Source organism: Gorilla gorilla, chromosome 11 (assembly GCF_029281585.2).
Source record: "Gorilla gorilla gorilla isolate KB3781 chromosome 11, NHGRI_mGorGor1-v2.1_pri, whole genome shotgun sequence".
NCBI classification, from domain to species: domain Eukaryota; kingdom Metazoa; phylum Chordata; class Mammalia; order Primates; family Hominidae; genus Gorilla; species Gorilla gorilla.
The window spans coordinates 4631365-4775543 of NC_073235.2; positions in this window are offsets into that span (position 1 = coordinate 4631365).

Here is a 144179-nt window from a genome sequence, read left to right on the forward strand (position 1 = left end):
TCTATAAACGTGGAAATATCTACATCGCTGTCTGTATGAACTTGGAAATATCCACACTGCTCTCGGTATAAAATTGAAATTATCTACACCACTATCTCTGTAAACATGGAAATATCTAGACCGCCATCTCTATAAACATCGAAATGTCTACACCACCATCTGTATAAACATGGAAATATCTATACCGCTATCTGCATAAACATTTAAATATCTACACCGCCATCCCTATGAACATGAAAATATCTACACCGCCATCTGAACAAACATGGAAGTATCTATACCGCCATCTGTATGAAGATGTGAATATCTACACCGCCATCTGTATGAACATGGAAATATCTACACCGCTAACTGTATGAACATGGAAATATCTACACTGCTATCTGAATGAACATGGAAATATCTACACCGTTATATGTATGAACATGGAAATATCTACCCCGCTACCTGTATGAACATGGAAATATCTACACCGCTATCTGTACGAACATGGAAATATCTACACCGCTATCTGTATGAACATGCAAATATCTACTCAGCTATCTGTATATCAATGGAAATATCTACACAGCTGTCTCTATAAACATGGAAATAACTACACTGTTATCTGTATAAACATGGAAATATTTACACCTCCACCTGTGTGAACATGGAAATATCTACACTGCCATCCGTATGAACATGGAAATATCTACACCGCCATCTGTATGAACATGTAAATATCTACACCGCCATCTGTATGAACATGGAAATATCTACACCGCTAACTGTATGACCCTGGAAATATCTACACCGCTATCTGTATGAAAAAAGAAATATCTGCACCGTTATCTGTATTAACTTGGAAACATCTACACCGCTATCTGTATGAACATGGAAATATCTACACCGCTATCTGTACAAAGATGGAAATATCTACACCGCAATCTGTATGAACATGCAAATATCTACACAGCTATGTGTATATCAATGGAAATATCTACACTGCTATCTCTATAAACATGGAAATAACTACACTGCTATCTGTATAAACATGGAAATATCTACACCGCCATCTCTGTGAACATGGAAATATCTACACCGCCATCTCTGTGAACATGGAAATATCTACACCGCCATCTCTATGAACATGGAAATATCTACACCGCCATTTGTATGAACATGGAAATATCTACACCGCCGTCAGTATGAACATGGAAATATCTACACCGCCATCTCTATAAAGGTGGAAATATCTACATCGCTGTCTGTATGAACTTGGAAATATCCACACTGCTCTCGGTATAAAATTGAAATTATCTACACCACTATCTCTATAAACATGGAAATATCTACACTGCTATCTGTATAAACATGGAAATATCTACACCGCTACCTGTATAAACATGGAAATATCTACACCGCTACCTGTATAAACATGGAAATATCTTCACCGCTATCTGTATAAACATGGAAATATCTACACCGCCATCTCTATGAACATAGAAATAACTACACTGCTATCTGTATAAACATGGAAATATCTAAACCGCCATCTCTATGAACATGGAAATAACTACACCGCCATTTGTATGAACATGGAAATAACTGCACCGCCATCTCTATGAACATGGAAATACCTACACCGCCATTTGTATGAACCTGGAAATATCTACACCGCCATCTGTATGAACATTGAAATATCTTCACCGCCATCTGTATGAACTTGGATATATCTACACCGGCATATGGATGAACATGGAAATATCTACACCGCTATCTGCATGAACATGGAAATATCTACACAGCTATCTGCATATACATGGAAATATCTACACATATTTCTCTATAAATACGGAAAAAACTTCAGCGCTATCTCTATAAACTTCGAAATATCTACACCGCCATCTGTATGAACATGGAAATATCTAAACCGCCATCTGTACGAACATGGACATATCAACACCGCCATCTGTATTAACATGGAAATATCTACACCGCTATCTGTATAAACATGGAAATATCTGCCTATCTGTATAAACATGGAAATATCCGCACCGCAATCTGTATAAACATGGAAATATCTACACCGCTATCTGCATATACATGGAAATATCCACAACGCTATCTGTGTAAACATGGAAATATCTACACCGCTATCTGTGTAAACATGGAAATATATGCACCGCCATCTGTGTAAACATGAAAATATCTACACCGCCATCCCCATAAACTTGGAAATATCTACACCATCATCTGTATAAACATTGAAATATCTATATCGCTATCTGCATAAACATGGAAATATCTACACCGCCATCTCTATGAACATGGATATATCAACACCGCCATCTGTATGAACATGGAAATAACTACACCGCCATCTGTATGAACATGTAAATATCTAAACCGCCATCTGTATGAACATGGAAATATCTACACCGCTAACTGTATGAACATGGAAATATCTACACCGCCATCTCTATGAACATGGAAATATCTACACTGTCATCTGTATCAACATGAAAATATCTACACCGCTATCTGTATGAACACGGAAATATCTACACCGATATCTGTACGAACATGGAAATATCTACACCGCTATCTGTATGAACATGCAAATATCTACACAGCTATCTGTATATCAATGGAAATATCTACATTGCTATCTCTATAAACATGGTAATATCTACATTGCTATCTGTATAAACATGGAAATATCTACACCGCCACCTGTACGAACATGGAAATATCTACACTGCCATCCGTACGAACTTGGAAATATCTACACCGCCATCTGTATGAACAAGTAAATATCTACCCCGCCATCTGTATGAACGTGGAAATATCCACACCGCTATTGGTATGAACATGGAAATATCTACACCGTTATCTGTATGAACATGGAAATACCTACACCGCTATCTGTATGAACATGGAAATATCTACACCGCTATCTGTATGAACATGGAAATATCTACACCGCTATCTGTATGAACATGCAAATATCTACACCGCTATCTGTATGAACATGCAAATATCTACACAGCTATCTTTATATCAATGGAAATATCTACACTGCTATCTCTATAAACATGGAAATAACTACACTGCTATCTGTATAAACATGTAAATATCTACAGTGCCATCTCTATGAACATGGAAATAACTACACCGCCATTTGTAAGAACTTGGACATATCTACACCGCCATCTCTATGAACATGGAAATATCTACACCGCCATTTGTATGAACATGGAAATATCTACCCCGCCATCTGTATGAACATGGAAATATATTCACCGCTATCTGTATGAACATGGATATATCTACACCGGCATCTAGATGAACATGGAAATATCTACACCGCTATCTGCATGAACATGGAAATATCTACACAGCTATATGCATATACATGGAAATATCTACACAGATTTCTCTATAAATATGGAAATAACAACAGCGCTATCTCTGTAAACTTCGAAATATCTACACCGCCATCTGTATGAACATGGAAATATCTACACCGCCATCTGTACAAACATGGACATATCAACAAAGCCATCTGTATTAAGATGGAAATATCTACACCGTTATCTGTATAAACATGGAAATATCTGCCCAACTATCTGTATAAACATGGAAATATCCGCACCGCTATCTGTATAAACATGGAAATATCTACACAGCTATCTGTGTAAACATGGAAATATCCACACCGCTATCTGTGCAAACATGAAAATATCTACACTGCCATCTCTATAAACATGGAAATATCTACACCGTCACCTGTATGAACATGGAAATATCTACACCGCCATCTCTATACACGTGGAATTATCTACACTGCTGTCTGTATGAACTTGGAAATATCTACACTGCTATCTGTATAAAATTGAAATTATCTACACCACTATCTCTATAAACATGGAAATATCTACACTGTTATCTGTATAAACATGGAAATATCTACACCGCTATCTGCATAAAAATGGAAATATCTACACCGCCATCTCTATGAACATGGAAATATCTACACCGCCATCTGTAGGAACATGGAAGTATCTACACCGCCATCTGTTTGAACATGTAAATATCTACACCGCCATCTGTATGAACATGGAAATATCTACACTGCTAACTGTATGAACATGGAAATATCTACACCGCTATCTGTATGAACATGGAAATATCTACACAGCTATCTGTACGAACATGGAAATATGTACACCGCTATCTGTATGAACATGCAAATATCTACACAGCTATCTGTATATCAATGGAAATATATACACTGCTATCTCTGTAAAAACGGAAATAACTACACTGCTATTTGTATAAACATGGAAATACCTACACCGCCACCTGTATGAACATGGAAATATCTACACTTCCATTCGTACGAACATGGAAATATCTACACTGCCATCTGTATGAACATGCAAATATCTACACAGCTATCTGTATATCAATGGAAATATCTACACCGCTATCTCTATTAGCATGGAAATAACTACACTGCTATCTGCATAAACATGGAAATATCTACACTGCCATCTCTATGAACATGGAAATACCTACACCGCCATCTGTATGAACATGTAAATATCTATACCACCATCTGTATGAACATGTAAATATCTACATCGCTAACTGTATGAACATGGAAATATCTACACCGCTGTCTGTATGAACATGGAAATATCTACACCGCTGTCTGTATGAACACGGAAATATCTACACCGTTATCTGTATGAACATAGAAATATATACACCGCTATCTGTATGAACATGGAAATAGCTACACCGCTATCTATACGAACATGGAAATATCTACACCGCTATCTGTATTAACATGCAAATATCTACAAAGCTATCTGTATATCAATGGAAATATCTACACCGCTATCTCTATTAACATGGAAATAACTACACTGCTATCTGTATAAACATGGAAATATCTACACCGCCACCTGTATGAACATGGAAATATCTACACTGCCATCCGTACAAACATGGAAATATCTACACCGCCATCTGTATGAACATGTAAATATCTACACCGCCATCTGTATGAACATGGAAATATCTACACCGCTAACTGTATGACCCTGGAAATATCTACACCGCTATCTGTATGAACACGGAAATATCTGCACCGTTATCTGTATGAACTTGGAAATATCTACACCGCTATCTGTATGAACATGGAAATATCTACACCGCTATCTGTACAAAGATGGAAATATCTACACCGCTATCTGTATGAACATGCAAATATCTACACAGCTATGTGTATATCAATGGAAATATCTACACTGCTATCTCTATAAACATGGAAATAACTACACTGCTATCTGTATAAACATGGAAATATCTACACCGCCATCTCTGTGAACATGGAAATATCTACACCGCCATCTCTGTGAACATGGAAATATCTACACCGCCATCTCTATGAACATGGAAATATCTACACCGCCATTTGTATGAACATGGAAATATCTACACCGCCGTCAGTATGAACATGGAAATATCTACACCGCCATCTCTATAAACGTGGAAATATCTACATCGCTGTCTGTATGAACTTGGAAATATCCACACTGCTCTCGGTATAAAATTGAAATTATCTACACCACTATCTCTATAAACATGGAAATATCTACACTGCTATCTGTATAAACATGGAAATATCTACACCGCTGTCTGTATGAACACGGAAATATCTACACCGTTATCTGTATGAACATAGAAATATGTACAACGCTATCTGTATGAACATGGAAATAGCTACACCGCTATCTATACGAACATGGAAATATCTACACCGCTATCTGTATGAACATGCAAATATCTACACAGCTATCTGTATATCAATGGAAATATCTACACCGCTATCTCTATTAACATGGAAATTACTACACTGCTATCTGTATAAACATGGAAATATCTACACCGCCACCTGTATGAACATGGAAATATCTACACTGCCAACCGTACAAACATGGAAATATCTACACCGCCATCTGTATGAACATGTAAATATCTTCACCGCCATCTGTATGAACATGGAAATATCTACACCGCTAACTGTATGTACATTTAAATATCTCCACCGCTATCTGTATGAACATGGAAATATCTACACCGCTATCTGCATTAACATGGAAATATCTACACCACTATCTGTATGAACATGGAAATATCTACACCGCTATCTGTATGAACATGCAAATATCTACACAGCTATCTGTATATCAATGGAAATGTCCAGACTGGTATCTCTATAAACATGGAAATAACTACACTGCTATCTGTATAAACATGGAAATATCTACACCGCCATCTCTACGAACATGGAAATATCTACACCGCCATTTGTATGAACCTGGAAATATCTACACCGCCATCTCTATGAACATGGAAATATCTACACTGCCATTTGTATGAACATGGAAATACCTACACCGCCATCTGTATGAACATGGAAATATCTTCACCGCCATTTGTATGAACATGGATATATGTACACCGGCATCTGGATGAACATGGAAATATCTACACCGTAATCTGCATGAACATGGAAATATCTACACGACTATCTGAATATACATGGAAATATCTACACAGATTTCTCTATAAATATGGAAATAACTACATCGCTATCTCTATAAACTTCGAAATATCTGCACCGCCATCTGAACATGCAAATATCTACACCGCCATCTGTACGATCATGGACATATCTACACCGCCATCTGCATTAAGATGGAAATATCTACACCGCTATTTGTATAAACATGGAAATATCTGCCCAACTATCTGTATAAACATGGAAATATCCGCACCGCTATCTGAATAAACATGGAAATATCTGCACCGCTATCTGTATAAACATGGAAATATCTACACTGCTATCTGCATAAACATGGAAATATCCACACCTCTATCTGCGTAAACATGGAAATGTCTACACCGCTATCTGTGTAAACATGGAAATATCTACACCGCCATCTGTGTAAACATGAAAATATCTACACCGCCATCCCTATAAACATGGAAATATCTACACCGTCCTCTGTATGAACATGGAAATATCTACACCGCAATCTCTATAAACGTGGAAATATCTACACCGCTATCTGTATGAACTTGGAAATATCTACACTGCTCTCTGTATGAAATTGAAATTATCTACAACACTATCTCTATACACATGGAAATAGCTACACTGCTATCAGTATAAACATGGAAGTATCTACACCTCCACCTGTGTGAACATGGAAATATCTACACTACCATCCGTACGAACATGGAAATATCTACACCGCCATCTGTATAAACATGGAAATATCTGCCTATCTGTATAAACATGGAAATATCCGCACCGCAATCTGTATAAACATGGAAATATCTACACCGCTCTCTGCATAAACATGGAAATATCCACAACGTTATCTGTGTAAACAGGGAAATGTCTACACCGCTATCTGTGTAAACATGGAAATATATGCACCGCCCTCTGTGTAAACATGAAAATATCTACACCGCCATCCCCATAAACTTGGAAATATCTACACCACCATCTGTATAAACATTGAAATATCTATATCGCTATCTGCATAAACATGGAAATATCTACACCGCCATCTCTATGAACATGGATATATCTACACCGCCATCTGTATGAACATGAAAATAACTACACCGCCATCTGTATGAACATGTAAATATCTAAACCGCCATCCGTATGAACATGGAAATATCTACACCGCTAACTGTATGAACATGGAAATATCTACACCGCCATCTGTATGAACATGGAAATATCTACACCGTCATCTGTATGAACATGGAAATAACTACACTGCTATCTGTATAAACATGGAAATATCTACACGGCCATCTCTATGAACATGGAAATATCTACACCGCCATCTCTATGAACATGGAAATATCTACACCGCCATTTGTATGAACATGGAAATATGTACACCACCATCTGTATGAACAAGGAAATATCTTCACCGCCATCTGTATGAACATGGATATATGTACACAGGCATCTGGATGAACATGGAAATATCTACACCGCTATCGGCATGAACATGGAAATATCTACACAGCTATCTGAATATACATGGAAATATCTACAAAGATTTCTCTATAAATATGGAAATAACTACAGCGCTATCTCTATAAACTTCGAAATATCTACACCGCCATCTGTATGAACATGGAAATATCTACACCGCCATCTGTACAAACATGGATATATCTACACCGCCATCTGTATTAAGATGGAAATATCTACACCACTATCTGTATAAACATGGAAATATCTGCCCAACTATCTGTATAAACATGGAAATATCAACACCGCTATCTGTATAAACATGGAAATATCTACACTGCTATCTGCATAAACATGGAAATATCCACACCGCTATCTGTGTAAACATGGAAATGTCTACACCGCTATCTGTGTAAACAGGGAAATATCTACACCGCCATCTGTGTAAACATGAAAATATCTACACCGCCATCCTATAAACATGGAAATATCTACACCGCCATCTGTATGAACATGGAAATAGCTACACCGCCATCTCTATAAACGTGGAAATATCTACACCGCTATCTGTATGAACTTGGAAATATCTACACTGCTCTCTGTATAAAATTGATATTATCTTCACCATTATCTCAATAAACATGGAAATATCTACACTGCTATCTGTATAAACATGGAAATATCTACACCGCTATCTGTATAAACATGGAAATATCTTCACCGCTATCTGTATAAACATGGAAATATCTACAACGCTGTCTCTATAAACTTGGAAATAACTACACCACTATCTCTGTAAACATGGAAATATCTAGACCGCCATCTCTATAAACATGGAAATATCTACACCACCATCTGTATAAACATGGAAATAACTATACCGCTATCTGCATAAACATGGAAATATCTACACCGCCATCTCTATGAACATGGAAATATCTACACCGCCATCTGTACGAACATGGAAATGTCTATACCGCCATCTGTATGAACATGTAAATATCTACACCGATAACTGTATGAACATGGAAGTATCTACACCGCTGTCTGTATGAACATGGAAATATCTACACCGCTGTCTGTATGAACATGGAAATATCTACACCGCTATCTGTATGAACATGCAAATATCTACACAGCTATCTGTATATCAATGGAAATATCTACACCGCTATCTCTATTAACATGGAAATAACTACACTGCTATCTGTATAAACATGGAAATATCTACACCGCCACCTGTATGAACATGGAAATATCTACACTGCCATCCGTACAAACATGAAAATATCTACACCGCCATCTGTATGAACATGTAAATATCTTCACCGCCATCTGTATGAACATGGAAATATCTACACCGCTAAATGTATGAACATGGAAATGTCTACACCGCTACTGGTATGAACATGGAAATATCTACACCGCTATCTGTATGAACATGGAAATATCTACACCGCTATCTGTATGAACATGGAAATATCTACACCGCTATCTGTATGAACATGGAAATATCTACACCGCCATCTGTATCAACATGTAAATATCTACACCGCCATCTGTATGAACATGGAAATATCTACACCGCTAACTGTATGTACATTTAAATATCTCCACCGATATCTGTATGAACATGGAAATATCTACACCGCCATCTGTATGAACATGGATATATCTACACCGCCATCTGTATGAACATGGAAATAACTACACCGCCATCTGTATGAACATGTAAATATCTAAACCGCCATCCGTATGAACATGGAAATATCTACACCGCTAACTGTATGAACATGGAAATATCTACACCGCCATCTGTATGAACATGGAAATATCTACACCGTCATCTGTATGAACATGGAAATAACTACACTGCTATCTGTATAAACATGGAAATATCTACACGGCCATCTCTATGAACATGGAAATATCTACACCGCCATCTCTATGAACATGGAAATATCTACACCGCCATTTGTATGAACATGGAAATATGTACACCACCATCTGTATGAACAAGGAAATATCTTCACCGCCATCTGTATGAACATGGATATATGTACACAGGCATCTGGATGAACATGGAAATATCTACACCGCTATCGGCATGAACATGGAAATATCTACACAGCTATCTGAATATACATGGAAATATCTACAAAGATTTCTCTATAAATATGGAAATAACTAAAGCGCTATCTCTATAAACTTCGAAATATCTACACCGCCATCTGTATGAACATGGAAATATCTACACCGCCATCTGTACAAACATGGATATATCTACACCGCCATCTGTATTAAGATGGAAATATCTACACCGCTATCTGTATAAACATGGAAATATCTGCCCAACTATCTGTATAAACATGGAAATATCAACACCGCTATCTGTATAAACATGGAAATATCTACACTGCTATCTGCATAAACATGGAAATATCCACACCGCTATCTGTGTAAACATGGAAATGTCTACACCGCTATCTGTGTAAACAGGGAAATATCTACACCGCCATCTGTGTAAACATGAAAATATCTACACCGCCATCCCTATAAACATGGAAATATCTACACCGCCATCTGTATGAACATGGAAATACCTACACCGCCATCTCTATAAACGTGGAAATATCTACACCGCTATCAGTATGAACTTGGAAATATCTACACTGCTCTCTGTATGAAATTGAAATTATCTACAACACTATCTCTATAAACATGGAAATATCTACACTGCTATCTGTATAAACATAGAAATATCTACACCGCTATCTGTATAAACATGGAAATATCTTCACCGCTATCTGTATAAACATGGAAATATCTACAACGCTGTCTCTATAAACTTGGAAATAACTACACCACTATCTCTGTAAACATGGAAATATCTAGACCGCCATCTCTATAAACATCGAAATGTCTACACCACCATCTGTATAAACATGGAAATATCTATACCGCTATCTGCATAAACATTTAAATATCTACACCGCCATCCCTATGAACATGAAAATATCTACACCGCCATCTGAACAAACATGGAAATATCTATACCGCCATCTGTATGAACATGTAAATATCTACACCGCCATCTGTATGAACATGGAAATACCTACACCGCTAACTGTATGAACATGGAAATATCTACACCGCTATCTGTATGAACATGGAAATATCTACACCGTTATCTGTATGAACATGGAAATATCTACCCCGCTATCTGTATGAACATGGAAATATCTACACCGCTATCTGTACGAACATGGAAATATCTACACCGCTATCTGTATGAACACGCAAATATCTACACAGCTATCTGTATATCAATGGAAATATCTACACAGCTGTCTCTATAAACATGGAAATAACTACACTGCTATCTGTATAAACATGGAAATATCTACACCTCCACCTGTGTGAACATGGAAATATCTACACTGCCATCCGTACGAACATGGAAATATCTACACCGCCATCTGTATAAACATGGAAATATCTGCCTATCTGTATAAACATGGAAATATCCGCACCGCAATCTGTATAAACATGGAAATATCTACACCGCTCTCTGCATAAACATGGAAATATCCACAACGCTATCTGTGTAAACATGGAAATGTCTACACCGCTATCTGTGTAAACATGGAAATATATGCACCGCCCTCTGTGTAAACATGAAAATATCTACACCGCCATCACCATAAACTTGGAAATATCTACACCACCATCTGTATAAACATTGAAATATCTATATCGCTATCTGCATAAACATGGAAATATCTACACCGCCATCTCTATGAACATGGATATATCTACACCGCCATCTGTATGAACATGAAAATAACTACACCGCCATCTGTATGAACATGTAAATATCTAAACCGCCATCCGTATGAACATGGAAATATCTACACCGCTAACTGTATGAACATGGAAATATCTACACCGCCATCTGTATGAACATGGGAATATCTACACCGTCATCTGTATGAATATGGAAATAACTACACTGCTATCTGTATAAACATGGAAATATCTACACGGCCATCTCTATGAACATGGAAATATCTACACCGCCATCTCTATGAACATGGAAATATCTACACCGCCATTTGTATGAACACGGAAATATGTACACCACCATCTGTATGAACAAGGAAATATTTTCACCGACATCTGTATGAACATGGATATATGTACACAGGCATCTGGATGAACATGGAAATATCTACACCGCTATCGGCATGAACATGGAAATATCTACACAGCTATCTGAATATACATGGAAATATCTACAAAGATTTCTCTATAAATATGGAAATAACTAAAGCGCTATCTCTATAAACTTCGAAATATCTACACCGCCATCTGTATGAACATGGAAATATCTACACCGCCATCTGTACAAACATGGATATATCTACACCGCCATCTGTATTAAGATGGAAATATCTACACCGCTATCTGTATAAACATGGAAATATCTGCCCAACTATCTGTATAAACATGGAAATATCAACACCGCTATCTGTATAAACATGGAAATATCTACACTGCTATCTGCATAAACATGGAAATATCCACACCGCTATCTGTGTAAACATGGAAATGTCTACACCGCTATCTGTGTAAACAGGGAAATATCTACACCGCCATCTGTGTAAACATGAAAATATCTACACCGCCATCCCTATAAACATGGAAATATCTACACCGCCATCTGTATGAACATGGAAATAGCTACACCGCCATCTCTATAAACGTGGAAATATCTACACCGCTATCTGTATGAACTTGGAAATATCTACACTGCTCTCTGTATAAAATTGATATTATCTTCACCATTATCTCAATAAACATGGAAATATCTACACTGCTATCTGTATAAACATGGAAATATCTACACCGCTATCTGTATAAACATGGAAATATCTTCACCGCTATCTGTATAAACATGGAAATATCTACAACGCTGTCTCTATAAACTTGGAAATAACTACACCACTATCTCTGTAAACATGGAAATATCTAGACCGCCATCTCTATAAACATGGAAATATCTACACCACCATTTGTATAAACATGGAAATAACTATACCGCTATCTGCATAAACATGGAAATATCTACACCGCTATCTGTATGAACATGGAAATATCTACACCGCTATCTGTATGAACATGGAAATATCTACACCGCTATCTGTATGAACATGGAAATATCTACACCGCCATCTGTATCAACATGGAAATATCTACACCGCCATCTGTATGAACATGGAAATAGCTACACCGCCATCTCTATAAACGTGGAAATATCTACACCGCTATCTGTATGAACTTGGAAATATCTACACTTCTCTCTGTATAAAATTGATATTATCTTCACCATTATCTCAATAAACATGGAAATATCTACACTGCTATCTGTATAAACATGGAAATATCTACACCGCTATCTGTATAAACATGGAAATATCTTCACCGCTATCTGTATAAACATGGAAATATCTACAACGCTGTCTCTATAAACTTGGAAATAACTACACCACTATCTCTGTAAACATGGAAATATCTAGACCGCCATCTGTATAAACATGGAAATAACTATACCGCTATCTGCATAAACATGGAAATATCTACACCGCCATCTCTATGAACATGGAAATATCTACACCGCCATCTGTACGAACATGGAAATGTCTATACCGCCATCTGTATGAACATGTAAATATCTACACCGATAACTGTATGAACATGGAAGTATCTACACCGCTGTCTGTATGAACATGGAAATATCTACACCGCTGTCTGTATGAACATGGAAATATCTACACCGCTATCTGTATGAACATGCAAATATCTACACAGCTATCTGTATATCAATGGAAATATCTACACCGCTATCTCTATTAACATGGAAATAACTACACTGCTATCTGTATAAACATGGAAATATCTACACCGCCACCTGTATGAACATGGAAATATCTACACTGCCATCCGTACAAACATGAAAATATCTACACCGCCATCTGTATGAACATGTAAATATCTTCACCGCCATCTGTATGAACATGGAAATATCTACACCGCTAAATGTATGAACATGGAAATGTCTACACCGCTACTGGTATGAACATGGAAATATCTACACCGCTATCTGTATGAACATGGAAATATCTACACCGCTATCTGTATGAACATGGAAATATCTACACCGCTATCTGTATGAACATGGAAATATCTACACCGCCATCTGTATCAACATGTAAATATCTACACCGCCATCTGTATGAACATGGAAATATCTACACCGCTAACTGTATGTACATTTAAATATCTCCACCGATATCTGTATGAACATGGAAATATCTACACCGCCATCTGTATGAACATGGATATATCTACAACGCCATCTGTATGAACATGGAAATAACTACACCGCCATCTGTATGAACATGTAAATATCTAAACCGCCATCCGTATGAACATGGAAATATCTACACCGCTAACTGTATGAACATGGAAATATCTACACCGCCATCTGTATGAACATGGAAATATCTACACCGTCATCTGTATGAACATGGAAATAACTACACTGCTATCTGTATAAACATGGAAATATCTACACGGCCATCTCTATGAACATGGAAATATCTACACCGCCATCTCTATGAACATGGAAATATCTACACCGCCATTTGTATGAACATGGAAATATGTACACCACCATCTGTATGAACAAGGAAATATCTTCACCGCCATCTGTATGAACATGGATATATGTACACAGGCATCTGGATGAACATGGAAATATCTACACCGCTATCGGCATGAACATGGAAATATCTACACAGCTATCTGAATATACATGGAAATATCTACAAAGATTTCTCTATAAATATGGAAATAACTAAAGCGCTATCTCTATAAACTTCGAAATATCTACACCGCCATCTGTATGAACATGGAAATATCTACACCGCCATCTGTACAAACATGGATATATCTACACCGCCATCTGTATTAAGATGGAAATATCTACACCGCTATCTGTATAAACATGGAAATATCTGCCCAACTATCTGTATATACATGGAAATATCAACACCGCTATCTGTATAAACATGGAAATATCTACACTGCTATCTGCATAAACATGGAAATATCCACACCGCTATCTGTGTAAACATGGAAAAGTCTACACCGCTATCTGTGTAAACAGGGAAATATCTACACCGCCATCTGTGTAAACATGAAAATATCTACACCGCCATCCCTATAAACATGGAAATATCTACACCGCAATCTGTATGAACATGGAAATACCTACACCGCCATCTCTATAAACGTGGAAATATCTACACCGCTATCAGTATGAACTTGGAAATATCTACACTGCTCTCTGTATGAAATTGAAATTATCTACAACACTATCTCTATAAACATGGAAATATCTACACTGCTATCTGTATAAACATAGAAATATCTACACCGCTATCTGTATAAACATGGAAATATCTTCACCGCTATCTGTATAAACATGGAAATATCTACAACGCTGTCTCTATAAACTTGGAAATAACTACACCACTATCTCTGTAAACATGGAAATATCTAGACCGCCATCTCTATAAACATGGAAATATCTACACCACCATCTGTATAAACATGGAAATAACTATACCGCTATCTGCATAAACATGGAAATATCTACACCGCCATCTCTATGAACATGGAAATATCTACATCGCCATCTGTACGAACATGGAAATATCTATACCGCCATCTGTATGAACATGTAAATATCTACACCGCTAACTGTATGAACATGGAAGTATCTACACCGCCATCTGTATGAACATGGAAATATCTACACCGCTGTCTGTATGAACATGGAAATATCTACACCGCTATCTGTATGAACATGCAAATATCTACACAGCTATCTGTATATCAATGGAAATATCTACACCGCTATCTCTATTAACATGGAAATAACTACACTGCTATCTGTATAAACATGGAAATATCTACACCGCCACCTGTATGAACATGGAAATATCTACACTGCCATCCGTACAAACATGGAAATATCTACACCGCCATCTGTATGAACATGTAAATATCTTCACCGCCATCTGTATGAACATGGAAATATCTACACCGCTAAATGTATGAACATGGAAATGTCTACACCGCTACTGGTATGAACATGGAAATATCTACACCGCTCTCTGTATGAACATGGAAATATCTACACCGCTATCTGTATGAACATGGAAATATCTACACCGCTATCTGTATGAACATGGAAATATCTACACCGCCATCTGTATCAACATGTAAATATCTACACCGCCATCTGTATGAACATGGAAATATCTACACCGCTAACTGTATGTACATTTAAATATCTCCACCGATATCTGTATGAACATGGAAATATATACACCGCCATCTGTATGAACATGGAAATATCTACACCGCCATCTGTATGAACATGTAAATATCTACACCGCCATCTGTATGAAAATGGGAATATCTACACCGCTAACTGTATGAACATGGAAATATCTACACCGCTATCTGTATGAACATGGAAATATCTACACCGCTATCTGTATGAACATGGAAATATCTACACCGCTATCTGTATGAACATGGAAATATCTACACCGCTATCTCTATGAACATGCAAATATCTACACCGCTATCTCTATGCACATGCAAATATCTACACAGCTATCAGTATGTCAATGGAAATATCTACACTGCTATCTCTATAAACATGGAAATATCTACACTGCTATCTCTATAAATATGGAAATATCTACACCGCCATCTCTATGAACATGGAAATATCTACACCGCCATTTGTATGAACATGGAAATATCTACACCGCCATCTCTATGAACATGGAAATATCTACACCGCTATCTGTATTAACATGGAAATATCTACACCGCTATCTGTATAAACATGGAAATATCTATACCGCCATCTGCATAAACATGGAAATATCTACACCGCCATCTCTATGAACATGGAAATATCTACACCGCCATCTGTACGAACATGGAAATATCTATACCGCCATCTGTATGAACATGGAAATATCTACACCGCCATTTGTATGAACCTGGAAATATCTACACCGCCATCTCTATGAACATGGAAATATCTACACCGCCATCTGTACGAACATGGAAATATCTATACCGCCATCTGCATAAACATGGAAATATCTACACCGCCATCTCTATGAACATGGAAATATCTTCACCGCCATCTGTATGAACATGGATATATGTACACCGGCTTCTGGATGAACATGGAAATATCTACACCGCTATCTGCATGAACATGGAAATATCTACACAGCTATCTGAATATACATGGAAATATCTACAGAAATTTCTCTATAAATATGGAAATAACTACAGTGCTATCTCTATAAACTTCGAAATATCTACACCGCCATCTGTATGAACTTGGAAATATCTAAACCGCCATCTGTACGAACATGGACATATCTAAACCGCCATCTGTATTAAGATGGAAATATCTACACCGCTATCTGAATAAACATGGAAATATCTGCCCAACTATCTGTATAAACATGGAAATATCCGCACCGCTATCTGTATAAACATGGAAATATCTACACTGCTATCTGCATAAACATGGAAATATCCACACCGCTATCTGTGTAAACATGGAAATGTCTACACCGCTATCTGTGTAAACATGGAAATATCTACACTGCCATCTGTGTAAACATGAAAATATCTACACCGCCATCCTTATAAACTTGGAAATATCTACACCGCCATCTGTAAGAACATGGAAATATCTTCACCGCCATCTGTATGAACATGGATATATGTACACCGGCATCTGGATGAACATGGAAATATCTACACCGCTATCTGCATGAACATGGAAATATCTACACAGCTATCGGAATATACATGGAAATATCTACAGAGATTTCTCTATAAATATGGAAGTAACTACAGCGCTATCTCTATAAACTTCGAAATATCTACACCGCCATCTGTATGAACATGGAAATATTTACACCGCCATCTGTACAAACATGGACATATCTACACCGCCATCTGTATTAAGATGGAAATATCTACACCGCTATCTGTATAAACATGGAAATATCTGCCCAACTATCTGTATAAACGTGGAAATAACCGCACCGCTATCTGTATAAACATGGAAATACCTACACTGCTATCTGCATAAACATGGAAATATCCACACCGCTATCTGTGTAAACATGGAAATGTCTACACCGCTATCTGAGTAAACATGGAAATATCTACACTGCCATCTGTTTAAACATGAAAATATCTACACCGCCATCCCTATAAACATGGAAATATCTACACCGCCGTCTGTATGAACATGGAAATATCTACACCGCCATCTCTATAAACGTGGAAATATCTACACCGCTATCTGTATGAACTTGGAAATATCTACTCTGCTCTCTGTATAAAATTGAAATTATCTACACCACTATCTCTATAAACATGGAAATATCTACACTGCTATCTGTATAAACATGGAAATATCTATACCGCTATCTGTATAAACATGGAAATATCTTCACCGCTATCTGTATAAACATGGAAATATCTAAAACGCTGTCTCTATAAACTTGGAAATAACTACACCACAATCTCTGTAAACATGGAAATATCTAGACCGCCATCTCTATAAAGATGGAAATATCTACACAACCATCTGTATAAACATGGAAATATCTATACCGCCATCTGCATAAACATGGAAATATCTACACCGCCATCTCTATGAACATGGAAATATCTACACCGCCATCTGTACGAACATGGAAATATCTATACCGCCATCTGTATGAACATGGGAATATCTACACCGCCATTTGTATGAACCTGGAAATATCTACACCGCCATCTCTATGAACATGGAAATATCTACACCGCCATTTGTATGAACATGGAAATACCTACACGACCATCTGTATGAACATGGAAATATCTTCACCGCCATCTGTATGAACATGGATATATGTACACCGGCTTCTGGATGAACATGGAAATATCTACACCGCTATCTGCATGAACATGGAAATATCTACACAGCTATCTGAATATACATGGAAATATCTACAGAGATTTCTCTATAAATATGGAAATAACTACAGTGCTATCTCTATAAACTTCGAAATAACTACACCGCCATCTGTAAGAACATGGAAAAATCTACACCGCTAACTGTATGAACACGGAAATATGCACACCGCTATCTGTATGAACATGCAAATATCTACACAGCTATCTGTATATCAATGGAAATATCTACACTGCTATCTCTATAAACATGGAAATAACTACGCTGCTATCTGTATAAACATGGAAATATCTACACCGCCATCTCTATGAACATGGAAATATCTACACCGCTATTTGTATGAACATGGAAATATCTAAACCGCCATCTCTATGAACAGGGAAATATCTACACCGCCATTTGTATGAACATGGAAATATCTACACCACTATCTGTATGAACATGGAAATATCTTCATCGCCATCTGTATGAACATGGATAAATGTACACCGGCATCTGGATGAACATGGAAATATCTACACCGCTATCTGCATGAACATGGATATCTACACAGCTATCTGAATATACATGGAAATATCTTCACAGATTTCTCTATAAGTGTGGAAATATCTACAGCGCTATTTCTATAAACTTCGAAATATCTACACCGCCATCTGTATGAACATGGAAATATCCACACCGCCATCTGTACGAACATGGACATATCTACACCGCCATCTGTATTAAGATGGAAATATCTACACCGCTATCTGTATAAACATGGAAATATCTGCCCAACTATCTGTATAAACATGGAAATATCGACAACGCTGTCACTATAAACTTGGAAATAACTACTCCACTATCTCTCTAAACATGGAAATATCTAGAACGCCATCTCTATAAACATTGGAATATCTACGCCACCATCTGTATAAAAATGGAAATATATATACCGCTATCTGCATAAACATGGAAATATCTACAAAGCCGTCTCTAAGAACATGGAAATATCTACACCGCCATCTGTACGAACATGGAAATATATATACCGCCAGCTGTATGAACATGTAAATATCTACACCGCCATCTATATGAACATGGAAATATCTACACCGCGAACTGTATGAACATGGAAATATCTACACCACTATCTGTGTGAACATGGAAATATCTACACCGTTATCTGTATGAACATGGAAATATCTCCACCGCTATCTGTATGAACATGGAAATATCTACACCGCTATCTGTACGAACATGGAAATATCTACACCGCTATCTGTATGACCATGCAAATACCTACACAGCTATCTGTATATCAATGGAAATATCTACACTGCTATCTCCATAAACATGGAAATAACTACACTGCTATCTGTATAAACATGGAAATATCTACACTGCCACCTGTATGAACATGGAAATATCTACACTGCCATCCGTACGAACATGGAAATATCTACACCGCCATATGTATGAACATGTAAATATCTACACCGCCATCTGTATGAACATGGAAATATCTACACCGCCGTCTGTACAAACATGGACATATCTACACCGCCATCTGTATTAAGATGGAAATATCTACACCGCTATCTGTATAAACATGGAAATATCTACATATCTGTATAAACATGGAAATATCTGCACCACTATCTGTATAAACATGGAAATATCTACACTGCTATCTGCATAAACATGTAAATAGCCACACCGCTATCTGTGTAAACATGGAAATGTCTACTCCGCTATCTGTGTAAACATGGAAATATCTACACCGCCGTCTGTGTAAACATGAAAATATCTACACCGCCATCCCTATAAACATGGAAATATCTACACCGTCCTCTGTATGAACATGGAAATATCTACACCGCCATCTCTATAAACGTGGAAATATCTACACCGCTATCTGTAAGAACTTGGAAATATCTACACTGCTCTCTGTATGAAATTGAAATTATCTACAATGCTATCTCTATAAACATGGAAATATTTACACGGCTATCTGTATAAACATGGAAATATCTACACCGCTATCTGTATAAACATGGAAATAACTTCACCGCTATCTGTATAAACATGGAAATATCTACAACGCTGTCTCTATAAACTTGGAAATAACTACACCACTATCTCTGTAAACATGGAAATATCTAGAAAGCCATCTCTATAAACATGGAAATATCTACACCACCATCTGTATAAACATGGAAATATCTATACCGGTATCTGCATAAACATGGAAATATCTACACCGCCATCTCTATGAACATGGAAATATCTACACCGCCATCTGTACGAACATGGAAATATCTATACCGCCATCAGTATGAACATGGAAATATCTACACCGCCATCTGTATGAACATGGAAATATCTACACCGCTAACTGTATGAACATGGAAATATCTACACTGCTATCTGTATGAACATGGAAATATCTACACCGTTATCTGTATGAACATGGAAATATCTACACCACTATCTGTATGAACATGGAAATATCTACACCGCTATCTGTATGAACATGGAAATATCTACACCGCTATCTGTATGAACATGCAAATATCTACACAGCTATCTGTATATCAATGGAAATATCTACACAGCTGTCTCTATAAACATGGAAATAACTACACTGCTATCTGTATAAACATGGACATATCTACACCGCCACCTGTATGAACAAGGAAATATCTACACTGCCATCCGTACGAACATGGAAATATCTACACCGCCATCTGTATGAACATGTAAATATCTACACCGCCATCTGTATGAACATGGAAATATCAACACCGCTAACTGTATGAACATGGAAATATCTATACCGCTGTCTGTATGAACATGGAAATATCCACACCGCCATCTGTATGAACATGGAAATATCTACACCGCCATCTGTATGAACATGGAAATATCTACACCGCCATCTGTATGAACATGTAAATATCTACACTGCCATCTGTATTAAGATGGAAATATCTACACCGCCATTTTTATGAACATGGAAATATCTACACCGCCTGTTGTATGAACATGTAAATATCTACACCGCCATTTGTATGAACTTGGAAATATTTACACCGCCATCTGTATAAGCATGGAAATATCTTCAGCGCCTTCTGTATGAACATGGATATATCTACACTGGCATCTGGATGAACATGGAAATATCTACACTGCTATCTGCATGAACATGGAAATATCTACTCAGCTATCTGCATATACATGGAAATATCTACAAAGATTTCTCTATAAATATGGAAATAACTACAGCGCTATCTCTATAAACTTCGAAATATCTACACCGCCATCTGTATGAACATGTAAATATCTACACCGCCATCTGTATCAACATGGAAATATCTACACCGCTATCTGTATGAAGATGGAAATATCTACACCGCTATCTGTATGAACATGGAAATATCTACACTGCTATCTGTATGAACATGGAAATATCTACACCGCTATCTGTATGAACACGGAAACATCTACACCGCCCTCTGTATGAACATGGAAATATCTACACCGCTATCTGTACGAACACGGAAACATCTACACCGCCATCTCTATGAACATGGAAATATCTACACCGCCATTTGTATGAGCATGGAAATATCTACACCGCCATCAGTATGCAGATGGAAATATCTACACCGCCATATCTATAAACGTGGAAATATCTACACCGCTATCTGTATGAACATGCAAATATCTACACAGCTATCTGTATATCAATGGAAATATCTACACCGCTATCTCCATAAACATGGAAATAACTACACTGCTATCTGTATAAACATGGAAATATCTACACTGCCACCTGTAAGATCATGGAAATAACTACACTGCCATCCGTACGTACATGGAAATATCTACACCGCCATCTGTATGAACATGTAAATATCTACACCGCCATCTGTATGAACATGGAAATATCTACAACGCTAACTGTATGGACATGGAAATATCTACACCGCTATTGGTATCAACATGGAAATATCTACACCGCTATCTGCATGAACATGGAAATATCTACACCGCTATCTGTATGAACATGGAAATATCTACACCGCTATCTGTACGAACATGGAAATATCTACACCGCTATCTGTACGAGCATGGAAATATCTACACCGCTATCTGTATGAACATGCAAATATCTACACTGCTATCTGTATACCAATGGAAATATCTACACAGATATCTCTATTAACATGGAAATAAGTGCACTGCTATCTGTATAAACATGGAAATAGCTACACCGCCACCTGTATGAATATGGAAATATCTACACTGCCATCCGTACAAACATGGAAATGTCTACAACGCCATCTGTATGAACATATAAATATCTTCACCGCCATCTGTATGAACATGGAAATAACTACATCGCTAAATGTATGAACATGGAAATGTTTACAGCGCTATTGGTATGAACATGGAAATATCTACACCGCTATCTGTATGAACATGGAAATATCTACACCGCCATCTGTATGAACATGTAAATATCTACACCGCCATCTGTATGAACATGGGAATATCTACACCGCTAACTGTATGAACATGGAAATATCTACAACGCTATCTGTATGAACATGGAAATATCTACACCGCTATCTGTATGAACATGGAAATATCTACACCGCTATCTCTATGAACATGCAAATATCTACACCGCTATCTCTATTAACATGCAAATATCTACACAGCTATCTGTATATCAATGGAAATATCTACACTGCTATCTCTATAAACCTGGAAATAACTACACTGATATCCCTATAAATATGGAAATATATACACCGCCATCTCTATGAACATGGAAATATCTACACCGCCATTTGTAGGAACACGGAAATATCTACACCGCTATCTGTATGAACATGGAAATATCTACACCGCTATCTGTATGAACATGGAAATATCTACACCTCCATCTGTATAAACATGTAAATATCTACACCGCCATCTGTGTGAACATGGAAATATCTACACCGCAAACTGTATGAACATGGAAATATCTACACCGCTATCTGTATGGACTTGGAAATATCTACACCTCTATCTGTATGGACATGGAAATATCTACACTGCTATCTGTATGAACATTGAAATATCTACACATCTATCTGTATATCAATGAAAATATCTACACTGCTATCCCTAAAAACATGGAAATAACTACACTGCTATCTATATAAACATGGAAATATCTACACCGACTTCTATCTGAACATGGAAATATCTACACCGCCATTTGTATGAACATGGAAATATCTACACCGCCATCTCTATGAACATGGAAATATCTACACCGCCATTTTTATGAACATGGAAATATCTACACCGCCATCTGTATGAACATGGAAATATCTTAACCGCCATCTGTCTGAACATGGAAATATCTACACGGCCATCTGGATGAACATGGAAATATCTACACCGCCATCTCTATAAACGGGGAAATATCTACACCACTATCTATATAAACTTGGAAATATCTACACTGCTATCCGTATAAAATTGAAATTATCTACACCACTATCTCTATAAACATGGAAATATCTACACGGTTATCTGTATAAACATGGAAATATCTACACCGCTATCTGTATAAACATGGAAATACCTACACCGCCATCTGTACGAACATGGAAATATCTGCACTGCCATCTGTATGAACATGTACATATCTACAGCGCCATCTGTATGAGCATGGAAATATCTACACCGTTAACTGTATGAACATGAAAATATCTACACCGCTATCTGTATGAACATGCAAATATCTACACCGTTATCTGTAAGAACATGGAAATATCTACACCGCTATCTGTACGAACATGGAAATATCTACACCGCTATCTGTATGAACATGCAAATATCTACACAGCTATCTGTATATCAATGGAAATACCTACACTGCTATCTCTATAAACATGGAAATAACTACACTGCTATCTGTATAAACAGGGAAATATCTACACCGCCACCTGTATGAACCTGGAAATATCTACACTGCCATCCGTACGAACATGGAAATATCTACACCGCCATCTGTATGAACATGTAAATATCTACACCGCCATCTGTATGAACATGGAAATATCTACACCGCTAACTGTATGAACATGGAAATATCTACACCGCTATTGGTATGAACATGGAAATATCTACACCGTTATCTGTATGAACATGGAAATATCTACACGGCTATCTGTATGAACATGGAAATATCTACACCGGTATCTGTATGAACATGGAAATATCTACACCACCATCTGTATGAACATGTAAATATCTACACCGCCATCTGTATGAACATGGAAATATCTACACCGCAAACTGTATGAACATGGAAATATCTACACCGCTATCTGTATGGACATGGAATTATCTACACCGCTATCTGTATGAACATGGAAATATCTACACCGCTATCTGTATGAACATGGAAATATCTTCACTGCTATCTGTATGAATATGGAAATATCTACACCGCTATCTGTATGAACATTCAAATATCTACACATCTATCTGTATATCAATGAAAATATCTACACTGCTATCCCTATAAACATGGAAATAACTACACTGCTATCTGTATAAATATGGAAATATATACACCTCCATCTCTATGAACATGGAAATATCTACACCGCCGTTTGTATGAACATGGAAATATCTACACCGCCATCTCTATGAACATGGAAATATCTACACCGCCATTTGTATGAACATGGAAATATCTACACCACCATCTGTATGAACATGGAAATATATTCACCGCCATCTGTATGAACATGGATATATGTACACCGGCATCTGGATGAACATGGAAATATCTACAAGGCTATCTGCATGAACATGGCAATATCTGCACAGCTATCTGAATATACATGGAAATATCTACAGAGATTTCTCTATAAATATGGAAACAACTACAGCGCTATCTCTATAAACTTCGAAATATCTACACCGCCATCTGTATGAACATGGAAATATCTGCACCGCCATCTGTACAAACATGGACATATCTACACCGCCATTTGTATGAACATGGAAATATCTACACCGCTATCTGTATAAACATGGAAATATCTGCCCAACTATTTGTATAAACATGGAAATATCCACACTGCTATCTGTGTAAACATGGAAATGTCTACACCGCTATCTGATTAAACATGGAAATATATACACCGCCATCTGTGTAAACATGAAAATATCTACACCGCCATTCCTATAAACATGGAAATATCTAAACCGCCATCTGTATGAACATGGAAATATCTACATGGAAATATCTACACCGCTGTCTGTATGAACATGGAAATATCTACACCGTTATCTGTATGAACATAGAAATATCTACACCGGTATCTGTATGAACATGGAAATAGCTGCACCGCTATCTGTACGAACATGGAAATATCTACAGCGCTATCTGAATGAACATGCAAATATCTACACAGCTATCTGTATGAACATGGAAATATCTACACCGCTATCTGTATGAACATGGAAATATCTACACCGCTATCTGTATGAACATGGAAATATCTACACCGCTATCTGTATGAACATGGAAATATCTACACCGCTATCTGTATGAACATGCAAATATCTACACAGCTATCTCTATATCAATGGAAATATCTACACCGCTATCTCTATTAACTTGGAAATAACTACACTGCTATCTGTATAAACATGGAAATATCTACACCGCCACCTGTATGAACATGGAAATATCTACACTGCCATCCGTACAAACATGGAAATATCTACATCGCCATCTGTATGAACATGTAAATACCTTCACCGCCATCTGTATGAACATGGAAATAACTACCCCGCTAAATGTTTGAACATGGAAATGTCTACACCGCTATTGGTATGAACATGGAAATACCTACACCGCAATCTGTATGAACATGGAAATATCTACACCGCTATCTGTATGAACATGGAAATATCTACACCGCTATCTGTATGAACATGGAAATATCTACACCACCATCTGTATGAACATGGAAATATCTTCACCGCCATCTGTATGAACATGGATATATGTACACCAGCATCTGGATGAACATGGAAATATCTACACCGCTATCTGCATTAACATGGAAATATCTACAAAGCTATCTGAATATACATGGAAATATCTACAGAGATTTCTCTATATATATGGAAATAACTACAGCGCTATCTCTATAAACTTCGAAATATCTACACCGCCATCTGTATGAACATGGAAATATCTACACCGCCATCTGTAAAAACATGGACATATCTACACCGCTATCTGTATTAAGATGGAAATATCTACACCGCTATCTGTATAAACATGGAAATATCTGCCCAACTATCTGTATAAACATGGAAATATCCGCACCGCTATCTGTATAAATTTGGAAATATCTACACTGCTATCTGCATAAACATGGAAATATCCACACCGCTATCTGTGTAAACATGGAAATGTCTACACCGCTATCTGTGTAAACATGGAAATATCTACACTGCCATCAGTGTAAACATGAAAATATCTACACCGCCATCCTTATAAGCTTGGAAATATCTACACCGCCATCTGTATGAACATGGAAATATCTACACCGCCATCTCTATAAACGTGGAAATATCTACACCGCTATCTGTATAAACATGGAAATATCTTCACCGCTATCTGTATAAACATGGAAATATCTACAACGCTGTCTCTATAAACTTGGAAATAACTACACCACTATCTCTGTAAACATGGAAATATCTAGACCGCCATCTCTATAAACATGGAAATATCTACACCACCATCTGTATAAACATGGAAATATCTATACCGCTATCTGCATAAACATGGAAATATCTACACCGCCATGTCTATGAACATGGATATATCTACACCGCCATCTGTACGAACATGGAAATATCTATAACGCCATCTGAATGAACATTTAAATATCTACACCGCCATCTGTATGAACATGGAAATAGCTGCACCGCTATCTGTACGAACATGGAAATATCTACACCGCTATCTGAATGAACATGCAAATATCTACACAGCTATCTGTATGAACATGGAAATATCTACACCGCTATCTGTATGAACATGGAAATATCTACACCGCTATCTGTATGAACATGGAAATATCTACACCGCTATCTGTATGAACATGGAAATATCTACACCGCTATCTGTATGAACATGCAAATATCTACACAGCTATCTGAATATCAATGGAAATATCTACACCACTATCTCTATTAACTTGGAAATAACTACACTGCTATCTGTATAAAAATGGAAATATCTACACCGCCACCTGTATGAACATGGAAATATCTACACTGCCATCCGTACAAACATGGAAATATCTACTCCGCCATCTGTATGAACATGTAAATACATTCACCGCCATCTGTATGAACATGGAAATAACTACCCCGCTAAATGTTTGAACATGGAAATGTCTACACCGCTATTGGTATGAACATGGAAATACCTACACCGCAATCTGTATGAACATGGAAATATCTACACCGCTATCTGTATGAACATGGAAATATCTACACCGCTATCTGTATGAACATGGAAATATCTACACCGCTATCTGTATGAACATGGAAATATCTACACCGCTATCTGTATGAACATGGAAATATCTAGACCGCTATCTGTATGAACATGCAAATATCTACACAGCTATCTGTATATCAATGAAAATATCTACACTGGTATCCCTATAAACATGGAAATAACTACACTGCTATCTGTATAAATATGGAAATATCTACACCGCCATCTCTATGAACATGGAAATATCTACACCGCCATTTGTATTAACATGGAAATATCTACACCGCCATCTCTATGAACATGGAAATATCTACACCGCCATTTGTATGAACATGGAAATATCTACACCACCATCTGTATGAACATGGAAATATCTTCACCGCCATCTGTATGAACATGGATATATGTACACCAGCATCTGGATGAACATGGAAATATCTACACCGCTATCTGCATTAACATGGAAATATCTACAAAGCTATCTGAATATACATGGAAATATCTACAGAGATTTCTCTATATATATGGAAATAACTACAGCGCTATCTCTATAAACTTTGAAATATCTACACCGCCATCTGTATGAACATGGAAATATCTACACCGCCATCTGTAAAAACATGGACATATCTACACCGCTATCTGTATTAAGATGGAAATATCTACACCGCTATCTGTATAAACATGGAAATATCTGCCCAACTATCTGTATAAACATGGAAATATCCGCACCGCTATCTGTATAAATTTGGAAATATCTACACTGCTATCTGCATAAACATGGAAATATCCACACCGCTATCTGTGTAAACATGGAAATGTCTACACCGCTATCTGTGTAAACATGGAAATATCTACACTGCCATCAGTGTAAACATGAAAATATCTACACCGCCATCCTTATAAGCTTGGAAATATCTACACCGCCATCTGTATGAACATGGAAATATCTACACCGCCATCCCTATAAACGTGGAAATATCTACACCGCTATCTGTATAAACATGGAAATATCTTCACCGCTATCTGTATAAACATGGAAATATCTACAACGCTGTCTCTATAAACTTGGAAATAACTACACCACTATCTCTGTAAACATGGAAATATCTAGACCGCCATCTCTATAAACATGGAAATATCTACACCACCATCTGTATAAACATGGAAATATCTATACCGGTATCTGCATAAACATGGAAATATCTACACCGCCATGTCTATGAACATGGATATATCTACACCGCCATCTGTACGAACATGGAAATATCTATAACGCCATCTGAATGAACATTCAAATATCTACACCGCCATCTGTATGAACATGGAAATATCTACACCGCTAACTGTATGAACATGGAAATATCTACACCGCTGTCTGTATGAACATGGAAATATCTACACCGTTATCTGTATGAACATGGAAATATCTACACCGCTATCTGTATGAACATGGAAATATCTACACCGCTATCTGTACGAACATCGAAATATCTACACCGCTATCTGTATGAACATGCAAATATCTACACAGCTATCTGTATATCAATGGAAATATCTACACAGCTATCTCTATTAACATGGAAATAACTACACTGATATCTGTATAAACATGGAAATATCTACACTGCTATCTGTATAAACATGGAAATATCTACACCGCTATCTGTATAAACATGGAAATAACTTCACCGCTATCTATATAAACATGGAAATATCTACAACGCTGTCTCTATAAACTTGGAAATAACTACACCACTATCTCTGTAAACTTGGAAATATCTAGACCGCCATCTCTATAAACATGGAAATATCTACACCACCATCTGCATAACCATGGAAATATCTGTACCGCTATCTGCATAAACATGGAAATATCTACACCGCCATCTCTATGAACATGGAAATATGTACACCGCCATCTGTACGAACATGGAAATATCTATACCGCCATCTGTATGAACATGTAAATATCTACACCGCCATCTGTATGAACATGGAAATATCTACATCGCTAACTGTATGAACATGGAAATATCTACAACGCCATCTGTACGAACATGGAAATATCTATACCACAATCTGTATGAACATGTAAATATCTACACCGCCGTCTGTATGAACATGGAAATATCTACTCCGCTAACTGTATGAACATGGAAATATCTACACCGCTATCTGTATGAACATGGAAATATCTACACCGTTATCTGTATGAACATGGAAATATCTACACTGCTATCTGTATGAACATGGAAATATCTACACCGCTATCTGTACGAACATGGAAATATCTACACCGCTATCTGTATGACCATGCAAATATCTACACAGCTATCTGTATATCAATGGAAATATCTACACTGCTATCTCTATAAACATGGAAATAACTACACTGCTATCTGTATAAATATGGAAATATCTACACCGCCATCTCAATGAACATGGAAATATCTACACCGCCATCTGTATGAACATGGAAATATCTACACCGCTAACTGTATGAACATGGAAATATCTACACCGCTATCTGAATGAACATGGAAATATCTACACCGCTATCTGTATGAACATGGAAATATCTACACCGCTATCTGTATGAACATGGAAATATCTACACCGCTATCTGTATGAACATGCAAATATCTACACAGCTATCTGTATATCAATGGAAATATCTACACTGCTATCTAAATAAACATGAAAATATCTGCACTGCTATCTGTATAAATATGGAAATATCTACACCGCCATCTCAATGAACGTGCAAATATCTTCACCGCCATTTGTATGAACATGGAAATATCTACACCGCCATCTCTATGAACATGGAAATATCTACACCGCCATTTGTATGAACATGGAAATATCTACACCACCATCTGTATGAACATGGAAATATCTTCACCGCCATCTGTATGAACATGGATATATGTACACCAGCATCTGGATGAACATGGAAATATCTACACCGCTATCTGCATGAACATGGAAATATCTACACAGCTATCTGAATATACATGGAAATATCTACAGAGATTTCTCTATAAATATGGAAATAACTACAGCGCTATCTCTATAAACTTCAAAATATCTACACCGCCATCTGTATGAACATGGAAATATCTACACCGCCATCTGTAAAAACATGGACATATCTACACCGCCACCTGTATTAAGATGGAAATATCTATACCGCTATCTGTATAAACATGGAAATATCTGCCCAACTATCTGTATAAACATGGAAATATCCGCACCGCTATCTGTATAAACATGGAAATATCTACACTGCTATCTGCATAAACATGGAAATATCCACACCGCTATCTGTGTAAACATGGAAATCACTACACAGCTATCTTTGTAAACATGGAAATATCTACACCGCCATCTGTGTAAACATGAAAATATTTACACCGCCATCCCTATAAACGTGGAAATGTTTACACCGCCATCTGTATGAACATGGAAATATCTACACCGCCGTCTCTATAAACATGGAAATATCTACACCACCATCTGTATAAACATGGAAATATCTATACCTCTATCTGCATAAACATGGAAATATCTACACCGCCATCTCTATGAACATGGAACTATCTACAACGCCATCTGTACGAACATGGAAATATCTATACCACCATCTGTATGAACATGTAAATATCTACACCGCCATCTGTGTGAACATGGAAATATCTACACCGCTAACTGTATGAACATGGAAATATCTACACCACTATCTGTATGAACATGGAAATATCTACACCGTTATCTGTATGAACATGGAAATATCTACACTGCTATCTGTATGAACATGGAAATATCTACACCGCTCTCTGTACGAACATGGAAATATCTACACCGCTATCTGTATGACCATGCAAATATCTACACAGCTATCTGTATATCAATGGAAATATCTACACTGCTATCTCTATAAACATGGAAATAACTACACTGCTATCTGTATAAATATGGAAATATCTACACCGCCATCTCTATGAACATGGAAATATCTGCACCGCCATCTGTATGAACATGGAAATATCTACACAGCTATCTGCATATACATGGAAATATCTACACAGATTTCTCTATAAATATGGAAATAACAACAGTGCTATCTCTATAAACTTCGAAATATCTACACCACCATCTGTATGAACATGGAAATATCTACACCGCCATCTGAAAAAACATGGACATATCTACACCGCCATCTGTATTAAGATGGAAATATCTACCCCGCTATGTGTATAAACATGGAAATATCTGCCCAACTATCTGTATACACATGGAAATATCTGCACCGCTATCTGTATAAACATGGAAATATCTACACTGCTATTTGCATAAACATGGAAATATCCACACCGCTTTCTGTGTAAACATGGAAATGTCTACACCGCTATCTGTGTAAACATGGAAGTATCTACACTGCCATCTGTGTAAACATGAAAATATCTACACCGCCATCCTTATAAACTTGGAAATATCTACACCGCCATCTGTATGAACATGGAAATATCTTCACCGCCATCTGTATGAACATGGATATATGTACACCGGCATCTGGATGAACATGGAAATATCTACACCGCTATCTGCATGAACATGGTAATATCTACACAGCTATCGGAATATACATGGAAATATCTACAGGAATTTCGCTATAAATATGGAAGTAACTACAGTGCTTTCTCTATAAACTTCGAAATATCTACACCGCCATCTGTATGAACATGGAAATATCTACACCGTCATCTGTACAAACATGGACATATCTACACCGCCTTCTGTATTAAGATGGAAATATCTACACCGCTATCTGTATAAACATGGAAATATCTGCCCAACTATCTGTATAAACATGGAAATATCCGCACCGCTATCTGTATAAACATGGAAATATCTACAATGCTATCTGCATAAACATGGAAATATCCACACCGCTATCTGTGTAAACATGGAAATGTCTACACCGCTATCTGTTTAAACATGGAAATATCTACACTGCCATCTGTTTAAACATGAAAATATCTACACCGCCATCCCTATAAACATGGAAATATCTACACCGCCGTCTGTATGAACATGGAAATATCTACACCGCCATCTCTATAAACGTGGAAATATCTACACCTCTATCTGTATGAACTTGGAAATATCTACACTGTTCTCTGTATAAAATTGAAATTATCTACACTACTATCTCTATAAACATGGAAATATCTACACTGCTATCTGTATAAACATGGAAATATCTATACCGCTATCTGTATAAACATGGAAATATCTTCACCGCTATCTGTATAAACATGGAAATATCTAAAACGCTGTCTCTATAAACTTGGAAATAACTACACCACAATCTCTGTAAACATGGAAATATCTAGACCGCCATCTCTATAAACATGGAAATATCTACACAACCATCTGTATAAACATGGAAATATCTATACCGCCATCTGCATAAACATGGAAATATCTACACCGCCATCTCTATGAACATGGAAATATCTACACCGCCATTTGTATGAACATGGAAATACCTACACCACCATCTGTATGAACATGGAAATATCTTCACCGCCATCTGTACAAACATGGAAATATCTATACCGCCATCTGTATGAACATGGAAATATCTACACCGCCATTTGTATGAACCTGGAAATATCTACACCGCCATCTCTATGAACATGGAAATATCTACACCGCCATTTGTATGAACATGGAAATACCTACACCACCATCTGTATGAACATGGAAATATCTTCACCGCCATCTGTATGAACATGGATATATGTACACCGGCTTCTGGATGAACATGGAAATATCTACACCGCTATCTGTATGAACATGGAAATATCTTCACCGCCATCTGTATGAACATGGATATATGTACACCGGCTTCTGGATGAACATGGAAATATCTACACCGCTATCTGCATGAACATGGAAATATCAATACAGCTATCTGAATATACATGGAAATATCTACAGAGATTTCTCTATAAATATGGAAATAACTACAGTGCTATCTCTAGAAACTTCGAAATATCTACACCGCCATCTGTAAGAACATGGAAAAATCTACACTGCTAACTGTAGGAACATGGAAATATCCACACCGCTATCTGTATGAACATGCAAATATCTACACAGCTATCTGTATATCAATGGAAATATCTACACTGCTATCTCTATAAACATGGAAATAACTACGCTGCTATCTGTATAAACATGAAAATATCTACACCGCCATCTCTATGAACAGGGAAATATCTACACCGCCATTTGTATGAACATGGAAATATCTACACCACCATCTGTATGAACATGGAAATATCTTCATCGCCATCTGTATGAACATGGATAAATGTACACCGGCATCTGGATGAACATGGAAATATCTACACCGCTATCTGCATGAACATGGATATCTACACAGCTATCTGAATATACATGGAAATATCTTCACAGATTTCTCTATAAGTGTGGAAATATCTACAGCGCTATCTCTATAAACTTCGAAATATCTACACCGCCATCTGTATGAACATGGAAATATCCACACCGCCATCTGTACGAACATGGACATATCTACACCGCCATCTGTATTAAGATGGAAATATCTACACCGCTATCTGTATAAACATGGAAATATCTGCCCAACTATCTGTATAAACATGGAAATATCCGCACCGCTATCTGTATAAACATGGAAATATCTACACCGCTATCTGTATGAACATGGAAATATCTGCACCGCCATCTGTATGAAGATATAAATATCTACACCGCCATCTGTATTAACATGGAGATATCTACACCGCTATCTGTATAAACATGGAAATATCTACACCGCCACCTGTATGAACATGGAAATATCTACACTGCCATCCGTACGAACATGGAAATATCTACAACGCCATCTGTATGAACATGTAAATATCTACACCGCCATCTGTATGAACATGGAATTATCTACACCGCTAACTGTATGAACATGGAAATATCTGCACCGCTATCTGTATGAACATGGAAATATCTACACCGCCATCTGTATGAACATGGAAATATCTACACCGCCATCTGTATGAATATGGAAATATCTACACCGCCATCTGTATGAACATGTAAATATCTACATCGCCATCTGTATGAACATGGAAATATCTACACCTCTAACTGTATGAACATGGAAATATCTACACCGCTATCTGTATGAACATGGAAATATCTACACCGCTATCTGTATGAACATGGAAATATCTACACCGCTATGTGTATGAACATGGAAATATCTACACCGCTATCTGTATGAACATGGAAATATCTACACCGCTATCTGAATGAACATGCAAATATCTACACAGCTATCTGTATATCAATGGAAATATCTACACTGCTATCTCTATAAACATGGAAATAACAACACTGCTATCTGTATAAACAGGGAAATATCTACACCGCCACCTGTATGAACAAGGAAATATCTACACTGCCATCCGTACGAACATGGCAATATCTACACCGCCATCTGTATGAACATGTAAATATCTACACCGCCATCTGTATGAACATGGAAATATCTACACCGCTAAATATATGAACATGGAAATGTCTACACCGCTATCGGTATGAACATGGAAATATCTACACCGCTATCTGTATGAACATGGAAATATCTACACCGCTAACTGTATGAACATGGAAATATCTACACCGCTATTGGTATGAACATGGAAATACCTTCACCGCTATCTGTATGAACATGGAAGTATCTACACCGCTATCTGTATGAACATGGAAATATCTACACCGCTATCTGTATGAACATGGAAATATCTACACCGCCATCTGAATGAACATGTAAATATCTACACCGCCATCTCTATATCAATGGAAATTTCTACACTGCTATCTCTATAAACATGGAAATAACTACACCGCTATCTGTATAAACATGGAAATATCTACACCGCCATCTCTATGAACATGGAAATATCTACACCGCCATTTGTAAGAACATGAAGATATCTATACCGCCAGCTGTATGAACACGTAAATATCTACACCGCCATCTGTATGAACATGGAAATATCTACACTACTAACTGTATGAACATGGAAATATCTGCACCGCTATCTGTATGAACATGGAAATATCTCCACCGCTATCTGTATGAACATGGAAATATCTACACCGCCATCTGTATGAAAACGTAAATATCTACACCACTATCTGTATGAACATGGAAATATCTACACCGTTATCTATATGAACATGGAAATATCTAGACCGCTATCTGTATGAACATGGAAATATCTACACCGCTATCTGTACGAACATGGAAATATCTACACCGCTATCTGTATGAACATGCAAACATCTACACAGCTATCTGTATATCAATGGAAACATCTACACAGCTATCTCTATAAACATGGAAATAACTACACTGCTATCTTTATAAACATGGAAATATCTACACCGCCACCTTTATGAACATGGAAATAACTACACTGCCATGTGTATGAACATGTAAATATCTACACCGCCATTTGTATGAACATGGAATTATCTACACCGCTAACTGTATGAACATGGAAATATCTGCACCGCTATCTGTATGAACATGGAAATATCTACACCGCCATCTGTATGAGCATGGAAATATCTACACCGCCATCTGTATGAACATGGAAATATCTACACCGCCATCTGTATGAACATGTAAATATCTACATCGCCATCTGTATGAACATGGAAATATCTACACCTCTAACTGTATGAACATGGAAATATCTACACCGCTATCTGTATGAACATGGAAATATCTACACCGCTATCTGTATGAACATGGAAATATCTACACCGCTATGTGTATGAACATGGAAATATCTACACCGCTATCTGTATGAACATGGAAATATCTACACCGCTATCTGAATGAACATGCAAATATCTACACAGCTATCTGTATATCAATGGAAATATCTACACTGCTATCTCTATAAACATGGAAATAATAACACTGCTATCTGTATAAACAGGGAAATATCTACACCGCCACCTGTATGAACAAGGAAATATCTACACTGCCATCCGTACGAACATGGCAATATCTACAGCGCCATGTGTATGAACATGTAAATATCTACACCGCCATCTGTATGAACATGGAAATATCTACACCGCTAACTGTATGAACATGGAAATATCTACACCGCTATTGGTATCAACATGGAAATACCTTCACCGCTATCTGTATGAACATGGAAGTATCTACACCGCTATCTGTATGAACATGGAAATATCTACACCGCTATCTGTATGAACATGGAAATATCTACACCGCCATCTGAATGAACATGTAAATATCTACACCGCCATCTCTATATCAATGGAAATTTCTACACTGCTATCTCTATAAACATGGAAATAACTACACCGCTATCTGTATAAACATGGAAATATCTACACCGCCATCTCTATGAACATGGAAATATCTACACCGCCATTTGTATGAACATGGAAATATCTACACCGCCATCTCTATGAACATGTAAAAATCTACAGAGCCATTTGTATGAACATGGAAATATCTACACCGCCATCTGTATGAACATGGAAATATCTTCACCGCCATCTGTATAAACATGGATATATGTGCACCGGCATCTGGATGAACATGGAAATATCTACACCGCTATCTGCATGGACATGGAAATATCTACACAGCTATCTGCATATACATGGAAATATCTACACAGATTTCTCTATAAATATGGAAATAACTACAGCGCTATCTCTATAAACTTCGAAATATCTACACCGCCATCTGTATGAACATGGAAATATCCACACCGCCATCTGTACAAACATGGACATATCTACACCGGCATCTGCATTGAGATGGAAATATCTACACCGCCGTCTTTATAAACATGGAAATATCTGCCCAACTATCTGTATAAACATGAAAATATCCGCACCGCTATCAGTATAAACATGGAAATATCTACAGTGCTATCTGCAAAAACATGGAAATATCCACACCGCTATCTGTGTAAACATGGAAATGTCTACACCGCTATCTGTGTAAACGTGGAAATATCTACACCGCCCTCTGTGTAAACATGAAAATATCTACACCGCCATCTGTATGAACATGGAAATATCTACACCGCCATCTCTATAAACATTGAAATATCTATACGGCTATCTGCATAAACATGGAAATATCTACACCACCATCTCTATAAACATGGAAATATCTACACCGCCACCTGTATGAACATGGAAATATCTACACTGCCATCTGTATGAACATGGAAATATCTACACTGCCATCTGTATGAACATGGAAATATCTACACCGCTAACTGTCAGAACAAGGAAATACCTACACCGCTATCTGTATGAACATGGAAATATCTACACCGCTATCTGTATAAACATGGAAATATCTACAAAGCTCTCTGTATGAACATGGAAATATCTACACCGCTATCTCTATGAACATGGAAATATCTACACCGCTATCTCTATGAACATGCAAATATCTACACCGGCATCTGGATGAACATGGAAATATCTACACCGCTATCTGCATGAACATGGAAATATCTACACAGCTATCTGCATATACATGGAAATATCTACACAGATTTCCCTATAAATATGGAAATAACGGCAGCGCTATCTCTATAAACTTCGAAATATCTACACCGCCATCTGTATGAACATGGAAATATCTACACCGCCATCTTTACGAACATGGACATATCTACACCGCCATCTGTATTAAGATGGAAATATCTACACCGCTATCTTTATAAACATGGAAATATCTGCACCACTATCTGTATAAACATGGAAATATCTACAACGCTATCTGCATAAACATGGAAATATCCGAACCGCTATCTCTATAAACATGGAAATATCTACACTGCTATCTGCATAAACATGGAAATATCCACACCGGTAACTGTGTAAACATTGAAATGTCTACACCACTATCTGTGTAAACATAGAAAAATCTACACCGCCATCTGTGTAAACATGAAAATATCTACATCGCCATCTCTATAAACGTGGAAATATCTACACTGCTATCTGTATGAACTTGGAAATAGCTACACTGCTATCTGTATAAAATTGAAATTATCTACACCACTATCTCTATAAACATGGAAATATCTACACTGCTATCTGTATGAACATGGAAATATCTATACCGCTATCTGCATGAACATGGAAATATCTACACAGCTATCTGAATATACACGGAAATATCTACACAGATTTCTCTATATATATGGAAATAACTACAGCGCTATCTCTATAAACTTCGAAATATCTACACCGCCATCTGTATGAACATGGAAATATCTACACCGCCATCTGTACAAACATGGACATATCTACACCGCCATCTATATTAAGATGGAAATAGCTACACCGCTATCTGTATAAACATGGAAATATCTGCCCAAATATCTGTGTAAACATGGAAATATCCGCACCGCTATCTGTGTAAACATGGAATATCTACACTGCTATCTGCATAAACATGGAAATATCCACACCGCTATCTGTGTAAACGTGAAAATAACTACACCGCCATCTGTGTAAACATGAAAATATCTACACCGCCATCCCTATAAACATGGAAATATTTACACCGCCATCTGTATGAACATGGAAATATCTACACCGCTATCTGTATGAACATGGAAATATCAACACCGCTATCTGTATGAACATGCAAATATCTACACCGGCATCTGGATGAACATGGAAATATCTACACTGCTTTCTGCATGAACATGGAAATATCTACACAGCTATCTGCATATACATGGAAATATCTACACAGATTTCTCTATAAGTATGGAAATAACTACAGCGCTATCTCTATAAACTTCGAAACACCTACAACGCCATCTGTATGAACATGGAAATATCTACACCGCCATCTGTTTTAAGCTGGAAATATCTACACCGCTATCTTTATAAACATGGAAATATCTACACCACTATGTGTATAAACATGGAAATATCTGCACCGCTATCTGTATAAACATGGAAATATCTACACCGCTATCTGCATAAACATGGAAATATCCACACCGCTATCTGTGTAAACATGGAAATGTCCACACCGCAATCTGTGTAAACATGGAAATATCTACACCGCCATCTGTGTAAACATGAAAACATCTACACGCCATCTCTATAAACATGGAAGTATCTACACCGCCATCTGTATGAACATGGAAATATCTACAACGCCATCTCTATAAACGTGGAAATATCTACACCGCTATCAGTATGAACTTGGAAATATCTACACTGCTATCTGTATAAAATTGGAATTATCTACACCACTATCTCTATAAACATGGAAATATCTACACCGCTATCTGTATAAACATGGAAATATCTACACCGCTATCTGTATAAACATGGAAATATCTCCACCGCTATCTGTATAAACATGGAAATATCTACAACGCTGTCTCTATAAACTTGGAAATAACTACACCACTATCTCTATAAACATGGAAATATCAAGACCGCCATCTCTATAAACATGGAAATATCTACACCACCATCTGTATAAACATGGAAATATCCATACCGCTATCTGCATAAATATGTAAATATCTACACCGCCATCTCTATGAACATGTAAATATCTACACCGCCATCTGTATGAAAATGGAAATATCTACACCGCTATCTGTACGAACATGGAAATATCTATACGGCTATCTGTATGAACATGCAAATATCTACACAGCTATCTGTTTATCAATGGAAATATCTGCACTGCTATCTCTATAAACATGGAAATAACTACACTGCTATCTGTATAAACATGGAAATATCTACAGCGCCACCTGTATGAACATGGAAATATCTACACTGCCATCCGTACGAACATGGAAATATCTACACGGCCATCTGTATGAACATGTAAATATCTACAATGCCATCTGTATGAACATGGAAATATCTACACCGCTGACTGTATGAGCATGGAAATATCTACAACGCTATCTGTATGAACATGGAAATATCTACACCGCTATGTGTATGAACATAGAAATAACTACACCGCTATATGTATGAACATGGAAATATCTACACCGCTCTCTGTATGAACATGGAAATATCTACACTGCCATCCATACGAACATGGAAATGTCTACACCGCCATCTGTATGAACATGTAAATATCTACACCGCCCTCTGTATGAACATGGAAATATCTACACGGCTAACTGTATGAACATGGAAATATCTGCATCGCCATCTGTACGAACATGGAAATATCTACACCGCCATTTGTATGTACATGGAAATATCTACACCGCCATCTCTATGAACATGGAAATACCTACACCGCCGTTTGTATGAACATGGAAATATCTACACCGCCATCTGTATGAACATGGAAATATGTTTACTCCCATCTGTATAAACATGGATATATCTACACTGGCATCTGGATGAACATGGAAATATCTACACCGCTATCTGTATGAACATGCAAATATCTGCCCAACTATCTTTATAAACATGGAAATATCCGCACCACTATCTGTATAAACACGGAAATATCTACACCACTATCTGTATGAACATGGAAATATCTACACCGCTATCTGTATGAACATGCAAATATCTACACAGCTATCTGTATATGAATGGAAATATCTACACTGCTATCTCTATAAACATGGAAATAACTACACTGCTATCTGTACAAACATGGAAATATCTACACAGCCACCTGTATGAACATGGAAATATCTACACTGCCATCTGTATGAACATGGAAATATCTACACCGCCATCAGTATGAACATGCAAATATCTACACCGCTAACTGTAAGAACTTGGAAATACCTACACCGCTATCTGTATGAACATGGAAATATCTACACCGCTATCTGAATAAACATGGAAATATCTACAAAGCTCTCTGTATGAACATGGAAATATCTACACCGCTATCTGTATGAACATGGAAATACCTACACCGCTGTCTCTATGAACATGCAAATATCTACACCGGCATCTGGATGAACATGGAAATATCTACACCGCTATCTGCATGAACATGGAAATATCTACACAGCTATCTGCATATACATGGAAATATCTACACAGATTTCCCTATAAATATGGAAATAACTACAGCGCTATCTCTATAAACTTCGAAATATCTACACCGCCATCTGTATGAACATGGAAATATCTACACCGCTATCTTTATAAATATGGAAATATCTGCACCACTATCTGTATAAACATGGAAATATCTACACCGCTATCTGCATAAACATGGAAATATCCGAACCGCTATCTGCATAAACATGGAAATATCTACACTGCTATCTGCATAAACATGGAAATATCCACACCGGTAACTGTGTAAACATTGAAATGTCTACACCACTATCTGTGTAAACATGGAAATATCTACACCGCCATCTCTATAAACATGGAAATATCTACACCGCCATCTGTATGAACATGGAAATATCTGCACCGCCATCTGTGTAAACATGAAAATATCTACATCGCCATCTCTATAAACATGGAAAATCTACACCGCCATCTGTATGAACATGGAAATATCTACACCGCCGTCTCTATAAACGTGGAAATATCTACACTGCTATCTGTATGAACTTGGAAATATCTACACTGCTATCTGTATAAAATTGAAATTATCTACACCACTATCTCTATAAACATGGAAATATCTACACTGCTATCTGTATAAACATGGCAATATCTACACCGCTATCTGTGTAAACATGGAAATATCTTCACCGCTATCTGTATAAACATGGAAATATCTACAACGCTGTCTCTATAAACTTGGAAATAACTACACCACTATCTCTATAAACCTGGAAATATCTAGACCGCCATCTCTATAAACATGGAAATATCTACACCACCATCTGTATAAACATGGAAATATCTATACCGCTCTCTGCAAAAACATGGAAATATCTACACGGCCATCTCTATGAAGATGGAAATATCTACACCACCATCTGTACGAACATGGAAATATCTACACCGCCATCTGCATGAACATGTAAATAAACCGCCATCTGTATGAACATGGAAATATCTACACCGCTAACTGTATGAACATTGAAATATCTACACCGTTATCTGTATGAATATGGAAATATCTACACCGCTATCTGTATGAACATGGAAATGTCTACACCGCTATCTGTACGAACATGGAAATATCTACACCGCTATCTGTATGAACATGCAAATATCTACACAGGTATCTGTATATCAATGGAAATATCTACACTGCTATCTCTATAAACATGGAAATAACTACACTGCTATCTGTATAAACATGGAAATATCTACACCGCCACCTGTATGAACATGGAAATATCTACACTGCCATCCGCACGAACATGGAAATGTCTACACCGCCATCTGTATGAACATGTAAATATCTACACCGCCATCTGTATGATCATGGAAATATCTACACCGCTAATTGTATGAACAAGGAAAAATCTACACCGCAATCTGTATGAACATGGAAATATCTACACCGCTATCTGTGTGAACATGGAAATATCTCCACCGTTATCTGTATGAACATGGAAATAACCACACCGCCCTCTCTATGAACATGGAAATATCTACACCGCTGTCTGTATGAAGATGCAAATATCTACACAGCTATCTGTATATCAATGGATATACCTACACTACTATCTCTTTAAACATGGAAATAACTACACTGCTATCTGTATAAACATGGAAATATCTACACCGCCATCTCTATGAATATTGAAATATCTACACCGCCATTTGAATGAACAAGGAAATATCTACACCGCCATCTCTATGAACATGGAAATATCTACACTGCCATTTGTATGAACATGGAAATATCTACACCGCCATCTGTATGAACATGGAAATATCTTCACCGCCATCAGTATGAGCATGGATATATCTACACCGGCAGCTGGATGAACATGGAAATATCTACACCGCTATCTGCATGAACATGGAAATATCTACACAACTATCTGCATACATGGAAATATCTACACAGATTTCTCTATAAATATGGAAATAACTACAGCGCTATCTCTATAAACTTCGAAATATCTACACCGCCATCTGTATGAACATGGAAATATCTACACCGCCATCTGTAAGAACATGGACATATCTACACCGCCATCTGTATTAAGATGGAAATATCTACACCGCTATCTGCATAAACATGGAAATATCTGCCCAACTATCTGTATAAACATGGAAATATCGGCACCGCTATCTGTATAAACATGGAAATATCTACACCAATATCTGCATAAACATGGAAATATCCACAAAGCTATCTGTGTAAATTTAGAAATGTCTACACCGCTATCTGTGTAAACAGGGAAATATCTACACCGTCATCTGTGTAAACATGGAACGATCTACACCGCCATCTCTATAAACATGGAAATATCTACACCGCCATCTGTATGAACATGGAAATATCTACACCGCCATCTCTATAAACGTGGAAATATCTACACCGCTCTCTGTATGAACTTGGAAATATCTAAACTGCTATTTGTATAAAATTGAAATTATCTACACCACTATCTCTATATACATGGAAATATCTACACTGTTATCTGTATAAACATAAAAATATCTACACCGCTATCTGTATAAACATGGAAATAACTTCACCGCTATCTGCATAAACATGGAAATATGTACAATGCTATCTGCAAAAACATGGAAATATCCACACCGCTATCTGTGTAAACATGAAAATATCTACACTGCCATCTCTATAAACATGGAAATATCTACACCGCCACCTGTTTGAACATGGAAATATCTACACCGCCATCTGTATCAACATGTAAATATCTACACCGCAATCTGTATGAACATGGAAATATCTACACCGCTAACTGCATGAACATTTAAATATCTACACAGCTATCTGTATGAACATGGAAATATCTACAACGCTATCTGAATTAACATGGAAATATTTACACCACTATCCGTATGAACATGGAAATATCTACACCGCTATCTGTATGAACATGGAAATATCTACACAGCTATCTGTATGAACAAGAAAATATCTATACAGCTATCTGTATATCAATGGAAATATCCAGACTGGTATCTCTATAAACATGGAAATAACAACACTGCTATCTGTATAAACATGGAAATATCTACACCGCCATCTCTATGAACATGGAAATATCTACACCGCCATTTGTATGAACCTGGAAATATCTACACCGCCACCTCTATGAACATGGAAATATCTACACCGCCATTTGTATGAACATGGAAATACCTACACCGCCATGTGTATGAACATGGAAATATCTTCACCGCCATTTGTATGAACATGGATATATGTACACCGGCATCTGGATGAACATGGAAATATCTACACCGTAATCTGCATGAACTTGGAAATATCTACACAGCTATCTGAATATACATGGAAATATCTACACAGATTTCTCTATAAATATGGAAATAACTACATCGCTATCTCTATAAACTTCGAAATATCTACACCGCCATCTGTATGAACATGGAAATATCTACACCGCCATCTGTACGATCATGGACATATCTACACCGCTATCAGTATTAAGATGGAAATATCTACACCGCTATCTGTTTAAACATGGAAATATCAGCCCAACTATCTGTATAAACACGGAAATATCCGCACCGCTATCTGAATAAACATGGAAATATCCGCACCGCTATCTGTATAAACATGGAAATATCTACACTGCTATCTGCATAAACATGGAAATATCCACACTGCTATCTGTATAAACATGTAAATGTCTACACCGCTATTTGTGTAAACATGGAAATATCTACACCGCCATCTGTGTAAACATGAAAATATCTACACCACCATCCCTATAAACATGGAAACATCTACACCGTCCTCTGTATGAACATGGAAATATCTACACCGCCATCTCTATAAACGTGGCAATATCTACACCTCTATCTGTATGAACTTGGAAATATCTACACTGCTCTCTGTATAAAATTGAAATTATCTACACCACTATCTCTATAAACATGGAAATATCTACACTGTTATCTGTATAAACATGAAAATATCTACACTGCTATCTGTATAAACATGGAAATAACTTCACCGCTATCTGTATAAACATGGAAATATCTACAACGCTGTCTCTAAAAAGTTGGAAATAACTACACCACTATCTCTATAAACATGGAAATATCTAGACCGCCATCTCTATAAACATGGAAATACCTACACCACCAACTGTATTAACATGGAAATATCAATACCGCTGTCTGCATAAACATGGAAATAACTACACCGCCATCTCTATGAACATGCAAATATCTACACGGCCATCTGAAAGAACATGGAAATATCTACACCGCCATCTGCATGAACATGTAAATATCTACACCGCCATCTGTATGTACATGGAAATATCTACACCGTTAACTGTATGACCATGGAAATATCTACACTGCTATCTGTATGAACATGGAAATTTCTACACCGTTGTCTGTATGAACATGGAAATATCTACACCGCTATCTGTATGAACTTGGAAATATCTACACCGCTATCTGTACGAAGATGGAAATATCTACACCGCTATCTGTATGAACATGCAAATATCTACACAGATATGTGTATATCAATGGAAATATCTTCACTGCTATCTCTATAAACATGGAAATAACTACACTGCTATCTGTATAAACATGGAAATATCTACACCGCCATCTCTGTAAACATGGAAATATCTACACCGCCATCTCTGTGAACATGGAAATATCTACACCGCCATCTCTGTGAACATGGAAAGATCTACACCGCCATTTGTATGAACATGGAAATATCTACACCGCCATCAGTATGAACATGGAAATATCTACACTGCATTCTCTATAAACGTGGAAATATCTACATCGCTATCTGTATGAACTTGGAAATACCCACACTGCTCTCGGTATAAAATTGAAATTATCTACACCACTATCTCTATAAGCATGAAAATATCTACACTGCTATCTGTATAAACATGGAAATATCTACACCGATATCTGTACGAACATGGAAACATCTACACCGCTATCTGTATGAACATGCAAATATCTACACAGCTATCTGTATATCAATGGAAATATCTACATTGCTATCTCTATAAACATGGAAATATCTACACTGCTATCTGTATAAACATGGAAATATCTACACCGCCATCTGTACGAACATGGAAATATCTACACTGCGAACCGTACGAACTTGGAAATATGTACACCGCCATCTGTATGAACATGTAAATATCTACACCGCCATCTGTATGAACATGGAAATATCCACACCGCTATTGGTATGAACATGGAAATATCTACACCGTTATCTGTATGAACATGGAAATACACGGCTATCTGTATGAACATGGAAATATCTACACCGCTATCTGTATGAACATGGAAATATCTACACCGCTATCTGTATGAAAATGGAAATATCTACACCGCTATCTGTATGAACATGTAAATATCTACACAGCTATCTGTATATCAATGGAAATATCTACACTGCTATCTCTATAAACATGGAAATAACTACACTGCTATCTGTATAAACATGGAAATATCTACAGTGCCATCTCTATGAACATGGAAATATCTACACCTCCATTTGTATGAACTCGGAAATATCTACACCGCCATCTCTATGAACTTGGAAATATCTACACCGCCATTTGTATGAACATGGAAATATCTACACCGCCATCTGTATGAACATGGAAATATCTTCACCGCCATCTGTATGAACATGGATATATCTACACCGACATCTAGATGAACATGGAAATATCTAGACCGCTATCTGCATGAACATGGAAATATCGACACAGCTATCTGCATATACATGGAAATATCTACACAGATTTCTCTATAAATATGGAAATTCTACAGCGCTATCTCTGTAAACTTTGAAATATCTACACCGCCATCTGTATGAACATGGAAATATCTACACCGCCATCTGTACAAACATGGACATATCAACAAAGCCGTCTGTATTAAGATGGAAATATCTACACCGTTATGTGTTATAAACATGGAAATATCTGCCCAACTATCTGTATAAACATGGAAATATCCGCACCGCTATCTGTATAAACATGGAAATATCTACACCGCTATCTGCATAAACATGGAAATATCCACACCGCTATCTGTGTAAACATGAAAATATCTACACTGCCATCTCTATAAACATGGAAATATATACACCGCCACCTGTATGAACATGGAAATATCTAAACCGCCATCTGTATCAACATGTAAATATCTACACCGCCATCTGTATGAACACGGAAATATACACACCGCCAACTGTATGAACATTTAAATATCTACACCGCTATCTGTATGAACATGGAAATATCTACACCGCTATCTGAAATAACATGGAAATATTTACACAGCTATCTGTATGAGCATGGAAATATCTATACAGCTATCTGTATATCAATGGAAATATCCAGACTGGTATCTCTATAAACATGGAAATAACTACACTGCTATCTGTATAAACATGGAAATATCTACACCGCCATCTCTACGAACATGGAAATATCTACACCGCCATTTGTATGAACCTGGAAATATCTACACCGCCATCTCTATGAACATGGAAATATCTACACCGCCATTTGTATGAACATGGAAATACCTACACCGCCATCTGTATGAACATGGAAATATCTTCACCGCCATTTGTATGAACATGGATATATGTACACCGGCATCTGGATGAACATGGAAATATCTACACCGTAATCTGCATGAACATGGAAATATCTACACACCTATCGGAATATACATGGAAATATCTACACAGATTTCTCTATAAATATGGAAATAACTACATCGCTATCACTATAAACTTCGAAATATCTACACCGCCATCTGCATGAACATGGAAATATCTAAATTGTCATCTGTACGATCATGGACATATCTATACCGCTATCAGTATTAAGATGGAAATATCTACACCGCTATCTGTATAAACATGGAAATATCTGCCGAACTATCTGTATAAACATGGAAATATCCGCACCGCTATCTGAATAAACATGGAAATATCCGCACCGCTATCTGTATAAACGTGGAAATATCTACACTGCTATCTGCATAAACATGGAAATATCCACACCGCTATCTGTGTAAACATGTAAATGTCTACACCGCTATTTGCGTAAACATGGAAATATCTACACCGCCATCTGTGTAAACATGAAAATATCTAGACCACCATCCCTATAAACATGGAAACATCTACACCGTCCTCTGTATGAACATGGAAATATCTACAGCGCCATCTCTATAAGCGTGGAAATATCTACACCGCTATCTGTATGAACTTCGAAATATCTACACTGCTCTCTGTATGAAATTGAAATTATATACAACACTATCTCTATAAACATGGAAATATCTACACGGCTATCTGTATAAACATGGAAATATCTACACCGCTATCTGTATAAACATGGAAATATCTTCACCGCTATCTGTATAAACATGGAAATATCTACAACGCTGTCTCTATAAACTTGGAAATAACTACACCACTATCTCTGTAAACATGGAAATATCTAGACCGCCATCTCTATAAACATGGAAATATCTACACCACCATCTGTATAAACATGGAAATATCTATACCTCTATCTGCATAAACATGGAAATATCTACACCGCCATCTCTATGAACATGGAAATATCTACACCGCCATCTCTACGAACATGGAAATATCTATACAGCCATCTGTATGAACATGTAAATATCTACACCGCCACCTGTATGAACATGGAAATATCTACACCGCTAACTGTATGAACATGGAAATATCTACACGGCTATCTGTATGAACATGGAAATATCTTCACCGTTATCTGTATGAACATGGAAATATCTACACCGCTATCTGTATGAACATGGAAATATCTACACCGCTAGCTGTACGAACATGGAAATATCTACACCGCCATCTGTATGAACATGCAAATATCTACACAGCTATCTGTATATCAATGGAAATATCTACACATCTGTCTCTATAAACATGGAAATAACTACACTGCTATCTGTATAAACATGGAAATATCTACACCGCCACCTGTATGAACATGGAAATATCTACACTGCCATCCATACGAACATGGAAATATCTACACCGCCATCTGTATGAACATGTAAATATCTACACCGCCATCTGTGTGAACATGGAAATATCTACACCGCCATCTGTATGAACATGTAAATATCTACACCGCCATCTGTATGAACATGGAAATATCTACACCGCTAACTGTATGAACATGGAAATATCTACACCGCTATCTGTATGAACATGGAAATATCTACACCGCTATCTGTACAAACATGGACATATCTACACCGCCATCTGTATTAAGATGGAAATATCTACACCGCTATCTGTATAAACATGGAAATATCTGCCCAACTATCTGTATAAACATGGAAATATCCGCACCGCTATCTGCATAAACATGGAAATATCCACACCGCTATCTGTGTAAACATGGAAATATCTACACCGCCATCTGTGTAATCATGAAAATATCTACAATGCCATCCCTATAAACATGGAAATATTTCACCGCCGTCTGTATGAACATGGAAATATCTACAACGCCATCTCTATAAACATGGAAATATCTACACCACCATCTGTATAAACATGGAAATATCTATACCGCTATCTTCATAAACATGGAAATATCTACACCGCCATCTCTATGAACATCGAAATATCTACAATGCCATCTGTACGAACATGGAAATATCTATACCGCCATCTGTATGAACATGTAAATATCTACACCGCCATCTGTATGAACATGGAAATATCTACACCGCTAACTGTATGAACATGGAAATATCTACACCGCTATCTGTATGAACATGGAAATATCTACACCGTTATCTGCATGAACATGGAAATATCTACACCGCTATCTTTATGAACATGGAAATAACTACACCGCCATCTGTATGAACATGTAAATATCTACACCGTCATCTGTATGAACATGAAAATATCTAAACCGCTAACTGTATGAACATGGAAATATCTACACCGCTATCTGTATGAACATGGAAATATCTACACCGCTCTCTGTATGAACATGGAAATATCTACACCGCTATCTGTATATCAATGGAAATATCTACACTACTATCTCTGTAAACATGGAAATAACTGCACTGCTATCTCTATAAATATGGAAATATCAACACCGCCATCTCTATGAACATGGAAATATCTACACCGCCATTTGTATGAACATGGAAATATCTACGCTGCCATCTCTATGAACTTGGAAATATCTACACCGCCATTTGTATGAACATGAAAATATCTACACCACCATCTGTATGAACATGGAAATATCTTCACCGCCATCTATATGAACATGGATATATGTACACCGGCATCTGGATGAACATGGAAATATCTACACCACTATCTGCATGAACATGGATCTATCTACACAGCTATCTGAATATACATGGAAATATCTACCCAGATTTCCCTATAAATATGGAAATAACTACAGCGCTATCTCTATAAACTTCGAAATATCTACACCGCCATCTGTATGAACATGGAAATATCTACACCGCTATTTGTATGAACATGGAATTATCTACACCGCCATCTCTATGAACATGGACATATCTACACCGCCATTTGTATGAACATGGAAATATCTACACCACCATCTGTATGACCATGGAAATATCTTCACCGCCATCTGTAAGAACATGGATATATGTACACCGGCATCTGGATGAACATGGAAATATCTACACCGCTATTTGCATGAACATGGAAATATCTACACAGCTATCTGAATATACACGGAAATATCTACACAGATTTCTCTATAAATATGGAAATAACTACAGCGCCATCTCCATAAACTTCGAAATGTCTACACCGCCATCTGTATGAACATGGAAATATCTACACCGCCATCTATACAAACACGGACATATCTACGCCGCCATCTGTATTAAGATGGAAATATCTACACTGCTATCTGTATAAACATGGAAATATCTGCCCAACTATCTGTATAAACATGGAAATATCCGCACCGCTATCTGAATAAACATGGAAATATCGGCACCGCTATCTGTATAAACATGGAAATACCTACACTGCTATCTGCATAAACATGGAAATATCCACACCGCTATCTGTGTAAACATGGAAATGTCTACACCGCTATCTGTGTAAACATGGAAATATCTAAACCGCTCTCTGTGTAAACATGAAAATATCTACACCGCTATCCCTAAAAACATGGAAATATCTACACCGTCCTCTGTATGAACATGGAAATATCTACACCGCCATCTCTATAAACGTGGAAATATCTATACCGCTATCTGTATGAACTTGGAAATATCTAAACTGCTCTCTGTATAAAATTGAAATTATCTACACCATTATCTCCATAAACATGGAAATATCTACACTGCTATCTGTATAAACATGGAAATGTCTACACCGCTATCTGTATAAACATGGAAATATCTTCACCGCTATCTGTATAAACATGGAAATATCTACAACGCTGTCTCTATAAACTTGGAAATAACTACACCACTATCTCTGTAAACATGGAAATATCTAGACCGCCATCTCTATAAACATGGAAATATCTACACCACAATCTGTATAAACATGGAAATATCTATACCGCTATCAGCATAAACATGGGAATATCTACACCGCCATCTCTATGAACATGGAAATATCTACACTGCCATCTGTACGAACATGGAAATATCTGCACTGCCATCTGTATGAACATGTACATATCTACAGCGCCATCTGTATAAGCATGGAAATATCTACACCGCTATCTGTATGAACATGGAAATATCTACACCGCTAACTGTATGAACATGGAAATATCTACACCGCTATTGGTATGAACATGGAAATACCTTCACCGCTATCTGTATGAACATGGAAGTATCTACACCGCTATCTGTATGAACATGGAAATATCTACACCGCTATCTGTATGAACATGGAAATATCTACACCGCCATCTGAATGAACATGTAAATATCTACACCGCCATCTCTATATCAATGGAAATTTCTACACTGCTATCTCTATAAACATGGAAATAACTACACCGCTATCTGTATAAACATGGAAATATCTACACCGCCATCTCTATGAACATGGAAATATCTACACCGCCATTTGTAAGAACATGAAGATATCTATACCGCCAGCTGTATGAACACGTAAATATCTACACCGCCATCTGTATGAACATGGAAATATCTACACTACTAACTGTATGAACATGGAAATATCTGCACCGCTATCTGTATGAACATGGAAATATCTCCACCGCTATCTGTATGAACATGGAAATATCTACACCGCCATCTGTATGAAAACGTAAATATCTACACCACTATCTGTATGAACATGGAAATATCTACACCGTTATCTATATGAACATGGAAATATCTAGACCGCTATCTGTATGAACATGGAAATATCTACACCGCTATCTGTATGAACATGGAAATATCTACTCCGCCATCTCTATGAACATGGAAATATCTACACTGCCATCCGTTCGAACATGGAAATATCTACAACGCCATCTGTATGAACATGTAAATATCTACACCGCCATCTGTATGAACATGGAAATATCTACACCGCTAACTGTATGAACATGGAAATATCTACACCGCTATCGGTATGAACATGGAAATATCTACACCGCTATCTGTGTGAACATGGAAATATCTACACCGCTATCTGTATGAACATGGAAATATCTACACCGCTATCTGTATGAACATGGAAATATCTACACCGCTATCTGTGTGAACATGGAAATATCTACACCGCTATCTGTATGAACATGGAAATATCTACACCGCTATCTGTATGAACATGGAAATATCTACACCTCCATCTGTATGAACATGTAAATATCTACACCGCCATCTGTGTGAACATGGAAATATCTACACCGCAAACTGTATGAACATGGAAATATCTACACCACTATCTGTATGGACATGGAAATATCTACACCTCTATCTGTATGGACATGGAAATATGTACACCGCTATCTGTATGAAGATGGAAATATCTACACTGCTATCTGTATGAACATGGAAATATCTACACCGCTATCTGTAAGAACATTGAAATATCTACACATCTATCTGTATATCAATGAAAATATCTACACTGCTATCCCAATAAACATGGAAATAACTACACTGCTATCTGTATAAACATGGAAATATCTACACCGACTTCTATATGAACATGGAAATATCTACACCGCCATTTGTATGAACATGGAAATATCTACACCGCCATCTCTATGAACATGGAAATATTTACACCGCCATTTGTATGAACATGGAAATATCTACACCGCCATCTGTATGAACATGGAAATATCTTAACCGCCATCTGTCTGAACATGGAAATATCTACCCCGCCATCTGGATGAACATGGAAATATCTACACCGCCATCTCTATAAACGGGGAAATATCTACACCACTATCTATATGAACTTGGAAATATATACACTGCTATCTGTATAAAATTGAAATTATCTATACCACTATCTCTATAAACATGGAAATATCTACACGGTTATCTGTATAAACATGGAAATATCTACACCGCTATCTGTATGAACATGGAAATATCTACACCGCTATCTGTATGAACATGGAAATATCTACACCGCTATCTGTATGAACATGGAAATATCTACACCGCTATGTGTATGAACATGGAAATATCTACACCGCTATCTGTATGAACATGGAAATATCTACACCGCTATCTGAATGAACATGCAAATATCTACACAGCTATCTGTATATCAGTGGAAATATCTACACTGCTATCTCTATAAACATGGAAATAACAACACTGCTATCTGTATAAACAGGGAAATGTCTACACCGCCACCTGTATGAACAAGGAAATATCTACACCGCCATCCGTACGAACATGGCAATATCTACACCGCCATCTGTATGAACATGTAAATATCTACACCGCCATCTGTATGAACATGGAAATATCTACACCGCTAACTGTATGAACATGGAAATATCTACACCGCTATTGGTATCAACATGGAAATACCTTCACCGCTATCTGTATGAACATGGAAGTATCTACACCGCTATCTGTATGAACATGGAAATCTCTACACCGCTATCTGTATGAACATGGAAATATCTACACCACCATCTGAATGAACATGTAAATATCTACACCGCCATCTCTATATCAATGGAAATTTCTACACTGCTATCTCTATAAACATGGAAATAACTACACCGCTATCTGTATAAACATGGAAATATCTACACCGCCATCTCTATGAACATGGAAATATCTACACCGCCATTTGTATGAACATGGAAATATCTACACCGCCATCTCTATGAACATGTAAAAATCTACAGAGCCGTTTGTATGAACATGGAAATATCTACACCGCCATCTGTATGAACATGGAAATATCTTCACCGCCATCTGTATAAACATGGATATATGTGCACCGGCATCTGGATGAACATGGAAATATCTACACCGCTATCTGCATGGACATGGAAATATCTACACAGCTATCTGCATATACATGGAAATATCTACACAGATTTCTCTATAAATATGGAAATAACTACAGCGCTATCTCTATAAACTTCGAAATATCTACACCGCCATCTGTATGAACATGGAAATATCCACACCGCCATCTGTACAAACATGGACATATCTACACCGGCATCTGCATTGAGATGGAAATATCTACACCGCCGTCTTTATAAACATGGAAATATCTGCCCAACTATCTGTATAAACATGAAAATATCCGCACCGCTATCAGTATAAACATGGAAATATCTACAGTGCTATCTGCAAAAACATGGAAATATCCACACCGCTATCTGTGTAAACATGGAAATGTCTACACCGCTATCTGTGTAAACGTGGAAATATCTACACCGCCCTCTGTGTAAACATGAAAATATCTGCACCGCCATCTGTATGAACATGGAAATATCTACACCGCCATCTCTATAAACATTGAAATATCTATACCGCTATCTGCATAAACATGGAAATATCTACACCACCATCTCTATAAACATGGAAATATCTACACCGCCACCTGTATGAACATGGAAATATCTACACTGCCATCTGTATGAACATGGAAATATCTACACTGCCATCTGTATGAACATGGAAATATCTACACCGCTAACTGTCAGAACAAGGAAATACCTACACCGCTATCTGTATGAACATGGAAATATCTACACCGCTATCTGTATAAACATGGAAATATCTACAAAGCTCTCTGTATGAACATGGAAATATCTACACCGCTATCTGTATGAACATGGAAATATCTACACCGCTATCTCTATGAACATGCAAATATCTACACCGGCATCTGGATGAACATGGAAATATCTACACCGCTATCTGCATGAACATGGAAATATCTACACAGCTATCTGCATATACATGGAAATATCTACACAGATTTCCCTATAAATATGGAAATAACGGCAGCGCTATCTCTATAAACTTCGAAATATCTACACCGCCATCTGTATGAACATGGAAATATCTACACCGCCATCTTTACGAACATGGACATATCTACACCGCCATCTGTATTAAGATGGAAATATCTACACCGCTATCTTTATAAACATGGAAATATCTGCACCACTATCTGTATAAACATGGAAATATCTACAACGCTATCTGCATAAACATGGAAATATCCGAACCGCTATCTCTATAAACATGGAAATATCTACACTGCTATCTGCATAAACATGGAAATATCCACACCGGTAACTGTGTAAACATTGAAATGTCTACACCACTATCTGTGTAAACATAGAAAAATCTACACCGCCATCTGTGTAAACATGAAAATATCTACATCGCCATCTCTATAAACGTGGAAATATCTACACTGCTATCTGTATGAACTTGGAAATAGCTACACTGCTATCTGTATAAAATTGAAATTATCTACACCACTATCTCTATAAACATGGAAATATCTACACTGCTATCTGTATGAACATGGAAATATCTATACCGCTATCTGCATGAACATGGAAATATCTACACAGCTATCTGAATATACACGGAAATATCTACACAGATTTCTCTATATATATGGAAATAACTACAGCGCTATCTCTATAAACTTCGAAATATCTACACCGCCATCTGTATGAACATGGAAATATCTACACTGCAATCTGTACAAACATGGACATATCTACACCGCCATCTATATTAAGATGGAAATAGCTACACCGCTATCTGTATAAACATGGAAATATCTGCCCAAATATCTGTGTAAACATGGAAATATCCGCACCGCTATCTGTGTAAACATGGAATATCTACACTGCTATCTGCATAAACATGGAAATATCCACACCGCTATCTGTGTAAACGTGAAAATAACTACACCGCCATCTGTGTAAACATGAAAATATCTACACCGCCATCCCTATAAACATGGAAATATTTACACCGCCATCTGTATGAACATGGAAATATCTACACCGCTATCTGTATGAACATGGAAATATCAACACCGCTATCTGTATGAACATGCAAATATCTACACCGGCATCTGGATGAACATGGAAATATCTACACTGCTTTCTGCATGAACATGGAAATATCTACACAGCTATCTGCATATACATGGAAATATCTACACAGATTTCTCTATAAGTATGGAAATAACTACAGCGCTATCTCTATAAACTTCGAAACACCTACAACGCCATCTGTATGAACATGGAAATATCTACACCGCCATCTGTTTTAAGCTGGAAATATCTACACCGCTATCTTTATAAACATGGAAATATCTACACCACTATGTGTATAAACATGGAAATATCTGCACCGCTATCTGTATAAACATGGAAATATCTACACCGCTATCTGCATAAACATGGAAATATCCACACCGCTATCTGTGTAAACATGGAAATGTCCACACCGCAATCTGTGTAAACATGGAAATATCTACACCGCCATCTGTGTAAACATGAAAACATCTACACGCCATCTCTATAAACATGGAAGTATCTACACCGCCATCTGTATGAACATGGAAATATCTACAACGCCATCTCTATAAACGTGGAAATATCTACACCGCTATCAGTATGAACTTGGAAATATCTACACTGCTATCTGTATAAAATTGGAATTATCTACACCACTATCTCTATAAACATGGAAATATCTACACCGCTATCTGTATAAACATGGAAATATCTACACCGCTATCTGTATAAACATGGAAATATCTCCACCGCTATCTGTATAAACATGGAAATATCTACAACGCTGTCTCTATAAACTTGGAAATAACTACACCACTATCTCTATAAACATGGAAATATCAAGACCGCCATCTCTATAAACATGGAAATATCTACACCACCATCTGTATAAACATGGAAATATCCATACCGCTATCTGCATAAATATGTAAATATCTACACCGCCATCTCTATGAACATGTAAATATCTACACCGCCATCTGTATGAAAATGGAAATATCTACACCGCTATCTGTACGAACATGGAAATATCTATACGGCTATCTGTATGAACATGCAAATATCTACACAGCTATCTGTTTATCAATGGAAATATCTGCACTGCTATCTCTATAAACATGGAAATAACTACACTGCTATCTGTATAAACATGGAAATATCTACAGCGCCACCTGTATGAACATGGAAATATCTACACTGCCATCCGTACGAACATGGAAATATCTACACGGCCATCTGTATGAACATGTAAATATCTACAATGCCATCTGTATGAACATGGAAATATCTACACCGCTGACTGTATGAGCATGGAAATATCTACAACGCTATCTGTATGAACATGGAAATATCTACACCGCTATGTGTATGAACATAGAAATTACTACACCGCTATCTGTATGAACATGGAAATATCTACACCGCTCTCTGTATGAACATGGAAATATCTACACTGCCATCCATACGAACATGGAAATGTCTACACCGCCATCTGTATGAACATGTAAATATCTACACCGCCCTCTGTATGAACATGGAAATATCTACACGGCTAACTGTATGAACATGGAAATATCTGCATCGCCATCTGTACGAACATGGAAATATCTACACCGCCATTTGTATGTACATGGAAATATCTACACCGCCATCTCTATGAACATGGAAATACCTACACCGCCGTTTGTATGAACATGGAAATATCTACACCGCCATCTGTATGAACATGGAAATATGTTTACTCCCATCTGTATAAACATGGATATATCTACACTGGCATCTGGATGAACATGGAAATATCTACACCGCTATCTGTATGAACATGCAAATATCTGCCCAACTATCTTTATAAACATGGAAATATCCGCACCACTATCTGTATAAACACGGAAATATCTACACCACTATCTGTATGAACATGGAAATATCTACACCGCTATCTGTATGAACATGCAAATATCTACACAGCTATCTGTATATGAATGGAAATATCTACACTGCTATCTCTATAAACATGGAAATAACTACACTGCTATCTGTACAAACATGGAAATATCTACACAGCCACCTGTATGAACATGGAAATATCTACACTGCCATCTGTATGAACATGGAAATATCTACACCGCCATCAGTATGAACATGCAAATATCTACACCGCTAACTGTAAGAACTTGGAAATACCTACACCGCTATCTGTATGAACATGGAAATATCTACACCGCTATCTGTATAAACATGGAAATATCTACAAAGCTCTCTGTATGAACATGGAAATATCTACACCGCTATCTGTATGAACATGGAAATACCTACACCGCTGTCTCTATGAACATGCAAATATCTACACCGGCATCTGGATGAACATGGAAATATCTACACCGCTATCTGCATGAACATGGAAATATCTACACAGCTATCTGCATATACATGGAAATATCTACACAGATTTCCCTATAAATATGGAAATAACTACAGCGCTATCTCTATAAACTTCGAAATATCTACACCGCCATCTGTATGAACATGGAAATATCTACACCGCTATCTTTATAAATATGGAAATATCTGCACCACTATCTGTATAAACATGGAAATATCTACACCGCTATCTGCATAAACATGGAAATATCCGAACCGCTATCTGCATAAACATGGAAATATCTACACTGCTATCTGCATAAACATGGAAATATCCACACCGGTAACTGTGTAAACATTGAAATGTCTACACCACTATCTGTGTAAACATGGAAATATCTACACCGCCATCTCTATAAACATGGAAATATCTACACCGCCATCTGTATGAACATGGAAATATCTGCACCGCCATCTGTGTAAACATGAAAATATCTACATCGCCATCTCTATAAACATGGAAAATCTACACCGCCATCTGTATGAACATGGAAATATCTACACCGCCGTCTCTATAAACGTTGAAATATCTACACTGCTATCTGTATGAACTTGGAAATATCTACACTGCTATCTGTATAAAATTGAAATTATCTACACCACTATCTCTATAAACATGGAAATATCTACACTGCTATCTGTATAAACATGGCAATATCTACACCGCTATCTGTGTAAACATGGAAATATCTTCACCGCTATCTGTATAAACATGGAAATATCTACAACGCTGTCTCTATAAACTTGGAAATAACTACACCACTATCTCTATAAACCTGGAAATATCTAGACCGCCATCTCTATAAACATGGAAATATCTACACCACCATCTGTATAAACATGGAAATATCTATACCGCTCTCTGCAAAAACATGGAAATATCTACACGGCCATCTCTATGAAGATGGAAATATCTACACCACCATCTGTACGAACATGGAAATATCTACACCGCCATCTGCATGAACATGTAAATAAACCGCCATCTGTATGAACATGGAAATATCTACACCGCTAACTGTATGAACATTGAAATATCTACACCGTTATCTGTATGAATATGGAAATATCTACACCGCTATCTGTATGAACATGGAAATGTCTACACCGCTATCTGTACGAACATGGAAATATCTACACCGCTATCTGTATGAACATGCAAATATCTACACAGGTATCTGTATATCAATGGAAATATCTACACTGCTATCTCTATAAACATGGAAATAACTACACTGCTATCTGTATAAACATGGAAATATCTACACCGCCACCTGTATGAACATGGAAATATCTACACTGCCATCCGCACGAACATGGAAATGTCTACACCGCCATCTGTATGAACATGTAAATATCTACACCGCCATCTGTATGATCATGGAAATATCTACACCGCTAATTGTATGAACAAGGAAAAATCTACACCGCAATCTGTATGAACATGGAAATATCTACACCGCTATCTGTGTGAACATGGAAATATCTCCACCGTTATCTGTATGAACATGGAAATAACCACACCGCCCTCTCTATGAACATGGAAATATCTACACCGCTGTCTGTATGAAGATGCAAATATCTACACAGCTATCTGTATATCAATGGATATACCTACACTACTATCTCTTTAAACATGGAAATAACTACACTGCTATCTGTATAAACATGGAAATATCTACACCGCCATCTCTATGAATATTGAAATATCTACACCGCCATTTGAATGAACAAGGAAATATCTACACCGCCATCTCTATGAACATGGAAATATCTACACTGCCATTTGTATGAACATGGAAATATCTACACCGCCATCTGTATGAACATGGAAATATCTTCACCGCCATCAGTATGAGCATGGATATATCTACACCGGCAGCTGGATGAACATGGAAATATCTACACCGCTATCTGCATGAACATGGAAATATCTACACAACTATCTGCATACATGGAAATATCTACACAGATTTCTCTATAAATATGGAAATAACTACAGCGCTATCTCTATAAACTTCGAAATATCTACACCGCCATCTGTATGAACATGGAAATATCTACACCGCCATCTGTAAGAACATGGACATATCTACACCGCCATCTGTATTAAGATGGAAATATCTACACCGCTATCTGCATAAACATGGAAATATCTGCCCAACTATCTGTATAAACATGGAAATATCGGCACCGCTATCTGTATAAACATGGAAATATCTACACCAATATCTGCATAAACATGGAAATATCCACAAAGCTATCTGTGTAAATTTAGAAATGTCTACACCGCTATCTGTGTAAACAGGGAAATATCTACACCGTCATCTGTGTAAACATGGAACGATCTACACCGCCATCTCTATAAACATGGAAATATCTACACCGCCATCTGTATGAACATGGAAATATCTACACCGCCATCTCTATAAACGTGGAAATATCTACACCGCTCTCTGTATGAACTTGGAAATATCTAAACTGCTATTTGTATAAAATTGAAATTATCTACACCACTATCTCTATATACATGGAAATATCTACACTGTTATCTGTATAAACATAAAAATATCTACACCGCTATCTGTATAAACATGGAAATAACTTCACCGCTATCTGCATAAACATGGAAATATGTACAATGCTATCTGCAAAAACATGGAAATATCCACACCGCTATCTGTGTAAACATGAAAATATCTACACTGCCATCTCTATAAACATGGAAATATCTACACCGCCACCTGTTTGAACATGGAAATATCTACACCGCCATCTGTATCAACATGTAAATATCTACACCGCAATCTGTATGAACATGGAAATATCTACACCGCTAACTGCATGAACATTTAAATATCTACACAGCTATCTGTATGAACATGGAAATATCTACAACGCTATCTGAATTAACATGGAAATATTTACACCACTATCCGTATGAACATGGAAATATCTACACCGCTATCTGTATGAACATGGAAATATCTACACAGCTATCTGTATGAACAAGAAAATATCTATACAGCTATCTGTATATCAATGGAAATATCCAGACTGGTATCTCTATAAACATGGAAATAACAACACTGCTATCTGTATAAACATGGAAATATCTACACCGCCATCTCTATGAACATGGAAATATCTACACCGCCATTTGTATGAACCTGGAAATATCTACACCGCCACCTCTATGAACATGGAAATATCTACACCGCCATTTGTATGAACATGGAAATACCTACACCGCCATGTGTATGAACATGGAAATATCTTCACCGCCATTTGTATGAACATGGATATATGTACACCGGCATCTGGATGAACATGGAAATATCTACACCGTAATCTGCATGAACTTGGAAATATCTACACAGCTATCTGAATATACATGGAAATATCTACACAGATTTCTCTATAAATATGGAAATAACTACATCGCTATCTCTATAAACTTCGAAATATCTACACCGCCATCTGTATGAACATGGAAATATCTACACCGCCATCTGTACGATCATGGACATATCTACACCGCTATCAGTATTAAGATGGAAATATCTACACCGCTATCTGTTTAAACATGGAAATATCAGCCCAACTATCTGTATAAACACGGAAATATCCGCACCGCTATCTGAATAAACATGGAAATATCCGCACCGCTATCTGTATAAACATGGAAATATCTACACTGCTATCTGCATAAACATGGAAATATCCACACTGCTATCTGTATAAACATGTAAATGTCTACACCGCTATTTGTGTAAACATGGAAATATCTACACCGCCATCTGTGTAAACATGAAAATATCTACACCACCATCCCTATAAACATGGAAACATCTACACCGTCCTCTGTATGAACATGGAAATATCTACACCGCCATCTCTATAAACGTGGCAATATCTACACCTCTATCTGTATGAACTTGGAAATATCTACACTGCTCTCTGTATAAAATTGAAATTATCTACACCACTATCTCTATAAACATGGAAATATCTACACTGTTATCTGTATAAACATGAAAATATCTACACTGCTATCTGTATAAACATGGAAATAACTTCACCGCTATCTGTATAAACATGGAAATATCTACAACGCTGTCTCTAAAAAGTTGGAAATAACTACACCACTATCTCTATAAACATGGAAATATCTAGACCGCCATCTCTATAAACATGGAAATACCTACACCACCAACTGTATTAACATGGAAATATCAATACCGCTGTCTGCATAAACATGGAAATAACTACACCGCCATCTCTATGAACATGCAAATATCTACACGGCCATCTGAACGAACATGGAAATATCTACACCGCCATCTGCATGAACATGTAAATATCTACACCGCCATCTGTATGTACATGGAAATATCTACACCGTTAACTGTATGACCATGGAAATATCTACACTGCTATCTGTATGAACATGGAAATTTCTACACCGTTGTCTGTATGAACATGGAAATATCTACACCGCTATCTGTATGAACTTGGAAATATCTACACCGCTATCTGTACGAAGATGGAAATATCTACACCGCTATCTGTATGAACATGCAAATATCTACACAGATATGTGTATATCAATGGAAATATCTTCACTGCTATCTCTATAAACATGGAAATAACTACACTGCTATCTGTATAAACATGGAAATATCTACACCGCCATCTCTGTAAACATGGAAATATCTACACCGCCATCTCTGTGAACATGGAAATATCTACACCGCCATCTCTGTGAACATGGAAAGATCTACACCGCCATTTGTATGAACATGGAAATATCTACACCGCCATCAGTATGAACATGGAAATATCTACACTGCATTCTCTATAAACGTGGAAATATCTACATCGCTATCTGTATGAACTTGGAAATACCCACACTGCTCTCGGTATAAAATTGAAATTATCTACACCACTATCTCTATAAGCATGAAAATATCTACACTGCTATCTGTATAAACATGGAAATATCTACACCGATATCTGTACGAACATGGAAACATCTACACCGCTATCTGTATGAACATGCAAATATCTACACAGCTATCTGTATATCAATGGAAATATCTACATTGCTATCTCTATAAACATGGAAATATCTACACTGCTATCTGTATAAACATGGAAATATCTACACCGCCATCTGTACGAACATGGAAATATCTACACTGCGAACCGTACGAACTTGGAAATATGTACACCGCCATCTGTATGAACATGTAAATATCTACACCGCCATCTGTATGAACATGGAAATATCCACACCGCTATTGGTATGAACATGGAAATATCTACACCGTTATCTGTATGAACATGGAAATACACGGCTATCTGTATGAACATGGAAATATCTACACCGCTATCTGTATGAACATGGAAATATCTACACCGCTATCTGTATGAAAATGGAAATATCTACACTGCTATCTGTATGAACATGTAAATATCTACACAGCTATCTGTATATCAATGGAAATATCTACACTGCTATCTCTATAAACATGGAAATAACTACACTGCTATCTGTATAAACATGGAAATATCTACAGTGCCATCTCTATGAACATGGAAATATCTACACCTCCATTTGTATGAACTCGGAAATATCTACACCGCCATCTCTATGAACTTGGAAATATCTACACCGCCATTTGTATGAACATGGAAATATCTACACCGCCATCTGTATGAACATGGAAATATCTTCACCGCCATCTGTATGAACATGGATATATCTACACCGACATCTAGATGAACATGGAAATATCTACACCGCTATCTGCATGAACATGGAAATATCGACACAGCTATCTGCATATACATGGAAATATCTACACAGATTTCTCTATAAATATGGAAATTCTACAGCGCTATCTCTGTAAACTTTGAAATATCTACACCGCCATCTGTATGAACATGGAAATATCTACACCGCCATCTGTACAAACATGGACATATCAACAAAGCCGTCTGTATTAAGATGGAAATATCTACACCGTTATGTGTTATAAACATGGAAATATCTGCCCAACTATCTGTATAAACATGGAAATATCCGCACCGCTATCTGTATAAACATGGAAATATCTACACCGCTATCTGCATAAACATGGAAATATCCACACCGCTATCTGTGTAAACATGAAAATATCTACACTGCCATCTCTATAAACATGGAAATATATACACCGCCACCTGTATGAACATGGAAATATCTAAACCGCCATCTGTATCAATATGTAAATATCTACACCGCCATCTGTATGAACATGGAAATATATACACCGCCAACTGTATGAACATTTAAATATCTACACCGCTATCTGTATGAACATGGAAATATCTACACCGCTATCTGAAATAACATGGAAATATTTACACAGCTATCTGTATGAGCATGGAAATATCTATACAGCTATCTGTATATCAATGGAAATATCCAGACTGGTATCTCTATAAACATGGAAATAACTACACTGCTATCTGTATAAACATGGAAATATCTACACCGCCATCTCTACGAACATGGAAATATCTACACCGCCATTTGTATGAACCTGGAAATATCTACACCGCCATCTCTATGAACATGGAAATATCTACACCGCCATTTGTATGAACATGGAAATACCTACACCGCCATCTGTATGAACATGGAAATATCTTCACCGCCATTTGTATGAACATGGATATATGTACACCGGCATCTGGATGAACATGGAAATATCTACACCGTAATCTGCATGAACATGGAAATATCTACACACCTATCGGAATATACATGGAAATATCTACACAGATTTCTCTATAAATATGGAAATAACTACATCGCTATCACTATAAACTTCGAAATATCTACACCGCCATCTGCATGAACATGGAAATATCTAAATTGTCATCTGTACGATCATGGACATATCTATACCGCTATCAGTATTAAGATGGAAATATCTACACCGCTATCTGTATAAACATGGAAATATCTGCCGAACTATCTGTATAAACATGGAAATATCCGCACCGCTATCTGAATAAACATGGAAATATCCGCACCGCTATCTGTATAAACGTGGAAATATCTACACTGCTATCTGCATAAACATGGAAATATCCACACCGCTATCTGTGTAAACATGTAAATGTCTACACCGCTATTTGCGTAAACATGGAAATATCTACACCGCCATCTGTGTAAACATGAAAATATCTGGACCACCATCCCTATAAACATGGAAACATCTACACCGTCCTCTGTATGAACATGGAAATATCTACAGCGCCATCTCTATAAGCGTGGAAATATCTACACCGCTATCTGTATGAACTTCGAAATATCTACACTGCTCTCTGTATGAAATTGAAATTATATACAACACTATCTCTATAAACATGGAAATATCTACACGGCTATCTGTATAAACATGGAAATATCTACACCGCTATCTGTATAAACATGGAAATATCTTCACCGCTATCTGTATAAACATGGAAATATCTACAACGCTGTCTCTATAAACTTGGAAATAACTACACCACTATCTCTGTAAACATGGAAATATCTAGACCGCCATCTCTATAAACATGGAAATATCTACACCACCATCTGTATAAACATGGAAATATCTATACCTCTATCTGCATAAACATGGAAATATCTACACCGCCATCTCTATGAACATGGAAATATCTACACCGCCATCTGTACGAACATGGAAATATCTATACAGCCATCTGTATGAACATGTAAATATCTACACCGCCATCTGTATGAACATGGAAATATCTACACCGCTAACTGTATGAACATGGAAATATCTACACGGCTATCTGTATGAACATGGAAATATCTTCACCGTTATCTGTATGAACATGGAAATATCTACACCGCTATCTGTATGAACATGGAAATATCTACACCGCTAGCTGTACGAACATGGAAATATCTACACCGCCATCTGTATGAACATGCAAATATCTACACAGCTATCTGTATATCAATGGAAATATCTACACATCTGTCTCTATAAACATGGAAATAACTACACTGCTATCTGTATAAACATGGAAATATCTACACCGCCACCTGTATGAACATGGAAATATCTACACTGCCATCCATACGAACATGGAAATATCTACACCGCCATCTGTATGAACATGTAAATATCTACACCGCCATCTGTGTGAACATGGAAATATCTACACCGCCATCTGTATGAACATGTAAATATCTATACCGCCATCTGTATGAACATGGAAATATCTACACCGCTAACTGTATGAACATGGAAATATCTACACCGCTATCTGTATGAACATGGAAATATCTACACCGCTATCTGTACAAACATGGACATATCTACACCGCCATCTGTATTAAGATGGAAATATCTACACCGCTATCTGTATAAACATGGAAATATCTGCCCAACTATCTGTATAAACATGGAAATATCCGCACCGCTATCTGCATAAACATGGAAATATCCACACCGCTATCTGTGTAAACATGGAAATATCTACACCGCCATCTGTGTAATCATGAAAATATCTACAATGCCATCCCTATAAACATGGAAATATTTCACCGCCGTCTGTATGAACATGGAAATATCTACAACGCCATCTCTATAAACATGGAAATATCTACACCACCATCTGTATAAACATGGAAATATCTATACCGCTATCTTCATAAACATGGAAATATCTACACCGCCATCTCTATGAACATCGAAATATCTACAATGCCATCTGTACGAACATGGAAATATCTATACCGCCATCTGTATGAACATGTAAATATCTACACCGCCATCTGTATGAACATGGAAATATCTACACCGCTAACTGTATGAACATGGAAATATCTACACCGCTATCTGTATGAACATGGAAATATCTACACCGTTATCTGCATGAACATGGAAATATCTACACCGCTATCTTTATGAACATGGAAATAACTACACCGCCATCTGTATGAACATGTAAATATCTACACCGTCATCTGTATGAACATGAAAATATCTAAACCGCTAACTGTATGAACATGGAAATATCTACACCGCTATCTGTATGAACATGGAAATATCTACACCGCTCTCTGTATGAACATGGAAATATCTACACCGCTATCTGTATATCAATGGAAATATCTACACTACTATCTCTGTAAACATGGAAATAACTGCACTGCTATCTCTATAAATATGGAAATATCAACACCGCCATCTCTATGAACATGGAAATATCTACACCGCCATTTGTATGAACATGGAAATATCTACGCTGCCATCTCTATGAACTTGGAAATATCTACACCGCCATTTGTATGAACATGAAAATATCTACACCACCATCTGTATGAACATGGAAATATCTTCACCGCCATCTATATGAACATGGATATATGTACACCGGCATCTGGATGAACATGGAAATATCTACACCACTATCTGCATGAACATGGATCTATCTACACAGCTATCTGAATATACATGGAAATATCTACCCAGATTTCCCTATAAATATGGAAATAACTACAGCGCTATCTCTATAAACTTCGAAATATCTACACCGCCATCTGTATGAACATGGAAATATCTACACCGCTATTTGTATGAACATGGAATTATCTACACCGCCATCTCTATGAACATGGACATATCTACACCGCCATTTGTATGAACATGGAAATATCTACACCACCATCTGTATGACCATGGAAATATCTTCACCGCCATCTGTAAGAACATGGATATATGTACACCGGCATCTGGATGAACATGGAAATATCTACACCGCTATTTGCATGAACATGGAAATATCTACACAGCTATCTGAATATACACGGAAATATCTACACAGATTTCTCTATAAATATGGAAATAACTACAGCGCCATCTCTATAAACTTCGAAATGTCTACACCGCCATCTGTATGAACATGGAAATATCTACACCGCCATCTATACAAACACGGACATATCTATGCCGCCATCTGTATTAAGATGGAAATATCTACACTGCTATCTGTATAAACATGGAAATATCTGCCCAACTATCTGTATAAACATGGAAATATCCGCACCGCTATCTGAATAAACATGGAAATATCGGCACCGCTATCTGTATAAACATGGAAATACCTACACTGCTATCTGCATAAACATGGAAATATCCACACCGCTATCTGTGTAAACATGGAAATGTCTACACCGCTATCTGTGTAAACATGGGAATATCTAAACCGCTCTCTGTGTAAACATGAAAATATCTACACCGCTATCCCTAAAAACATGGAAATATCTACACCGTCCTCTGTATGAACATGGAAATATCTACACCGCCATCTCTATAAACGTGGAAATATCTATACCGCTATCTGTATGAACTTGGAAATATCTAAACTGCTCTCTGTATAAAATTGAAATTATCTACACCATTATCTCCATAAACATGGAAATATCTACACTGCTATCTGTATAAACATGGAAATGTCTACACCGCTATCTGTATAAACATGGAAATATCTTCACCGCTATCTGTATAAACATGGAAATATCTACAACGCTGTCTCTATAAACTTGGAAATAACTACACCACTATCTCTGTAAACATGGAAATATCTAGACCGCCATCTCTATAAACATGGAAATATCTACACCACAATCTGTATAAACATGGAAATATCTATACCGCTATCAGCATAAACATGGGAATATCTACACCGCCATCTCTATGAACATGGAAATATCTACACTGCCATCTGTACGAACATGGAAATATCTGCACTGCCATCTGTATGAACATGTACATATCTACAGCGCCATCTGTATAAGCATGGAAATATCTACACCGTTAACTGTATGAACATGAAAATATCTACACTGCTATCTGTATGAACATGGAAATATCTACACCGCTATCTGTATGAACATGGAAATATCTACACCGCTATCTATATGAACATGCAAATATCTACACAGCTATCTCTATATCAATGGAAATATCTACACTGCTATCTCTATAAACATGGAAATAACTACACTGCTATCTGTATAAACGTGGAAATATCTACACCGACATCTATATGAACATGGAAATATCTACACCGCCATTGGTATGAACATGGAAATATCTACACCGCCATCTCTATGAACATGGAAATATCTTAACCGCCATCTGTATGAACATGGAAATATCTACACCGCCATCTGGATGAACATGGAAATATCTACACCGCCATCTCTATAAACGGGGAAAGATCTACACCACTATCTATATGAACTTGGAAATATCTACACTGCTATCTGTATAAAATTGAAATTATCTACACCACTATCTCTATAAACATGGAAATATCTACACGGTTATCTGTATAAACATGGAAATATCTACACCGCTATCTGTATAAACATGGAAATACCTACACCGCCATCTGTACGAACATGGAAATATCTGCTCTGCCATCTGTATGAACATGTACACATCTACAGCGCCATCTGTATGAGCATGGAAATATCTACACCGTTAACTGTATGAACATGAAAATATCTACACCGCTATCTGTATGAACACGCAAATATCTTCACCGATATCTGTAAGAACATGGAAATATCCACACCGCTATCTGTACGAACATGGAAATATCTACACCGCTATCTGTATGAACATGCAAATATCTACACAGCTATCTGTATATCAATGGAAATACCTACACTGCTATCTCTATAAACATGGAAAAAACTACACTGCTATCTGTATAAACAGGGAAATATCTACACCGCCACCTGTATGAACATGGAAATATCTACACTGCCATCCGTTCGAACATGGAAATATCTACAACGCCATCTGTATGAACATGTAAATATCTACACCGCCATCTGTATGAACATGGAAATATCTACACCGCTAACTGTATGAACATGGAAATATCTACACCGCTATCGGTATGAACATGGAAATATCTACACCGCTATCTGTGTGAACATGGAAATATCTACACCGCTATCTGTATGAACATGGAAATATCTACACCGCTATCTGTATGAAGATGGAAATATCTACACCGCTATCTGTGTGAACATGGAAATATCTACACCGCTATCTGTATGAACATGGAAATATCTACACCGCTATCTGTATGAACATGGAAATATCTACACCTCCATCTGTATGAACATGTAAATATCTACACCGCCATCTGTGTGAACATGGAAATATCTACACCGCAAACTGTATGAACATGGAAATATCTACACCACTATCTGTATGGACATGGAAATATCTACACCTCTATCTGTATGGACATGGAAATATGTACACCGCTATCTGTATGAAGATGGAAATATCTACACTGCTATCTGTATGAACATGGAAATATCTACACCGCTATCTGTATGAACATTGAAATATCTACACATCTATCTGTATATCAATGAAAATATCTACACTGCTATCCCAATAAACATGGAAATAACTACACTGCTATCTGTATAAACATGGAAATATCTACACCGACTTCTATATGAACATGGAAATATCTACACCGCCATTTGTATGAACATGGAAATATCTACACCGCCATCTCTATGAACATGGAAATATTTACACCGCCATTTGTATGAACATGGAAATATCTACACCGCCATCTGTATGAACATGGAAATATCTTAACCGCCATCTGTCTGAACATGGAAATATCTACCCCGCCATCTGGATGAACATGGAAATATCTACACCGCCATCTCTATAAACGGGGAAATATCTACACCACTATCTATATGAACTTGGAAATATATACACTGCTATCTGTATAAAATTGAAATTATCTATACCACTATCTCTATAAACATGGAAATATCTACACGGTTATCTGTATAAACATGGAAATATCTACACCGCTATCTGTATGAACATGGAAATATCTACACCGCTATCTGTATGAACATGGAAATATCTACACCGCTATCTGTATGAACATGGAAATATCTACACCGCTATGTGTATGAACATGGAAATATCTACACCGCTATCTGTATGAACATGGAAATATCTACACCGCTATCTGAATGAACATGCAAATATCTACACAGCTATCTGTATATCAGTGGAAATATCTACACTGCTATCTCTATAAACATGGAAATAACGACACTGCTATCTGTATAAACAGGGAAATGTCTACACCGCCACCTGTATGAACAAGGAAATATCTACACCGCCATCCGTACGAACATGGCAATATCTACACCGCCATCTGTATGAACATGTAAATATCTACACCGCCATCTGTATGAACATGGAAATATCTACACCGCTAACTGTATGAACATGGAAATATCTACACCGCTATTGGTATGAACATGGAAATACCTTCACCGCTATCTGTATGAACATGGAAGTATCTACACCGCTATCTGTATGAACATGGAAATCTCTACACCGCTATCTGTATGAACATGGAAATATCTACACCACCATCTGAATGAACATGTAAATATCTACACCGCCATCTCTATATCAATGGAAATTTCTACACTGCTATCTCTATAAACATGGAAATAACTACACCGCTATCTGTATAAACATGGAAATATCTACACCGCCATCTCTATGAACATGGAAATATCTACACCGCCATTTGTATGAACATGGAAATATCTACACCGCCATCTCTATGAACATGTAAAAATCTACAGAGCCGTTTGTATGAACATGGAAATATCTACACCGCCATCTGTATGAACATGGAAATATCTTCACCGCCATCTGTATAAACATGGATATATGTGCACCGGCATCTGGATGAACATGGAAATATCTACACCGCTATCTGCATGGACATGGAAATATCTACACAGCTATCTGCATATACATGGAAATATCTACACAGATTTCTCTATAAATATGGAAATAACTACAGCGCTATCTCTATAAACTTCGAAATATCTACACCGCCATCTGTATGAACATGGAAATATCCACACCGCCATCTGTACAAACATGGACATATCTACACCGGCATCTGCATTGAGATGGAAATATCTACACCGCCGTCTTTATAAACATGGAAATATCTGCCCAACTATCTGTATAAACATGAAAATATCCGCACCGCTATCAGTATAAACATGGAAATATCTACAGTGCTATCTGCAAAAACATGGAAATATCCACACCGCTATCTGTGTAAACATGGAAATGTCTACACCGCTATCTGTGTAAACGTGGAAATATCTACACCGCCCTCTGTGTAAACATGAAAATATCTACACCGCCATCTGTATGAACATGGAAATATCTACACCGCCATCTCTATAAACATTGAAATATCTATACCGCTATCTGCATAAACATGGAAATATCTACACCACCATCTCTATAAACATGGAAATATCTACACCGCCACCTGTATGAATATGGAAATATCTACACTGCCATCTGTATGAACATGGAAATATCTACACTGCCATCTGTATGAACATGGAAATATCTACACCGCTAACTGTCAGAACAAGGAAATACCTACACCGCTATCTGTATGAACATGGAAATATCTACACCGCTATCTGTATAAACATGGAAATATCTACAAAGCTCTCTGTATGAACATGGAAATATCTACACCGCTATCTGTATGAACATGGAAATATCTACACCGCTATCTCTATGAACATGCAAATATCTACACCGGCATCTGGATGAACATGGAAATATCTACACCGCTATCTGCATGAACATGGAAATATCTACACAGATATCTGCATATACATGGAAATATCTACACAGATTTCCCTATAAATATGGAAATAACGACAGCGCTATCTCTATAAACTTCGAAATATCTACACCGCCATCTGTATGAACATGGAAATATCTACACCGCCATCTGTACGAACATGGACATATCTACACCGCCATCTGTATTAAGATGGAAATATCTACACCGCTATCTTTATAAACATGGAAATATCTGCACCACTATCTGTATAAACATGGAAATATCTACAACGCTATCTGCATAAACATGGAAATATCCGAACCGCTATCTCTATAAACATGGAAATATCTACACTGCTATCTGCATAAACATGGAAATATCCACACCGGTAACTGTGTAAACATTGAAATGTCTACACCACTATCTGTGTAAACATAGAAAAATCTACACCGCCATCTGTGTAAACATGAAAATATCTACATCGCCATCTCTATAAACGTGGAAATATCTACACTGCTATCTGTATGAACTTGGAAATAGCTACACTGCTATCTGTATAAAATTGAAATTATCTACACCACTATCTCTATAAACATGGAAATATCTACACTGCTATCTGTATGAACATGGAAATATCTATACCACTATCTGCATGAACATGGAAATATCTACACAGCTATCTGAATATACACGGAAATATCTACACAGATTTCTCTATATATATGGAAATAACTACAGCGCTATCTCTATAAACTTCGAAATATCTACACCGCCATCTGTATGAACATGGAAATATCTACACCGCCATCTGTACAAACATGGACATATCTACACCGCCATCTATATTAAGATGGAAATAGCTACACCGCTATCTGTATAAACATGGAAATATCTGCCCAAATATCTGTGTAAACATGGAAATATCCGCACCGCTATCTGTGTAAACATGGAAATATCTACACTGCTATCTGCATAAACATGGAAATATCCACACCGCTATCTGTGTAAACGTGAAAATAACTACACCGCCATCTGTGTAAACATGAAAATATCTACACCGCCATCTCTATAAACATGGAAATATTTACACCGCCATCTGTATGAACATGGAAATATCTACACCGCTATCTGTATGAACATGGAAATATCAACACCGCTATCTGTATGAACATGCAAATATCTACACCGGCATCTGGATGAACATGGAAATATCTACACTGCTTTCTGCATGAACATGGAAATATCTACACAGCTATCTGCATATACATGGAAATATCTACACAGATTTCTCTATAAGTATGGAAATAACTACAGCGCTATCTCTATAAACTTCGAAACACCTACAATGCCATCTGTATGAACATGGAAATATCTACACCGCCATCTGTATTAAGCTGGAAATATCTACACCGCTATCTTTATAAACATGGAAATATCTACACCACTATCTGTATAAACATGGAAATATCCGCACCGCTATCTGTATAAACATGAAAATATCTACACCGCTATCTGCATAAACATGGAAATATCCACACCGCTATCTGTGTAAACATGGAAATGTCCACACCGCAATCTGTGTAAACACGGAAATATCTACACCGCCATCTGTGTAAACATGAAAACATCTACACGCCATCTCTATAAACATGGAAGTATCTATACCGCCATCTGTATGAACATGGAAATATCTACAACGCCATCTCTATAAACGTGGAAATATCTACACCGCTATCAGTATGAACTTGGAAATATCTACACTGCTATCTGTATAAAATTGGAATTATCTACACCACTATCTCTATAAACATGGAAATATCTACACCGCTATCTGTATAAACATGGAAATATCTACACCGCTATCTGTATAAACATGGAAATATCTTCACCGCTATCTGTATAAACATGGAAATATCTACAACGCTGTCTCTATAAACTTGGAAATAACTACACCACTATCTCTATAAACATGGAAATATCAAGACCGCCATCTCTATAAACATGGAAATATCTACACCACCATCTGTATAAACATGGAAATATCCATACCGCTATCTGCATAAATATGTAAATATCTACACCGCCATCTCTATGAACATGTAAATATCTACACCGCCATCTGTATGAAAATGGAAATATCTACACCGCTATCTGTACGAACATGGAAATATCTATACGGCTATCTGTATGAACATGCAAATATCTACACCGCTAACTGTAAGAACATGGAAATACCTACACCGCTATCTGTATGAACATGGAAATATCTACACCGCTATCTGTATAAACATGGAAATATCTACAAAGCTCTCTGTATGAACATGGAAATATCTACACCGCTATCTGTATGAACATGGAAATACCTACACCGCTGTCTCTATGAACATGCAAATATCTACACCGGCATCTGGATGAACATGGAAATATCTACACCGCTATCTGCATGAACATGGAAATATCTACACAGCTATCTGCATATACATGGAAATATCTACACAGATTTCCCTATAAATATGGAAATAACGACAGCGCTATCTCTATAAACTTCGAAATATCTACACCGCCATCTGTATGAACATGGAAATATCTACACCGCCATCTGTACGAACATGGACATATCTACACCGCCATCTGTATTAAGATGGAAATATCTACACCGCTATCTTTATAAACATGGAAATATCTGCACCACTATCTGTATAAACATGGAAATATCTACAACGCTATCTGCATAAACATGGAAATATCCGAACCGCTATCTCTATAAACATGGAAATATCTACACTGCTATCTGCATAAACATGGAAATATCCACACCGGTAACTGTGTAAACATTGAAATGTCTACACCACTATCTGTGTAAACATAGAAAAATCTACACCGCCATCTGTGTAAACATGAAAATATCTACATCGCCATCTCTATAAACGTGGAAATATCTACACTGCTATCTGTATGAACTTGGAAATAGCTACACTGCTATCTGTATAAAATTGAAATTATCTACACCACTATCTCTATAAACATGGAAATATCTACACTGCTATCTGTATGAACATGGAAATATCTATACCGCTATCTGCATGAACATGGAAATATCTACACAGCTATCTGAATATACACGGAAATATCTACACAGATTTCTCTATATATATGGAAATAACTACAGCGCTATCTCTATAAACTTCGAAATATCTACACCGCCATCTGTATGAACATGGAAATATCTACACCGCCATCTGTACAAACATGGACATATCTACACCGCCATCTATATTAAGATGGAAATAGCTACACCGCTATCTGTATAAACATGGAAATATCTGCCCAAATATCTGTGTAAACATGGAAATATCCGCACCGCTATCTGTGTAAACATGGAAATATCTACACTGCTATCTGCATAAACATGGAAATATCCACACCGCTATCTGTGTAAACGTGAAAATAACTACACCGCCATCTGTGTAAACATGAAAATATCTACACCGCCATCTCTATAAACATGGAAATATTTACACCGCCATCTGTATGAACATGGAAATATCTACACCGCTATCTGTATGAACATGGAAATATCAACACCGCTATCTGTATGAACATGCAAATATCTACACCGGCATCTGGATGAACATGGAAATATCTACACTGCTTTCTGCATGAACATGGAAATATCTACACAGCTATCTGCATATACATGGAAATATCTACACAGATTTCTCTATAAGTATGGAAATAACTACAGCGCTATCTCTATAAACTTCGAAACACCTACAATGCCATCTGTATGAACATGGAAATATCTACACCGCCATCTGTATTAAGCTGGAAATATCTACACCGCTATCTTTATAAACATGGAAATATCTACACCACTATCTGTATAAACATGGAAATATCCGCACCGCTATCTGTATAAACATGAAAATATCTACACCGCTATCTGCATAAACATGGAAATATCCACACCGCTATCTGTGTAAACATGGAAATGTCCACACCGCAATCTGTGTAAACACGGAAATATCTACACCGCCATCTGTGTAAACATGAAAACATCTACACGCCATCTCTATAAACATGGAAGTATCTATACCGCCATCTGTATGAACATGGAAATATCTACAACGCCATCTCTATAAACGTGGAAATATCTACACCGCTATCAGTATGAACTTGGAAATATCTACACTGCTATCTGTATAAAATTGGAATTATCTACACCACTATCTCTATAAACATGGAAATATCTACACCGCTATCTGTATAAACATGGAAATATCTACACCGCTATCTGTATAAACATGGAAATATCTTCACCGCTATCTGTATAAACATGGAAATATCTACAACGCTGTCTCTATAAACTTGGAAATAACTACACCACTATCTCTATAAACATGGAAATATCAAGACCGCCATCTCTATAAACATGGAAATATCTACACCACCATCTGTATAAACATGGAAATATCCATACCGCTATCTGCATAAATATGTAAATATCTACACCGCCATCTCTATGAACATGTAAATATCTACACCGCCATCTGTATGAAAATGGAAATATCTACACCGCTATCTGTACGAACATGGAAATATCTATACGGCTATCTGTATGAACATGCAAATATCTACACCGCTAACTGTAAGAACATGGAAATACCTACACCGCTATCTGTATGAACATGGAAATATCTACACCGCTATCTGTATAAACATGGAAATATCTACAAAGCTCTCTGTATGAACATGGAAATATCTACACCGCTATCTGTATGAACATGGAAATACCTACACCGCTGTCTCTATGAACATGCAAATATCTACACCGGCATCTGGATGAACATGGAAATATCTACACCGCTATCTGCATGAACATGGAAATATCTACACAGCTATCTGCATATACATGGAAATATCTACACAGATTTCCCTATAAATATGGAAATAACTACAGCGCTATCTCTATAAACTTCGAAATACCTACACCGCCATCTGTATGAACATGGAAATATCTACACCGCGATCTGTACGAACATGGACATATCTACACCGCCATCTGTATTAAGATGGAAATATCTACACCGCTATCTTTATAAATATGGAAATATCTGCACCACTATCTGTATAAACATGGAAATATCTACACCGCTATCAGCATAAACATGGAAATATCCGAACCGCTATCTGTATAAACATGGAAATATCTACACTGCTATCTGCATAAACATGGAAATATCCACACCGGTAACTGTGTAAACATTGAAATGTCTACACCACTATCTGTGTAAACATGGAAATATCTACACCGCCATCTCTATAAACATGGAAATATCTACACCGCCATCTGTATGAACATGGAAATATCTGCACCGCCATCTGTGTAAACATGAAAATATCTACATCGCCATCTCTATAAACATGGAAAATCTACACCACCATCTGTATGAACATGGAAATATCTACACCGCCGTCTCTATAAACGTGGAAATATCTACACTGCTATCTGTATGAAGTTGGAAATATCTACACTGCTATCTGTATAAAATTGAAATTATCTACACCGCTATCTCTATAAACATGGAAATATCAACACTGCTATCTGTATAAACATGGAAATATCTACACCGCTATCTGTGTAAACATGGAAATATCTTCACCGCTATCTGTATAAACATGGAAATATCTACAACGCTGTCTCTATAAACTTGGAAATAACTACACCACTGTCTCTATAAACCTGGAAATATCTAGACCGCCATCTCTATAAACATGGAAATATCTACACCACCATCTGTATAAACATGGAAATATCTATACCGCTCTCTGCATAAACATGGAAATATCTACACGGCCATCTCTATGAAGATGGAAATATCTACACCACCATCTGTACGAACATGGAAATATCTACACCGCCATCTGCATGAACATGTAAATAAACCGCCATCTGTATGAACATGGAAATATCTACACCGCTAACTGTATGAACATGGAAATATCTACACCGTTATCTGTATGAACATGGAAATATCTACACCGCTATCTGTATGAACATGGAAATGTCTAAACCGCTATCTGTACGAACATGGAAATATCTACACCGCTATCTGTATGAACATGCAAATATCTACACAGGTATCTGTATATCAATGGAAATATCTACACTGCTATCTCTATAAACATGGAAATAACTACACTGCTATCTGTATAAACATGGAAATATCTACACCGCCACCTGTATGAACATGGAAATATCTACACTGCCATCCGCACGAACATGGAAATATCTACACCGCCATCTGTATGAACATGTAAATATCTACACCGCCATCTGTATGATCATGGAAATATCTACACCGCTAATTGTATGAACAAGGAAAAATCTACACCGCAATCTGTATGAACATGGAAATATCTACACCGCTATCTGTGTGAACATGGAAATATCTACACCGTTATCTGTATGAACATGGAAATAACCACACCGCCCTCTCTATGAACATGGAAATATCTACACCGCTGTCTGTATGAACATGCAAATATCTACACAGCTATCTGTATATAAATGGATATACCTACACTACTATCTCTTTAAACATGGAAATAACTACACTGCTATCTGTATAAACATGGAAATATCTACACCGCCATCTCTATGAATATGGAAATATCTACACCGCCATTTGAATGAACAAGGAAATATCTACACCGCTATCTGTATGAACATGGAAATATCTACACTGCTATCTGTATGAACATGGAAATATCTAGACCGCTATCTGTATGAACATGCAAATATCTACACAGCTATCTGTATATCAATGAAAATATCTACACTGGTATCCCTATAAACATGGAAATAACTACACTGCTATCTGTATAAATATGGAAATATCTACACCGCCATCTCTATGAACATGGAAATATCTACACCGCCTTTTGTATGAACATGGAAATATCTACACCGCCATCTCTATGAACATGGAAATATCTACACCGCCATTTGTATGAACATGGAAATATCTACACCACCATCTGTATGAACATGGAAATATCTTCACCGCCATCTGTATGAACATGGATATATGTACACCAGCATCAGGATGAACATGGAAATATCTACACCGCTATCTGCATTAACATGGAAATATCTACACAGCTATCTGAATATACATGGAAATATCTACAGAGATTTCTCTATATATATGGAAATAACTACAGCGCTATCTCTATAAACTTCGAAATATCTACACCGCCATCTGTATGAACATGGAAATATCTACACCGCCATCTGTAAAAACATGGACATATCTACACCGCTATCTGTATTAAGATGGAAATATCCGCACCGCTATCTGTATAAACTTGGAAATATCTACACTGCTATCTGCATAAACATGGAAATATCCACACCGCTATCTGTGTAAACATGGAAATGTCTACACCGCTATCTGTGTAAACATGGAAATATCTACACTGCCATCAGTGTAAACATGAAAATATCTACACCGCCATCCTTATAAGCTTGGAAATATCTACACCGCCATCTGTATGAACATGGAAATATCTACACCGCCATCTCTATAAACGTGGAAATATCTACACCGCTATCTGTATAAACATGGAAATATCTTCACCGCTATTTGTATAAACATGGAAATATCTACAACGCTGTCCCTATAAACTTGGAAATAACTACTCCACTATCTCTGTAAACATGGAAATATCTAGACCGCCATCTCTATAAACATGGAAATATCTACACCACCATCTGTATAAACATGGAAATATCTATACCGCTATCTGCATAAACATGGAAATATCTACACCGCCATGTCTATGAACATGGACATATCTACACCGCCATCTGTACGAACATGGAAATATCTATAACGCTATCTGAATGAACATTTAAATATCTTCACCGCCATCTGTATGAACATGGAAATATCTACACCGCTGTCTGTATGAACATGGAAATATCTACACCGTTATCTGTATGAACATGGAAATATCTACACCGCTATCTGTATGAACATGGAAATATCTACACCGCTATCTGTACGAACATCGAAATATCTACACCGCTATCTGTATGAACATGCAAATATCTACACAGCTATCTGTATATCAATGGAAATATCTACACAGCTATCTCTATTAACATGGAAATAACTACACTGATATCTGTATAAACATGGAAATATCTACACTGCTATCTGTATAAACATGGAAATATCTACACCGCTATCTGTATAAACATGGAAATAACTTCACCGCTATCTATATAAACATGGAAATATCTACAACGCTGTCTCTATAAACTTGGAAATAACTACACCACTATCTCTGTAAACATGGAAATATCTAGACCGCCATCTCTATAAACATGGAAATATCTACACCACCATCTGCATAACCATGGAAATATCTGTACCGCTATCTGCATAAACATGGAAATATATACACCGCCATCTCTATGAACATGGAAATATGTACACCGCCATCTGTACGAACATGGAACTATCTATACCGAAATCTGTATGAACATGTAAATATCTACACCGCCATCTGTATGAACATGGAAATATCTACATCGCTAACTGTATGAACATGGAAATATCTACAACGCCATCTGTACGAACATGGAAATATCTATACCACAATCTGTATGAACATGTAAATATCTACACCGCCGTCTGTATGAACATGGAAATATCTACTCTGCTAACTGTATGAACATGGAAATATCTACACCGCTATCTGTATGAACATGGAAATATCTACACCGTTATCTGTATGAACATGGAAATATCTACACTGCTATCTGTATGAACACGGAAATATCTACACCGCTATCTGTACGAACATGGAAATATCTACACCGCTATCTGTATGACCATGCAAATATCTACACAGCTATCTGTATATCAATGGAAATATCTACACTGCTATCTCTATAAACATGGAAATAACTACACTGCTATCTGTATAAATATGGAAATATCTACACCGCCATCTCAATGAACATGGAAATATCTACACCGCCATCTGTATGAACATGGAAATATCTACACCGCTAACTGTATGAACATGGAAATATCTACACCGCTATCTGTGTGAACATGGAAATATCTACACCGTTATCTGTATGAACATGGAAATAACCACACCGCCCTCTCTATGAACATGGAAATATCTACACCGCTGTCTGTATGAACATGCAAATATCTACACAGCTATCTGTATATCAATGGATATACCTACACTACTATCTCTTTAAACATGGAAATAACTACACTGCTGTCTGTATAAACATGGAAATATCTACACCGCCATCTCTATGAATATGGAAATATCTACACCGCCATTTGAATGAACAAGGAAATATCTACACCGCTATCTGTATGAACATGGAAATATCTACACTGCTATCTGTATGAACATGGAAATATCTAGACCGCTATCTGTATGAACATGCAAATATCTACACAGCTATCTGTATATCAATGAAAATATCTACACTGGTATCCCTATAAACATGGAAATAACTACACTGCTATCTGTATAAATATGGAAATATCTACACCGCCATCTCTATGAACATGGAAATATCTACACCGCCATTTGTATGAACATGGAAATATCTACACCGCCATCTCTATGAACATGGAAATATCTACACCGCCGTTTGTATGAACATGGAAATATCTACACCACCATCTGTATGAACATGGAAATATCTTCACCGCCATCTGTATGAACATGGATATATGTACACCAGCATCAGGATGAACATGGAAATATCTACACCGCTATCTGCATTAACATGGAAATATCTACACAGCTATCTGAATATACATGGAAATATCTACAGAGATTTCTCTATATATATGGAAATAACTACAGCGCTATCTCTATAAACTTCGAAATATCTACACCGCCATCTGTATGAACATGGAAATATCTACACCGCCATCTGTAAAAACATGGACATATCTACACCGCTATCTGTATTAAGATGGAAATATCTACACCGCTATCTGTATAAACATGGAAATATCTGCCCAACTATCTGTATAAACATGGAAATATCCGCACCGCTATCTGTATAAACTTGGAAATATCTACACTGCTATCTGCATAAACATGGAAATATCCACACCGCTATCTGTGTAAACATGGAAATGTCTACACCGCTATCTGTGTAAACATGGAAATATCTACACTGCCATCAGTGTAAACATGAAAATATCTACACCGCCATCCTTATAAGCTTGGAAATATCTACACCACCATCTGTATGAACATGGAAATATCTACACCGCCATCTCTATAAACGTGGAAATATCTACACCGCTATCTGTATAAACATGGAAATATCTTCACCGCTATTTGTATAAACATGGAAATATCTACAACGCTGTCCCTATAAACTTGGAAATAACTACTCCACTATCTCTGTAAACATGGAAATATCTAGACCGCCATCTCTATAAACATGGAAATATCTACACCACCATCTGTATAAACATGGAAATATCTATACCGCTATCTGCATAAACATGGAAATATCTACACCGCCATGTCTATGAACATGGATATATCTACACCGCCATCTGTACGAACATGGAAATATCTATAACGCTATCTGAATGAACATTTAAATATCTACACCGCCATCTGTATGAACATGGAAATATCTACACCGCTGTCTGTATGAACATGGAAATATCTACACCGTTATCTGTATGAACATGGAAATATCTACACCGCTATCTGTATGAACATGGAAATATCTACACCGCTATCTGTACGAACATCGAAATATCTACACAGCTATCTGTATGAACATGCAAATATCTACACAGCTATCTGTATATCAATGGAAATATCTACACAGCTATCTCTATTAACATGGAAATAACTACACTGATATCTGTATAAACATGGAAATATCTACACTGCTATCTGTATAAACATGGAAATATCTACACCGCTATCTGTATAAACATGGAAATAACTTCACCGCTATCTATATAAACATGGAAATATCTACAACGCTGTCTCTATAAACTTGGAAATAACTACACCACTATCTCTGTAAACATGGAAATATCTTGACCGCCATCTCTATAAACATGGAAATATCTACACCACCATCTGCATAACCATGGAAATATCTGTACCGCTATCTGCATAAACATGATAATATCTACACCGCCATCTCTATGAACATGGAAATATGTACACCGCCATCTGTACGAACATGGAACTATCTATACCGAAATCTGTATGAACATGTAAATATCTACACCGCCATCTGTATGAACATGGAAATATCTACATCGCTAACTGTATGAACATGGAAATATCTACAACGCCATCTGTACGAACATGGAAATATCTATACCACAATCTGTATGAACATGTAAATATCTACACCGCCGTCTGTATGAACATGGAAATATCTACTCTGCTAACTGTATGAACATGGAAATATCTACACCGCTATCTGTATGAACATGGAAATATCTACACCGTTATCTGTATGAACATGGAAATATCTACACTGCTATCTGTATGAACACGGAAATATCTACACCGCTATCTGTACGAACATGGAAATATCTACACCGCTATCTGTATGACCATGCAAATATCTACACAGCTATCTGTATATCAATGGAAATATCTACACTGCTATCTCTATAAACATGGAAATAACTACACTGCTATCTGTATAAATATGGAAATATCTACACCGCCATCTCAATGAACATGGAAATATCTACACCGCCATCTGTATGAACATGCAAATATCTACACCGCTAACTGTATGAACATGGAAATATCTACACCGCTATCTGAATGAACATGGAAATATCTACACCGCTATCTGTATGAACATTGAAATATCTACACCGCTATCTGTATGAACATGGAAATATCTACACCGCTATCTGTATGAACATGCAAATATCTACACAGCTATCTGTATATCAATGGAAATATCTACACTGCTATCTAAATAAACATGAAAATATCTGCACTGCTATCTGTATAAATATGGAAATATCTACACCGCCATCTCAATGAACGTGGAAATATCTACACCGCCATTTGTATGAACATGGAAATATCTACACCGCCATCTCTATGAACATGGAAATATCTACACCGCCATTTGTATGAACATGGAAATATTTACACCACCATCTGTATGAACATGGAAATATCTTCACCGCCATCTGTATGAACATGGATATATGTACACCAGCATCTGGATGAACATGGAAATATCTACACCGCTATCTGCATGAACATGGAAATATCTACACAGCTATCTGAATATACATGGAAATATCTACAGAGATTTCTCTATAAATATGGAAATAACTACAGCGCTATCTCTATAAACTTCGAAATATCTACACCGCCATCTGTATGAACATGGAAATATATACACCGCCATCTGTAAAAACATGGACATATCTACACCGCCACCTGTATTAAGATGGAAATATCTATACCGCTATCTGTATAAACATGGAAATATCTGCCCAACTATCTGTATAAACATGGAAATATCCGCACCGCTATCTGTATAAACATGGAAATATCTACACTGCTATCTGCATAAACATGGAAATATCCACACCGCTATCTGTGTAAACATGGAAATGACTACACCGCTATCTTGGTAAACATGGAAATATCTACACCGCCATCTGTGTAAACATGAAAATATTTACACCGCCATCCCTATAAACGTGGAAATGTTTACACCGCCATCTGTATGAACATGGAAATATCTACACCGCCGTCTCTATAAACATGGAAATATCTACACCACCATCTGTATAAACATGGAAATATCTATACCGCTATCTGCATAAACATGGAAATATCTACACCGCCATCTCTATGAACATGGAACTATCTACAACGCCATCTGTACGAACATGGAAATATCTATACCACCATCTGTATGAACATGTAAATATCTACACCGCCATCTGTGTGAACATGGAAATATCTACACCGCTAACTGTATGAACATGGAAATATCTACACCACTATCTGTATGAACATGGAAATATCTACACCGTTATCTGTATGAACATGGAAATATCTACACTGCTATCTGTATGAACATTGAAATATCTACACCGCTATCTGTATGACCATGCAAATATCTACACAGCTATCTGTATATCAATGGAAATATCTACACTGCTATCTCTATAAACATGGAAATAACTACACTGTTATCTGTATAAATATGGAAATATCTACACCGCCATCTCTATGAACATGGAAATATCTGCACCGCCATCTGTATGAACATGGAAATATCTACACAGCTATCTGCATATACATGGAAATATCTACAAAGATTTCTCTATAAATATGGAAATAACAACAGCGCTATCTCTATAAACTTCGAAATATCTACACCGCCATCTCTATAAACTTCGAAATATCTACACCGCCATCTGAAAAAACATGGACATATCTACACCGCCATCTGTATTAAGATGGAAATATCTACACCGCTATCTGTATAAACATGGAAATATCTGCCCAACTATCTGTATACACATGGAAATATCTGCACCGCTATCTGTATAAACATGGAAATATCTACACTGCTATCTGCATAAACATGGAAATATCCACACAGCTTTCTGTGTAAACATGGAAATGTCTACACCGCTATCTGTGTAAACATGGAAATATCTACACTGCCATCTGTGTAAACATGAAAATATCTACACCGCCATCCTTATAAACTTGGAAATATCTACACCGCCATCTGTATGAACATGGAAATATCTTCACCGCCATCTGTATGAACATGGATATATGTACACCGGCATCTGGATGAACATGGAAATATCTACACCGCTATCTGCACGAACATGGTAATATCTACACAGCTATCGTAATATACATGGAAATATCTACAGGAATTTCGCTATAAATATGGAAGTAACTACAGTGCTTTCTCTATAAACTTCGAAATATCTACACCGCCATCTGTATGAACATGGAAATATCTACACCGTCATCTGTACAAACATGGACATATCTACACCGCCATCTGTATTAAGATGGAAATATCTACACCGCTATCTGTATAAACATGGAAATATCTGCCCAACTATCTGTATAAACATGGAAATATCCGCACCGCTATCTGTATAAACATGGAAATATCTACACTGCTATCTGCATAAACATGGAAATATCCACACCGCTATCTGTGTAAACATGGAAATGTCTACACCGCTATCTGTTTAAACATGGAAATATCTACACTGCCATCTGTTTAAACATGAAAATATCTACACCGCCATCCCTATAAACATGGAAATATCTACACCGCCGTCTGTATGAACATGGAAATATCTACACCGCCATCTCTATAAACGTGGAAATATCTACACCGCTATCTGTATGAACTTGGAAATATCTACACTGTTCTCTGTATAAAATTGAAATTATCTACACTACTATCTCTATAAACATGGAAATATCTACACTGCTATCTGTATAAACATGGAAATATCTATACCGCTGTCTGTATAAACATGGAAATATCTTCATCGCTATCTGTATAAACATGGAAATATCTAAAACGCTGTCTCTATAAACTTGGAAATAACTTCACCACAATCTCTGTAAACATGGAAATATCTAGACCGCCATCTCTATAAACATGGAAATATCTACACAACCATCTGTATAAACATGGAAATATCTATACCGCCATCTGCATAAACATGGAAATATCAACACCGCCATCTCTATGAACATGGAAATATCTACACCGCCATCTGTACAAACATGGTAATATCTATAACGCCATCTGTATGAACATGGAAATATCTACACCGCCATTTGTATGAACCTGGAAATATCTACACCGCCATCTCTATGAACATGGAAATATCTACACCGCCATTTGTATGAACATGGAAATACCTACACCACCATCTGTATGAACATGGAAATATCTTCACCGCCATCTGTATGAACATGGATATATGTACACCGGCTTCTGGATGAACATGGAAATATCTACACCGCTATCTGCATGAACATGGAAATATCAATACAGCTATCTGAATATACATGGAAATATCTACAGAGATTTCTCTATAAATATGGAAATACTACAGTGCTATCTCTATAAACTTCGAAATATCTACACCGCCATCTGTAAGAACATGGAAAAATCTACACTGCTAACAGTATGAACATGGAAATATCCACACCGCTATCTGTATGAACATGCAAATATCTACACAGCTATCTGTATATCAATGGAAATATCTACACTGCTATCTCTATAAACATGGAAATAACTACGCTGCTATCTGAATAAACATGAAAATATCTACACCGCCATCTCTATGAAGATGGAAATATCTACACCGCCAATTGTATGAACATGGAAATATCTACACCACCATCTGTATGAACATGGAAATATCTTCATCGCCATCTGTATGAACATGGATAAATGTACACCGGCATCTGGATGAACATGGAAATATCTACACCGCTATCTGCATGAACATGGATATCTACACAGCTATCTGAATATACATGGAAATATCTTCACAGATTTCTCTATAAGTGTGGAAATATCTACAGCGCTATCTCTATAAACTTCGAAATATCTACACCGCCATCTGTATGAACATGGAAATATCCACACCGCCATCTGTACGAACATGGACATATCTACACCGCCATCTGTATTAAGATGGAAATATCTACAGCGCTATCTGTATAAACATGGAAATATCTGCCAAACTATCTGTATAAACATGGAAATATCCGCACCGCTATCTGTATAAACATGGAAATATCTACACCGCTATCTGTATGAACATGGAAATATCTGCACCGCCATCTGTATGAACATATAAATATCTACACCGCCATCTGTATTAACATGGAGATATCTACACCGCTATCTGTATAAACATGGAAATATCTACACCGCCACCTGTATGAACATGGAAATATCTACACTGCCATCCGTACGAACATGGAAATATCTACACCGCCATCTGTATGAACTTGTAAATATCTACACCGCCATCTGTAAAAACATGGAAATATCTACACCGCTAACTATATGAACATGGAAATATCTACACCGCTATTGGTATGAACATTGAAATATCTACACCGCTATCTGTATGAACATGGAAATATCTACACCGCTATCTGTATGAAGATGGAAATATCTACACCGCTATCTGTATGAACATGGAAATATCTACACCGCCATCTGAATGAGCATGTAAATATCTACACCGCCATCTCTATATCAATGGAAATTTCTACACTGCTATCTCTATAAACATGGAAATAACTACACCGCTATCTGTGTAAACATGGAAATATCTACACCGCCATCTCTATTAACATGGAAATATCTACACCGCCATTTGTACGAACATGAAGATATCTATACCGCCAGCTGTATGAACACGTAAATGTCTACACCGCCATCTGTATGAACATGGAAATATCTACACTACTAACTGTATGAACATGGAAATATCTACAGCACTATCTGTATGAACATGGAAACATCTACACCGTTATCTATAAGAACATGGAAATATCTAGACCGCTATCTGTATGAACATGGAAATATCTACACCGCTATCTGTACGAACATGGAAATATCTACACCGCTATCTGTATGAACATGCAAATATCTACACAGCTATCTGTATATCAATGGAAACATCTACACAGCTATCTCTATAAACATGGAAATAACTACACAGCTATCTGTATAAACATGGAAATATCTACACCGCCACCTTAATGAACATGGAAATAACTACACTGCCATCCGTACGAACATGGAAATATCTACACCGCCATGTGTATGAACATGTAAATATCTACACCGCCATCTGTATGAACATGGAATTATCTACACCGCTAACTGTATGAACATGGAAATATCTGCTCCGCTATCTGTATGAACATGGAAATATCTACACCGCTATCTGTATGAACATGGAAATATCTACACCGCCATCTGTATGAACATGGAAATATCTACACTACTAACTGTATGAACATGGAAATATCTACACCACTATCTGTATGAACATGGAAATATCTACACCGTTATCTATATGAACATGGAAATATCTAGACCGCTATCTGTATGAACATGGAAATATCTACACCGCTATCTGTACGAACATGGAAATATCTACACCGCTATCTGTATGAACATGCAAACATTTACACAGCTATCTGTATATCAATGGAAACATCTACACAGCTATCTCTATAAACATGGAAATAACTACACTGCTATCTGTATAAACATGGAAATATCTACACCGCCACCTTTATGAACATGGAAATAACTACACTGCCATCCGTACGAACATGGAAATATCTACACCGCCATGTATATGAACATGTAAATATCTACACCGCCATCTGTATGAACATGGAATTATCTACACCGCTAACTGTATGAACATGGAAATATCTACACCGCCATCTGTATGAACATGGAAATATCTACACCGCCATCTGTATGAACATGGAAATATCTACACCGCCATCTGTATGAATATGTAAATATCTACACCGACATCTGTATGAACATGGAAATATCTACACCTCTAACTGTATGAACATGGAAATATCTACACCGCTATCTGTATGAACATGGAAATATCTACACCGCTATCTGTATGAACATGGAAATATCTACACCGCTATGTGTATGAACATGGAAATATCTACACCGCTATCTGTATGAACATGGAAATATCTACACCGCTATCTGAATGAACATGCAAATATCTACACAGCTATCTGTATATCAATGGAAATATCTACACTGCTATCTCTATAAACATGGAAATAACAACACTGCTATCTGTATAAACAGGGAAATATCTACACCGCCACCTGTATGAACAAGGAAATATCTACACTGCCATCCGTACGAACATGGCAATATCTACACCGCCATCTGTATGAACATGTAAATATCTACACCGCCATCTGTATGAACATGGAAATATCTACACCGCTAACTGTATGAACATGGAAACATCTACACCGCTATTGGTATGAACATGGAAATAACTTCACCGCTATCTGTATGAACATGGAAGTATCTACACCGCTATCTGTATGAACATGGAAATATCTACACCGCTATCTGTATGAACATGGAAATATCTACACCGCCATCTGAATGAACATGTAAATATCTACACCGCCATCTCTATATCAATGGAAATTTCTACACTGCTATCTCTATAAACATGGAAATAACTACACCGCTATCTGTATAAACATGGAAATATCTACACCGCCATCTCTATGAACATGGAAATATCTACACCGCCATTTGTATGAACATGGAAATATCTACACCGCCATCTCTATGAACATGTAAAAATCTACAGAGCCATTTGTATGAACATGGAAATATCTACACCGCCATCTGTATGAACATGGAAATATCTTCACCGCCATCTGTATAAACATGGATATATGTGCACCGGCATCTGGATGAACATGGAAATATCTACACCGCTATCTGCATGGACATGGAAATATCTACACAGATTTCTCTATAAATATGGAAATAACTACAGCGCTATCTCTATAAACTTCGAAATATCTACACCGCCATCTGTATGAACATGGAAATATCCACACCGCCATCTGTACAAACATGGACATATCTACAGCGGCATCTGCATTGAGATGGAAATATCTACACCGCCGTCTTTATAAATATGGAAATATCTGCCCAACTATCTGTATAAACATGAAAATATCCGCACCGCTATCAGTATAAACATGGAAATATCTACAGTGCTATCTGCAAAAACATGGAAATATCCACACCGCTATCTGTGTAAACATGGAAATGTCTACACCGCTCTCTGTGTAAACGTGGAAATATCTACACCGCCCTCTGTGTAAACATGAAAATATCTACACCGCCATCTCTATAAACATGGAAATATCTACACGGCCATCTGTATGAACATGTAAATATCTACAATGCCATCTGTATGAACATGGAAATATCTACACCGCTGACTTTATGAGCATGGAAATATCTACAACGCTATCTGTATGAACATGGAAATATCTACACCGCTATGTGTATGAACATAGAAATTACTACACCGATATCTGTATGAACATGGAAATATCTACACCGCTCTCTGTATGAACATGGAAATATCTACACTGCCATCCATACGAACATGGAAATGTCTACACCTCCATCTGTATGAACATGTAAATATCTACACCGCCCTCTGTATGAACATGGAAATATCTACACGGCTAACTGTATGAACATGGAAATATCTGCATCGCCATCTGTACGAACATGGAAATATCTACACCGCCATTTGTATGTACATGGAAATATCTACACTGCCATCTGGGTAAACCTGAAAATATCTACACCGCCATCTCTATAAACATGGAAATATCTACACCGCCATCTGTATGAACATGGAAATATCTACACAGCCATCTCTATAAATGTGGAAATAACTACACTGCTATCTGTATGAACTTGGAAATATCTACACTGCTATCTGTATAAAATTGGAATTATCTACACCACTATCTCTATAAACATGGAAATATCTACACCGCGATCTGTATAAACATGGAAATATCTACACCGCTATCTGTATAAACATGGAAATATCTTCACCGCTATCTGTATAAACATGGAAATATCTACAATGCTGTCTCTATAAACTTTGAAATAACTACACCACTATCTCTATAAACATTGAAATATCTAGACTGCCATCTCTATAAACATGGAAATATCTACACCGCGATCTGTATAAACATGGAAATATCTACACCGCTATCTGTATAAACATGGAAATATCTACACCGCTATCTGTATAAACATGGAAATATCTTCACCGCTATCTCTATAAACATGGAAATATCTACAACGCTGTCTCTATAAACATGGAAATATCTGCAACGCTGTCTCTTTAAACTTCAAAATAACTACTCTACTATCTCTATAAACATGGAAATATCTACACCGACATCTGTATGAACATGTAAATATCTACACTGCCATCTGTATGAACATGGAAATATCTACACCGCTATCTGTATGAACTTGGAAATATCTACACTGCTCTCTGTATGAAATTGAAATTATCTACACCACTATCTCTATAAACATGGAAATATCTACACTGCTATCTGTATAAACATGGAAATATCTACACCGCTATCTGTATAAACATGGAAATATCTTCACCGCTATCTGTATAAACATGGAAATATCTACAACGCTGTCTCTATAAACTTGGAAATAACTACACCACTATCTCTGTAAACATGGAAATATCTAGACCGCCATCTATATAAACATGGAAATATCTACACCACCATCTGCATAAACATGGAAATATCTATACCGCTATCTGCGTAAACATGGAAATATCTACACCGCCATCTCTATGAACATGGAAATATCTACACCACCATCTGTGTGAACATGGAAATATCTATACCGCCATCTGTATGAACATGTAAATATCTACACCGCCATCTGTATGAACATGGAAATATCTACACCGCTAACTGTATGAACATGGAAATATCTACACCGCTATCTGTATGAACATGGAAATATCTACACCGTTATCTGCATGAACATGGAAATATCTACACCGCTATCTGTATGAACATGGAAATATCTGCACCGCTATATGTACGAACATGGAAATATCTACACCGCTATCTGTATTACCATGCAAATGTCTACACAGCTATCTGTATATCAATGGAAATATCTACACTGCTATCTCTATAAACATGGAAATAACTACACTGCTATCTCTATAAACATGGAAATATCTACACTGCCACCAGTATGAACATGGAAATATCTACACTGCCATCCGTACGAACATGGAAATATCTACACCGCCATCTGTATGAACATGTTAATATCTACACCGCCATCTGTATGAACATGGAAATATCTACACCGCTAACTGTATGAACATGGAAATGTCTACACCGCTACTGGTATGAACCTGGAAATATCTAGACCGCTATCTGTATGAACATGGAAATATCTACACCGCTATCTGTATGAACATGGAAATCTCTACACCGCTATCTGTATGAACATGGAAATATCTACACCGCCATCTGTATGAACATGTAAATATCTACACCGCCATCTGTATGAACATGGAAATATCTACACCGCTAACTGTGAAGATGGAAATATCTACACCGCTATCTGTATGAACATGGAAATATCTACACCGCTATCTGTATGAACATGGAAATATCTACACCGCTATCTGTATGAACATGGAAATATCTACACCGCTATCTGTATGAACATGGAAATATCTACACCGCTATCTGCATAAACATGGAAATATCCACACCGCTATCTGTGTAAACATGGAAATGTCTACACTGCTATGTGTGTAAACATGGAAATATCTACACTGCCATCTGTGTAAACCTGAAAATATCTACACCGCCATCTCTATAAACATGGAAATATCTACACCGCCATCTGTATGAACATGGGAATATCTACACAGCCATCTCTATAAACGTGGAAATATCTACACTGCTATCTGTATGAACTTGGAAATATCTACTCTGCTATCAGTATAAAATTGGAATTATCTACACCACTATCTCTATAAGCATGGAAATATCTACACCGCTATCTGTATAAACATGGAAATATCTATACCGCTATCTGTATAAACATGGAAATAACTTCACCGCTATGTGTATAAACATGGAAATATCTACAATGCTGTCTCTATAAACTTTGAAATAACTACACCACTATCTCTATAAACATGGAAATATCTAGACCGCCATCTCTATAAACATGGAAATATCTACACCACCATCTGTATAAACATGGAAATATCTATACCGCTATCTGCATAAACATGGAAATATCTACACCGCCATCTCTATGAACATGGAAATACCTACACCGCCATCTGTAAGAACTTGGAAATATTTACACCGCTATCTGTATGAACATGTAAATATCTAAACCGCTATCTGTAAGAACATGGAAATATCTACACCGCTAACTGTAAGAACATGGAAATACCTACACCGCTATCTGTATGAACATGGAAATATCTACATCGCTATCTGTATGAACATGGAAATATCTACACCGCTCTCTGTATGAACATGGAAATATCTACACTGCTATCTGTATGAACATGCAAATATCTACACAGCTAACAGTATATCAATGGAAATATCTACACTGCTATCTCTGTAAACATGGAAATAACTAAACTGCTATCTGTATAAACATGGAAATATCTACACCGCCACCTGTATGAACATGGAAATATCTACACTGCCATCCGTACGAACATGGAAATATCTACACCGCCATCTGTATGAACATGTAAATATCTACACCGCCATCTGTATGAACATGGAAATATCTACACCGCCATCTGTATGAACATGGAAATATCTACACCGCCATCTGTATGAACATGTAAATATCTACACCGCCATCTGTATGAACATGGAAATATCTACACCTCTAACTGTATGAACATGGAAATATCTACACCGCTATCTGTATGAACATGGAAATATCTACACCGCTATCTGAATGAACATGCAAATATCTACACAGCTATCTGTATATCAATGGAAATATCTACACTGCTATCTCTATAAACATGGAAATAACAACACTGCTATCTGTATAAACAGGGAAATATCTACACCGCCACCTGTATGAACAAGGAAATATCTACACTGCCATCCGTACGAACATGGCAATATCTACACCGCCATCTGTATGAACATGTAAATATCTACACCGCCATCTGTATGAACATGGAAATATCTACACCGCTAACTGTATCAACATGGAAATATCTACACCGCTATTGGTATGAACATGGAAATAACTTCACCGCTATCTGTATGAACATGGAAGTATCTACACCGCTATCTGTATGAACATGGAAATATTTACACCGCTATCTGTATGAACATGGAAATATCTACACCGCCATCTGAATGAACATGTAAATATCTACACCGCCATCTCTATATCAATGGAAATTTCTACACTGCTATCTCTATAAACATGGAAATAACTACACCGCTATCTGTATAAACATGGAAATATCTACACCGCCATCTCTATGAACATGGAAATATCTACACCGCCATTTGTATGAACATGGAAATATCTACACCGCCATCTCTATGAACATGTAAAAATCTACAGAGCCATTTGTATGAACATGGAAATATCTACACCGCCATCTGTATGAACATGGAAATATCTTCACCGCCATCTGTATAAACATGGATATATGTGCACCGGCATCTGGATGAACATGGAAATATCTACACCGCTATCTGCATGGACATGGAAATATCTACACAGCTATCTGCATATACATGGAAATATCTACACAGATTTCTCTATAAATATGGAAATAACTACAGCGCTATCTCTATAAACTTCGAAATATCTACACCGCCATCTGTATGAACATGGAAATATCCACACCGCCATCTGTACAAACATGGACATATCTACACCGGCATCTGCATTGAGATGGAAATATCTACACCGCCGTCTTTATAAACATGGAAATATCTGCCCAACTATCTGTATAAACATGAAAATATCCGCACCGCTATCAGTATAAACATGGAAATATCTACAGTGCTATCTGCAAAAACATGGAAATATCCACACCGCTATCTGTGTAAACATGGAAATGTCTACACCGCTATCTGTGTAAACGTGGAAATATCTACACCGCCCTCGGTGTAAACATGAAAATATCTACACCGCCATCTCTATAAACATGGAAATATCTACACGGCCATCTGTATGAACATGTAAATATCTACAATGCCATCTGTATGAACATGGAAATATCTACACCGCTGACTGTATGAGCATGGAAATATCTACAACGCTATCTGTATGAACATGGAAATATCTACACCGCTATGTGTATGAACATAGAAATTACTACACCGATATCTGTATGAACATGGAAATACCTACACTGCTCTCTGTATGAACATGGAAATATCTACACTGCCATCCATACGAACATGGAAATGTCTACACCGCCCTCTGTATGAACATGGAAATATCTACACGGCTAACTGTATGAACATGGAAATATCTGCATCGCCATCTGTACGAACATGGAAATATCTACACCGCCATTTGTATGTACTTGGAAATATCTACACTGCCATCTGGGTAAACCTGGAAATATCTACACCGCCATCTCTATAAACATGGAAATATCTACACCGCTATCTGTATAAACATGGAAATATCTTCACCGCTATCTGTATAAACATGGAAATATCTACAATGCTGTCTCTATAAACTTTGAAATAACTACACCACTATCTGTATAAACATTGAAATATCTAGACTGCCATCTCTATAAACATGGAATTATCTACACCGCGATCTTTATAAACATGGAAATATCTACACCGCTATCTGTATAAACATGGAAATATCTTCACTGCTATATCTATAAACATGGAAATATCTACAACGCTGTCTCTATAAACATGGAAATATCTGCAACGCTGTCTCTTTAAACTTCAAAATAACTACTCTACTATCTCTATAAACATGGAAATATCTACACCGACATCTGTATGAACATGTAAATATCTACACTGCCATCTGTATGAACATGGAAATATCTACACCGCTATCTGTATGAACTTGGAAATATCTACACTGCTCTCTGTATGAAATTGAAATTATCTACACCACTATCTCTATAAACATGGAAATATCTACACTGCTATCTGTATAAACATGGAAATATCTACACCGCTATCTGTATAAACATGGAAATATCTTCACCGCTATCTGTATAAACATGGAAATATCTACAACGCTGTCTCTATAAACTTGGAAATAACTACACCACTATCTCTGTAAACATGGAAATATCTAGACCGCCATCTCTATAAACATGGAAATACCTACACCACCATCTGCATAAACATGGAAATATCTATACCGCTATCTGCATAAACATGGAAATATCTACACCGCCATCTCTATGAACATGGAAATATCTACACCGCCATCTGTGTGAACATGGAAATATCTATACCGCCATCTGTATGAACATGTAAATATCTACACCGCCATCTGTATGAACATGGAAATATCTACACCGCTAACTGTATGAACATGGAAATATCTACACCGCTATCTGTATGAACATGGAAATATCTACACCGTTATCTGTATGAACATGGAAATATCTACACCGCTATCTGTATGAACATGGAAAAATCTACACCGCTATCTGTACGAACATGGAAATATCTACACCGCTATCTGTATTACAATGCAAATGTCTACACAGCTATCTGTATATCAATGGAAATATCTACACTGCTATCTCTATAAACATGGAAATAACTACACTGCTATCTCTATAAACATGGAAATATCTACACTGCCACCTGTATGAACATGGAAATATCTACAGTGCCATCCGTACGAAGATGGAAATATCTACACCGCCATCTGTATGAACATGTTAATATCTACACCGCCATCTGTATGAACATGGAAATATCTACACCGCTAACTGTATGAACATGGAAATGTCTACACCGCTACTGGTATGAACCTGGAAATATCTAGACCGCTATCTGTATGAACATGGAAATATCTACACCGCTATCTGTATGAACATGGAAATCTCTACACCGCTATCTGTATGAACATGGAAATATCTACACCGCCATCTGTATGAACATGTAAATATCTACACCGCCATCTGTATGAACATGGAAATATCTACACCGCTAACTGTGAAGATGGAAATATCTACACCGCTATCTGTATGAACATGGAAATATCTACACCGCTATCTGTATGAACATGGAAATATCTACACCGCTATCTGTATGAACATGGAAATATCTACACAGCTATCTGCATAAACATGGAAATATCCACACCGCTATCTGTGTAAACATGGAAATGTCTACACCGCTATGTGTTTAAACATGGAAATATCTACACTGCCATCTGTGTAAACCTGAAAATATCTACACCGCCATCTCTATAAACATGGAAATATCTACACCGCCATCTGTATGAACATGGGAATATCTACACAGCCTCCTGTATGAACATGGAAATATCTACACTGCCATCCGTACGAACATGGAAATATCTACACCGCCATCTGTATGAACATGTAAATATCTACACCGCCATCTGTATGAACATGGAAATATCTATACCGCTAACTGTATGAACATGGAAATATCGACACCGATATCTGTAGGAAAATGGAAATACCTACACAGCTATCTGTATGAACATGGAAATATCTACACAGCTATCTGTATGAACATGGAAATATCTACACCGCTCTCCGTATGAAAATGGAAATATCTGCACCGCTATCTGTATGAACATGCAAATATCTACACCGTTATCTGTATATCAGTGGAAATATCTACACTGCTATCTCTATAAACATGGAAATAACTACACTGCTATCTGTATCAACATGGAAATATCTACACTGCCATCTCTATGAACATTGAAATATCTACACAGACATCTATATGAACATGGAAATATGTTCACCGCCATCTCTATGAACATGCATGTATCTACACCGGCATCTGAATGAACATGGAAATAACTAAACCGCTATCTGCATGAACATGGAAATATCTCCACAGCTATCTGCATATACATGGAAATATCTACACAGATTTCTATATAAATATAGAAATAACTACAACGCTATCTCTATAAACTTCGAAATATCTACACCGCCATCTGTATGAACATGGAAATATCTACACCACCATCTGTATAAACATGGAAATATCTATACCGCCATCTGCATAAACATGGAAATATCTACACCGCCATCTGTATAAACACGAAAATATCTATACCGCTAACTGTATGATCATGGAAATATCTACAGCGCTATTGGTATGAACATGGAAATATCTACACCGCTATCTGTATGAACATGGATATATCTACACCGCTATCTGCATAAACATGGAAATATCCACAGCGCTATCTGTGTAAACATGGAGATGTCTACACCGCTATCTGTGTAAACAGGGAAATATCTACACTGCCATCTGGGTAAACCTGAAAATATCTACACCGCCATCTCTATAAACTTGGAAATATCTACAACGCCATCTGTATGAACATGGAAATATCTACACAGCCATCTCTATAAATGTGGAAATATCTACACTGCTATCTGTATGAACTTGGAAATATCTACACTGCTATCTGTATAAAATTGGAATTATCTACACCACTATCTCTATAAACATGGAAATATCTACACCGTGATCTGTATAAACATGGAAATATCTACACCGCTATCTGTATAAACATGGAAATATCTTCACCGCTATCTGTATAAACATGGAAATATCTACAATGCTGTCTCTATAAACTTTGAAATAACTACACCACTATCTCTATGAACATTGAAATATCTAGACTGCCATCTCTATAAACATGGAAATATCTACACCGCGATCTGTATAAACATGGAAATATCTACACCGCTATCTGTATAAACATGGAAATATCTACACCGCTATCTGTATAAACATGGAAATATCTTCACCGCTATCTCTATAAACATGGAAATATCTACAACGCTGTCTCTATAAACATGGAAATATCTGCAACGCTGTCTCTTTAAACTTCAAAATAACTACCCTACTATCTCTATAAACATGGAAATATCTACACCGACATCTGTATGAACATGTAAATACCTACACTGCCATCTGTATGAACATGGAAATATCTACACCGCTATCTGTATGAACTTGGAAATATCTACACTGCTCTCTGTATAAAATTGAAATTATCTACACCACTATCTCTATAAACATGGAAAAATCTACACTGCTATCTGTATAAACATGGAAATATCTACACCGCTATCTGTATAAACATGGAATATCTTCACCGCTATCTGTATAAACATGGAAATATCTACAACGCTGTCTCTATAAACATGGAAATAACTACACCACTATCTCTGTAAACATGGAAATATCTAGACCGCCATCTCTATAAACATGGAAATATCTACACCACCATCTGCATAAACATGGAAATATCTATACCGCTATCTGCATAAACATGGAAATATCTACACGGCCATCTCTATGAACATGGAAATATCTACACCGCCATCTGTATGAACATGGAAATACCTACACCACCATCTGAATGAACATGTAAATATCTTCACTGCCATCTGTATGAACATGGATATATGTACACCGGCATCTGGATGAACATGGAAATATCTACACCGCTATCTGCATGAACATGGAAATATCTACACAGATATCTGCATATACATGGAAATATCTACACAGATTTCTCTATAAATATGGAAATAACTACAGCGCTATCTCTATAAACTTTGAAATATCTACACCGCCATCTGTATGAACATGGAAATATCTACACCACCAGCTGTACGAACATGGACATATCCACACCTCCATCTGTTTTAAGATGGAAATATCTACACTGATATCTGTATAAACATGGAAATATCTGCACGACTATCTTTATAAACATGGAAATAACCGCACCGCTATCTGTGTAAACATGGAAATATCTACACTGCCATCTGTGTAAGCATGAAAATATCTACACCGCCATCTCTATAAACGTGGAAACCTCTACACTGCTACCTGTTTGAACTTGGAAATATCTACACTGCTATCTGTATAAAATTGGAATTATCTACCCCACTATGTCTATAAACATGGAAATATCTACCCCGCTATCTGTATAAACATGGAAATATCTACACCGCTCTCTGTATAAACATGGAAATAACTTCACCGCTATCTGTATAAACATGGAAATATCTACAATGCTGTCTCTATAAGCTTTGAAATAACTACACCACTGTCTCTATAAACATGGAAATATCCAGACCGCCATCTGTATAAACATGGAAATATCTACACCACCATCTGTATAAACATGGAAATATCTATACCGCTATCTGCATAAACATGGAAATATCTACACCGCCGTCTCTATGAACATGGAGATATCTACACCGCCATCTGTAAGAACTTTGAAATATTTACACCGCTATCTGTATGAACATGTAAATATCTAAAACGCTATCTGTAAGAACATGGAAATATCTACACCGCTAACTGTATGAACATGGAAATACCTACACCGCTATCTGTATGAACATGGAAATATCTACACCGCTATCTGTATGAACATGGAAATATCTACACCGCTCTCTGTATGAACATGGAAATATCTACACCGCTATCTGTATGAACATGGAAATATCTACACTGCTATCTGTATGAACATGCAAATATCTACACAGCTAACTGTATATCAATGGAAATATCTACACTGCTATCTCTGTAAACATGGAAATAACTAAACTGCTATCTGTATAAACATGGAAATATCTACACCGCCACCTGTATGAACATGGAAATAACTACACTGCCATCCGTACGAACATGGAAATATCTACACCGCCATCTGTATGAACATGTAAATATCTACACCGCCATCTGTATGAACATGGAAATATCTACACCGCTAACTGTATGAACATGGAAATATCTACACCGCTATCTGTATGAAAATGGAAATATCTACACAGATATCTGTATGAACATGGAAATATCTACACAGCTATCTGTATGAACATGGAAATATCTACACCGCTCTCTGTATGAACATGGAAATATCTACACCGCTATCTGTATGAACATGGAAATATCTACACAGCTATCTGTATATCAATGGAAATATCTACACTGCTATCTCTATTAACATGAAAATAACTACACTGCTATCTGTATCAAAATGGAAATATCTACACCGCCATCTCTATGAACATGGAAATACCTACACAGCCATCTGTATGAACATGGAAATATCTTCACCGCCATCTCTATGAAAATGGATGTATCTACACCGGCATCTGGATGAACATGGAAATAACTACACCGCAATCTGCATGAACATGGAAATATCTACACAGCTATCTGCATATACATGGAAATATCTACACAGGTTTCTATATAAATATAGAAATAACTACAGCGCTATCTCTATAAACTTCGAAATATCTACACCGCCATCTGTATGAACATGGAAGTATCTACACCAGCATCTGTATAAACATGGAAATATCTATACCGCCATCTGCATAAACATGGAAATATCTACACCACCATCTGTATAAACATGGAAATATATATACCGCTAACTGTATGAACATGGAAATATCTACACCGCCATCTCTATGAACATGGAAATATCTACACCGCTATCTGTATGAACATGGAAATATCTACACCGCTATCTGTATAAACATGGAAATATCTGCCCAACTATCTGTATAAACATGGAAATATCCGCACCGCTATCTGAATAAACATGGAAATATCCGCACCGCTATCTGTATAAACATGGAAACATGTACACTGCTATCTGCATAAACATGGAAATATCCACACCGCTATCTGTGTAAACATGGAAATGTCTACACCGCTATCTGTGTAAACATGGAAATATCTACACCGCCATCTGTGTAAACATGAAAATATCTACACCGCCATCCCTATAAACATGGAAATATCTACACCGTCCTCTGTATGAACATGGAAATATCTACACCGCCATCTCTATAAACGTGGAAATATCTACACCGCTATCTGTATCAACTTGGAAATATCTACACTGCTCTCTGTATGAAATTGAAATTATCCACAACACTATCTCTATAAACATGGAAATATCTACACTGCTATCTGTATAAACATGGAAATATCTACACCGCTATCTGTATAAACATGAAAATATCTTCACCGCAATCTGAATAAACATGGAAATATCTACAACGCTGTCTCTATAAACTTGGAAATAACTACACCACTATCTCTGTAAACATGGAAATATCTAGACCGCCATCTCTATAAACATGGAAATATCTACACCACCATCTGTATAAACATGGAAATATCTATACCGCTATCTGCATAAACATGGAAATATCTACACCGCCATCTCTATGAACATGGAAATATCTACAGCGCCATCTGTACGAACATGGAAATATCTATACCGCCATCTATATGAACATGTAAATATCTACACCGCCATCTGTATGAACATGGAAATGTCTACACCGCTATTGGTATGAACCTGGAAATATCTAGACTGCTATCTGTATGAACATGGAAATATCTACACCGCTATCTGTATGAACATGGAAATCTCTACACCGCTATCTGTATGAACATGGAAATATCTACACCGCTATCTGTATGAACATGGAAATATCTACACCGCCATCTGTATGAACATGCAAATATCTACACCGCCATCTGTACGAACATGGACATATCTACACCTCCATCTGTTTTAAGATGGAAATATCTACACCGATATCTGTATAAACATGGAAATATCTGCACGACTATCTGTATAAACATGGAAATAACCGCACCGCTATCTGTATAAACATGGAAATATCTACACCGCTATCTGCATAAACATGGAAATATCCACACCGCTATCTGTGTAAACATAGAAATGTCTACACCGCTATCTGTGTAAACATGGAAATATCTACACTGCCATCTGTGTAAGCATGAAAATATCTACACCGCCATCTCTATAAACATGGAAATATCTACACCACCATCTGTATGAACATGGAAATATCTACACCGCCATCTCTATAAACGTGGAAACATCTACACTGCTACCTGTTTGAACTTGGAAATATCTACACTGCTATCTGTATAAAATTGGAATTATCTACCCCACTATGTCTATAAACATGGAAATATCTACCCCGCTATCTGTATAAACATGGAAATATCTACACCGCTCTCTGTATAAACATGGAAATAACTTCACCGCTATCTGTATAAACATGGAAATATCTACAATGCTGTCTCTATAAGCTTTGAAATAACTACACCACTATCTCTATAAACATGGAAATATCCAGACCGCCATCTGTATAAACATGGAAATATCTACACCACCATCTGTATAAACATGGAAATATCTATACCGCTATCTGCATAAACACGGAAATATCTACACCGCCATATCTATGAACATGGAAATATCTACACCCCCATCTGTAAGAACTTGGAAATATTTACACCGCCATCTGTATGAACATGTAAATATCTAAACCACTATCTGTAAGAACATGGAAATATCTATACCGCTAACTGTATCAACATGGAAATACCTACACCGCTATCTGTATGAACATGGAAATATCTACACCGCTATCTGTATGAACATGGAAATATCTACACCGCTCTCTGTATGAACATGGAAATATCTACACCGCTATCTGTATGAACATGGAAATATCTACACTGCTATCTGTATGAACATGCAAATATCTACACAGCTATCTGTATATCAATGTAAATATCTACACTGCTATCTCTGTAAACATGGAAATAACTAAACTGCAATCTGTATAAACATGGAAATATCTACACCGCCACCTGTATGAAGATGGAAATATCTACACTGCCATCTGTACGAACATGGAAATACCTACACCGCCATCTGTATGAACATGTAAATATCTACACCGCCATCTGTATGAACATGGAAATATCTACACCGCTAACTGTATGAACATGGAAATATCTACACCGCTAAATGTATGAAAATGGAAATATCTACACAGATATCTGTATGAACATGGAAATATCTACACAGCTATCTGTATGAACATGGAAGAATCTACACCGCTCTCTGTACGAACATGGAAATATCTACACCGCTATCTGTATATCAATGGAAATATCTACACTGCTATCTCTATAAACATGAAAATAACTGCACTGCTATCTGTATCAACATGGAAATATCTACACCGCCATCTCTATGAACATGGAAATACCTACACAGCCATCTGTATTAACATGGAAATATCTTCACCGCCATCTCTATTAACATGGATGTATCTACACCGGCATCTGGATGAACATGGAAATATCTACACAGCTATCTGCATATACATGGAAATATCTACACAGGTTTCTATATAAATATAGAAATAACTACAGCGCTATCTCTATAAACTTCCAAATATCTACACCGCCATCTGTATGAACATAGAAGTATCTACACCACCATCTGTATAAACATGGAAATATCTATACCGCCATCTGCATAAACATGGAAATATCTACACCACCATCTGTATAAACATGGAAATATCTATACCGCTAACTGTATGAACATGGAAATATCTACACCACTATTGGTATGAACATGGAAATATCTACACCGCTATCTGTATGAACATGGAAATATCTACACCACTATCTGCATAAACATGGAAATATCCACACCGCTATCTGTGTAAACATGGAAATGTCTACACCGCTATGTGTGTAAACATGGAAATATCTACACTGCCATCTGTGTAAACCTGAAAATATCTACACCGCCATCTCTATAAACATGGAAATATCTACACCGCCATCTGTATGAACATGGGAATATCTACACAGCCATCTCTATAAACGTGGAAATATCTACACTGCTATCTGTATGAACTTGGAAATATCTACTCTGCTATCAGTATAAAATTGGAATTATCTACACCACTATCTCTATAAGCATGGAAATATCTACACCGCTATCTGTATAAACATGGAAATATCTATACCGCTATCTGTATAAACATGGAAATAACTTCACCGCTATGTGTATAAACATGGAAATATCTACAATGCTGTCTCTATAAACTTTGAAATAACTACACCACTATCTCTATAAACATGGAAATATCTAGACTGCCATCTCTATAAACATGGAAATATCTACACAACCATCTGTATAAACATGGAAATATCTATACCGCTATCTGCATAAACATGGAAATATCTACACCGCCATCTCTATGAACATGGAAATATCTACACCGCCATCTGTAACAACTTGGAAATATTTACACCGCCATCTGTATGAACATGTAAATATCTAAACCGCAATCTGTATGAACATGGAAATATCTACACCGTTATCTGTATGAACATGGAAATATCTACACCGCTATCTGTATGACCATGGAAATATCTACACCGCCATCTGAACAAACATGGAAATATCTACACCGCTATCTGTATGAACATGCAAATACCTACACAGCTATCTGTATAGCAATGGAAATAACTACACTGCTATCTCTATGAACATGGAAATATCTACACCGCCATCTGTATGAACATGGAAATATCTACACCGCCACCTGTATGAACGTGGAAATATCTACACTGCCATCCGTACGAACATGGAAATATCTACACCGCCATCTGTATGAACATGTAAATATCTACACCGTCATCTGTATGAACATGGAAATATCTACACCGCTATCTGTATGAACATGGAAATATCTACACCGCTCTCTGTACGAACATGGAAATATCTACACCGCTATCTGTATGAACATGGAAATATCTACACCGCTATGTGTATGAACATGCAAATATCTACACAGCTATCTGTATATCATTGGAAATATCTACAATTCTATCTCTATAAACATGGAAATATCTACACTGCAATCTGTATAAACATGGAAATATCTACACCGCCATTTGTATGAACATGGAAATATCTACACCGCTAACTGTATGAATATGGAAATATCTACACCGCTATCTGAATAAACATGGAAATATCTACACCGCTATCAGTATGAACATGCAAATATCTACACAGCTATCTGTATATCAATGGAAATATCTACACTGCTATCTCTATAAACACGGTAATAACTACACTTCTATCTGTATAAACATGGAAATATCTACACCGTCATCTCTATGAACATGGAAATATCTACACCGACATTTGTATGAACATGGAAATATCCACACCGCTATCTGCGTAAACATGGAAATGTCTACATCGCTATCTGTGTAAACATGGAAATATCTACACCGCCATCTGTGTAAACATGAAAATATCTACACTGCCATCCCTATAAACGTGGAAATATCCAGACTGCCATCTGTATGAACATGGAAATATCTACACCGCCATCTCTATAAACGTGGAAATATCTACACCGCTATCTGTATGAACTTGGAAATATCTACACTGCTCTCTGTGTAAAATTGAAATTATCTACCCCACTATCTGTATAAACATGGAAATATCTACACTGCTATCTGTATAAACATGGAAATATCTACACCGCTATCTGTAGAAACATGGAAATATCTTCAACGCTATCTGTATAAACATGGAAATATCTACAACGCTGTCTCTATAAACTTGGAAATAACTATACCACTATCTCTATAAACATGGAAATATCTAGACCGCCATCTCTATAAACATGGAAATATCTACACCACCATCTGTATGAACATGGAAATATCTACACCGCCATCTCTATGAACATGGAAATATCTACACCGCCATCAGTACGAACATGGAAATAACTATACCGCCATCTGTATGAACATGTAAATATCTACACCGCCATCTGTATGAACATGGAAATATCTTCACCGCTAACTGTATGAACATGGAAATATCTACACCGCTATCTGTATGAACATGGAAATATCTACACCGTTATCTGTAAGAACATAGAAATATCTACACCTCTATCTGTATGAACATGGAAATAGCTACACCGCTATCTGTACGAACATGGAAATATCTACACCGCTATCTGTATGAACATGCAAATATCTACACAGCTATCTGTATATCAATGGAAATATCTACACCGCTATCTCTATTAACATGGAAATAACTACACTGCTATCTGTATAAACATGGAAATATCTACACCACCACCTGTATGAACATGGAATTATCTACACTGCCATCCGTACAAACATGGAAATATCTACACCGCCATCTGTATGAACATGTAAATATCTTCACCGCCATCTGTATGAACATGGAAATATCTACAATGCTAAATGTGTGAACATGGAAATGTCTACATCGCTATTGGTATGAACATGGAAATATCTACACCGCTATCTGTATGAACATGGAAATATCTAAACCGCTATCTGTATGAACATGGAAATATCTACACCGCCATCTGTATGAACATGGAAATATCTATACCGCCATCTGTATGAACATGTAAGTATCTACACCGCCATCTGTATGAACATGGGAATATCTACACCGCTAACTGTATGAACATGGAAATATCTACACCGCTATCTGTATGAACATGGAAATATCTACACCGCTATCTGTATGAACATGGAAATATCTACACCGCTATCTGTATGAACATTTAAATATCTACACCGCTATCTCTATGAACATGCAAATATCTACACCGCTATCTCTATGAACATGCAAATATCTACACAGCTATCTGTATGTCAATGGAAATATCTACACTGCTATCTCTATAAACATGGAAATAACTACACTGCTATCTCTATAAATATGGAAATCTCTACACCGCCATCTCTATGAACATGGAAATATCTACACCGCCATTTGTATGAACATGGAAATGTCTACACCGCCATCTCTATGAACAGGGAAATATCTACACCGCAATTTGTATGAACATGCAAATATCTACACCACCATCTGTATGAACATGGAAATATCTTCACCGCCATCTGTATGAACATGGATATATGTACACAGGCATCTGGATGAACATGGAAATATCTACACCGCTATCTGCATGAACATGGAAATATCTACACAGCAATATGAATATACATGGAAATATCTACACAGATTTCTCTATAAATATGGAAATAACTAAAGCGCTATCTCTATAAACTTCGAAATGTCTACACCGCCACCTGTATGAACATGGAAATATCTACACCTCCATCTGTACAAACATGGACATATCTACACCGCCATCTGTATTAAGATGGAAATATCTACACCGCTATCTGTATAAACATGGAAATATCTGCCCAACTATCTGTATGAACATGGAAATATCCGCACCGCTATCTGTATAAACATGGAAATATCTACACTGCTATCTGCATAAACATGGAAATATCCACACCGCTATCTGTGTAAACATGGAAGTGTCTACACCGCTATCTGTGTAAACATGGAAATATCTACATCGCCATCTGTGTAAACATGAAAATATCTACACCGCCATCCCTATAAACATGGAAATATCTACACCGCCATCTGTATGAACATGGAAATATCTACACCGCCATCTCTATAAACGTGGAAATATCTACACCGGTATCTGTATGAACTTGGAAATATCTACACTGCTCTCTGTACAAAATTGAAATTATCTACACCATTATCTCTATAAACATGGAAATATCTACACTGTTATCTGTATAAACATGGAAATCTCTTCACCGCTATGTGTATCAACATGGAAATATCTACAATTCTGTCTCTATAAACTTGGAAATTACTACACCACTATCTCTGTAAACATGGAAATATCTAGAGCGCCATCTCTATAAACATGGAAATATCTACACCACCATCTGTATAAACATGGAAATATCTATACCGCTATCTGCATAAACATGGAAATATCTACACCACCATCTCTATGAACATGGAAATATCTACACCACCATCTGTACGAACATGGAAATATCTATACCGCCATCTGTATGAACATGTAAATATCTACACCGCCGTCTGTATGAACATGGAAATATCTACACCGTTAACTGTATGAACATGGAAATATATACACCGCTGTCTGTATGAACATGGAAATATCTACACCGTTATCTGTATGAACATACAAATATATACACCGCTGTCTGTATGAACATGGAAATATCTACACCGTTATCTGTATGAACATGGAAATATCTACACCGCTAACTGTATGAACATGGAAATATATACACCGCTGTCTGTACGAACATGGAAATATCTACACCGGTATCTGTATGAACATGCAAATATCTACACAGCTATTTGTATATCAATGGAAATATCTACACCGCTATCTCTATAAACATGGAAATAACTACACTGCTATCTGTATAAACATGGAAATATCTACACTGCCACCTGTATGAACATGGAAATATCTACACTGCCATCTGTACAAACATGGAAATATCTACACCGCCATCTGTATGAACATGTAAATATCTTCACCGCCATCTGTATGAACATGGAAATATCTACACCGCTAAATGTATGAACATGGAAATGTCTACACCGCTATTGGTATGAACATGGAAATATCTACACCGGTATCTGTATGAACATGGAAATATCTACACCGCTATCTGTATGAACATGGAAATATCCACACCGCTACCTGTATGAACATGGAAATATCTACACCGTTATCTGTATGAACATGAAAATAGCTACACCGTTATCTGTATGAACATAGAAATATCTACACCTCTATCAATATGAACATGGAAATATCTACACCGCTATCTGTACGAACATGGAAATATCCACACCGCTATCTGTACGAACATGCAAATATCTACACAGCTATCTGTATATCAATGGAAATATCTACACAGCTGTCTCTATAAACATGGAAATAACTACACTGCTATCTGTATAAACATGGAAATATCTACACCGCCACCTATATGAACATGGAAATATCTACATTGCCATCTGTATGACCATGCAAATATCTACACAGTTATCTGTATATCAATGGAAATATCTACACTGCTATCTCTATAAATATGGAAATAACTACACTGCTATCTGTATAAATATGGAAATATCTACACCGCCATCTCTATGAACATGGAAATATCTACACCGCCATCTGTATGAACATGGAAATATCTACACCGCTGACTGTATGAACATGGAAACATCTACACCGCTATCTGTATGAACATGGAAATATCTTCTTCATCTGTATGAACATGGAAATATCTACACAGCTAAATATATGAACATGGAAATCTCTACACCGCTATTGGTATGAACATGGAAATATCTACACCACCATCTGTATGAACATGGAAATATCTTCACCGCCATCCATATGAACATGGATATATGTACACCGGCATCTGGATGAACATGGAAATATCTACACCGCTATCTGCATGAACATGGATCTATCTACACAGATATCTGAAAATGCATGGAAATATCTACACAGATTTCTCTATAAATATGGAAATAACTACAGCGCTATCTCTATAAACTTCGAAATATCTACACCGCCATCTGTATGAACATGGAAATATCTACACCGCCATCTATACAAACATGGACATATCTACACCGCCATCTGTATTAAGATGGAAATATCTACACCGCTATCTGTATAAACATGGAAATATCTGCCCAACTATCTGTATAAACATGGAAATATCCGCACCGCTATCTGAATAAACATGGAAATATCCGCACCGCTATCTGTATAAACATGGAAATATCTACACTGCTATCTGCATAAACATGGAAATATCCACACCGCTATCTGTGTAAACATGGAAATGTCTACACCGCTATCTGTGTAAACATGGAAATATCTACACCGCCATCTGTGTAAACATGAAAATATCTACACCGCCATCCCTATAAACATGGAAATATCTACACCGTCCTCTGTATGAACATGGAAATATCTGCACCGCCATCTCTATAAACGTGGAAATATCTACACCGCTATCTGTATGAACTTGGAAATATCTACACTGCTCCTTGTATAAAATTGAAGTTATCTACAACACTATCTCTATAAACATGGAAATATCTACACCGTTAACTGTATGAACATGGAAATATATACACCGCTGTCTGTATGAACATGGAAATATCTACACCGATATCTGTATGAACATAGAAATATATACACCGCTGTCTGTATGAACATGGAAATATCTACACCGTTATCTGTATGAACATGGAAATATCTACACCGCTAACTGTATGAACATGGAAATATATACACCGCTGTCTGTACGAACATGGAAATATCTACACCGCTATCTGTATGAACATGCAAATATCTACACAGCTATTTGTATATCAATGGAAATATCTACACCGCTATCTCTATAAACATGGAAATAACTACACTGCTATCTGTATAAACATGGAAATATCTACACTGCCACCTGTATGAACATGGAAATATCTACACTGCCATCTGTACAAACATGGAAATATCTACACCGCCATCTGTATGAACATGTAAATATCTTCACCGCCATCTGTATGAACATGGAAATATCTACACCGCTAAATGTATGAACATGGAAATGTCTACACCGCTATTGGTATGAACATGGAAATATCTACACCGGTATCTGTATGAACATGGAAATATCTACACCGCTATCTGTATGAACATGGAAATATCCACACCGCTACCTGTATGAACATGGAAATATCTACACCGTTATCTGTATGAACATGAAAATAGCTACACCGTTATCTGTATGAACATGGAAATATCTACACCGCTATCTATATGAACATGGAAATATCTACACCGCTATCTGTACGAACATGGAAATATCCACACCGCTATCTGTACGAACATGCAAATATCTACACAGCTATCTGTATATCAATGGAAATATCTACACAGCTGTCTCTATAAACATGGAAATAACTACACTGCTATCTGTATAAACATGGAAATATCTACACCGCCACCTATATGAACATGGAAATATCTACATTGCCATCTGTATGACCATGCAAATATCTACACAGTTATCTGTATATCAATGGAAATATCTACACTGCTATCTCTATAAATATGGAAATAACTACACTGCTATCTGTATAAATATGGAAATATCTACACCGCCATCTCTATGAACATGGAAATATCTACACCGCCATCTGTATGAACATGGAAATATCTACACCGCTGACTGTATGAACATGGAAACATCTACACCGCTATCTGTATGAACATGGAAATATCTTCTTCATCTGTATGAACATGGAAATATCTACACAGCTAAATATATGAACATGGAAATCTCTACACCGCTATTGGTATGAACATGGAAATATCTACACCACCATCTGTATGAACATGGAAATATCTTCACCGCCATCCATATGAACATGGATATATGTACACCGGCATCTGGATGAACATGGAAATATCTACACCGCTATCTGCATGAACATGGATCTATCTACACAGATATCTGAAAATGCATGGAAATATCTACACAGATTTCTCTATAAATATGGAAATAACTACAGCGCTATCTCTATAAACTTCGAAATATCTACACCGCCATCTGTATGAACATGGACATATCTACATCGCCATCTGTATTAAGATGGAAATATCTACACCGCTATCTGTATAAACATGGAAATATCTGCCCAACTATCTGTATAAACATGGAAATATCCGCACCGCTATCTGAATAAACATGGAAATATCCGCACCGCTATCTGTATAAACATGGAAATATCTACACTGCTATCTGCATAAACATGGAAATATCCACACCGCTATCTCTGTAAACATGGAAATGTCTACACCGCTATCTGTGTAAACATGGAAATATCTACACCGCCATCTGTGTAAACATGAAAATATCTACACCGCCATCCCTATAAACATGGAAATATCTACACCGTCCTCTGTATGAACATGGAAATATCTGCACCGCCATCTCTATAAACGTGGAAATATCTACACCGCTATCTGTATGAACTTGGAAATATCTACACTGCTCTTTGTATAAAATTGAAGTTATCTACAACACTATCTCTATAAACATTGAAATATCTACACCGCTATCTGTATTAACATGGAAATATCTACACCGCTATCTGTATAAATATGGAAATATCTTCACCGCTATCTGTATAAACATGGAAATATCTACAAGGCTGTCTCTATAAACTTGGAAATAACTACACCACTATCTCTGTAAACATGGAAATATCTAGACCGCCATCTCTATAAACATGGAAATATCTACACCACCATCTGTATAAACATGGAAATATCTATACCGCTATCTGCATAAACATGGAAATATCTACACCGCCATCTCTATGAACATGGAAATAACTACACTGCCATCTGTACGAACATGGAAATATCTATACCGCCATCTGTATGAACATGTAAATATATACACCGCCATCTGTATGAACATGGAAATATCTGCACCGCTATCTGTGTGAACATGGAAATATCTACACAACTATCTGTATGAACATGGAAATATCTACACCGTTATCTGTAGGAACATGGAAATATCTACACCGCTATCTGTATGAACATGGAAATATCTACACAGCTATCTGTACGAACATGGAAATATCTACACCACTATCTGTATGACCATGCAAATATCTACACAGCTATCTGTATATCAATGGAAATATCTACACTGCTATATCTATAAACATGGAAATAACTACACTGCTATCTGTATAAACGTGGAAATATCTACACCGCCACCTGTATGAACATGGAAATATCTACACTGCCATCCGTACGAACATGGAAACATCTACACCGCCATCTGTATGAACATGGAAATATCTACACTGCTAACTGTATGAACATGGAAATATCTACACCGCTATCTGTATGAACATGGAAATATCTACACCGCTACCTGTATGAACTTGGAAATATCTGCACTGCTATCTGCATGAACATGGAAATATCTACACCGCTATCTGTATGAACATGGAAATATCTACACCGCTATCTGTATGAACATGTAAATATCTACACAGCTATCTGAATATCAATGGAAATATCCACACTGGTATCTCTATAAACATGGAAATAACTACACTGCTATCTGTATAAACATGGAAATATCTACACGGCCATCTCTATGAACATGGAAATATCTACACCGCCATTTGTATGAACCTGGAAATATCTACACCGCCATCTCTATGAACATGGAAATATCTACACCGCCATTTGTATGAACATGGAAATACCTACACCACCATCTGTATGAACATGGAAATATCTTCACCGCCATCTGTATGAACATGGATATATGTACACCGGCATCTGGATGAACATGGAAATATCTACACCGCTATCTGCATGAACATGGAAATATCTACACAGCTATCTGCATATACATGGAAATATCTACACAGATTTGTCTGTAAATATGGAAATAACTACAGCGCTATCTCTATAAACTTCGAAATATCTACACCGCCATCTGTATGAACATGGAAATATCTACACCGCCTCTGTACGAACATGGACATATCTACACCTCCATCTGTTTTAAGATGGAAATATCTACACCGATATCTGTATAAACATGGAAATATCTGCACGAATATCTGTATAACCATGGAAATAACCGCACCGCTATCTGTATAAACATGGAAATATCTACACCGCTATCTGCATAAACATGGAAATATCCACACCGCTATCTGTGTAAACATAGAAATGTCTACACCGCTATCTGTGTAAACATGGAAATATCTACACTGCCATCTGTGTAAGCATGAAAATATCTACACCGCCATCTCTATAAACATGGAAATATCTACACCGCCATCTGTATGAACATGGAAATATCTACACCGCCATGTCTATAAACGTAGAAATATCTACACTGCTATCTGTATGAACTTGGAAATATCTACACTGCTCTCTGTATAAAATTGGAATTATCTACCCCACTATGTCTATAAACATGGAAATATCTACCCCGCTATCTGTATAAACATGGAAATATCTACACCGCTATCTGTATAAACATGGAAATATCTTCACCGCTATCTGTATAAACATGGAAATATCTACAATGCTGTCTCTATAAGCTTTGAAATAACTACACCACTATCTCTATAAACATGGAAATATCCAGACCGCCATCTGTATAAACATGGAAATATCTACAACACCATCTGTATAAACATGGAAATATCTACACTGCTATCTGTATGAACATGGAAATCTCTACACCGCTATCTGTATGAACATGGAAATATCTACACCGCCATCTGTATGAACATGGAAATATCTACACCGCTATCTGCATGAACATGGAAATATCTACACAGCTATCTGCATATACATGGAAATATCTACACAGATTTGTCTGTAAATATGGAAATAACTACAGCGCTATCTCTATAAACTTCGAAATATCTACACCGCCATCTGTATGAACATGGAAATATCTACACCACCATCTGTACGAACATGGACATATCTACACCTCCATCTGTTTTAAGATGGAAATATCTACACCGATATCTGTATAAACATGGAAATATCTACCCCGCTATCTGTATAAACATGGAAATATCTACACCGCTATCTGTATAAACATGGAAATAACTTCACCGCTATCTGTATAAACATGGAAACAACTACAATGCTGTCTCTATAAGCTTTGAAATAACTACACCACTATCTCTATAAACATGGAAATAACCAGACCGCCATCTGTATAAACATGGAAATATCTACACCACCATCTGTATAAACATGGAAATAACTACACCACCACCTGTATGAACATGGAAATATCTACACTGCCATCCGTACGAACATGGAAATATCTACACCACCATCTGTATGAACATGTAAATATCTACACCGTCATCTGTATGGACATGGAAATATCTACACCGCTAACTCTATGAACGTGGAATTATCTACACCGCTATCTGTATGAAAATGGAAATATCTACACTGCTATCTCTATAAACATGGAAATTACTACACTGCTATCTGTATCAACATGGAAATATCCACACCGCCATCTCTATGAACATGGAAATATCTACACAGCCATATGTATGAACATGGAAATATCTTCACCGCCATCTGTATGAACATGGATATAGGTACACCGGCATCTGGATGAGCATGGAAATATCTACACCGCTATCTGCATGAACATGGAAATATCTACACAGCTATCTGAATATACACGGAAATATCTACACGGATTTCTCTATAAATATGGAAATAACTACAGCGCTATCTTTATAAACTTCGAAATATCTACACCGCCATCTGTATGAACATGGAAATATCTACACCGCCATCTATACAAATATGTACATATCTACACCACCATCTGTATTAAGATGGAAATATCTACACCGCTATCTGTATAAACATGGAAATATCTGCCCAACTATCTGTATAAAGATGGAAATATCCCCACCGCTATCTGTATAAACATGGAAATATCTACACTGCTATCTGCATAAACATGGAAATATCCACACCGCTATCTGTGTAAACATGGAAATGTCTACACCGCTATCTGTGTAAACATGGAAATATCTACACCGCCATCTGTGTAAACATGAAAATATCTACACCGCTATCTGTTTGAACATGGAAATATCTACACCGCTATCTGTATGAACATGGAAATATCTACACCGCTATCTGTACGAACATGGAAATATCTACACCGCTATCTGTATGACCATGCAAATACCTACACCGCTATCTGTATATCAACGGAAATATCTACACTGCTATCTGTATAAACATGGAAATAACTACACTGCTATCTGTATAAATATGGAAATATCTGCACCGCCATCTCTATGAACATGGAAATATCTACACCACCATCTGTATGAACATGGAAATATCTACACCGCTAACTGTATGAACATGGAAATGTCTACACCGCTATCTGTATGAACATGGAAATATCTTCGCCATCTGTATGAACATGGAAATATCTACACCGCTAAATATATGAACATGGAAATGTCTACACCGCTATCGGTATGAACATGGAAATATCTACACCGCTATCTGTATGAACATGGAAATATCTACACCGCTATCTGTATGAACATGGAAATACCTACACCGCTAACTGTATGAACATGGAAATACCTACACCGCTATCTGTAGGAAAATGGAAATATCTACACCGCTATCTGTATGAACATGGAAATGTCTACACCGCTATCGGTATGAACATGGATATATGTACACCGGCATCTGGATGAACATGGAAATATCTACACCGCTATCTGCATGAACATGGATCTATCTACACAGATATCTGAAAATGCATGGAAATATCTACACAGATTTCTCTATAAATATGGAAATAACTACAGCGCTATCTCTATAAACTTCGAAATATCTACACCGCCATCTGTATGAACATGGAAATATCTACACCGCCATCTATACAAACATGGACATATCTACATCGCCATCTGTATTAAGATGGAAATATCTACACCGCTATCTGTATAAACATGGAAATATCTGCCCAACTATCTGTATAAACATGGAAATATCCGCACCGCTATCTGAATAAACATGGAAATATCCGCACCGCTATCTGTATAAACATGGAAATATCTACACTGCTATCTGCATAAACATGGAAATATCCACACCGCTATCTGTGTAAACATGGAAATGTCTACACCGCTATCTGTGTAAACATGGAAATATCTACACCGCCATCTGTGTAAACATGAAAATATCTACACCGCCATCCCTATAAACATGGAAATATCTACACCGTCCTCTGTATGAACATGGAAATATCTGCACCGCCATCTCTATAAACGTGGAAATATCTACACCGCTATCTGTATGAACTTGGAAATATCTCCACTGCTCTTTGTATAAAATTGAAGTTATCTACAACACTATCTCTATAAACATTGAAATATCTACACCGCTATCTGTATTAACATGGAAATATCTACACCGCTATCTGTATAAATATGGAAATATCTTCACCGCTATCTGTATAAACATGGAAATATCTACAACGCTGTCTCTATAAACTTGGAAATAACTACACCACTATCTCTGTAAACATGGAAATATCTAGACCGCCATCTCTATAAACATGGAAATATCTACACCACCATCTGTATAAACATGGAAATATCTATACCGCTATCTGCATAAACATGGAAATATCTACACCGCCATCTCTATGAACATGGAAATAACTACACCGCCATCTGTACGAACATGGAAATATCTATACCGCCATCTGTATGAACATGTAAATATATACACCGCCATCTGTATGAACATGGAAATATCTGCACCGCTATCTGTGTGAACATGGAAATATCTACACAACTATCTGTATGAACATGGAAATATCTACACCGTTATCTGTAGGAACATGGAAATATCTACACCGCTATCTGTATGAACATGGAAATATCTACACAGCTATCTGTACGAACATGGAAATATCTACACCACTATCTGTATGACCATGCAAATATCTACACAGCTATCTGTATATCAATGGAAATATCTACACTGCTATATCTATAAACATGGAAATAACTACACTGCTATCTGTATAAACGTGGAAATATCTACACCGCCACCTGTATGAACATGGAAATATCTACACTGCCATCCGTACGAACATGGAAACATCTACACCGCCATCTGTATGAACATGGAAATATCTACACTGCTAACTGTATGAACATGGAAATATCTACACCGCTATCTGTATGAACATGGAAATATCTACACCGCTACCTGTATGAACTTGGAAATATCTGCACCGCTATCTGCATGAACATGGAAATATCTACACCGCTATCTGTATGAACATGGAAATATCTACAACGCTATCTGTATGAACATGTAAATATCTACACAGCTATCTGTATATCAATGGAAATATCCACACTGCTATCTCTATAAACATGGAAATAACTACACTGCTATCTCTATAAATATGGAAATCTCTACACCGCCATCTCTATGAACATGGAAATATCTACACCGCCATTTGTATGAACATGGAAATGTCTACACCGCCATCTCTATGAACAGGGAAATATCTACACCGCAATTTGTATGAACATGCAAATATCTACACCACCATCTGTATGAACATGGAAATATCTTCACCGCCATCTGTATGAACATGGATATATGTACACAGGCATCTGGATGAACATGGAAATATCTACACCGCTATCTGCATGAACATGGAAATATCTACACAGCAATATGAATATACATGGAAATATCTACACAGATTTCTCTATAAATATGGAAATAATTAAAGCGCTATCTCTATAAACTTCGAAATGTCTACACCGCCACCTGTATGAACATGGAAATATCTACACCTCCATCTGTACAAACATGGACATATCTACACCGCCATCTGTATTAAGATGGAAATATCTACACCGCTATCTGTATAAACATGGAAATATCTGCCCAACTATCTGTATAAACATGGAAATATCCGCACCGCTATCTGTATAAACATGGAAATATCTACACTGCTATCTGCATAAACATGGAAATATCCACACCGCTATCTGTGTAAACATGGAAGTGTCTACACCGCTATCTGTGTAAACATGGAAATATCTACATCGCCATCTGTGTAAACATGAAAATATCTACACCGCCATCCCTATAAACATGGAAATATCTACACCGCCATCTGTATGAACATGGAAATATCTACACCGCCATCTCTATAAACGTGGAAATATCTACACCGGTATCTGTATGAACTTGGAAATATCTACACTGCTCTCTGTACAAAATTGAAATTATCTACACCATTATCTCTATAAACATGGAAATATCTACACTGTTATCTGTATAAACATGGAAATCTCTTCACCGCTATGTGTATAAACATAGAAATATCTACAACTCTGTCTCTATAAACTTGGAAATTACTACACCACTATCTCTGTAAACATGGAAATATCTAGAGCGCCATCTCTATAAACATGGAAATATCTACACCACCATCTGTATAAACATGGAAATATCTATACCGCTATCTGCATAAACATGGAAATATCTACACCGCCATCTCTATGAACATGGAAATATCTACACCACCATCTGTACGAACATGGAAATATCTATACAGCCATCTGTATGAACATGTAAATATCTACACCGCCGTCTGTATGAACATGGAAATATCTACACCGTTAACTGTATGAACATGGAAATATATACACCGCTGTCTGTATGAACATGGAAATATCTACACCGTTATCTGTATGAACATACAAATATATACACCGCTGTCTGTATGAACATGGAAATATCTACACCGTTATCTGTATGAACATGGAAATATCTACACCGCTAACTGTATGAACATGGAAATATATACACCGCTGTCTGTACGAACATGGAAATATCTACACCGCTATCTGTATGAACATGCAAATATCTACACAGCTATTTGTATATCAATGGAAATATCTACACCGCTATCTCTATAAACATGGAAATAACTACACTGCTATCTGTATAAACATGGAAATATCTACACTGCCACCTGTATGAACATGGAAATATCTACACTGCCATCTGTACAAACATGGAAATATCTACACCGCCATCTGTATGAACATGTAAATATCTTCACCGCCATCGGTATGAACATGGAAATATCTACACCGCTAAATGTATGAACATGGAAATATCTGCACCGCTATCTGTATAAACATGGAAATATCTACACTGCTATCTGCATAAACATGGAAATATCCACACCGCTATCTGTGTAAACATGGAAATGTCTACACCGCTATCTGTGTAAACATGGAAATATCTACACCGCCATCTGTGTAAACATGAAAATATCTACACCGCCATCCCTATAAACATGGAAATATCTACACCGTCCTCTGTATGAACATGGAAATATCTGCACCGCCATCTCTATAAACGTGGAAATATCTACACCGCTATCTGTATGAACTTGGAAATATCTACACTGCTCTTTGTATAAAATTGAAGTTATCTACAACACTATCTCTATAAACATGGAAATATCTACACCGTTAACTGTATGAACATGGAAATATATACACCGCTGTCTGTATGAACATGGAAATATCTACACCGATATCTGTATGAACATAGAAATATATACACCGCTGTCTGTATGAACATGGAAATATCTACACCGTTATCTGTATGAACATGGAAATATCTACACCGCTAACTGTATGAACATGGAAATATATACACCGCTGTCTGTACGAACATGGAAATATCTACACCGCTATCTGTATGAACATGCAAATATCTACACAGCTATTTGTATATCAATGGAAATATCTACACCGCTATCTCTATAAACATGGAAATAACTACACTGCTATCTGTATAAACATGGAAATATCTACACTGCCACCTGTATGAACATGGAAATATCTACACTGCCATCTGTACAAACATGGAAATATCTACACCGCCATCTGTATGAACATGTAAATATCTTCACCGCCATCTGTATGAACATGGAAATATCTACACCGCTAAATGTATGAACATGGAAATGTCTACACCGCTATTGGTATGAACATGGAAATATCTACACCGGTATCTGTATGAACATGGAAATATCTACACCGCTATCTGTATGAACATGGAAATATCCACACCGCTACCTGTATGAACATGGAAATATCTACACCGTTATCTGTATGAACATGAAAATAGCTACACCGTTATCTGTATGAACATGGAAATATCTACACCGCTATCTATATGAACATGGAAATATCTACACCGCTATCTGTACGAACATGGAAATATCCACACCGCTATCTGTACGAACATGCAAATATCTACACAGCTATCTGTATATCAATGGAAATATCTACACAGCTGTCTCTATAAACATGGAAATAACTACACTGCTATCTGTATAAACATGGAAATATCTACACCGCCACCTATATGAACATGGAAATATCTACATTGCCATCTGTATGACCATGCAAATATCTACACAGTTATCTGTATATCAATGGAAATATCTACACTGCTATCTCTATAAATATGGAAATAACTACACTGCTATCTGTATAAATATGGAAATATCTACACCGCCATCTCTATGAACATGGAAATATCTACACCGCCATCTGTATGAACATGGAAATATCTACACCGCTGACTGTATGAACATGGAAACATCTACACCGCTATCTGTATGAACATGGAAATATCTTCTTCATCTGTATGAACATGGAAATATCTACACAGCTAAATATATGAACATGGAAATCTCTACACCGCTATTGGTATGAACATGGAAATATCTACACCACCATCTGTATGAACATGGAAATATCTTCACCGCCATCCATATGAACATGGATATATGTACACCGGCATCTGGATGAACATGGAAATATCTACACCGCTATCTGCATGAACATGGATCTATCTACACAGATATCTGAAAATGCATGGAAATATCTACACAGATTTCTCTATAAATATGGAAATAACTACAGCGCTATCTCTATAAACTTCGAAATATCTACACCGCCATCTGTATGAACATGGAAATATCTACACCGCCATCTATACAAACATGGACATATCTACACCGCCATCTGTATTAAGATGGAAATATCTACACCGCTATCTGTATAAACATGGAAATATCTGCCCAACTATCTGTATAAACATGGAAATATCCGCACCGCTATCTGAATAAACATGGAAATATCCGCACCGCTATCTGTATAAACATGGAAATATCTACACTGCTATCTGCATAAACATGGAAATATCCACACCGCTATCTGTGTAAACATGGAAATGTCTACACCACTATCTGTGTAAACATGGAAATATCTACACCGCCATCTTTGTAAACATGAAAATATCTACACCGCCATCCCTATAAACATGGAAATATCTACACCGTCCTCTGTATGAACATGGAAATATCTGCACCGCCATCTCTATAAACGTGGAAATATCTACACCGCTATCTGTATGAACTTGGAAATATCTACACTGCTCTTTGTATAAAATTGAAGTTATCTACAACACTATCTCTATAAACATGGAAATATCTACACCGTTAACTGTATGAACACGGAAATATATACACCGCTGTCTGTATGAACATGGAAATATCTACACCGATATCTGTATGAACATAGAAATATATACACCGCTGTCTGTATGAACATGGAAATATCTACACCGTTATCTGTATGAACATGGAAATATCTACACCGCTAACTGTATGAACATGGAAATATATACACCGCTGTCTGTACGAACATGGAAATATCTACACCGCTATCTGTATGAACATGCAAATATCTACACAGCTATTTGTATATCAATGGAAATATCTACACCGCTATCTCTATAAACATGGAAATAACTACACTGCTATCTGTATAAACATGGAAATATCTACACTGCCACCTGTATGAACATGGAAATATCTACACTGCCATCTGTACAAACATGGAAATATCTACACCGCCATCTGTATGAACATGTAAATATCTTCACCGCCATCTGTATGAACATGGAAATATCTACACCGCTAAATGTATGAACATGGAAATGTCTACACCGCTATTGGTATGAACATGGAAATATCTACACCGGTATCTGTATGAACATGGAAATATCTACACCGCTATCTGTATGAACATGGAAATATCCACACCGCTACCTGTATGAACATGGAAATATCTACACCGTTATCTGTATGAACATGAAAATAGCTACACCATTATCTGTATGAACATGGAAATATCTACACCGCTATCTATATGAACATGGAAATATCTACACCGCTATCTGTACGAACATGGAAATATCCACACCGCTATCTGTACGAACATGCAAATATCTACACAGCTATCTGTATATCAATGGAAATATCTACACAGCTGTCTCTATAAACATGGAAATAACTACACTGCTATCTGTATAAACATGGAAATATCTACACCGCCACCTATATGAACATGGAAATATCTACATTGCCATCTGTATGACCATGCAAATATCTACACAGTTATCTGTATATCAATGGAAATATCTACACTGCTATCTCTATAAATATGGAAATAACTACACTGCTATCTGTATAAATATGGAAATATCTACACCGCCATCTCTATGAACATGGAAATATCTACACCGCCATCTGTATGAACATGGAAATATCTACACCGCTGACTGTATGAACATGGAAACATCTACACCGCTATCTGTATGAACATGGAAATATCTTCTTCATCTGTATGAACATGGAAATATCTACACAGCTAAATATATGAACATGGAAATCTCTACACCGCTATTGGTATGAACATGGAAATATCTACACCACCATCTGTATGAACATGGAAATATCTTCACCGCCATCCATATGAACATGGATATATGTACACCGGCATCTGGATGAACATGGAAATATCTACACCGCTATCTGCATGAACATGGATCTATCTACACAGATATCTGAAAATGCATGGAAATATCTACACAGATTTCTCTATAAATATGGAAATAACTACAGCGCTATCTCTATAAACTTCGAAATATCTACACCGCCATCTGTATGAACATGGACATATCTACATCGCCATCTGTATTAAGATGGAAATATCTACACCGCTATCTGTATAAACATGGAAATATCTGCCCAACTATCTGTATAAACATGGAAATATCCGCACCGCTATCTGAATAAACATGGAAATATCCGCACCGCTATCTGTATAAACATGGAAATATCTACACTGCTATCTGCATAAACATGGAAATATCCACACCTCTATCTGTGTAAACATGGAAATGTCTACACCGCTATCTGTGTAAACATGGAAATATCTACACCGCCATCTGTGTAAACATGAAAATATCTACACCGCCATCCCTATAAACATGGAAATATCTACACCGTCCTCTGTATGAACATGGAAATATCTGCACCGCCATCTCTATAAACGTGGAAATATCTACACCGCTATCTGTATGAACTTGGAAATATCTACACTGCTCTTTGTATAAAATTGAAGTTATCTACAACACTATCTCTATAAACATTGAAATATCTACACCGCTATCTGTATTAACATGGAAATATCTACACCGCTATCTGTATAAATATGGAAATATCTTCACCGCTATCTGTATAAACATGGAAATATCTACAAGGCTGTCTCTATAAACTTGGAAATAACTACACCACTATCTCTGTAAACATGGAAATATCTAGACCGCCATCTCTATAAACATGGAAATATCTACACCACCATCTGTATAAACATGGAAATATCTATACCGCTATCTGCATAAACATGGAAATATCTACACCGCCATCTCTATTAACATGGAAATAACTACACCGCCATCTGTACGAACATGGAAATATCTATACCGCCATCTGTATGAACATGTAAATATATACACCGCCATCTGTATGAACATGGAAATATCTGCACCGCTATCTGTGTGAACATGGAAATATCTACACAACTATCTGTATGAACATGGAAATATCTACACCGTTATCTGTAGGAACATGGAAATATCTACACCGCTATCTGTATGAACATGGAAATATCTACACAGCTATCTGTACGAACATGGAAATATCTACACCACTATCTGTATGACCATGCAAATATCTACACAGCTATCTGTATATCAATGGAAATATCTACACTGCTATATCTATAAACATGGAAATAACTACACTGCTATCTGTATAAACGTGGAAATATCTACACCGCCACCTGTATGAACATGGAAATATCTACACTGCCATCCGTACGAACATGGAAACATCTACACCGCCATCTGTATGAACATGGAAATATCTACACTGCTAACTGTATGAACATGGAAATATCTACACCGCTATCTGTATGAACATGGAAATATCTACACCGCTACCTGTATGAACTTGGAAATATCTGCACTGCTATCTGCATGAACATGGAAATATCTACACCGCTATCTGTATGAACATGGAAATATCTACACCGCTATCTGTATGAACATGTAAATATCTACACAGCTATCTGTATATCAATGGAAATATCCACACTGGTATCTCTATAAACATGGAAATAACTACACTGCTATCTGTATAAACATGGAAATATCTACACGGCCATCTCTATGAACATGGAAATATCTACACCGCCATTTGTATGAACCTGGAAATATCTACACCGCCATCTCTATGAACATGGAAATATCTACACCGCCATTTGTATGAACATGGAAATACCTACACCACCATCTGTATGAACATGGAAATATCTTCACCGCCATCTGTATGAACATGGATATATGTACACCGGCATCTGGATGAACATGGAAATATCTACACCGCTATCTGCATGAACATGGAAATATCTACACAGCTATCTGCATATACATGGAAATATCTACACAGATTTGTCTGTAAATATGGAAATAACTACAGCGCTATCTCTATAAACTTCGAAATATCTACACCGCCATCTGTATGAACATGGAAATATCTACACCGCCTCTGTACGAACATGGACATATCTACACCTCCATCTGTTTTAAGATGGAAATATCTACACCGATATCTGTATAAACATGGAAATATCTGCACGAATATCTGTATAACCATGGAAATAACCGCACCGCTATCTGTATAAACATGGAAATATCTACACCGCTATCTGCATAAACATGGAAATATCCACACCGCTATCTGTGTAAACATAGAAATGTCTACACCGCTATCTGTGTAAACATGGAAATATCTACACTACCATCTGTGTAAGCATGAAAATATCTACACCGCCATCTCTATAAACATGGAAATATCTACACCGCCATCTGTATGAACATGGAAATATCTACACCGCCATGTCTATAAACGTAGAAATATCTACACTGCTATCTGTATGAACTTGGAAATATCTACACTGCTCTCTGTATAAAATTGGAATTATCTACCCCACTATGTCTATAAACATGGAAATATCTACCCCGCTATCTGTATAAACATGGAAATATCTACACCGCTATCTGTATAAACATGGAAATATCTTCACCGCTATCTGTATAAACATGGAAATATCTACAATGCTGTCTCTATAAGCTTTGAAATAACTACACCACTATCTCTATAAACATGGAAATATCCAGACCGCCATCTGTATAAACATGGAAATATCTACAACACCATCTGTATAAACATGGAAATATCTACACTGCTATCTGTATGAACATGGAAATCTCTACACCGCTATCTGTATGAACATGGAAATATCTACACCGCCATCTGTATGAACATGGAAATATCTACACCGCTATCTGCATGAACATGGAAATATCTACACAGCTATCTGCATATACATGGAAATATCTACACAGATTTGTCTGTAAATATGGAAATAACTACAGCGCTATCTCTATAAACTTCGAAATATCTACACCGCCATCTGTATGAACATGGAAATATCTACACCACCATCTGTACGAACATGGACATATCTACACCTCCATCTGTTTTAAGATGGAAATATCTACACCGATATCTGTATAAACATGGAAATATCTACCCCGCTATCTGTATAAACATGGAAATATCTACACCGCTATCTGTATAAACATGGAAATAACTTCACCACTATCTGTATAAACATGGAAACAACTACAATGCTGTCTCTATAAGCTTTGAAATAACTACACCACTATCTCTATAAACATGGAAATAACCAGACCGCCATCTGTATAAACATGGAAATATCTACACCACCATCTGTATAAACATGGAAATAACTACACCACCACCTGTATGAACATGGAAATATCTACACTGCCATCCGTACGAACATGGAAATATCTACACCACCATCTGTATGAACATGTAAATATCTACACCGTCATCTGTATGAACATGGAAATATCTACACCGCTAACTCTATGAACGTGGAATTATCTACACCGCTATCTGTATGAAAATGGAAATATCTACACTGCTATCTCTATAAACATGGAAATTACTACACTGCTATCTGTATCAACATGGAAATATCCACACCGCCATCTCTATGAACATGGAAATATCTACACAGCCATATGTATGAACATGGAAATATCTTCACCGCCATCTGTATGAACATGGATATAGGTACACCGGCATCTGGATGAGCATGGAAATATCTACACCGCTATCTGCATGAACATGGAAATATCTACACAGCTATCTGAATATACACGGAAATATCTACACGGATTTCTCTATAAATATGGAAATAACTACAGCGCTATCTTTATAAACTTCGAAATATCTACACCGCCATCTGTATGAACATGGAAATATCTACACCGCCATCTATACAAATATGTACATATCTACACCACCATCTGTATTAAGATGGAAATATCTACACCGCTATCTGTATAAACATGGAAATATCTGCCCAACTATCTGTATAAAGATGGAAATATCCCCACCGCTATCTGTATAAACATGGAAATATCTACACTGCTATCTGCATAAACATGGAAATATCCACACCGCTATCTGTGTAAACATGGAAATGTCTACACCGCTATCTGTGTAAACATGGAAATATCTACACCGCCATCTGTGTAAACATGAAAATATCTACACCGCTATCTGTTTGAACATGGAAATATCTACACCGCTATCTGTATGAACATGGAAATATCTACACCGCTATCTGTACGAACATGGAAATATCTACACCGCTATCTGTATGACCATGCAAATACCTACACCGCTATCTGTATATCAACGGAAATATCTACACTGCTATCTGTATAAACATGGAAATAACTACACTGCTATCTGTATAAATATGGAAATATCTACACCGCCATCTCTATGAACATGGAAATATCTACACCACCATCTGTATGAACATGGAAATATCTACACCGCTAACTGTATGAACATGGAAATGTCTACACCGCTATCTGTATGAACATGGAAATATCTTCGCCATCTGTATGAACATGGAAATATCTACACCGCTAAATATATGAACATGGAAATGTCTACACCGCTATCGGTATGAACATGGAAATATCTACACCGCTATCTGTATGAACATGGAAATATCTACACCGCTATCTGTATGAACATGGAAATACCTACACCGCTAACTGTATGAACATGGAAATACCTACACCGCTATCTGTAGGAAAATGGAAATATCTACACCGCTATCTGTATGAACATGGAAATGTCTACACCGCTATCGGTATGAACATGGATATATGTACACCGGCATCTGGATGAACATGGAAATATCTACACCGCTATCTGCATGAACATGGATCTATCTACACAGATATCTGAAAATGCATGGAAATATCTACACAGATTTCTCTATAAATATGGAAATAACTACAGCGCTATCTCTATAAACTTCGAAATATCTACACCGCCATCTGTATGAACATGGAAATATCTACACCGCCATCTATACAAACATGGACATATCTACATCGCCATCTGTATTAAGATGGAAATATCTACACCGCTATCTGTATAAACATGGAAATATCTGCCCAACTCTCTGTATAAACATGGAAATATCCGCACCGCTATCTGAATAAACATGGAAATATCCGCACCGCTAACTGTATAAACATGGAAATATCTACACTGCTATCTGCATAAACATGGAAATATCCACACCGCTATCTGTGTAAACATGGAAATGTCTACACCGCTATCTGTGTAAACATGGAAATATCTACACCGCCATCTGTGTAAACATGAAAATATCTACACCGCCATCCCTATAAACATGGAAATATCTACACCGTCCTCTGTATGAACATGGAAATATCTGCACCGCCATCTCTATAAACGTGGAAATATCTACACCGCTATCTGTATGAACTTGGAAATATCTACACTGCTCTTTGTATAAAATTGAAGTTATCTACAACACTATCTCTATAAACATTGAAATATCTACACCGCTATCTGTATTAACATGGAAATATCTACACCGCTATCTGTATAAATATGGAAATATCTTCACCGCTATCTGTATAAACATGGAAATATCTACAACGCTGTCTCTATAAACTTGGAAATAACTACACCACTATCTCTGTAAACACGGAAATATCTAGACCGCCATCTCTATAAACATGGAAATATCTACACCACCATCTGTATAAACATGGAAATATCTATACCGCTATCTGCATAAACATGGAAATATCTACACCGCCATCTCTATGAACATGGAAATAACTACACCGCCATCTGTACGAACATGGAAATATCTATACCGCCATCTGTATGAACATGTAAATATATACACCGCCATCTGTATGAACATGGAAATATCTGCACCGCTATCTGTGTGAACATGGAAATATCTACACAACTATCTGTATGAACATGGAAATATCTACACCGTTATCTGTAGGAACATGGAAATATCTACACCGCTATCTGTATGAACATGGAAATATCTACACAGCTATCTGTACGAACATGGAAATATCTACACCACTATCTGTATGACCATGCAAATATCTACACAGCTATCTGTATATCAATGGAAATATCTACACTGCTATATCTATAAACATGGAAATAACTACACTGCTATCTGTATAAACGTGGAAATATCTACACCGCCACCTGTATGAACATGGAAATATCTACACTGCCATCCGTACGAACATGGAAACATCTACACCGCCATCTGTATGAACATGGAAATATCTACACTGCTAACTGTATGAACATGGAAATATCTACACCGCTATCTGTATGAACATGGAAATATCTACACCGCTACCTGTATGAACTTGGAAATATCTGCACCGCTATCTGCATGAACATGGAAATATCTACACCGCTACCTGTATGAACATGGAAATATCTACACCGCTATCTGTATGAACATGTAAATATCTACACAGCTATCTGTATATCAATGGAAATATCCACACTGGTATCTCTATAAACATGGAAATAACTACACTGCTATCTGTATAAACATGGAAATATCTACACGGCCATCTCTATGAACATGGAAATATCTACACCGCCATTTGTATGAACCTGGAAATATCTACACCGCCATCTCTATGAACATGGAAATATCTACACCGCCATTTGTATGAACATGGAAATACCTACACCACCATCTGTATGAACATGGAAATATCTTCACCGCCATCTGTATGAACATGGATATATGTACACCGGCATCTGGATGAACATGGAAATATCTACACCGCTATCTGCATGAACATGGAAATATCTACACAGCTATCTGCATATACATGGAAATATCTACACAGATTTGTCTGTAAATATGGAAATAACTACAGCGCTATCTCTATAAACTTCGAAATATCTACACCGCCATCTGTATGAACATGGAAATATCTACACCGCCATCTGTACGAACATGGACATATCTACACCTCCATCTGTTTTAAGATGGAAATATCTACACCGATATATGTATAAACATGGAAATATCTGCACGAATATCTGTATAACCATGGAAATAACCGCACCGCTATCTGTATAAACATGGAAATATCTACACCGCTATCTGCATAAACATGGAAATATCCACACCGCTATCTGTGTAAACATAGAAATGTCTACACCGCTATCTGTGTAAACATGGAAATATCTACACTGCCATCTGTGTAAGCATGAAAATATCTACACCGCCATCTCTATAAACATGGAAATATCTACACCGCCATCTGTATGAACATGGAAATATCTACACCGCCATGTCTATAAACGTAGAAATATCTACACTGCTATCTGTATGAACTTGGAGATATCTACACTGCTCTCTGTATAAAATTGGAATTATCTACCCCACTATGTCTATAAACATGGAAATATCTACCCCGCTATCTGTATAAACATGGAAATATCTACACCGCTATCTGTATAAACATGGAAATATCTTCACCGCTATCTGTATAAACATGGAAATATCTACAATGCTGTCTCTATAAGCTTGGAAATAACTACACCACTATCTCTATAAACATGGAAATATCCAGACCGCCATCTGTATAAACATGGAAATATCTACAACACCATCTGTATAAACATGGAAATATCTACACCGCTATCTGTATGAACATGGAAATCTCTACACCGCTATCTGTATGAACATGGAAATATCTACACCGCCATCTGTATGAACATGGAAATATCTACACCGCTATCTGCATGAACATGGAAATATCTACACAGCTATCTGCATATACATGGAAATATCTACACAGATTTGTCTGTAAATATGGAAATAACTACAGCGCTATCTCTATAAACTTCGAAATATCTACACCGCCATCTGTATGAACATGGAAATATCTACACCGCCATCTGTACGAACATGGACATATCTACACCTCCATCTGTTTTAAGATGGAAATATCTACACCGATATCTGTATAAACATGGAAATATCTACCCCGCTATCTGTATAAACATGGAAATATCTACACCGCTATCTGTATAAACATGGAAATAACTTCACCGCTATCTGTATAAACATGGAAACAACTACAATGCTGTCTCTATAAGCTTTGAAATAACTACACCACTATCTCTATAAACATGGAAATAACCAGACCGCCATCTGTATAAACATGGAAATATCTACACCACCATCTGTATAAACATGGAAATAACTACACCACCACCTGTATGAACATGGAAATATCTACACTGCCATCCGTACGAACATGGAAATATCTACACCACCATCTGTATGAACATGTAAATATCTACACCGTCATCTGTATGAACATGGAAATATCTACACCGCTAACTCTATGAACGTGGAATTATCTACACCGCTATCTGTATGAAAATGGAAATATCTACACTGCTATCTCTATAAACATGGAAATTACTACACTGCTATCTGTATCAACATGGAAATATCCACACCGCCATCTCTATGAACATGGAAATATCTACACAGCCATATGTATGAACATGGAAATATCTTCACCGCCATCTGTATGAACATGGATATAGGTACACCGGCATTTGGATGAGCATGGAAATATCTACACCGCTATCTGCATGAACATGGAAATATCTACACAGCTATCTGAATATACACGGAAATATCTACACGGATTTCTCTATAAATATGGAAATAACTACAGCGCTATCTTTATAAACTTCGAAATATCTACACCGCCATCTGTATGAACATGGAAATATCTACACCGCCATCTATACAAATATGGACATATCTACACCGCCATCTGTATTAAGATGGAAATATCTACACCGCTATCTGTATAAACATGGAAATATCTGCCCAACTATCTGTATAAAGATGGAAATATCCCCACCGCTATCTGTATAAACATGGAAATATCTACACTGCTATCTGCATAAACATGGAAATATCCACACCGCTATCTGTGTAAACATGGAAATGTCTACACCGCTATCTGTGTAAACATGGAAATATCTACACCGCGATCTGTGTAAACATGAAAATATCTACACCGCTATCTGTTTGAACATGGAAATATCTACAACGCTATCTGTATGAACATGGAAATATCTACACCGCTATCTGTACGAACATGGAAATATCTACACCGCTATCTGTATGACCATGCAAATACCTACACCGCTATCTGTATATCAACGGAAATATCTACACTGCTATCTGTATAAACATGGAAATAACTACACTGCTATCTGTATAAATATGGGAATATCTACACCGCCATCTCTATGAACATGGAAATATCTACACCGCCATCTGTATGAACATGGAAATATCTACACCGCTAACTGTATGAACATGGAAATGTCTACACCGCTATCTGTATGAACATGGAAATATCTTCGCCATCTGTATGAACATGGAAATATCTACACCGCTAAATATATGAACATGGAAATGTCTACACCGCTATCGGTATGAACATGGAAATATCTACACCGCTATCTGTATGAACATGGAAATATCTACACCGCTATCTGTATGAACATGGAAATATCTACACCGCTAACTGTATGAACATGGAAATACCTACACCGCTATCTGTAGGAAAATGGAAATATCTACACCGCTATCTGTATGAACATGGAAATATCTACACCGCTATCTGTATGAACATGGAAATATCTACACCTCTTTCTGTATATCAATGGAAATATCTACACGGCTATCTCTATTAACATGGAAATAACTACACTGCTATCTGTATAAACATGGAAATATCTACACCACCACCTGTATGAACATGGAATTATCTACACTGCCATCCGTACAAAGATGGAAATATCTACACCGCCATCTGTATGAATATGTAAATATCTTCACCGCCATCTGTATGAACATGGAAATATCTACAACGCTAAATGTAAGAACATGGAAATGTCTACATCGCTATTGGTATGAACATGGAAATATCTACACCGCTATCTGTATGAACATGGAAATATCTACACCGCTATCTGTATGAACATGGAAATATCTACACCGCTATCTGTATGAACATGGAAATATCTACACCGCCATCTGAATGAACATGTAAATATCTACACCGCCATCTGTATGAACATGGGAATATCTACACCGCTAACTGTATGAACATGGAAATATCTACACCGCTATCTGTATGAACATGGAAATATCTACACCGCTATCTGTATGAACATGGAAATATCTACACCGCTATCTGTATATCAATGGAAATATCTACACTGCTATCTCTATAAACATGAAAATAACTACACTGCTATCTGTATCAACATGGAAATACCTACACCGCCATCTCTATGAACATGGAAATACCTACACAGCCATCTGTATGAACATGGAAATATCTTCACCGCCATCTCTATGAACATGGATGTATCTACACCGGCATCTGGATGAACATGGAAATAACTACACCACAATCTGCATGAACATGGAAATATCTACACAGCTATCTGCATATACATGGAAATATCTACAGAGGTTTCTATATAAATGTAGAAATAACTACAGCGCTATCTCTATAAACTTCGAAATATCTACACCGCCTTCTGTATGAACATGGAAGTATCTACACCAGCATCTGTATAACCATGGAAATATCTATACCGCCATCTGCATAAACATGGAAATATCTACACCACCATCTGTATAAACATGGAAATATCTATACCGCTAACTGTATGAACATGGAAATATCTACACCACTATTGGTATGAACATGGAAATATCTACACCGCTATCTGTATGAACATGGAAATATCTACACCGCTATCTGCATAAACATGGAAATATCCACACCGCTATCTGTGTAAACATGGAAATGTCTACACCGCTATGTGTGTAAACATGGAAATATCTACACCGCCATCTGTGTAAACATGAAAATATCTACACTGCCATCCCTATAAACGTGGAAATATCTACACTGCCATCTGTATTAACATGGAAATATCTACACCGCCATCTCTATAAACGTGGAAATATCTACACCGCTATCTGTATGAACTTGGAAATATCTACACTGCTCTCTGTGTAAAATTGAAATTATCTACCCCACTATCTGTATAAACATGGAAATATCTACACTGCTATCTGTATAAACACGGAAATATCTACACCGCTATCTGTATAAACATGGAAATATCTTCAACGCTATCTGTATAAACATGGAAATATCTACAACGCTGTCTCTATAAATTTGGAAATAACTATACCACTATCTCTATAAACATGGAAATATCTAGACCGCCATCTCTATAAACATGGAAATATCTACACCACCATCTGTATAAACATGGAAATATCTACACCGCCATTTCTATGAACATGGAAACATCTACACCGCCATCAGTACGAACATGGAAATATCTATACCGCCATCTGTATGAACATGTAAATATCTACACCGCCATCTGTATGAACATGGAAATATCTTCACCGCTAACTGTATGAACATGGAAATATCTACACCGCTATCTGTATGAACATGGAAATATCTACACCGTTATCTGTATGAACATAGAAATATCTACACCTCTATCTGTATGAACATGGAAATATCTACACCGCTTTCTGTACGAACATGGAAATATCTACACCGCTATCTGTATGAACATGCAAATATCTACACTGCTATCTGTATATCAATGGAAATATCTACACGGCTATCTCTATTAACATGGAAATAACCACACTGCTATCTGTATAAACATGGAAATATCTACACCACCACCTGTATGAACATGGAATTATCTACACTGCCATCCGTACAAAGATGGAAATATCTACACCGCCATCTGTATGAATATGTAAATATCTTCACCGCCATCTGTATGAACATGGAAATATCTACAACGCTAAATGTAAGAACATGGAAATGTCTACATCGCTATTGGTATGAACATGGAAATATCTACACCGCTATCTGTATGAACATGGAAATATCTACACCGCTATCTGTATGAACATGGAAATATCTACACCGCTATCTGTATGAACATGGAAATATCTACACCGCCATCTGTATGAACATGTAAATGTCTACACCGCCATCTGTATGAACATGGGAAAATCTACACCGCTAACTGTATGAACATGGAAATATCTACACCGCTATCTGTATGAACATGGAAATATCTACACCGCTATCTGTATATCAATGGAAATATCTACACTGCTATCTCTATAAACATGAAAATAACTACACTGCTATCTGTATCAACATGGAAATATCTACACCGAAATCTCTATGAACATGGAAATACCTACACAGCCATCTGTATGAACATGGAAATACCTTCACCGCCATCTCTATGAACATGGATGTATCTACACCGGCATCTGGATGAACATGGAAATAACTACACCGCAATCTGCATGAACATGGAAATATCTACACAGCTATCTGCATATACATGGAAATATCTACAGAGGTTTCTATATAAATGTAGAAATATCTACAGCGCTATCTCTATAAACTTCGAAATATCTACACCGCCATCTGTATGAACATGGAAGTATCTACACCAGCATCTGTATAAACATGGAAATATCTATACCGCCATCTGCATAAACATGGAAATATCTACACCACCATCTGTATAAACATGGAAATATCTATACCGCTAACTGTATGAACATGGAAATATCTACACCACTATTGGTATGAAAATGGAAATATCTACACCGCTATCTGTATGAACATGGAAATATCTACACCGCTATCTGCATAAACATGGAAATATCCACACCGCTATCTGTGTAAACATGGAAATGTCTACACCGCTATGTGTGTAAACATGGAAATATCTACACTGCCATCTGTGTAAACCTGAAAATATCTACTCCGCCATCTCTATAAACATGGAAATATCTACACCGCCATCTGTATGTACATGGGAATATCTACACAGCCATCTCTATAAACGTGGAAATATCTACACTGCTATCTGTATGAACTTGGAAATATCTACTCTGCTATCAGTATAAAATTGGAATAATCTACACCACTATCTCTGTAAGCATGGAAATATCTACACCGCTATCTGTATAAACATGGAAATATCTATACCGCTATCTGTTTAAACATGGAAATAACTTCACCGCTATGTGTATAAACATGGAAATATCTACAATGCTGTCTCTATAAACTTTAAAATAACTACACCACTATCTCTATAAACATGGAAATATCTAGACCGCCATCTCTATAAACATGGAAATATCTACACCACCATCTGTATAAACATGGAAATATCTATACGGCTATCTGCATAAACATGGAAATATCTACACCGCCATCTCTATGAACATGGAAATATCTACACCGCCATCTGTAAGAACTTGGAAATATCTACACCGCTAACTGTATGAACATGGAAATATCTACACCGCTATCTGTAAGAAAATGGAAATATCTACACCGCTATCTGTATGAACATGGAAATATCTACACCGCTCTCTGTATGAACATGGAAATAACTACACCGCTATCTGTATGAACATGCAAATATCTACACAGCTATCTGTATATCAATGGAAATATCTTCACTGCTATCTCTGTAAACATGGAAATAACTACACTGCTATCTGTATAGACATGGAAATATCTACACCGCCACCTGTATGAACATGGAAATATCTACACCGCTATCTGTATGAACATGGAAATATCTACACCGTTATCTGTATGAACATGGAAATATCTACACCGCTATCTGTATGACCATGGAAATATCTACACCGCCATCTGAACAAACATGGAAATATCTACACCGCTATATGTATGAACATGCAAATACCTACACAGCTATCTGTATATCAATGGAAATAACTAAACTGCTATCTCTATGAACATGGAAATATCTACACGGCCATCTGTATGAACATGGAAATATCTACACCGCCACCTGTATGAACGTGGAAATATCTACACTGCCATCCGTACGAACATGGAAATATCTACACCGCCATCTGTATGAACATGTAAATATCTACACCGTCATCTGTATGAACATGGAAATATCTACACCGCTATCTGTATGAACATGGAAATATCTACACCGCTCTCTGTACGAACATGGAAATATCTACACCGCTATCTGTATGAACATGGAAATATCTACACCGCTATGTGTATGAACATGCAAATATCTACACAGCTATCTGTATATCAATGGAAATATCTACAATGCTATCTCTATAAACATGGAAATATCTACACTGCAATCTGTATAAACATGGAAATATCTACACCGCCATTTGTATGAACATGGAAATATCTAAACCGCTAACTGTATGAATATGGAAATATCTACACCGCTATCTGAATAAACATGGAAATATCTACACCGCTATCAGTATGAACATGCAAATATCTACACAGCTATCTGTATATCAATGGAAATATCTACACTGCTATCTCTATAAACACGGTAATAACTACACTTCTATCTGTATAAACATGGAAATATCTACACCGTCATCTCTATGAACATGGAAATATCTACACCGACATTTGTATGAACATGGAAATATCCACACCGCTATCTGCGTAAACATGGAAATGTCTACATCGCTATCTGTGTAAACATGGAAATATCTACACCGCCATCTGTGTAAACATGAAAATATCTACACTGCCATCCCTATAAACGTGGAAATGTCTACACTGCCATCTGTATGAACATGGAAATATCTACACCGCCATCTCTATAAACGTGGAAATATCTACACCGCTATCTGTATGAACTTGGAAATATCTACACTGCTCTCTGTGTAAAATTGAAATTATCTACCCCACTATCTGTATAAACATGGAAATATCTACACTGCTATCTGTATAAACATGGAAATATCTACACCGCTATCTGAATAAACATGGAAATATCTTCAACGCTATC